At 42.5% G+C, this 121,896-nt stretch overlaps 1 protein-coding gene and 1 long non-coding RNA gene across 6 annotated transcripts; both read left to right on the top strand.

Moving 5' to 3' along the window:
- The first annotated feature begins 407 nt into the window (after positions 1-407).
- On the top strand, positions 408-66,527 carry olfml2a (olfactomedin-like 2A). Of its 5 annotated transcripts, none has more exons than XM_049764255.2 (8): positions 408-494; positions 31,316-31,579; positions 32,151-32,258; positions 32,362-32,538; positions 36,351-36,597; positions 40,972-41,277; positions 42,364-42,549; positions 63,726-66,527. In XM_049764255.2, exons 2-8 carry the CDS (start codon positions 31,343-31,345, stop codon positions 64,328-64,330), a joined length of 1,866 nt encoding a protein of 621 aa, XP_049620212.1. In that variant the 5' UTR covers positions 408-494; positions 31,316-31,342; the 3' UTR covers positions 64,331-66,527. The 5 variants fall into 5 exon arrangements, with proteins under 5 accessions (XP_049620212.1, XP_049620209.1, XP_068506186.1 ...); XM_049764252.2 differs by lacking the exon at positions 408-494 and adding an exon at positions 6,698-6,932 and having other exon boundaries at positions 32,362-32,532; XM_068650085.1 differs by lacking the exon at positions 408-494 and adding an exon at positions 6,698-6,932.
- Positions 66,528-66,644: 117 nt separating this feature from the next.
- Positions 66,645-108,259, top strand: LOC137840128 (uncharacterized). The gene is made up of 2 exons (XR_011086591.1): positions 66,645-67,007; positions 107,188-108,259. It is a non-coding gene; the product is annotated as an uncharacterized lncRNA (long non-coding RNA).
- Positions 108,260-121,896: the final 13,637 nt, after the last annotated feature.

Genomic DNA, 121,896 nt, shown 5'->3' with positions numbered 1-121,896 from the left:
TTCAAACCTGTATAACAAGAAATAAACGTCACTTTATTCTTGACCTCTGAGCTTTGCTTGGGGAGGGAGAAACCTAATTTTCTACACTTGCTAAAATTATCCTCGAGAAGACACTTTAAAAATCGGCCTAATGATTTATTGTTTGCTTCCACGTACTCCTTGCAATGTGCTCACATACTGGCCATTACCTTTTGGTGTAATTGGGGAGTTTTCCGAGTGATCATTAAACGCACCTCGAACAGAACGCGAGTGAGAATTTAAAAACAAAATAAAAGAAAAAGAAAATAGCTTCTAAATATAGATATTGGCAAATACAAAAGTGTGTTCTCCATATTTTTATTGAAAACAATCTGGTACTGTCTGACGCACGGTAACGGCTTCCATCTTTCACTCAATGCTTGCGCGCTCCTGCAGGGGATGTTCACGGGGTACCTACTTTTGGCTCAAAACACCTGCCGTACCCGTCGGGAGCTCGACGATATGATTTCGAGTTCGTAAGTAGTCATACCTCTACATACGAATTTAATTCATTTCGGGACCTACTTCATATGTTGAAATAGTCGTATGTTGGATCAAATATTTCCATACGAATACACTATATACATAATTCGTTTAATTCTTTCCACAGCCAAAAACCCAACGACAACTCTTTAATAAATACTGCAGATAATTACAAATAGCAATAAAACAAATGCATTACATCAGAGAGGTGTAAAAAGAAATAATTTATAACGAATCCAATAAAAAAGTTTTTTTTTTTTATTGTCACTGTACCTTTGAGGCACATACAGATTCCGTTCCGTAACTTACTGTAACTTACAGGATGTGAACTCCAAGCTAACTTCGCTTATTATTTTTTATATATTTTTTTTCGATTTTTCAATTATTTTATCCAACTTACACAACGTTAACTTAAAATTAACTTAGCTTATTTGTTTTTATATATATATATTTTTTTTACTTTTTTTCTTTATAACTTTCATCTTTACCCTCTTCACTTCCTGTCATGTGCAGGAATGGAGCAGGGTGACCAAATGCAGCTTGGACCAGGGTTTATTGTGGGGAAAGGGTGGTGGAGGAGAGGATGAGGGGACCAAACAGGCAGGAACAAACAGGAAACAGGGAGGCAAACTAATAGGACGGGCTAACAGAACAACAACGGGACTGACTGACCGACAAGGCTGGCTAACAGAAACAGAATTGACAGAGGCAGAGCAACAGGAGGAACCGACAAACTAACAGAACGATCCGACAGGGGAGTGACGTGCAGACCACACTTAAATACAAGGCAGGTAACGAGAGGCAGGTAATGAGAGGCAGTTAACGAGAGACAGGTAACGAGAGGCAGGTAACGAGAGGCAGGTGACGGCGATTACACTGATTACGGATAGACACAGGAGAAACGGGGCGGAAATCATGACAAAACTGACACACGAGGAAACGACAGGAGGCGTCTATCTATCTATCTATCTATCTATCTATCTATCTATCTATCTATCTATCTATCTATCTATCTATCTATCTATCTATCTATCTATCTATCTATCTATCTACTTACCTACCTACCTACCTACCTACCTACCTACCTACCTACCTACCTACCTACCTACCTACTTACCTAATTTCATTGCTGGAACTCGGCTACCCAACTGCGTTGTAACATATTCCAGATCAGAAATGTCCAAATCAGGGTTTTCAAATGTGTGTGTCTTTGTTTCTCTGTATGTTGTCACATTTCAACAAAACATTGACAATCAGAGGCATTATAATATATTCGCAAGTACCCGCAGATTTGTTTGCAGAGAACGTGCGTGGTGTTATTCTCTAAACGTCCAGCAGATGTCCATAGATGTACATACTACGATGCAGCCCACGAACAGTGGTGTTGTGGTGGGCCGTCAGAGCCTGCAAGGCCTTCTCTGCTGGCCTAAAAATATCTGAATCACAGACTGATGTTAATTATATTCCGTCCATAAATACGTATTAAGTAATTCCACATGGTCTGTCCGCGTCCTTTCATTGCTAGCCCCCTGGTTGTGCTGCTTCCAGACGTGTATTTTCATATTTAACCATTTAACCAATCACATTTCAGCCACTATTTGTTGCCAGGGTCAAAGAAGTCTGCCTGGAGGCCTTCACAATAGGTTCTGCGGGCCCTGTCACATAAAATAAATGTCGATCAAGACAAAAAATAAATACAAAATTAAAAAAAAGGTCTGACACGTTGTATCAGCTTTCTTTTTAAGAATCATGATAACAAAAAGACACAAAAAGAACACCAAACCTTCCAGAACGTGACAAAACTCAAAAAGCCCTTGAGATACTGGAGAAATGCATACTACTCGTCTCTTAAAGCAGATGAGGAAAGTACATGGTGATGTGTCAACACATTAAAGTGTGTTGTGTGAGTCTCTTGAGTTACACACAGTCTTTACACTGACATCTCTGTTTGCGCTCTCATTTAGTTATTTATTTAAGTTTTAATGGACCCCTTCATCCTGCATCTGTACCACTTACAAGACAGCAAGCCTTGACGGCCAGCATGGATGGGTCTAATCATAGTTTTAAATCCCGGTAATTGAGAGTTTTTGCTGGATAAATGCTAGTCTGTTTCCTGAACATGGATTAGGTGCCATTGAGCAAGGCAAATAGCATCCATCTTCAGACTCACTGCCTCAGTCTTTAATGTCTAGCTCCCTGATTTCCTTTATGTATGCGAGTTGTTTTTTGTAATTTCATGCATGTCGCAAACAATAGGCAGGTAAGTGGAAATTTAATTTCCCTCTGGAGACAACAATTCTTATTGTTTATTATACAAATTAAATTAAACTCATTGTAATATTGTTTTCCTTTTGAACAAGTCTCCCGAGTGCATGTTTGGTGAGAAATTGCACCTTTTTCAGGATGTAATATGTCTTGTAGTAAATTGAATATGATGGAGCTTTGGGTGGACAGCATGTGAATGTCTGCCTTATATCTCGAGTCTATGGCAAGCCATTTGAGCATTTATTCCATATCTTTGATATCAAACATTAGTGTTCTTCACTAGTTGGACATTAAGCCACACTAGTTGTACACGTTGTCATATAAGTTGCACAGAAACTCGAACCAGTCACTCGTTTTCAGCAACTAGTGCAACATGTGTCCAACTAGTGCTGACATAAGACTACCTAGTGACAGGTAGAAACACACTAGTAGTGCCAAAATCCTAGCTGGTCGGCTTTTTGATGCTCTTGTGACCCACTGAACCAAGCTATGATGTTTAAAGTCTTACAAGTAAACATGTAACATACAAAAGCTTTAACATGTTCACTTGTCGAATGTCGACTGTTGTCACATGTTAACTAGTGACCTGGGATTTCTTGCACTAGTCAACTAGTGAGAACTGTAATAGCCACTAGTGAACTTGTAAAGGATAAAACACTGACTAGTTAACAAGTGACAGCCCCTTGAAGCCTTGATATCACACTAGTGAGTCTAAACATTTTTACTTGTTTACTAGTCATGCCCCAAATATCCACTAGTGCACTAGTGCAGCATTTTGACTTAACTAGTTCAACTAGTGAGGTAAAGAATGTTCACTAGTAGAACTAGTGAATGCCAACATGCTCACTAGTAAAATAGTTAAAGGTGTCTTTTGATGCAACTAGTTAACAAGTGATACGCAAATGTTCACAAGTAGAAGTAGTGACTTCCAAATTTCTTACTAGTGACACAAGTTGCACTAAATGCTAATTAGGAGGCAGGAACTTACCATAAGCAAACACCTCCAATTGGCTCTCTGATAAGAGATACACTCATCAAAAATGTAACCCTGTAAAGCCTGATTACGAGCTTTCCATGATTTTTTTTACTGCTCTTTGCTTCGTATTACTGCAGAATCAAGCTATTTTCCCCCAGTTAATGGGTATTTACACAGAAATCATGGATCAAAACAGTATTGTCCACATTAGATGGAATAATAAATAAAAATAATGCTATATAATGCAACAATCATGCAATAAATACACCCTTCATGACAAGGATGTGAATTTTCAGTTGTCTATTGAGAAGAGAACGTCATTTGATTCATATGCTGCAATATGTAGAGAAAATGCATCACCACCTCGGCTCGTCTAAAAAAGATAGATGCCCATGAAAAGCAACTGAAAATAAAACAAATACACATCCATGCTCTCTTACTTTTTACTATAAAGTCAATTAATACGGATAATATGTTGTGATTTTTCTACAGTATTTGTTGAAGTTGTTTATTGGTTGATTTTTGACAGCAGTATGTGATTGAGTTGGTTAGGTTGGAGAAAAATATGTGATTTCATGAATTTATGTCAGACAATAAATACCTAGAAAATAGTTTGAAAAAATGATTGTAAAAAAAATTCATGCACAAAAACCACACTAAGAATAAAACAAATTTCCCTAAAATAGAAGAAAAGTCTAAAAACAATATAACTGATAATAAACATGCTTCTATTTCTCCCGACGTTCTTTGATGGAGCTGATCACAAACAAGCGTACATTAACAGCGTCATGCTGCTGGAGTTGTGCTGTCAAAAAGTACAGGATGGAACTGCTCATGTGCTGTAAATAGAATCTCGATCTTGACAGGTATGACCTACAGGACTGTCTCAGAAAATTAGAATATTGTGATAAAGTTCTTTATTTTCTGTAATGCAATTAAAAAAAACAAAAATCTCATACATTCTGGATTCATTACAAATCAACTGAAATATTGCAAGCCTTTTATTATTTTAATATTGCTGATTATGGCATACAGCTTAAGATAACTCAAATATCCTATCTCAAAATATTAGAATATTTCCTCAGACCAAGTAAAAAAAAAAGATTTCTAATAGCAAAACAAAATCAAACATTTGAAAATGTCCATTAATGCACTCAGTACTTAGTTGGGAATCTTTTTGCACGGATTACTGCATCAGTGCGGCGTGGCATGGAGGCAATCGGCCTGTGGCATTGCTGAGGTGTCATGGATGCCCAGGATGCTTCAATAGCGGCCTTTAGCTCATTTGCATTGTGGGTCTGGTGTCTTTCAGCTTCTTCTTCACAATACCCCACAAATGGGGTTCAGGTCAGGGGAATTGGCAGGCCTATCGAGGACAGTAATGCCATGGTCAGGACACCATTTACTGGTGGTTTTGGCACTGTGGGCAGGTGCCAGATCATGCTGGAAAATGAAATCATCATCTCCATAGAGCTTTTCAGCAGACGGAAGCATGTAGTGCTCTAAAATCTGCAATTACTCTGGACTTCATGAAACACAGTGTGCCAACACCAGCAGCTGACATGGCTCCCCAAACCATCGCTGACTGTGGGAACTTCACGCTGGATTTCAAGCAACTTGGATTTTGCTCCTCCCCAGCCTTTCTCCAGACTCTGGCGCTTTGACTTCCAAATGAAATACAAAACTTGCTTTCATCTGAAAAGAGGACTTTGGACCACTCCAGTGCTTCTTTTCCATAGCCCAAGTCAGACGCTTCAGAAGTGGCTTGACCATGCGAATACGGCTATTGTAGGCCATTTCTCGGACACGTCTGTGAACAGTGGTTTTTGATACCTGGACTCCAGCTTCAGTCCACTGTCTTTGAAGCTCCCCGAAATTCTGGAAGCGACTCTTCTTCACAATGCTGTTAAGGCTGCGGTCATCTCTCTTGGTTGTGCAGTGTTTCCTGCCACATATCCCCCTTCCAACAGACTTTTTGTGGATGTGCTTTGAAACTGCACTCTGTGAACAGCTTGCTCTTTGAGAAATTTCTTTATGTGTCTTGCACTCCTGATGGGGAGGGTGTCGATGATGGTCCTCTGGACAGCAGTCAGATCACCAGTCTTCCCCATGCTTGTGAACCAAGCTGAGTGTTTTTCAAGGCTCAGGAAACCCCTGCAAGTGTTTCGAGTTAATTAGACGATTCAAGTGATTAGTTGAATACCCTACTAGTATACTTTTTCATGATATTCTAATATTTTGAGACAGGATATTTGAGTTTTCTTAAGCTGTATGCCATAATCAGCAATATTAAAATAATAAAGGGCTTGTAATATTTCAGTTGATTTGTAATAAATCCAGAATGTACGACATTTTTGTTTTTTTAATTGCATTATAGAAAATAAAGAACTTTATCACAATATTCTAATTTTCTGAGACAGTCCTGTATACACAAAGGGTTTCTGTGCAACTTGTATGACAACGTGTATAACTCGTGTGGCTCAATGTCCAACTAGTGCTGACAAAGACCGTACTAGTGAAGAACACTAATATCCGATATCAAGGATGTAGAATAAATACTCAAATGGCTTGCCATACGAGTCTGCCCTTTGATACGGATTCGGAGTTGCAAAGTAACAAGATACCACGAGATGGCACTAGTGTCATATACTATTAAAATTATCCTTTCACATTTCTATTTTACGTAAATGACGTGACACATTAATGCTCTTTTTCACGCATGAAGTTCAGTAACTGTAGTACGGGCAACCGAGAATTATATGATTTTCTAAATTGATGATGATGATGATGATGATGATGATGATGATGATGATGATGATGATTGTTATTTTTGTTGTCTATACTATTAACAGTAGTATCTACTCTATTATTAATAAGCTAGAGGGATATATCTTTGACTTTGTTCAGACTGCAGACACAAATTTAGTGTAAGCCCCTCCCAAGAGGAGGACAACGGATGCCAGCCTCTATCTATACACATGGTCACTCACTGTACTGTCCTGCTGAGTGAAATGGAGCTGAATTAGGGGCCCTTCACTTTATGGCCACTTAAAGGCTGAATAGAGTAACCAGCGGTTTGTATTGCTTATGAGCGTAAACGGCTTGACTCAAGGCAGAGATGATGTGGAGATACACTAACTTTTTTGCATGTTTGCTGATCCTATGTAAGGATGCGGCTTCACAAAGCAAGGTAAGTGGAGATAATATGCAAATCACTGACATGCAATTTCACACATCGCAGTGATCTGTTATTTATTTATCTAATATGCGCTAAGTCTCGTTTTGATTGATACGCGTTCTGTTTTGATTTTTTTTTTACCTGCGTCAAATTACATGTTTTATCACACCAGGGGTTGCGTCGAACATCCAGCGCGTTTCTGTAGACGTTTCACTGGTTAGTATTAGCATTTGAAGAAATTATCTGATAGAGATCTCGGAACATACTATCTATCGATAGGTCGAATCGTGGAGAACTGACGCCACTTTTATAAAGGCATCTGAAGCACGACACTTGCTGGGAAAGCAATAATATCTGGCTGACCAATTGTTTAGACAGCTGCTGAGCTCCAGTAACCATTTAATCTTCAGGTCCATCCAAACCCAGGTCACACAATGGGAGACTATACCCTTTGTAGATTAAGCCAATCGCGCATCTATAAATGTAATAGAATCGCTTTCCGAATCCCGCACACGTCCAATGTCTAATGTCTCACTGCATTTTGCGCAATCACCAATCTGTACTTCACAAACTGTACACTATTTGTACATGTGGTGTTTTTGTGATTACAAATTGAAGTAATGTTTAAAAAAAAAAAAAAAAAAAAAAAGATAAAACAAACAAAAATGCTACTGGTTGCAGATACCCTGGCAACTCCTGCATAGAAAGTAATATACATTCATGTTTGATTCATTCACTCCTAAAACACAAAAATAAACTACAACGTGACCGTTTATATAATGTGAAAACCCAATTTCAAACATGTCAGCATGAACACAGAATTTAAAGAGACTTTTGGTTTACATTTTCTTCTTTCCCTTTGCTAATGTTTGTCTAATGCTAGCATGTATTTTGTAATGGCGATTGCTCTACATTGTACAGTATTGCAGTATTTCAGGTCAAAACAAAAACGATCAAATGGTGTAAATCAGCAGTCAAAGTCAAAGTCAGCTTTATTGTCAATTTCTCCACATGCCAAAGACACACAAAGAAACCGAAATTTCGTTCCCCCCTATCCCACGGTGACAAGACATGGCTCACAACAGACAAACAAGTAAACAAGTACAACAGTGCACGTGCAGCTGCAGTATAGAACATATGGTTGCCAGTCTTGGACAGCTGACCCAAAGATGTTGCAGTAATACTAAATAATACAATGTACTGGACCACACATCTGACATGTAACTGTAGTTGTGCACGCTGTACTCCATACTATTAGAGAAGCAAGTTTACAAAATACAATGTACATAATAGAACAGAATCACTCAACTATGTCCACGTATGGTGCACGTCTGTCTAACAACTGTCTGCTCTGCATTAAATCAAAGGGGGATGGAATGGAGGTCATTTAAGAGTAAAGCTGCCATATAGCAAGTCATAGGTTGCAGCATGGGGAAGGATCAGTCCCAATTAGGGGAGTACTTTGAGTTACAATGGAAGCTGGATACAACTATAGTACCATAGCCATTCACTTCAGTGTGCTTGTTGGGCAGAATAACTTTCCCTCCCAGTTTTAATGGGACATTTTGAATCCAAAGCTTCAGCCAATGACATATATTTCAGATTTTCCCTATTTCAGCAACAATGTGGCCAAGTACAACCCTGATAAGGAACAATCCAGTGCAAAGACATTGAATTTTGCATTCGTGCTGGATTTTAACTACATCCCACACCTTTTGGAAACAAAAGAACTTACTGTAAAACAGAATATATCTCCTACCGACAGCCTGGACCTAAATATTACGCTTGTGAATGAATGGGAGACTCGGGCTCACACATCAAATGCAATGATGCTTGACAGCATGTTATGCCATTTAAATGGCAGGGCTGCGACTCCCCTTGAAAGACAAGCTGAATATCTTCCATTACCATGCTCAAACATCAAAGCCATCTTTCCCTGTTGGAATGAATGAAAATATAATCTGTTCCACCCTCCCCAAAATAAGACAGCAAATTCATCTGCGGTGCATTTCCAGAAGTTGAATGGCATTCCGGTGACTGCTTTTATTTTTAGTTCAGTGTGTTTTAACAAGAAAATTAGCACTCTGTATTGTACTTTTTAACAACATAATAAATAATTGAATAGAATGTGAAGAATTGAGCAGTTTGTGCATCCTAAATATTTCCTGGTAGCTGCTTCTGGTATACATAGCTTGGCTGAGTGTATTATACAATCATGTAGACAAAGAAGAGTTTTACTCAACTACTGTAGGGTGACTCAGTACTCAGCAGATAATTAGATTGTGTGTGTGTGTGTGTGTGTGTGTGTGTGTGTGTGTGTGTGTGTGTGTGTGTGTGTGTGGGCGTGTGTGTGTGCGTGCGTGCGCGTGTGTGTGTGCGTGTACGTGTGCGTGTACGTCTGTGTGTGTGTGTGTGTGTGTGTGTGTGTGTGTGTGCGTGTGTGCGCGTGTGTGTGTGTGTGTGTGTGTGTGTGTGTGTGTGTGTGTGTGTGTGTGTGTGTGTGTGTGTGTGTGTGTGTGTGTGTGTGTGCGCGTATGTGTGTATGTGTGACAACCGCCAAACTGAATTCAAGCCACAGTTGACAGAGAAGAGGGGTTCTGAAGCAAAACCAAGAAATGTGAATGAATTGTGGAATGATGTTAAAGAATATTGGAGTGGAATAGCTGAAAGGCACCACAAGTTGGTTAGCTTCATATCTCACAGATGTGAATAAGTCTTGAAAAACTGTGGTTATACAACTAAATACAGGGTTAATGAGTCACAGGATTGCTATAGAGAGGATTTTGAAGATAATACTTTTGAGCTTTTAGCGTCAACAGCAGCTACTACTATCACTGTGAGCACTCCCTTTTCTACTTTTTTATACTAATAGCCCAATTTCACAGCCTTGAGATTGTAGATGTTATCAATGCGTGTTGGATTGCGAGAATATACTTAATCTACTGGTACTTGGTTTCCCATGTAACAATAAAACAATAAACTCAAAACCTGGAATAATCGTTTTAGTCACATTGCACTACTATTATTCTGAATACTACTGTACAATGGACGAATGCGGAGTGCCAGTAGTTGTGTGTATATAGTGTAGGTTCAATAAGCAATAAAATGCATTACTATGACAGCACCTGTGTGTTCACTTCTGCTTCACTGTCAAGAGGGTCTGGTTTTATTGGGTCAGGCCGCCATATTCAGGTTCTCCCCATGCTTGTGTACGTTTTCTCCAGGTACTCCATCTTCTTCCCACAGTCCCAAAAATTAATCGTTAGGTTAAATGCATACACTAAATTATCTTGTGGTGTGAATGGTTATTTCGTCTATAATCTGTGATTCAGTGACAACTGGTCCAGGGTGTACTCAGCCTCCTATCCAAAGTCCTGTGAGTCCAGGTCACGTGAGTCCAAATGAGGACAAGTGTATAGAAAATTGATTTATGAAGGTATCCATATGTCAAGCAGTCGTAGTATAATTTACAAATGCTGTATTGCCTACAAAATGTGTGTCTCTAAAGAGTCAAATGTTTTGAAGCCAAAATTGGTGCCAGTGTTAAAAATAAAAAACAAAGTACTTTCAGAAGAAACTGGGGGCGTTGAGGGCACCATCAAGTGGCGTGGGAAACAGTGCGGGCACATGCTTCATGTTTTGGTCATAAACAAACCAAAAGACAATGAGTACAACGTCGGGGGTGAGTGGCAACAAAAAGGAGACGGTTGCTCAGTCTACTGTGGCCAATGCTTGGCACTGGGGCAGATACTTGGCGTCATTAAATGAAATGAAGGGTTTATTCTTTGTTGTTTTAGATCAGTGCCAACATTTCTATGAATGAGCATTTTGGCATGGTTTGACTGTAGATATTAAGGATTTGAGCAAGCAGTAAGCAATGTGAAGTGTTGCACAAAACGTCTGATAAACAATGTTTAATTTATCTTTTTGAAGGAGACAATGGCGGTGCTACATTCGCACGTCTTGGGCATAACAATACGATTTAGTCACCTGTTGCTTTTAGGCAGAACTAACAGAGGTGCAAATTTACACAGCAGTTGCAATTTGTCCCTAAACAGATACTTACATAAGTAGTGACATGAGTTTCAACCGTAAGGGGTCTGAGCAGTGACTCCCCGGTGTTCATATCAACATATCAGTCGCGGCTGGCAGTCTTTTGCCTCTGTTCTCCCTGTGATGCTATCTCAGAATCTGGCAAATTCTAGGTTCAATTTCAACTTGGTCTGGTTAGTTAGCCACCCATTGTCAGACAACCAGCGTAAAAGAGAAAAAAATAGTCTTGTGACATAGATTTCATTTTCCCCCATATAGTATGTTATGCTAAGCTTTCCTTCACTTGCATTAATTGATCGATTGGCATGAGTCTGCATCAAAACAAACAAACTAACTAACTAACTAACTAACTAACTAACTAACTAACTAACTAACTAACAGATAATTAATACTAAGTAGAAGTTTACTGACTACATCAATTACCGTAATTTCCGGACTATAAGCCGCACCAGACTATAAGCCGCACCAGCTAAAATTCAGGGATATTTTAGTTTTTTTCTTACATAAGCCGCACCGGACTATAAGCCGCACATGCACATGAGTTTTTTACAAAGAAAGACAGTACACAGAAAGCCGTAAAAATCCATAAATACGCCGCGCCGCCATTTAAGCCTCGGGGTTCAAAGTAACCTTCTGAATAAATAGCATTAAAAGTTCACATTCATTACAACTTGTTTTTGGTGAGCAAAATGTCAGAAGAATTGAATTTAAATGCTGATTGATTGGGTTTTAATACAATGCAGATGGTCCAAACAGCGCCACTGCTTTGCGTAAACTCTGAGTCACATGCTAGAGTAAGAGAAAGGGTTTAGAGCCCTTTGACGCAGGTCACCTAGCGTGCATTCCTACTAAAGCTCATAATAGTCACAAGCAACACAGCCAGAATAAGCAGGAGCCATAGTAGCGTTTCAAAATAGTATTTTTGTTGTTGTTTTTTACTTCAAGATTCAAGAGAAGAACAGTGGTTCGCAGCCTTTTTACGAGTGTATAGAAGTGATCAAGTCATCACAAAAATCACGAAAAAAAGCTTATATAAGCCGCACCTGACTATAAGCCGCAGGGTTCAAAATTTGGGAAAAAAGTCGCGGCTTATAGTCCGGAAATTACGGTACATGTTCCCACATGCATGCATTTACGTAAAAGGATGCTTGGCATTTCCAATGTTTGTATTATCTTGGGTTTACATAGTTTCTCCCTCTGCAAATGCATGCATCTTTGACAAAAAAAAAAAAAATAAATAAAAAATAGGGGTAAGCAAAACAAAACATTTCTTCTACAGCCAATGTAAAATCCCATGAAATGTCTTCCAGGCAACATCTCTGTGGATCTTGGAACAGAGCCACTTGGCTCAGCTTGCAAATGTAGATGAGTATGTGAATGGGAAACATCGGGTCAACATTAAACTAAATAGTTATGTGCTGACACTACTCATAGACCTGACCATCTTCTTGGGAAAGCCAACACAAGCATAACACGTATGAGATTAATACAATCAAGTAATCAAATTATCACATTGATTGTACTGCTGCATTACAGTTGACGTCAAATAGGTCAGGCATTATTTTTTCGCTCAACAGTGTTTAACAATGTTTTTGTGCCAATGTAAACAAGTGTTTATGCTTAAAATGTTATTATTTGATGAAGTATATCCTAATATTTTAAATTATGGATGAAAAAATAGAAAGTTGTTTTGTCACTTTTATTTTTGCAACTTTGCCAGATTTTTTTAATTTTTGTCGAGGTACTGTTTCAGTAACGGTTTTGAAGTCCTTTACGCAGGAATAGTATCAAACTGAAAAATTGGTATCATGACAACACTATTGCATGTTTCATCTTTGGAGCTAGTGTCAAGAGTGTTTGTGTTTGGCTCTGTTCATTATAACTCATTGAATTATTTTGCGATACCGATGCAAATCGTGTTATTACAAATATCAAACATTCAGCTAAAAGCCACACTCATTTTATAATTGGGACTTTAACAAAGAGACCATCGCTGTACTCCCTGTTCAACACGGCAGTAAAGGCTCTATGTACTGATATCTATGTTGACATCATTTTCTATTTGTAAGGATCTTTGGGCACTGTAGCGTTTTAAAATGTTTGGGCATCTTGGCAACTTGTTGTGTTGTTGGCATTGAAGTAACTGAAGGAAAAAAGGCCTAGGATCAACACGCGCATTTGTTCGTCTACATCAAATCACAGAAGAAGACTTGTATATACATATAACATAATATAACATTAAATTTGCTTGTAACCTTGTTTTTTCATTTTTTCCAAAAATATGAATTGAATGGTACGAGACATTATGGAAGTCAGAGTTCAACTGGGACTGGTCGCCAGTAAACCGTGTTTTTAGAATGTGGCAGGACGATAGCGGACCCGAGAAAACCAAGAAGACAGGAAGGCAATTCAAACTCAGAATGTCTTGAATGATGTCCTAACCACCAGTCAAACAAATTGTTGTCATTCATCTGTATACTTAGGTGCTGATATTCAGTTGTGATTAGCATTAACATCTCAATTCAACCATTTAAAAAGCATTTTTAAGTGCTACTCCTTTGAAATGTGTGTGTTGTTAAATTATTCTAGGAAATACATTAATAGCTGAGTTCATCTGATAATATAAAGAAAGTCATTTTAATGCCTTCAGTTGTGTCTGTATTGTTTGACATGACAATGTGAGTAAAGACTTCAGAGTATTTGGACACATAAAGAGACTCAGCAGGAATGTTGATATGTACTCTCAAAAGCAGTGAGGACTTGATATACTTTCTTCTTAGCTAATTAACATCCCAGTGCCGATGACTTGTTTTAGCTCCATGTTTTACGGTTAATCTAAGAACAAAGGTTTCACTCGTCATCTCTTATTAATTTTTTTTAGGGTCAATCTTCACAGCGACCCAATGAGCACCGTTAATTTGAAGTCAGAAACTATATTTGGGGTGAAATGTCTCTCTGGGAAGTTTTGAGTGGCCATCAAAGTGGGTTTAAATATTCTGTTCTTCAAAATTCACCTGATATGCAAAGCGCTGAGTAGAATTTTATTTTATGATGATCATAAAGCACTTCTTGGACAAACCTGCAACATACATTTGCGCATTTGAGGTTTGTCACAGGACAACGCCACTGCATACTCGCCTTTTAACATACAATTGTGCAGCCAATTACTTGCTGGCAAAGTACTAAAGACGGGACATGCTTGTTTATATGACCCTGGTTTTGCACACAATGAAGCACACAAGTGAAATTCTAAAGCCAGTGAAAGCTTTTAAATGCACCAGCTATTGTATAGCAATTCTGAATACAATTGGAGGTTCACTTCATGACTGTCAGAAATTGTTGGTCATAAATGAGCTAATAGAGCACTCTGTGTCTTACATACATTTTTTCCCCGGGTTTAGCCCTGTTCTTTTGGCCTTGTACTTGATCGCAAGAGAGGCCCATTTTAAAGACTCAAACCATGCAACATTCATTAATTGTCTCTTAATTGCCTTCTCAGAAATCATGCTGCTAGCATAGCTTGGCATTAGATGCTCAAAAGTAGGTAGGTTTACAACCGCACAATTCAGATAGATAGAAGTAGGGGCAGAGAATTCTGGCTCAAAATTCATCTGATTTTAATACTGAGATGAACATTTCTATGCTAGAAGATAGAAGTAGGGGCAGAGAATTCTGGCTCAGAATTCGTCTGATTTTAATACTGAGATGAAAATTTCTATGCTTTTGCTTTGGGCTCTGTGTGTTGAATGTTGAAGTACTGAAGATCCAAGATGGAATATTTCCAAACTGCAAGTTAACTCAGTGTTTTGGGGAAGTCCGTATCATTGTTCTGTTCTACCAAACATGTTTTTGGGATGTGGGAGGAAACCGGAGTTCCCGGAGGAAACCCATGCGGGAGAACATGCAAACTCCATACAGGGAGGGCCTGAGGTGGAATCAAACCCACACCCTCGCAACTGTGAGGCGGACGTGCTAACGGCTTGGTGGGACAGCCGCCCAGTAGCAATGATAAAATTAAAAATATTGGAATTAAGTACTCATGTTCAGTATCAAAGCCAAGTGAAGAGTCCCTCCAAATTTTCATGGGTAAACTATGGAATCAGGGATTTTTATTCAGAATAAAGTGCCTTGACTGAGAAATAAAAGATCATGGGGTGGGACAATGGAAGTTAAATTTCTTAAGGAGCCTTTGAGTTCATTCAAAAACGTTTAATCAGTATATGAGGGTAGAAATTATTGTATTCGTTTATAATGATAGAAAGATCACAGAACGTGAGAAGGCCTAAGATTTTGAAACCAGTTACCACTGGGTGGGAAATAAAGCTGGAAGTAGTCAAAAGAAGTTGAGAGTTGATTCAAGTTCCATGTCCACCCGTGAGGGGCACATTTTGTCTGCTGTGTTATTTATCCAATAGAAAGGGTTATGATCATTACAGGACAAATAATAGTCCAGGAAATCAGGTGAGGCTAAGCCACCAAGGGATTTGGGGAACTGCAATACTGCTCTTCTTCGCTAAAGACGTTTAATCTGCTAATCCACTTTGTTTTCATGTGGTTCTAGCATTTGTCAACCTGCTGTGTTTTCACTTGACATGGGTCAGGTTTGGTCTGGTTCTGCACACAGGAGGCCTGCTCTGCTTCAGACATACCCCTCCTCCTCAGTATTCATGCAGTAATGGATGGAAGGCAAGTCACCCCCGCGACACACCTTCCCCCAGCACTCAGCCTGCATTCCTTCACTAATGAGCCCCCTACCACAGCAATCACTGGCCCCCTCCATCGCTTTCTCCTCTAAGCCTGCCGTTCCATCGCAAATGCAGGGACGAAGGGTAAAACAAAAGCAGAAAAGGTTCCTTTACGACATTTTTATGTAGTGGTTGTATTCTATGCTTTAGAAACAAAAGAATTATTGGCTTCAACCCCTATTTTCTTATATTGATGTTGTGCATTCTCAAATTCACTTGAATTTGTCCATCCATCCATCCATCTTCTTCCGCTTATCCGGGGTCGGGTCGCGGGGGCAGCCACTTCATCCAGCTCATCCCGGGGGATCCCAAGGCGTTCCCAGGCCAGCTGAGAGACATAGTCTCTCCAGCGCGTCCTGGGTCGTCCCCGGGGTCTCCTACCGGTGGGACATGCCCGGAACACCTCCCCAGGGAGGCGTCCAGGAGGCATCCTGATAAGATGCCCGAGCCACCTCATCTGGCTCCTCTCAACGTGGAGGAGTAGCGACTCTACTCCGAGTCTCTCCCGGATGACCGAGCTTCTCACCCTATCTCTAAGGGAGAGCCCGGACATCCTGCGGAGAAAGCTCATTACGGCCGCTTGTATCCGGGATCTCGTTCTTTCGGTCACGACCCATAGCTCGTGACCATAGGTGAGGGTAGGAGCGTAAATCGACCGGTAAATTGAAAGCTTTGCCTTTTGGCTCAGCTTTCTCTTCACCACAACGGACCGGTACAGGGTCCGCATTACTGCCGACGCTGCACCGATCCGCCTGTCGATCTCGCGCTCCATCCTCCCCTCACTCGTGAACAAGACTCCAAGATACTTGAACTCCTCCACTTGGGGCAGGATCTCATCCCCGATCCGGAGAGGGCATTCCACCCTTTTCCGATCAAGGACCATGGACTCGGATTTGGAGGTGCTGACCCTCATCCCGGCCGCTTCACACTCGGCTGCGAACCGTTCCAGAGAGAGCTGGAGATCACGGCCTGAAGAAGCCAACAGCACCACGTCATCTGCAAAAAGCAGAGACACGATGCTGAGGTCACCAAACCGGACCCTCTCAACGCCCTGGCTGCGCCTAGAAATTCTGTCCATAAAAAATATGAACAGAATCGGTGACAAAGGGCAGCCTTGGCGGAGTCCAACCCTCACTGGGAACGAATCCGACTTACTGCCGGAAATGCGGACCAGACTCTGGCATCAGTGATACAGGGACCGAACCGCCCTCATCAGTTGGCTCGGCACCCCGTACTCCCGAAGCACCCTCCACAGAACCTCCTGAGGGACACGGTCGAACGCCTTCTCCAAATCCACAAAACACATGTGGACTGGTTGGGCGAACTCCCATGCACCCTCGAGGATCCTGCCGAGGGTTTAGAGCTGGTCCACTGTTCCACGGCCAGGACGAAAGCCACACTGCTCCTCCTGAATCCGAGGTTCGACCTCCCGACGGACCCTCCTCTCCAGCACCCCTGAATAGACCTTACCAGGGAGGCTGAGGAGTGTGATTCCCCTGTAATTGGAACACACCCTCCGGTCCCCCTTCTTAAAGAGGGGAACCACCACCCCAGTCTGCCAATCCAGAGGCACTGTCCCCGATGTCCACGCAACGTTGTAGAGGTGTGTCAGCCATGACAGCCCCACAACATCCAGAGCCTTTAAGAACTCGGGGCGGATCTCATCCACCCCCGGGGCCTTGCCACCGAGGAGTTTTTTAACTACCTCAGTGACTTCGACCCCAGAGATTGGAGAATCCGCCTCAGAGTCTCCAGGCCCTGCTTCCTCAATGGAAGGCGTGTAGGTGGAATTGAGGAGGTCTTCGAAGTATTCTCCCCACCGACTCACGACGTCCCGAGTCGAGGTCAGCAGCACGCCATCCCCACTGTAAACAGTGTTGACGTTGCACTGCTTCCCCCTCCTGAGACGCCGGATGGTGGACCAGAATTTCCTTGAAGCCGTCCGAAAGTCATTGTCCATGGCCTCACCGAACTCCTCCCACGCCCGGGTTTTTGCCTCAGCAACCGCCGAAGCCGCGTTCCGCTTGGCGATCCGGTACCTGTCAGCTGCCTCCAGAGTCCCGCAGGCCAAAACGGCCCGATAGGACTCCTTCTTCAGCTTGACGGCATCCCTTACCGCCGGTGTCCACCAGCGGGTTCGGGGATTGCCGCCACGACAGGCACCAACGACCTTACGGCCACAGCTCCGGTCGGCTGCCTCAACAATGGAGGCGCGGAACATGGTCCACTCAGACTCAATGTCCCCCGCCTCCCCCGGGACGTGGGAAAAGCTCTGCCGGAGGTGGGAGTTGAAGCTCTTCCTGACAGGAGATTCTGCCAGACGTTCCCAGCAGACCCTCACAGAGCGTTTGGGTCTGCCAGGTCGGACCGGCATCTTCCCCCACCATCGGAGCCAACCCACCCCCAGGTGGTGATCAGTTGACAGCTCCGCCCCTCTCTTCACCCGAGTGTCCAAAACATGCGGCCGCAAATCCGATGACACGACTACAAAGTCGATCATCGAACTGCGGCCTAGGGTGTCCTGGTGCCAAGTTAACACATGGACACCCTTATGTTTGAACATGGTGTTCATTATTGAAAATCCGTGTCGAGCACAGAAGTCCAACAATAGAACACCGCTCGGGTTCAGATCAGGGGGGCCGTTCCTCCCAATCACGCCCTTCCAGGTCTCACTGTCAATGCCCACGTGAGCATTGAAGTCACCCAGTAGAACGATGGAGTCCCCAGAAGGAGCGCTCTCCAGCACTTCCTCCAGGGACCCCAAGAAGGGTGGGTACTCTGAGCTGCCGTTTGGTGCATAGACACAAACAACAGTCAGGACCCGTCGGCCCACCGAAGGCGGAGGGAGGCTACCCTCTCGTTCACCGGGGTGAACCCCAATGTGCAGGCGCCCAGCCGGGGGGCAATAAGTATACCCACACCTGCTCGACGCCTCTCACCGTGGGCAACTCCAGAGTGGAAGAGAGTCCAGCCCCTCACGAGAGGGCTTGTACCGGAACCCAAACTGTGCGTGGAGGCTAGTCCAACTATATCTAGTCGGAATCTTTCTGCCTCGCACACTAGCTCGGGCTCCTTTCCAGCCAGAGAGGTGACATTCCATGTCCCAAGAGCCAGCTTCTGCAGCCGGGGATCAGACCGCCAAGGTCCCTGCCTTTGGCTGCCGCCCAGCTCACATTGCACCCGACCCCTTCGGCCCCCCCCCCCACAGGTGGTGAGCCCATGGGAAGGGGGACCCACGTTTCCATTTCGGGCTATGCCCGGCCGGGCCCCATGGGCGAAGGCCCGGCCACCAGACGCTCGCCTTCGAGCCCCGCCTCCAGGCCTGGCTCCAGAGGGAGGCCCCGGTGACCCGCGTCCGGGCGAGGGAAAACATGTTTATGTTTTTCATCATAAGGGGCTTGGGTGAACCGTGCTTTGTCTGACCCCTCACCTAGGACCCGTTTGCCATGGGTGACCCTACCAGGGGCATAAAGCCCCCGACAACATGGCTCCTAGGATCATAGGGGCACGCAAACCCCTCCACCACGATAAGGTGACGACTCGCGGAGGGGCACTTGAATTTGTCATTTAGTTAATACCAAAAGCCAGAACGTCAAACCCTTCAACACCAGATTTGATTCAATTCCAATCAATGTTGTTTTGGCGGCCTGTTATAGTTTCGTCTTTGTCACAGGCTTCACAAGCTGTCATTTTAGTTTCTATTAGTTTTAGTCATGATCATACTCTTTTTAGTCTAATCAAGTTTCAGTCAGTTAAACAAGCTCATTCACCTGCTGGTTGAGCAGAAGCACCTGTGACTAAAGCCAAACTGTGGCTGAGTTTTACTTTCTCAACCTGGATTTTCCAGCTCTGCATTTATTCTAGTCTTGTCTAGTTTTAGTCAATGAAAGCTATTTTAGTCTAGTTTTAGAAGAAAAAAATATTTTTTGACTCTTTTTAGATGGTGTCGCAGATGGTGTAGGGCAGGGGTGGGCAATTAATTTTTACAAGGGGCCACATGAAAAACCTGAGTTGTGTCAGAGGGCCACACCTACGATAACTTAAACCTGCTCAATTTTCTTCCATTGTAAAATGCACTAAATTATTTCTTTTAAATAGTTAGTACTGGTAATTAGAAGAATACAATTATTCCGTTTATATTTATATTAAGCTATGTGAAATCGTGGTGTATAGGTCAAATAAAAAACAATCATTAATCAGTACAATGTATTCTTAACTTCTTTAACCGCTCCATCTCTGGGTGTGAAGTTTGATAAAAAGTCCTTGTTGGGCTTGCAGTTTTGCTAGCAATGGATCAGCCTCTGATGCGCCCTGTTTATCAGACAGATGTATTTTTTCTCATGCTTGGTCGTGTAGTGGCAACTCAAATTATATTCTTTAAACACAGCGACCTGTGTACCACAAATCAGGCATACGGCTTTACCTTTCATTTCTGTAAAGAAATACTTGGCAGTCCATGTCTTGTTGAAAACACGGCGCTCCTTGTCAACTTTTCTTTTCTGAGGGTCAGCACACATTTTGAGGGCAGCATTACTTCGCACTGTTCACCTTCACGCACAGCTCACATACACGTACACTACACGAAAGTGCGACGCCTTTCAAAATAAAAGCAAAACTGTTGTATTGCATGCACGACACTGATTATTATTATTTTTTTTTTTACATTAAGTTGTAATCAATCATGCGGGCCGGACAGGGACGCACAAAGGGCCGGATGTGGCCCGCGGGCCGTAATTTGCCCAGGTCTGGTGTAGGGTTACACTCGCCTGACTTGTGTGCAGGCACCATGAGATAGATTCCCACTCAATGATGGTGTGTGTGTGTGTGTGCGTGCGTGCGTGCGTGCGTGCGTGCGTGTGCGTGCGCGCGCGCGTGCGTGTGTGACTGATTGTTCGTCTCTATATGTGCCCTGTAACTGGCTGGCGACCAGGTCAGGGTGTTGTTTGCCTTTCAGCAGATGTCGACCAAATCCAATTGGTACCTTATTTTGTTCGTACACCCATCTATTTAAATAAAATAGATGCCCCCCGCCATCCGCACGTGCCTACCCAAGAGTGTTTTCTTCTGATCCAAGTACTACCATGATCAGGATTGAGGAAAATCAAACGACGTTAAGAGTTTCTGCAACATTTCGTGAAACTTGTCATCTTATTTTGGTTAAAACAATTTTGCATAGTTTTTATTTTCTAAAGCACATGTAGTCTCATTTTTATTCATTAACAATTAAGTATCACAGATTTAGTTATCATTATCACCATGTGACTAAGTGACCATCTCACCATCACGCGATAAAGTCTTGCTGAGGAAGATATTTCGTCCTAATTTTCGTTGATAACAGAAATACTAATTCTGTACCAAATACTAATGAATAGATGTCAAATCTAAACTCCAAAGTAAAACTTTTAAACCCATCGAACATTTCTGCCACGCCTTTATTCACTCACTCCAAGAAGGATCACAAGAGGTATCCTGTACAGCTCTGTCGCCACTGCCGTCTTGAAGCCGTCCAAGTCTTTGTATAACGGGTCCTCTTGATGATTCCCTTGAGCTTGGGAAAAAAAAAAAATCACACGGAGCCCTGTGAAGTGAGTTGGGAGGTTGACCTCAGTGATGTTCATCTCGCCCTGGTGAGCATGCGCATTGTCAAAGTGAAGCTGCTAGGACTCTTGTGTCTTCAATGATTCAAAGGCCACAGAAACTATTTGTAGACAGGGTAGTCAATCGTATGGCTTACATAGAAGAGGAAAACTTGTAATTTGGGTTTGGATAAAATCCAAACTGAGAGCGCTGGCAGAAAATATTATATACTGTATTTTCCTCACGTTTATTTTTTTCAGTTTGGGTGGGGGGGGGCGACTTATACCGAGGAGCGACTTACGTATATGTGAATTTTTTCATAAATTTTACAAATTTAAAAAAAAAAAAAAAGTGAAACCACGATAAACGAACCGCGATGTAGCAAGGGATTACTGTAATTTGAATTTCAAGTGACGTCAGCAGCGCGGCGCAGCAGTTTACCGTAATTGCCGGACTATAAACCGCGAATTTTTTCAAAAATTTTGGACCCTGCGGCTTATATAAGATTTTTTCATGATTTTCATGATGACTCAGGTTACACTTGATCTGAGTGTGCTTATGTCGGTCGCTTGTGCGTGCACTTTTCAATTTAATGGAAGGGACTTTTTTTTCTTTGTGGCCAAAAGACAGGTTGAATTCCGTTGAATGCTAAGCTGCTAGCTAGCTCGCACCGCGCTCGTCAACACGGTCATTTTCAACTCTAAAGCGAAATACTATCAAACCACGCCAGATCCGCGGCCGCCAGATCCGCGGCCGCCACTGGAAATCCTCCCGGCGCAATTGGACTCGCGGTCACATTAGTGCCCCACTCCAACGTCGCCGGATTCGCTGCCGTTGCCGGACCTCGAGCCAACAACGCTGGACCCGCTGTCGGTGCTGCACTTCGTCCCAGCAACGCTGGACCTGTGACCGTCGGTGACTGCGTGCCAGTAACGCCGGACCTGCGGTTTACACCGGACCTCCAGGAGGCTAACACCATCAGCCCCAGGAGGAGAGCTACCATCTGGCCCAGTGTGCTAGCACAACCAGCCCCTGGAAGAGAGCTAACATCAGGCTCAGTAAGCTAGTACCACCAACCCCTAGAGGACAACCACCACCAGGCTCAGCAGACTACCATCACCAGGCTCAGGAGGATAGCCACCACTAGCTCCAGTGAGTTGGCACCACCAGCCGCCCTAGGAGGTCATCTGACACCAGGTTGTGTGGGATAGCATCTCCAGCCCCAGGAAGAAAGCTACCATCAGGTATAGGTTGATAGTCAGGATGGCCATGAAATTGCTCCAGAAGGACATGGAGGAACTGAAGCTATCAATGAAAGCGATGTTTTCAACTCTTGAAACCATAATGAAGCAACAGGCCATTATTACAGAGCTGATGGGAGAGGTGAAGCGGCTCAAACAATTAAATACTGAACAAAATAAGAAAATAGTCACCCTGGAAAATAGATTAGACAACTTGGAGCAGTATTCCAGAATGAGCGATGTCATCATCACAGGTTTAAAGATTAAACCACGAAGCTACCAGCAGGCTGTGAAAGGCCTTGCTTCAGAGGACTATCCTGAACATGAGGAGACAACCGAGGAGACATCATCATTGACACTATCAATATTGAGGCATGCCACACTCTGCCAACGAGGAGTCTAGATAGCAAGATACCACCTATAATTGTCCGTTTTACAAATAGGAAAAGTAAGATAAATCTACTCAAACAAGGTAGGAAATTAAAAGGCACGAACATATACATGAATGAACACCTCACCAAGAAAAATGGTGAAATAGCTAAAAAAGCAAGAGCTCTTAAGAAAAACGGTAAAATACAGTCCACTTGAACTGCAGGTTGTAAGGTATTCATCAAACCTGTTGGAGCAGCAGAGAGTTCTCATGGTTTCTGCATTAGTGCCATAGAGCAACTTAAGCGGTATGAAGGAGATCAGTAACCTGTACATCATTACTTAGAACCTCAAGTTGTGATACTTTTATATCATGGAAGGTAAAAACCTGGTGAACTTATCAACCTATCATGAACAGTACTGACAAATGCCTTTCCTTTCCAACTGGTCTGTTTAACAAACAAGCACTAATAGCTGAAAATGAAGAACTTGATTTGAAAACATTTGATTACACTGATCATAAGGGATTTGATATAGAGAACAATATTGATCCTGTGAATAACTTCTTTATCAACTACAATCAAACGAACTGTAAATATTATACTGTAGAGCAATTTAGCGAGAATGTAGCAACAAATAGGGCAATGTCAATTATACATTTTAATAGTAGGAGCTTGAAAGCAAACATCTCTAAGATCAAACAATGTTTAAAAGATATGAATAATCCGTTTACTGTTATTGCAATATCTGAAACCTGGTTAAAGGAAGATCAGGCTGAAAAGATTGACATAGAGGGGTATGAGAGTTATACATTAAATAGGATGGGAAAAAGATGCGGAGGGGTTGCTCTATTCATAGACAAAAACTGTAAGTGTAAGATAGTAAGAAATATGTCTCAAGCAATAGATAATCTCATGGAATGTATTACTGTTGAAATAGAAATGGAATCATCCAAAAACATTTTGGTAAGCTGTGTATACAGATGTCCAGGTTCAAGTATTGAGGCATTTAGTGAACTATTGTCAAGAATGTATGAAAGAAAAATCAATACGAAAATGGTCTATGTCTGTGGTGATTATAATATAGATCTACTGAACCCACTTCAGCTGACTCCAATAACAGAATTCATTAACTTAATGTACAGTATGAGTCTTTACCCTGCAATAACTCGTCCGACTAGAATCACATCTCACAGTGCCACTATAATTGATAATATATTTACAAATGTGATTGAAAATAAAGTAAAAACTGGACTGATAATAAATGATTCAAGTGACCATCTGCCAGTGTTTGCGGTGATCCAGAACTGTACAAGGGAAAAAAAGGATGCTATAGCTTTTAAAATGTGTAGAATGAACTCTGGTAATTCAATTAACTCATTCAAAAATGATCTTCTAAAACAAGACTGGAAAAAGGTATATGTGGGTGATGTAAATGAAGCCTACAACACATTCATGGCCATTATATCTGAACTTTATGATAAAAACTGTCCTCTTGTAAGGAAAGCGGTCAAACACAACTCAGTGGAAAAACCATGGCTGACAAAGGGAATCTTAAACGCCTGCAAGAAAAAAAACCTGTTATACAAAGATTTCCTAAAGATAAGAACAAAAGAAGCTGAATTGAAATATAAGACCTATAAAAACAAATTGATCAAAATAATGAGAAACAGTAAAAGGAACTACTATAGCAAGAAACTGGAGGAAAACAAGAGTAACACAATAACAACATGGAAAGTGTTAAATGAAATTATTAAAAACAGAACTGGAAAGCCAGGATATCCTTCTTACTTTGTAAACAGTAACAATATAACTATAAATGAACTTGCAATGATTGCAGAGGAGTTTAATGATTACTATGTTGGTATTGGGCCTACTTTGGCGGAAGAAGTACCAAAAAAAGGGAGTACAAGTGACCTAATTAAGGATGTACCCATAGCCAAAAGTATGGTTCTAAGGGGAACGGATGAGACGGAAATAATAGAAATCGTTAGAGGATTTAAAGGTAAAAAGTCAACTGATTGTAATGGAATAGATATGTCACTTGTTAAAAATATTATTGAAAGTGTGGTGAAACCCCTAACACATATTTGCAACCAATCACTGACAAATGGTGTTTTTCCGAGTGAAATGAAAACAGCTAAAATTATTCCGATATATAAAGCTGGGGACAAACACATATTCTCAAATTACAGGCCAATATCTTTACTCCCACAATTCTCCAAAATACTAGAAAAAAATATTTTATAAAAGGCTTGATGATTTCATCACAAAACAAAATATTCTGTGTGACCAACAGTATGGATTTCGGAAAAATAGAACCACCACAATGGCTTTGTTAGATTTCGTAGCTGAAATAACAACAGCTATTGAAAATAAACGATATGCTGTAGGTGTCTTCTTAGATCTTAAGAAAGCTTTTGATACTGTAAATCATAAAATACTGTTAACAAAACTTGAGAGATATGGCATACAAGGTATGCCACTCACTTGGTTAAACAGTTATTTATCAAACAGGAATCAATATGTGCAATTAATGGACATCAAATCAAAGTTAAAGCAGGTAAAGTGTGGGGTTCCTCAGGGCTCAATATTAGGCCCCTTGTTATTTATTTTGTATGTTAATGATATGTGCAAGGTCTCCAGATTACTCAAGGCCGTAGTTTTTGCAGATGACACGAATCTGCTCTGTAGTGGGGACGACCTGGACCAACTACTGGATATTGTGGGTATTGAAATGGAAAAATTACAGAGTTGGTTTGACACAAATAAACTCACAGTTAGGAGGGTGCGGGTTCGATTCCACCTCCGGCCCTCCCTGTGCGGAGTTTGCATGTTCTCCCCGGGCCCGCGTGGGTTTTCTCCGGGCACTCCGGTTTCCTCCCACATTCCAAAAACATGCTTGGTAGGCCGATTGAAGACTCCAAATTGTCCCTAGGCGTGAGTGTGAGTACGATTGATTGTCTGTCTCTGTGTGCCCTGCGATTGGCTGGCAACCAGTTCAGGGTGTCCCCCGCCTACTGCCCGATGACGGCTGGGATAGGCTCCAGCACGCCCGCGACCCCCGTGGGGACTAAGCGGTTCAGAAAATGGATGGATGGATGGATGAATTTAAGTAAAACAAGGTATATTATATTTGGAAACCGTCCGACAAACACAGACAAAATTCTTACAATAAATAATATAGAAATAGAAAGAGTGAATGAAGTAAAATTTCTTGGAGTGCTAATAGATAAAAAATTAAGTTGGAAACCACATATAACGTATATCAAATCAAAGATCTCAAAATCACTGGCAGTATTGTATAAAGTAAAAGATCTTATAAACCAAACATCATTATATTCCTTGTACTGCTCCTTCATACTCCCATACATTATGTACTGTGTGGAGGTGTGGGGCAACACATACAAAACAAACACAGATCCAATCTACATTCTACAAAAAAAAGCTATACGACTTGTAAATAATGTTGATTACAGAGAACCATCTAACCCTCTTTTTGTAAAACTGAATGCACTGAAATACAATGATCTAGTCGATTTTAAAACCATCCAACTCATGTACAAAATAAAAAATAATCAATTACCAAACAGTATCCAGAGGTTGTTTGAGTGGAGGGAAAGTACCTATGATTTAAGAGGAACACTTATGTTTAAAAGAGATTTGGTGAGAACAACTTTAAAGTTGCATTGTATAACAGTTAAAGGTGTGGAATTATGGAACGCCAGCAGTGACGAACTAAAGAATTGTAGTTCATTACCTCAGTTTAAAAAAATGTATAAAGGCAAAATACTGATGGGATACCGTAGCATGCTGTGAGGTGTTTAAACTGCTTTTGTATTTATTTAAAGGAGGTGTATGTATGTATAAGTGTGTGTATGTATAATATCTATATGTGTGTATGTATGTGTATATGTATATATATATATGTATATCTTTAACAAATCTGAAAATGGACAAATCTTGACGGAATCAAGCAAACGTGGTTATAAGGGGTAGAGCTAGATAAGCCTAGGCTTCCTTCTACTCCCTTTTGAACAAATAAGATTTTTTATGATAAAGTGAAAATTTATAACGCAATGTTTTTTTTTTTCTTTTCTTTCTTCTCTATTGTACTGTGGAGTTATTATTTTCAGTATTGTTACTTTCTTTCTTGTATTTCTTTAAATGTTCGAAATAAATAAACAAAACAAACAAACAAACAAAACTTGATCACTTTTACTCTTAACACTATTATATACAGTAAAAGCTACAAAACAAATCAGACGAGTAAAAACTGGTCAAATATTTTTTAAAAAAGCTATTATTAAAAGTGAAGACAATTTGCAATTCTAGTAATGACACACGAATTTGATGCACAATTTGTCTTCGCGGGCCACATAGAATGATGTGGTGGGCCGTATCTGGCCCCCGGGCCTTGAGTTTGACACCTGTGCTCTAAACCCTTTCTCTTACTCTGCCATATCACTCAGAGATTACACAAAGCAGTGGCGCTGTTTGGACAATCTGCATTGTAATTGTACTAAGTTCATCTTGTTTTTCCTTTTTTTTAATCACTTCACTGGTTTCTTTTAAATCAAACAAGTTTTTGACAACAACTTGTTTGATATAAAAGAAACCAGTGAAGTAATCTGCATAGTATTAAAACCCAATAAATCAGCATTTAAATTCAATTATTCTGACATTTTGCTCACCAAAAACAGGCTGTAATGAATGTGAACTTTTAATGCATTTTATTCAGAAGGTTACTTTGAACTTTAAACGGCGGCGCGGCGTACTTATTGATTTTTACGGCCTCCGGCCTCAAGGAGGCGCTCTAGCAAGAAGCAAGAGCGAGACGGGCGAAGAAGAGACAATGCGCCGAAGAAGACGTGCTAGTTTTTGGTTACATTTCGCGCATCACACGATCAAGACGGACATTACAGAAAGGAAGCCTTTATACACAAACCGTCATCATGGGGGACAAAAGAAATGCATATGATGCCGCTTTTAAGCCAAAGGCAGTCGATGTTGGTGACATTATCTTGTGTCTACTCTGGAGCGTACTTATGGATTTTTACGGCCTCCGGTCTCCAGGGGGCGCTCTAGCCGGAAGCAAGAGCGAGACAGGCGAAGAAGAGATAATGCGCCGAAGAAGACGTGATCGTCTCGCGCAGCACGCACACACCCACATTCACACAAAGACAGGAAGCTTTTATACACAAACCGTCATTATGGGGGATAAAATAAATGAATATGATGCCGCTTTTAAGCTATACGTGTCGCTCGCTAGTTTAATATAATAAGCGCTTCGTGCATGAATAAGATTAACATGAACAGAACCTCTTCACACTCGAAGAAATGCATAAAACCGTCGACGAAAGAGAGACTGAGAAAGTGTGAGGTGAAGGATATCTAACGCTATTCCAACCGGACACTAAGGAGGAAGACTTGGTTTCAGTGCACAGGAGGAAGATGAAGACGGCTCTTTTTGTACTTTTACTGGTATGTTTTTTTAACCAGCCCTGTTCGTGCTGTGCTACCGTATTGCTGCTGTGTAACCGCCGCCATTACCGCCGCGTCTCAGTGACTTTGCTGTGTTAATTCCGTGTTGTTGTGGTATTACTGCCGCGTCACAGGCAGTGTTTGGAAAGAAATGTTAAGGTATGTTATTAAAGCTTTAAAAAAAAAACTTTCTGTGTCCAGTCTTTCTTTGCTAATAACTCGCGTGCACACTTCCGCGTTGCTGCGGTACTACTGCTGCGTCACAGGCAATGTTTAGAAAGACATGTTCAAGTATGTTATTAAAACGTTAAAAAGGCTTTCTATGTGCTGTCTTTCTTTGTAAAAAACTCGTGTGCAAGTGCGGCTTATAGTCCGGTGCGGCTTATTTAAGAAAAAAACTGAAACATCCCTGAATTTTAGCTGGTGCGGTTTATAATCCGGTGTGGTTTATAGTCCGGCAATTACGGTACATAAAAGACAAAGATTCGATCACGGGATGACGAAGATGACGAAGGCCCCCACATACTACTGGCATCATTAGCGGCTTTGTTTGTAAGTGACATGGAGGACGAAGAGTTTGAAGGATTTAAGGATTTGGAGTGACACAGAAGGTTTGAAAAACTATTATGGCTTTTACGCACGCCCGGTCCTACTCTACGGAGCTCTCTTTCACCTCCGTGGATGGAAGTCGGGGGCCGCTGCTTGGCCGAGTGGCTGTCCGGGGGACAGTGGATGGGGCTCGGACATGGCTTTTACGCACGCCCGGTCCTATTCTATGGAGCTCTCTTCCACCTCCATGGCTGGAAGTGCCACCAGGGGGATGGAAGTCCACGCCGCCACACGCCTGGAAGTCCACGCCGGTGCTTGGGTCCTTGTACTTTGTTAACGCGACAATATAGTTATATACTAGGTCTGTGGAATAACGACGAGGCTTACGTCAGGGCACACGCGCGTCGTTGTTGACAAAGGACGAAGAATTTGATCGATGGATTTAATGATTTAGAGCAGTGGTCCCCAATCTTTTTTTGCGCCAAGGACCAGTTTACGTGTCAGAAATACTTTCGCGGAACGGCCTTTATATAAATAAATAATACATTTATAAAAATAAATAATACATTTATTATAAATATATAAATACGATGAAATAAAATGATACGACTGGTATAATAGCAAGTATAAACGACATAAAAATAAAACTCACCATTACGTTGAATTAGTGGGAGCGCTGAGCTTGTTTCTCAGAAACGAGCCGGTCCCATCTAGGCGTAATCGGAGACAATGACACCCGAGGTGGTTAAGGTTTGTCTTTTAATACAGGATGCTTGGTCTCCATGTGCCGAAGCAGTTTTGAAGGCTTCATTGCCTCGTTAGCTAGCCTGTCGCCACATATTATGCAGAGTGGGCTTGGCGCGTCAGAGTGACCTGTGGCGACAAATCTATATTTTAAGTAGGACTACAGAAATGTTCTTTTAAATGCAGCTTTCCTTTTCTTAGAAGTCGTAGCCTCTTCTTCTTCCGTCTCCTCATTGGGCTTTTTTCCCTTTCCGAAGAAGCTTTCCAAACATCTCTGTTTCATATTTGCTTGCTTCGCGGGCTCGACTGAGGTGACATGTCCCGTGACCGAGACGAGTGTCTTGACCTGAACCGACGGATGTAATTGGGAGAGAATCGCCAATTTTTTTAATATAATTTTAAAACATTCTTACTCATTTTTGCTAGCTTTGCGGGCTCGGCTGAGGAAACATGTCACGTGACCAGGACGAGCGTCTTGACTTGAATTAATTGATCGTCGAGAATTTTTTTTTTTTTTTTTCCTGTGCGGCTTGGCGGCCCGGTACCAAATGACCCACGGACCGGTACCGGTCCGCAAACTAGAGGTTGGGGACCACTGATTTAGAGTGACACAGATGGTTTGATAACATTATTGCTTATATAATAGTTATTTGATATATAATTTATATATCGTTATGTGGGCCTGTGGAATATTTGAAGTGCAAGCGCCGTCAGCGGCGCGCACCCATTGTTGACATAAAGGACGATCGATGGATTTAATGAATTGGAGTGACACAGATGGTTTTATAAACGTGTTATTTATGTAATAGTTATGTGAATAACTCTGAATGTTGCGTCATGCCCGTTCTCAGCTCTTCGGTTGTGTTTATGTCACGTTAGTTTGTTTGTATGTTTAGCCTGATGTTGCTCGTTCATGTCTGTTCTTGGTGTTGGATTCTGTCGAATAAATGTCCCCCAAAACACGACTTATACTCCGGAGCGACTTATATATGTTTTTTTTTCACGTTATTGTGCATTTTATGGCTAATGCAACCTATATTCCGGAGCGACTTTTAGTCCGAAAAATACGGTATATGTAGTTCAGCTGGTACAATAGCTTAATGGGGTAACTCACTGCTCAGAGAGGGAATGATATTCTTTGGTATGCGTTATTTTGTTGCTTGATGCTTCACATGCCTGCGTCATCTGACGCTCAGCCACACCCCCAATCAAACCAATCATCTGCCACTGCTCGTTAGGTCAGCCCTACTTAAACCCCGTGAATCTAGCCAGTCACTGTCAGTTCGTCCTCTTACCCTGGCCGTGATGCCACCCCTGTGCTCACTGTGCTCTGTCTGAACGATTCCTGTTGCCGACATTGCCCGTGTACTGACCCAACTCGACTCGACTCGCCTTGCTCACTGCCCGTCCTGACCACTTACCCGTCCTTGTCAGAATAGAGGAAGAAATCATTTCATGAGGAAATAAGGCTTCTTATGTTTATAGGAAAGTCCATCCAAATTTATGTTTATCTCCAACACAAGTATTCACAATTTACCTCTCAATGTATTGACCTACCTACTGTCATTCAATTTCACCAATAAAGTATCACGGCATTACAGCTTCAGTAAATTGTTGATTATTTCCACTTTCAGATATTTGGAGAGACAGAGCCTGTTCGTATGGTATCGGAGGGCTCGGATTGCCGCTGTAAGTGCATCATGCGACCTCTGAGCAGGGATGCCTGCATGCGGCTGCGGAGTGGCAGTGTTCGCGTGGAGGATTTCTATACAGTGGAAACAGTCAGCTCCGGATCTGACTGTAAATGTTCCTGCACCGCACCACCATCCTCTCTCAACCCTTGTGAGAATGAGTGGAAGATGGAGAAGCTTAAGAAACAGGCCCCTGAGTTGTTAAAGGTGAGTCAATTAAGTTGAAGTTTCAGTTTTTAAAGTGACACAAGAATGCAGAGCTCAAAATACGTAATGAAAACTTTAAGTTGACAGAGTTCATATCACACAAACATTATGAAAATCCCAATGTACTTAAAGTTGTACTTGTTCAAGAGGTTTGCTAACAGTGGGGTGACAAGGGATTGCTTCCTTTTGCAAACATCTAGCAAGATCCCAATTTTAGACATAGATTCAAAGTATACACTGTGACAATCCAGTCAGTTGGTGCCAAGTGGTGCAAAATAGCAAAAGCTGGCTAGATGTTTAATTTCAGTATGAGTGCAGACCAAGAAAGCCGGGCCTCACAATTCCTCTGACCTAAACTAACTAAAGATCCTCTCGATAAAGCTAAATAGGCTCTGAAACAAACACCATCTTATTTAACTGCAAAGTCAATAGTTATCCAAACCAATGTCATGTCATGTATTTTAGTGCATTTAAACCAATGTATACTATGTCAAAATCAGATAAATAGATTACATGAAGATGTTAATAGAAAATGAATAACTGACACTGCTTTTGTGGGATTAACAACCAGCTCCAATCTATGGTGGACCTTCTTGAGGGAACCCTTTACAGCATGGATCTGATGAAAGTCCACTCATACATCAACAAAGTGGTGTCTCAGATGAACATCCTTGAAGAGGTAGACAATTTCTTTATATTGTGATTTTGAAGAGCTGGAACACTGAAGAGTTTTATATTCTAATTCATCACTGCTACTATAACGACGATGTCACCTTTTTCAGACCATCAAGACAAACCTAACACGAGAGAATGAATTTGTTCGTGACAGCATGACGAGCCTTACCAACCAGTTTAAGAGATATGAGAACTACTCCAACATAATGATGAGCATCAAGAAAGAGATTTCTGGTCTCAGTCTACAGCTGCTTCAGAAAGACTCTTCTGAGTCCAAGGTGCAGGTTAGAAAAAGACAAAAACTGGTCACACTTTAACTCTGAGGTCTACGTGAGATTACTCTCGTTTCACCATCATATCCAGGTATATTATAGGAGCAAATTCCAAAGTAATCCTGATGCTTTTATAATCAGTTTTGGGGGTAACGGTAAGTTAAAAAGTTACAAAAGTAATGTGTTACAGTAATATCGTATATTTAGACAGTAACAAATTAATATAACGAGTTACTCGTTAAATTTTGTTATATTATTACAGTTACTGACTCACTTAAGGCATTACAATTTCAGGACTATGATACAGATTCAATCGCACAATTTAGACAAGCATTTAATTATATCACTTACAAGACAAATGGTTTAATTAAAACGTTTAACGCATGATTAAGCATTCACACTTGTCTAAGGAAACCATGCTGGTAATTCTATTCTTCATTCAGTGCTGTATTTGTTTGAACACAACAATCACAAACAAGCATTTTACAAGCCTGAGAAGTCATTGTTTGCGAGACCTATCACTGTCATGGATTCATAAAATTAAATGCAAAACATAGTATATTTAAAACAGAAGCAGGAACATACTTCAGTAAAAAGCAGTGAATAAATTGTGAAGAAACAAGTATCACTGGCCCTCATTTACTAACGCACATACATACAAATTTGTGCAAAAACTGTGTGTACCCATGTAATGACTCAATGTCTTTAGAACATCCTAAGACCATGTGTATGCACAACTAACTAAGGACCAGCTGCTGATTAAACCAATTTTACCCCAGATGCATAACAAATTAAAATTATAGTCATTTAAACAACAATAATAATTTCAAAACCACTTACTACTACACTTACTAACCTTAGTCAAAAATTTACTGAGCTGACTAATGTCCTAATTGAACATGAAAAGGATACTTGTCACATTTAGCCTAGTTCCGTTCAAGTACTTCTATAGTGTAGGCCTATTTGAATGTAATAGCGTCGATCTAAGGCAGTTGAGCACCTTTAACGCAAGAGCAGAGAAGTACACTGGCCAGGAAACCAATCAAGCCACTCTCATTAATACAAACTTTTATAGAAAGACATTTGTTTAGGCAGCTAAAGCGTTCCTTTGTTGCATTAACTTGGGTCAGGCATGTTGTTGGGCAGCCGAAGGGGTCTTTTTTCCGTCCGACACCGTGAATGCTCCCCCTACATCGAAGTCTGTTGACATTTTATTAAAAGAGAAGCAATACGCAGAGGACAGTAAGTCCTGTTGATGTAAATTGGATGGAAGAGAGAATAAAGCAGCCACTTATTCAACTACTGTGTCTGTCTACGCTCTTTGACTTGTGAGTGACTGTGTGAATGAGGTGCTTCTGCAAACCTCCCCCTTTCCGAATCAAAATTAATCCTTACCTATCCCTAACAATGAAATAGTTAAAGATAAAGATCAAATAGTCCGTTAGACTGTTGGACAGAAAGTCACGTGGAATCTAATGGTGTAAAATTCTGTTCAGTTCGGTTCAGGTTTAACTAGTACTATGTAATATTTTTAAAATGTTGGAAATTACTTGCCCAACACTGTTCATACTATAACTGTTTATCCCATTTCATATTTTAAACTAGCTGTATATTTCTACTAGCAATTGCTAGAAGTGACCTGTTATTACCAAATCACTACTTGCCTTTGGGCCCCTCATTGACAATGTAGTTTGTCCAAGTGGTCATGTTGTACTACCTGGACCACAGCTACAGGTTGATGAATGACTTACAGTACACAGACAGTGTTCTGCCTCCTGAGGGTTAGGATTAGTTACTCAGTGTGGTGCTGCTATATGTACGCTTGTCAATGATTGTATGAACTGATACTAAAACGCTGGGTTATGTTCTTCTATCGAGAGCACACTCAAACAGGGCCACAACCCATGCATGTTTTCAAGCATTAGCAAGCATACCGTTTCCATTTCCGCCTCTTCCAACCGTGCTGTGAGCTAGGAAGTGTATCATGCTTGTACCTGTAGTTTGAGTACATCCATTGGGATGTGTTGACAGAGGAGCCCCTTTGAGTAAAGTGGGCCTGTTGTCATGTTGAAGTTCAGTTAAAGTTAAGTTAAAGTCCCAATGATCGTCACACACACATCTGGGTGTGGTGAAATTTGTCCACTGCATTTAACCCATCCCCGTGCGATTTTGAGCCATCCCCTGGGGGAGAGGGGAGCAGTGAGCAGCAGCGGTGCCGCGCTCGGGAATTATTTGGTGATCTGTAAAACTGAAGAACGTAGTTTTAAAATAAACTACGCCAGGATGTGCATGCCACAGCTGTTGTACTACGAATCTTTTGGCCATAATGTAAATACAGACCCACCCAAACTGGCATGATAAATCTGACAGATTTCAACAACAAATTACTTTCAGACTACGTATTTGAGTTTGACATATACATCATGGTGCTAAAGGTGGCCACCAGAGCAGGTTCAGACCTCCAGGGGGCCTGCACACAAAAATATGTCAAGCCCCCCCACCCCCTCATCAATTTATATCTATCTCAGTGGGCATCCATTTTGCCACTTTCTGTCACCTGTAAATGACGTTACAGTTACTCAGGTCTCCTCAGGTCACAACCAATCACGGCTCACCAGTTTTCTGATGTCGAGTCAGGATTGATTGTGATCTGAGCCCTGAGCAACTGTGATGTCATTGTCAGTCGACAGCAATTGGCAAAATGGCCGCCCTACTGAGATGGATAAAAACAGCTAGATTTTACTTGTTTAATTCATTTTCTACAAATGAAATATTAATCAGAGCACTGTGGTTTGACTAGTTGGGCTGCACACAACATATTATGGCAAAGAAAACGTTGGGGTTGACTTCCTCTTTAAAAAAATCTATTGTTCAGTTGGTATGCCAAAGTGACGCAAATAAGTATCCACATTAAACTACCCCACATAGCCGTAACCACTAATCTAAGGCAGGATTGAATTATGTTTTCAAGTTGTTTACAGCAATTTCTGACCCCAACAACCAAATGTTACTGGGAAAGTCCCAGTTCATCAGTCACACCAGACAAATGTTTTTCTCACCATCTTCTGTTCTCAAAGATTTTCCCCATAATAAACGGCCTCCCGCAGGTTTATTCTTTTTTATTTTCAATATATCATTGTATCTAAAGATCATAGCAAATATTCCATTTCTGAAATACGTACTTTTCAAAAGCACTCAAATGGGCCTTACATTAATGGGAAGTTGAGTGTAACTGATGACACGTTTATACAATGAATTGCATTAAAATGGGTTTCCTACACCTGTACCGTTTTCACATTATATATGATCTATTTGATATATGATATATTCATTTGATCGACCAAGACAAAATAATTTATATTATAATCGTAAAGTGAAACAGAAATGAAACATACGTTTTAAGATTTAAGGCAAATTATCTGAAAAAAAAATCTCAAGGGCAGCCAGATTGGATGGAGAGCATTTATGAACAGCAATTTTTAAGTCTTGCCACAGATGCTCAATTTAATTTAAGTTTGGACTTTGACTGGGCCATATGCCCAATTCTACTTGTGCAAAGTCAATGAAAATACCAAAAGAAAGAAAACTCCACTCACATGCAACGTTTCTAGATTTATACTGTTTTAACATTTTAGGTTTTTTTTCTACTCACTATCTTTCATGTGCTTTTGTTTATTTGTTTTGGTCTATCACAAAATGTCAGTGAAGTACAGTCAAATTTGATTGCAAGGGTAGAAACTGAAAAAGTTTAAGGACTGTGCATCTTTTTCAAGGCATCATAGCTGTTATTAAAACATGCTGATCACATAAATATTCATTTGCAGCATAATAACGATGACACCAAGACCAAGAGCATCATAAAGCCACCTGTCAAAAAGTCCCCAGCATCCAAGCCCCCTCCCAGACCCAAAGAAAAAGTCATCAAGCCCAAGAAGGAGGTCACTAAACCTGTGAAACCACTGAAGCCTGATCCTACAGCCAAAACCAAGGTGGTTGGCCACCAGCCAGGTGTGGTCAGAGGCATTACTTACTACAAGGCTGTCAAGACTGACGAGGATGAGGTCAGAGGAGGTGAGGGTTTTCATCTTGGAGGTTTCATTTTCTTTGTTTGCTTAGCATCGCGCATTTCATTGAAATCCAAATTCTTAGACCTAAAGAAAACATTGTGCTTGTGTTTTACTTTTCCCTTTTTCACCTACCCTTGTCATCTGTATGTGATCCACTGTGTGTGTTGAACATGATCTAAATTATTTTTTTCAGCAATTTCATTGTTGGATTAGGATCAAACAGCAGCTATGCAATTAAGATGTTTATTTGCGTAATTTGATGGTGTATCAGTCAGAGCACTCGCATAAACATTTTCTGTGAAGGCTGATGAGGTTGTAAACCCAACTGTAAACCCATCAAACTATCCATTTTTTGCACACATTTTTTTATTTCAACTCACAGGTCTAGATTGCAGGTTTGGCTTGCTATTGTGCATTTAGAGAGCAAGAAATCCAAATCTTTTATTGACAATATACATGGCGCAAATGGAATGCTGTGTCAATGGAGCACTGCCATGTCCATGACATGCCTCAGCTTTACTCTTCACAACAATGCATGCTGACCCTCAACATTGCAGAGAAAACATTTCATGGCTCCTTCCAATCCTCTTTTAAGTCTAGTTGAGTGAATAGGTATGCTGCATTTGAACAGGGCACACGCACATGATGCTGTCAGACCGGGTGTTCTGCTATGTATGTGCATCTCAAAGTGTTCAGCCATCCCTGTCATATCAGTGAAAACTTTGGATGCATATCCATAATCTCTAAAAAAAAAAAAAAATGAGCAGGGTACTCTTTAAAAAGAATACCTTTATCTATCTTTGGCTGGTAAAGAGCCTTAATGCCGCAGCGTCCATGTCAAGCACTTTTTCGCTGAGAACTGCCAAATGTTTCCTAAATTGTCTGTTGATGACCACAGCGCCGCCACAGCAGCTGGGCTTCAACATCTGCTCAGGGGCGTTGTTGAAGGAAGTTTTTATATCTTGTATAAGTCCATCCAACCATTCATTTTTTGAATCAGTTTTCCACACGAGGGTCGCGGGCGTGCTGGAGCCTATCCCAACTGACTTCGAGCAGTAGGCGGGAGACACCCTGAACTGGTTGCCAGCCAATCGCAGCCTGTATAAGTTATTATCATGGTAAAAATAACACTTCCATATATCAAAACTGAATGGAATGTCTAACCGAGAACTAAGTGCTTTTAACCTAAGTTACAATAAACCTAATGAAAATGAATAAAGAAGAAAACATTTGCATAATACATGGAATAAATCAGTATTATGCAACTTTATTATATACTACAACATTCCAGCAATAACTACACCCTTCATGTAGATCATAATGTTCTTTTCTATTGAATGGGTTTGAGAGAGGTGTTTATTTATCTTAGTGGCAATGGAGGCTGTAATTTGTGGTGCTATATATATATCAGAACCACAAATTATAGCCGCCCACGAATGGGATCAGCATCGGTCAAAATCCAGCTGGGGACAGCTATTCCAGTGCCTGTTCCCATTCGCTCCCGCCCTCTCTTGTGCTCTGTAAAGGAGATGAATGGGATAGAGTAACTTGAGTACTAGAGTACTTACTTACATACATACATACATACATACATACGTACATACATACATACATACATACATACATACATACGTACGTACGTACATACGTACATACGTACATACGTACATACATACATACATACATACATACATACATACATACATACATACATACATACATACATACGTACGTACGTACATACGTACATACGTATTTGATACACTGCTGATTTTTCAGGTTTTCACTTGCAAAGCATGTAGAAATCTGTAATTTCTATCATAGGTACTCTTCAACTGTGAGTGATGGAATCTAAAACAAAAATTCAGAAAATCCCATTGTATGATTTTTAAATAATTAATTTCCATTTTAGTGCAGGAAATACGTATTTGATACATCATAAAAACAGAACTTAATATTTGGTGCAGAAACCTTTGTTTGCAATTACAGAGATCAGACGTTTCCTGTAGTTCTTGACCAGGTTTGCACACACTACAGCAGGGATTTTGGCCCACTCCTCCATACAGATCTCCTCCAGAGCCTTCAGGTTTCGGGGCTGTCGCTGGGTCACACGGACTTTAAGCTCCCTCCAAAGATTCTCTATTGGATTCAGGTCTGGAGACTGGCTAGGCCACTCCAGGACCTTGAGATGTTTCCTACGGAGCCACTCCTTAGTTGGCCTGGCTGTGTGTTTTGGGTCATTGTCATGCTGGAATACTTGTTCTCCCCACTGTACATACATACATACATACATTGCTTCAGTAACGATGATGCAGTGAAGACAAATGGATGATTCTGTCCAAAAACCTGAAATCATGAGTTAACTACATGATGTAGAAATGTTGCAAAAACAAAATTAAACCACCTATACTCTATATCAAAATAGAGGACGCTATTCGATAGAGATTTGTAACACAAATCAAATGAGCCCTAATTTCTATTTTTTGTCGTGAATCAGCTCTAAATGACTTGTCCAGAAATCAATGTCAGAAAATGAGAAATGTATGTATCTTGCAACTGGCTGGCAACCAGTTCAGGGTGTAGTCTGCCTTTCGCCCAATGTCATCTGGGTTAGCCTCTAACACCCCTGCGACCCTGAATAGGGTAAGTGGTGTTAAAAATGGGTGGCTGGATGAATGAGAAATGTATAACAATCATAATAGTTGACAAACTATGGCTTCAATGGTTGCTATTTTATTTTAGTTATTTTCAACAATGAATGAGTATAAAAATGGTTAAAAATGTCAACTATGTAAAATGTTGTATAATGTTATTACTCATTCCAGTAAAAGTGGTGAAATTCTTTGTGTTAGATAAGAAATCTTTTAAGAATCTTACCTAATTCAAGATATGGAACGATTACTCAAATTCACACATTTTAGATGATACTAAACATGTAAAATGTTTTATAATGTTATTACTAATTCTAGCAAAAGTAATGGAATTCTTTGTGTTATATAATGAAAAATCTTTTAAGGACCTTACGTAGCTCAAGAAATAGAAAGATGTTTTCAAATTCACACTTTTTAGATGATGCTAAACCAGTGATTCTTAACCTTGTTGGAGGTACCAAACCCCACTAGTTTCATATGCGCATTCACCACACCCCCTATTAAGTGAAAAATACAATTATTTTTTTCAAATTCAAGAAATCAATGTTTTTTACTTGTGCACAAAATGAGTCGTGCATGAACATCACCTTGTTCAAAGAACAAAACCAACACAATGCATGAACTCACAACAAATTACACACCTGCAAATCAGTGTGACTTCTGCTGTTGCCTTTGCGAGACTAGTACACATATGCGTCAGATAAGCGTCATCACGAATTTACACGATAAATCAGGTGTGTTCGGACCTCCACAGTGGAGGCTCTGCCGAACCCCTGAGTCCGACTGACCGAACCCTTAGGGTTCGATCGAACCCAGATTAAGAACCACTGTACTAAACATTAACATTCAAAATTTGTGGTGGAAATATTAAGCTAACTTAAGATGTCAGACTTAAAACAGTGGGTTTGGGTGGGGGGGCTCTGACCATATCAAAGTCAAAGTCTCCTTTATTGTCAATTCCTCCGCATGTCAAGACACACAAAGAGATCGAAATTACGTTTCTCACTATCCCAGGGTGACAAGAAAGAGTTCACAACGCACATACAAGTACACAACACAGGAAAAATAAAACAAGAAGATGAACAATAAGAGTGATAGCACGCTAGCCGCTCCCGATGCACAGCAGAGTCCGGAAAGATGACAGTCAACTAGGCCACTGTGAACACGAGCACACAGCAGGCACGCACTGTCCGGTTCGTTGATCCTATCAGGCGAACGCAACCCATCTTGTCGTCCCGCGAACGAACGTACGCCAGGAGAATGGAAGGCACGGCTTGGCGAGCTGGGTTGGCCGCAAGCCTGGCCCGACGTCTCCGCGCTGGCCCCTCTTCCGCTGCCTCCGACGCAAAAAACTGCCGGACAAACACTCAGTAAACACTCACAAAACACCGAACGGGACAGAGAGTGGCCGCTGCGTGTGCACGCGCCGCCATCTTGAATATTTGCTCTGGGCCACCAAATGACTAGTTACCGCCCTGGACTGAGCCAGCCAAAGTGTGATCATTCGTGGCTCGTGCCCTGATAATGAAGGGCACCAGGAGCCACGAGAACTCATGTGATTTGCAGGACATGCGTTGTAAAACAATGTATTACAGTTTTAGAGAATGTAATCCTGAAACAACAAAATTCCAAAAGATTCCACTTCTGTTGTGTTGTCACTACAATTTGTAGTTCATATACAGTTATCTCACCAAGGCTGACAAACCACTGTTTTTGCTTCTTGTCAGATAATCTAGCAAAAACATACACACGCCATCATGTCACCGAAACCCAGTCTGAGGATGGCGGAGCTGAAATGGTTCTTGAAACCATTGATTCTACAGTTGCACAGGCTACAGCACCCACTGCATTTCCCACCGGTATCACGCCTACCACCACTAGGACTGCTGCCATCGCACCAACCGCTACCACTGCACCCACCACTATGATCGCCAGCAGCCAAAGCACAGCAGCAGTGGAGAGGCCTGCCCCCACTATTGTACTACTGCTGGACAACAGCAACAACAACAGTCGACCCATTCTCCACAGAGCAGGTTACATTTTGAATAAACTGCGTCTGACCATAATTAATTGACTTATAACATATAAACACTCTCAGTTAGCATAATAGTGCTATCAGAAACTTGTCTCATTTTTATACTGTGCTGTTTTAGAGCTACAAAGAAAAGAAAAGAAAAGAAAAGAAAAGAAAAAGCGGAAACGAGAATGATTCATCAGTTTTGTCTGACGTGCTTTTTCATAATTTTCTTTAAGTGTTAATGCGGAATGAAGTGAATTAAAGTTATGGTCACAATCAATTACTGCACATTATCTTCTCAATAATCATTGAAATCATTGGCAATTACTATCAGTAATAGTAGTAATTGTGGTTGTAGTAGTACTATTAAAAACAGATGTATCGATGGTATTTTTATCACTACATAAAAATAATTCAAATAAAACCAAATTCTTTTTTAAACAAAATATTTTTTTACGATCGAATTGGCATTTTATAAACTCTCTCACCGAGTTGTTAAAGATATACATATTTCGTATCAGACATGTAAATCTATGTTTCCACAAATATACATTTTATTGCTCCTATTTTTTTTTTAACGAGACATATTAGTAACTTAAACATGTGTAAAGTGATGCTCTCCATGACAAACTTCTATTCATGTTTTTAATGTTCCTTTCAGTCTATTTTGAGTGGTTGTTTGGCTAACTATTTTTACCATACATAAAAGAGAAAACATGTAACAGCCATGACATAGATTCCCTATAGGATCTTTAAATATCTTGCAGAAAATGTTGTGTAGGAGCACAAACACACCTCACAAAAACACAATTATTTTTGGGTGTGTTAATTGTTCACAGTGCAACAAACATTAGGGAGAGCTTATTTAGAAGCCCTGGTGACATGTTAGACGGCAAGACTTTTTCTGTAAACCTCTTATTGCCAAAATATTACTCAGAAAACACTTATCATATTTTTCAGCACAGTGGGGATGTTTTGCGGGGAAGAAAAGAGGAAGTTTTGATTGCTTGTCTGAATATGGAACAAAACAAAAATTACTAAATATGAGTTTAAACGTGGATCACAGTTACATATGCTGAACGTTTAATGTGTTCTTTTGCAGGGAAAATCCTTCACTGCGAAGGGACTCTTGCATCAATTGAGCAGCCAGAGAAGCAACATAGTTACGGCCGCAATGAAGGAGCCTGGATGAAGGATCCACTGGCTAAAGACTCAAAGATCTACGTCACCAACTATTACTATGGCAACAATTTGGTGGAGTTTCGTAACTTGGACAACTTCAAACAAGGTGTGCTTGTTTTGCAATTTTAACACAATGTTTATGCATAAAGGTGACTGAAACAAAAAATTATTATGGAAGAAGGAATATCCATTTATCAATTTCCTATATTGCTTGTCCTCATTAGGGTCACGGGTGAGCTGGTGTCCTTCCCCACTGAAATTAGGCAAGGTACACGCTGGACTGGTTGTCAGTCAATCGTATAGGGCGCTACCATTTGCTTTCCCATTCACACCTACAGTAAAGTTGGAAGCCTTAATTGAAGACTATGATTTACTGGTCACCAGTCCAGATTGTGCCAGCCCACTGGCATCTGGGAGTCGAATGAGGAGTAGCGGTTTAGAAAATGGATGGATGGATGGATGGATGGATGGATGGATGGATGGATGGATGGATGGATGGATGGATGGATGGATGGATGGATGGATGGATGGATGGATGGATGGATGGATGGATGGATGGATGGATGGATGGATGGATGGATGGATGGATGGATGGATGGATGGATGGATGGATGGATGGATGGATGGATGGATGGATGGACAGCTGAGTGGTTTGGTTGGGTGAATGGAGGGATGACTGCCTGCCAGCTCTGTCAGCAGCTCTGGACCCTATGAGAATAGATTCACTTAAACAGTAGCACCATTACAGCAGCAGAAATACATCTCCACATTTAGAACCAAAACAAGGACAATCTGTATAAACCTGATCTTCATGTTGCATCTTACCAAATGATACATGGAACTAGTAAGCAATGACTTATTTTCTCCTACCATCCAGTGTGGGAATTAAGTAGTATGCACAATCAAGGCAAACGACACAAGCCATGGAGATTGTTAAACCAATGCTCTGGGCGATTAAAGTACATGGGCGGTCACTTGGCTTCTGGGCCATGGTTATAGAACCCCTAACGAGAATCTTTAGAAACTCGAGACAGCTCTCATCCAAGCCACCGAGGAGTCCTCACAGACCTCAACCCCAGATACTGGAAACCTTCAAAGTCTCCAGAAACCTGCTTCCTTGTTGGAAGCATGGATGGATGGATGTCAGTGGAACTATTAGTATTGAATGCATTTCCCCCATGGATCCACAATGACGCAATTTGAGGTAAGCAGTGCCCCATCCCCACTACACACAATGTTGATGGTGCACCGCCTCTACAGAATTCCTCCTCCCACACCCAACTTTTTGCCTTAGCAACCACCAAAGTCATATTCCGCTTGACCTACCCTCTCTGTAAAGCTACTGAAATAGTCCCATAGACAAACAAGGCCTGGTAGGACTCCTCTTCCTCTTGACCACATTTCTCACCTCTTCTGTGTCCACCAAACGGTTCAGGGATTAATGGAATGACTGGTACCAACCACTTTGCAGCCATAGCTCCATTTGGCTGCCTCAACAATGGAGGTACAGACTAAACCACTTGTATTCAATGTCCCTTACCTCCTGTGAGCCAAGGTGAGATTTGAAAGGCCTACTGACTGGGGATCCTGCCAGGCATTCCAAGAGGACCCGCAAAATAGTTTACGGTACTCCAGAAAGATTGGTCAGCGCACATCACCATGGTAAAAGACTATGCGCCCTGTAAGGTTTTCAAGAAAGCTCTCAGTTTCTACATGTCTTCTTCCATCTGAACAAGGCTTCTCTCTTTCTCCTTAATTTGGTCAATACTGAAGTAACAGTGGTTCAGTATTGATTAGGCCTCTAATTAATTACATAGGTGAATTTAACTCGGCCATTCTGTTACTGTGACCTTTTCTCTTGGCTTAGCATCTTATCTATGACACCCTTGTCACACTTATTCGTTGATTTCAGTTAAGGCTGTAGTGAGTGTGTGGACAAGGGTATACGTACATATTTACAAATACTGTAGGAATCCTAGGAGATGAGGATTGAACCTTCTTCCACAATCTGGCAGAGAAGGCTCTATGGCTGTGTTTTGATTTTTCTGGCATCCATTAAATAGTTCAAGTGAGAATATGGAGTCTTCTGGGAGTTACTATTAGCATAGCAAACATGAAAAATAAAAGAACTGGAAAGGATTCCCCCAGAACCTAACAAGAGAGTGGTAGCATTCACATATTTTTGATGGAAAGGTATTGCAGTCTTTTTTTTTTTAACTGTCTCCAGCTCATATCATGCTCTGTGGCCATACATTGACTGGTGAAAAATATGTGCGTCACGCTTCACTTTTTTGAAAATGGGCATTTTCTGTACAACACTGACAATGTAGACCATGATAAAAAAATAAACAAAATAAACAACAAAATAAAAAGTTAACCTTCCTGTTAACTGTGGTTGTCCATGGGCATGAACCTGTAAGAAACATCAAAGCTACTCCAATAATTTCAGATGACTGATGGCTGTTATTTTATGTTATGATAAAATATAATATAAAATATGATGGATGCTGCTCAGAGTGGGATCAGTTTTATGTAGAGGAGGGTAAAGTACGGCCTGACAGTCACTCACGCCTCACTGTGGTGCTTAGTGCAATACCTGAGTGGAAGACAGTCCAAACCCTCTCAACAAGGGGACTGGCCCTGGACACCAAGTTGTGAGTTGAAGCGATTGCAACAATATCTAGTCGTACCCTCTCACCATAGTGCACCTGATCAAGCTACTTCCCAGACTGAGAGGTGAAATTCCAAGAACCTGTAGGTAAGGATAGTGCCCCACCATTGACTACCGCCCATCTCAAACTGCACGCAATCTCCACCCAACCCCACAGGTGGAGAGCCCATAGGAAGACAAATTAGTTCATTTAATATTAATATCAATTCATATATTCCTTCACGCTATGGAACTCCACACAAATCCCAATTTAAAATATTCACCTCCATGCAGTCCCCAAAACTTAGGTTAAAAGAAAAAATTGTAAGCAAACATTCAAATGAGCTAAAAAGGACTTTTTTTTAAATTGGTACAGGGCGCCACTGAAGGTTTACTTGCTTGTTACGTTGTTTTAGTTTTTTTAATAATTTGATCATAAGTCATAAGTTAAGTCAAATGCTAAAAAAAAAATGTACTGGAATTGCCACTTACAGTGACTGCAATAACCGAAACACTATTCTCCATATTACAAGAGAGTATAGTTGTTATGAAGTACAACAGGCACATTCGCTGCCCTGTTAAAACCATAACAATAGAGCTTGATTGGATGTGGGGTTAATGGTATTAAGCTCACTCTTTGGAAAACGCTCTGTGAAACCGCTTGGATCTGAAGAATTTAGGTCTTGGTTGTTTCATTCCTTTAGAGCAGTCCAAACTTTTTTTTAGTGAGGGCCAAATACAGAAAAATAAACAAAGGGCCGGGCCACAAACTAGAGGTGACATACTGACACATGAATACTGTGTATTGTGAAGAACATTGCACTCAGTGGGAGCAGTGATGCTGTCCTTTGGATTGAAGGATGGCTGACATGTCAGGAGAAAGTTTGGTGGTTGAGACACGAAGGACTTCACAGAGATGGCTATCAGTTATTCTGGTTCTCAGTCTGCTTTTGTTCTGATTGAACAGAGAAAATGTTTGTTCACATATGTATGTCGAGCCGAACAGGCTCATCATTCTTTTTGCGTGGCGTCTCATCAGAGGAAACTTGGCATTATCCAAACTCTGATAGAATTCGGGGAGGGGGAGAAGCTGATGCTGACTCTTCAGAGAATCATCACATTGAATTTCAATCAGCTCTAACTGCAGATTCTCTTCCACTTCTTCTGCATCCACCAGGAAGGGGGTCGAGAACAGCTTGATTTGTTTTTCAATGGCAGAAAAATCTTGGAAACGCTGGTTGAATTCCGTCATGAGAGAGGAAATCACAGACACATAGTATTTCTCCTTTTTAGCAGAAAGGTCGGTGTTTGGAAAAGCAGACTTGATTTCAGACAGCGCAGGGAAGTGTGCAGCATTAAAGCCTCGTAGTTGTGTCTCAAACAGGCGGAGCTTTACGCAGAAGGCTTTCATGTGCGCATGCAGGTGTGGCACCAGCTGTTCTTTGCCTTGTAGGTTCTTGTTCAGTGTATTCAGATGATGCGTAAGATCAACTAAAAATGCCAGGTCTGCCAGCCACAGAGGGTCACTTAACTCATGAAGAGGTCGGCTGTTGGAATAATTTTAAGTGAAGCTTTGGCCTGCCAGACCTGGAGGCCTCGCCTATACGAGTTTATCTTTCCTTTTATCTAGGGTCTTCCTTTTATGTGATAGGGATGTCTTTTGATCCCTGTCAGCCATTTGTATCCTTCCTGTCCTTATGTTGTCCGTGCGTTTTTGTTCCCGTAAGAGGCCTTCACTAACAATGAGCAGGGCTTATTTGCATAGGTGACATGTTCTTTGTTTGATTCACAGGAACTTCTTTCCTTTTCATTTAGCGGTAGGTTCGGTTCATAGATTGTAGTTTATCAGACCTGTTTTTCTTTGTTAAGGGTTACATACAGTTAGAAGTAGTTGCATAAAAGTTATCCCATATTTACTTGTTTAAGGAACTGCATACCAGTTACCTCACGTTTGCTTAATGTGTGTTGAAGTGTTTAGGACAAGTTACTTATTATTATTGTGTGTTAATTTACCAAGTAGATAAAGTTAGCAAAGGTCTAGTTGCATTTGTTCCACAGCAAAGCGGCAATCAACGTGCTTCAAGGTATTTGATCACAGTCGAGGACGAGTCAGCCAACTGTGAGGGAAGACGGCTGGGGACGGCCTCTGCGGGGGTCACGAGCCAACAACGAAGTGCTAATTCACACCACACTACATTCTTTTGCTAATCAGCGTTGCTACAGACACAATCCCCCCTCCCTTAGTGTAGCAACGCCTCTGTAACCAGGGCAACTGTTGGATTCTGTCCACAATTTAGGGAGCGCGTTATCTGCGCCTCACGGCAAAAGCCTTTGCCAATCACCTGTTATCCAATTTACTCACTGCGTGCTCGTTTGATTTCTTCAGATTTAGGAAAATGCAAAGACACTGAAGCAGAAATTAGACTTACACAGATTGGTTGAGTTCAATCACAATTCTTGTTCAAAAAGCTCTGTTTTCAGGAAAGTACAATACAGCGCTGGGCCCTTCAAGAGCGGAAAGTCTCCATTCAGAAAAGGCAAAGTCCAAGGTTGTTAGATCAGTTTTATATTCAGTAGCACATTGTGGGCCGAGATTGATGGGTGATGAGTCTTCGGGGTGGGGCAAGTTCGAAGGAGAGTCTGCTTCCATGGGAGTGGTGCTGGTTATTGGCGATTCGGTGTGTAGGTGGGGGGCTGTTGGTGTGTGTGTGTGTGTGGAGGGGGGCTGTTGTCTTCCATCCCGTCTTTCGGCCTTGGCGATCATCTTTGGCCGAGTTCTCGGGTGGGGGCTGTTGTCTTCCCTCCCTCCCGTCTTTCGGCCTTGGCGATCATCTTTGGCCGAGTCTTTGGGTGGCTCCTTCTGGCACCTGCTGGTTTTATCTTCACGTGACCTTCCTGTGAACATTCTTCTCCAATCTTGGACATACACTGTCTTACCTCATTCTTTTAATTTTGTCATTTTGTACGAAATTATGTTAGCTTTTGGCTGTGACATCATTAATCTATTGCTGTTCTTTTGATACATCATGTCTTTGCTTATTCTTAGTTTAATCATGCTTCCAACCGTATCTTTTCTTTGTTAGGCAAACTATTTCCCTCTGTGCAGAGCGTTCAGTAGTAATCAAAAACTGGCGTCTAGCATTAGTCAAAACATAAGATACAATCGAGTACTGAACGGTCAAGACGACTCTGGCCGTGTCCATGATTCAGAGAAAAAACATCAGGCATTCATTCCACAGTTCCTTAAGGGTCATTAAGCTATTTAGGCAATATATCAAAAGTCATTTGTTATTTCAAAGTCCTCAGAAATATATCAGATCATAATGTTATAAAAACCTTTCTCATCACCACTTATCAAAAATGTCTAGTTATGTCTTCTTTATTGATTTGGTGTGTAGGTATAATTATATGCTTAAAATGTTTCTTTTATTTATTTAATATGTGAATATACTTGTCTGCTTATGTACTTTATTCAATGAGGTTTGAGCATATCTGTTTTTGTAGCGAGGCAGGACTTTTTGTATTTCGACCTCATTCCTTCACTCCCTCTGTTGACCTCAGTTTAACTGAGGTCACCAAAATCGTTGATGCCACCAGGGTCCCTCTGTTGGCACACCACGTCCCTCTGTGGAGCCGCCAATGAGTGAGAAAAATAAATATAGATAAAATTCATGACCCCGGCAATTTGTAAAAGATGGAGAGTGGAAAGGCAATTGGCCTAGACGACATTCCAGTGACAGCATGGAACTATCAAGGAGAGATGGCAGGGGAAATTTTTAAAAAGCGAGAAGTTCCCCGGAAAGGTGTTGACTTCTATTCCTTATTTCAGACCACGGCGATGCGCAGAACTGTAGTAGCTACAGAGGTGTTGTTATGTTGATTAAGCAAAGCATGAAGTTATCGGAAAGAATGTTAGAAGCGAGGCTTGGAAATCTACTGGCCAAAATAATGGAGAGTGTGGCAGAGACGAAGATAGGACATGCAGATGGTTGGTGGTACAGAAAGATATGGAAACGATCGCTTTGCAGTCGCGGCCCCTAACAGGAGCAGCCGAAAGAAGTGGAAGATGAGAAAGAAAATGTGAAAGAGAAATACATAAACAAATAACGAAATACATACGTAAAACAAATACCGAAATACATACATACATATATAGTACATACATATAGACAGACAGACATTGAACGATTGCCCATTCGGTCACTCAGCCCTTCAGTCAGTCACTCAATGAATCACTCAATCAATCAATAAACCAACCAACCAATCAATCAATCAACCAATCAATCAATCAACCACTCAATGAATCAATCAATCAATCAATCACACAGGTGTTAACTAATTTGTAATTGTATTGTAAGCAATTTAAACTCTAATGGAATATGATGATGTCCATATCTGTTTTATCAAATTCTAATCCTACTTTACCTTTGTATAAGGCACAGGTGTCAAACTCAAGGCCTGGGGGCCAGATGCAGCCCGCCACATGATTTTATGCGGCCCGCGAAGACAAATTGTGCTTTTTATTCACGTGTCATTACTCGAATTGCAAATTGTCTTCACTTTTAATAATATTTGATTTTTAAATATTAGACCAGTTTTTATTTGTCTGATTTGAAAGCAAGTTACTTGCCAGTTTGTTTTGTAGCTTTTACTCTATATAATATGAGGTGCTCACACATTTATTTGGGTATGACAGTCATACCGGTCCTCCGAAAGAAGCTATGACTACACTGCGGCTCGTGAACAAATGAGTTTGACCCCCCTGGTACAAGGGATAGCCTTCTCATTGATCAATCACGTATCTTAAATCATGTTTTTCCTCCTTTGAAGCGACTATGTACTTCAAACCCAAACGGCACCATTTTATAGGGAAAAAACTTGTCGAATCTATTTGTTTCAGACATAATACTTCCGCAATCATCTTAAATTTGTTCAGTTTATCAATCCCTTCCATTGTTTATCCTGCAAATGAATCACGTGAATAATGTGTTATTCAAACTTTAACGTTCATAATCCACCTGTTCCCAATTTGTTTGGAGTCTGTATGTTATTGTTCTAATTTTTTACATTTAATACTCTCCCACCTATTTGATCCTATCTTGTGAAGGTCTACAGTTTATTATAAGCTATTTTGAAACTCTTCACACTTGTTACCAGGCTTTGGCTCCATCTCATGATGTTGTCTCCCATTCACTTAATTTCTGCCAAGCTGCTTCTTCTCCTCCGTCCAGCATGTTGAAGACTTAAAAACCATCAAATCTGAAAACACTTAAAATCTCACAATTCCCCCCTTTGTTTTTTTTGTTTTGTTTGTTTTTCTACCTCCCCCTTTTGGCACATTGTTAAAAAGTAAAAATAACAATGTCCATGGTGACATACCCATCGCCAGCTGGACTTCGGTGTACCTCCAGATGCCATCCTAGCCTGGAATCACCAATTCTCAGTCCCTGAAACTCGACTGGCAGCATCTCACATGGCTGTATGAACAAAAGCCACCACCCACCTGTAGCTGTGCATGCAGCTCTCCGTACAATAAACATCTATAATACCAAAAAATAAAATTCATAATGATAAAAATAATCCACACACGGGCGCATGTCAAACGCATGAAATAGAAAATTGGAGCCTGCCGACCGAGCCTGTCATGAAACCGATCACATTTACAAACTCATTATGAAAAGTAAGGGGTTAGTTGTTAATGCATGTTCACAGACATGACACAAAATTCTCCAAGACTGCAGTTGACAACCTGCAAAGTAAAGCAAGTTTAACAAATAAAGCACAATCTGCTCCCTGGGTTGCTGTTAGAGGCTGCAATACAATTAGGTAAAACATCAAAACAAAGCAAGTCATCACAAATTCCGTCACATACATTTCGTCACACTGTCAGGTAAATCAGAGTTGTTGTCATACATTGTTTTGGCTCAGAGTCTTGACTGTCAATGCTGGTATAGTCACGTCTGGTCACAATCTTGAAATGGGCCTTCTCCATTGAAGTCTTTTGTTGTCAATGGTGCCCCAGAGTAATCCTAAACCCATATTAGTCCAAAATGAGTCCTGATCACTCTTGCTTTTTCAAATCTGTAGTATCTCTATATTTTTCAGGTGAGAGGAATGTTATCCTCTGCTGTGATCACATCACCCCAACCTTGAATCATGTTAACCATTCACAATACACAAACACCACATCCCAAGTACAGACTTGACATTCATACAGCATTACAGACAAACTGCCATCCCACAACACACACATAAAACATAGAATATTGAATTGTAAAAGGAACCCTCCCTACGCAAAATGTTCTCCTCAATTAAAATTTCCCTTTTTTATTTTAAATCCAAAATTAATATCTAATTGTCTGGTCTCCTGTCCTCACATCGTTTGCCAATATGCATAATACTGGAACATGATTTAACTCCCCATTTAGTTTGCTCACATCTCACACTTAGACTATTTGACACTTTGTGTTGAGCTGTAACGTCAATATTTCCACCTTCCCATATTTCTTCCACTAAACGGTTCCATTTTGCTTTCAGTTTAAATTCATCCCTCCAAATAACTACGTCTGGCAAAAACCCAAAAATTTTTAGAGCACTCCCTTTTACTGTCACCTTGTTCCTTCATTCATCTCCTCACAAGCATTACTGACCCTCCTAAGAAATAATGATACTGAAAATAATGTTTAAAAAATATACACAGCTTCCTCCTGCCACTTACACTATAACCTTGGATTATCGTTCTCATTTTTGTTAATGCCAATTCTTAGAATTAAAAAGAAATACTTACTCTTGATAATTGAGTCACGCTATATCACAAATTTTGAAAATCTTCTTCCATGTTCCCCCTTTGTACCTATCAAAACCAATATTTTTGCTGTCATGATCATCATTGTGGCTCTCACACTTATTGTTCTTGTATTTTAAATTGGCAATTTTTGTACATTTGAAGCCCTTTGAGACTTGCTTGTGAGCTATATAAATTAATTTGAATTGCCTTGACTTTATTATTATTCAACTTCTTCTGCATTCTTCTTCCTTTTATTTTATTTTTATCTTAACTACTTCCACATAATTCATCTGATTTACTCCATTACACTTTTAACCTCCTAGATTCAAGTTCAAATTTCACATCCTCACTTCCAACATTGCGGTAAAATTTTGCAAAATTTCATTTTTTCCCTTCGAATTTCTTCTAGTTTTCCTTTTTTCTTTTTTTTTTTTTCCCACTGACTCAACCCATTTAAATTTTTTAACTGTTCATCTTATGCCTACCTATTCCAAAACTTCTCACTTGTGGAAAATTTCAAATTTTCAACTTTAAAATTCACGCCTAATTTTACAAAATTCTTTCTATATTTTTATCAATTTTCTAATCAATTCAACACGTTCCAAATTTAAACATAATCTTGTAGCTTTCCCCGAATTTTTATTCAGCCTCTTCGCTTTCACACGCAATTTCTACAGAAATGAATAATTCTAGTTATTATTGTTAATCATCTGTGGCCCTCGTAAGGACAAGCCGCACCAGTAATGGATAGATGGATGGATTGTTAATCCTAACCCCAAGTGCCTATCATAAATTGCCATTTAAATCAATTGTCGCAAGGGTCATGTCATTGTATTGGTTATTTAAAGCCCTACTGTATTACTATTTTGCTGACTATCCAGCATTCCAACTTTCTTATAGCCCCTCACCCCTTCAAGCTGAAATATGCATCCTATAAATCAGTCGCAGTTGATGTGTAATTAAATTATGTTGTTTTGATAAAGGTCAATTAAGTTTAGCAATTCAGCCTTCTGATGCCCGAATCCAAATTTTCACTGGTCCAATTATAAAATGTCATTATTTCAGTTAGATTAATTATGTCTTCGAAATGCTAATTTACATATAAAAATTTATGATTCAAATGATTTAATTTCTATTGATCAATGTCCACTTTACAAAGTTTCTGATCACGCTGTCGTATAATTTGTCAGAGCATCTTCACTGTCCATATCTATGTATTTTGTTTTTTATCCCCGTTTCAGTGTCAATAAGCAGCCTTATTATTCCCTCTTTTATCAAAACTCCTCAGTTATGTCTGCCCCAGCACCCAAACACACTTCCATCACTTTTGTCCCACACTCCACCAACTTTGTAATGCTTCAGCAGTCTTTAGCAATGTGTCCAGTTTGACTTCATGTGACTCGTGCAAGTCTTTAGCAGCCTCTCCTCTTAGATTCTCATGATGATGATTCAGGGCTGGACCGTCCGCCATTCTCAAATGCGTCCATCTTGTCTTTGTTCTTTCAGTCCATTTTCTTTTTGATCTGCCACTGTGTGTATTCCACCAACTGTATGGTTCTTGTCCTGTGAAGAGCCGTGCTTGCCCCCTTCAAGCATGAAAATAGTTCCTGTTGTTTTCCCAAAGGTCAAAGGTGTCTCATGACCAGGGACAGTCCTCTGTTGATTTTGAGGCAGCCAGTAGAGTACAAGTTCAGGACTTGTGCCATGCGCTAGGGCAGAACACACTGGGACACAAATTTCACAAAACTATCTTCGTGTTATCAGTCTTCCTGTGTAGTATTTGTTCCTTACACCCCAAATCTTCCCATTAACATATTGTATCCTATCCGCACACTCATCATCTTACTATCAAGCCGCCCTTATCAAATGTTTTTTTTTTTTGGGGAGTAATCCATCCACCCTACCCATTAACACGGCTAAAATCCTCGTTCCAGTGTTTATCATCAAATAAACTGTGATGTAATTTAACAATCTACCAACATGGTTGTATATGCGGTGAATGTTATTGTTCAATCTATAGGTCATACAGCGCCGGTGTTCCAAATATGACACTCGTCCTTGATTTAACTTAGACTTAGACTTAGACTTAGACTCAACTTTATTAATCCCTTGGGAGTACTCCTTCAGGGAAATTCAGGCCCCAGCAGTATCCATACCACAGAGCGGGTTTACAAAAGACACACAGATACATACAACGGCGCCACAAAGAAAGCCAGAAAGTGCGAAAGATAAAAGCCATCAAAGCAAAGCAAAGCAAAAAGACAAAAGAAAAAAGTAACAGTGCCCAACCAGCACCCCTCAATATCAGAAAACACCCCAAAACACACAAAATAGCCTCCACGGGGTCCACAGACAGGTGTAAAGGTAGTCCAGTTCAACGGCACCCAATGGACCGTGGTCGTGAATCGGTGAAAACATCACAAAGCAGGCAAACGTGTGAGCAGCGTCCTGGGCACCCAGTCGGGTCACGTGCAGATGGTCACCACGGGGCTAGCACGGCGAAGGTCGCTGGTTCTGACGAGCATGAGGGAGCACAGGGGTCGCGGCTGCAAGGCAAGGGACCCGGTCAGCGTCAGCCGGATAAGCAGGAAGCCATCGTAGAGGTACGCCGGTCTCGACCGATGTGCGCAGCCATCCCGGTCCCAGGGAAAAAAAAAAAAGAAAATCACATCCAAAGCGATACCGAGGTGCGGTAGAAGGCACCAGCATCGCCGAATGGACAAAAAGACAGAAAGAAAAAGGAGAAAAGAAGGAAATAAAGAGAAAAAGAGAGAACACTGCTGGGAGGCTGCCACTCACGTCGGCGCCATACCAAAATTCATCTCATAAGTTATTGTCAGCAGCGCTAAAGGATAGTGCTTGGAAGTGAATGTCTTATCGCCCAATTTAAAACACATGCCACATTTGAGCTAGTATTCATTCCTTTATTTATTTCCCATCCTCATGTTAGCTGGCATGTGTCAGACTCTTAAAAGTGGCACCCAAATGCCAGATTACAAATCAAACTTCCTCCTTCACTCTCACATTTTTGATAAAACAGTCTACTTATCTAGACACTGTCATCACATACGAAATAATGGCCTGCAAATTAAATATAATGTTGTTGCTGTGGTCCCTCAAAACATGTGACTAGGATTTGGACAATTATTAACCCCCATCAATTGATCAATTATCTCCTCACTTAATTCCTATCTGCATAAAGAAGACATTTACAATGCTGGGGATAAGAGGAACACCTTAACAATAAACAAAATAAACCCAAACCACAATCAAAACCAAATAAACTAGGCCAAATATTTCCCCATTAAAATTTAAGCCTTTTTGTGTAGAGCACCATTGATTTCTAATCATTAACCTAATTTTATCCTTAATTTAATCCCAATCACAAATGCCCCCTACTTAATACTTTACTTGGTGTTCTTTTAATAAAAAGTGCCCCCTTGCAATGTCGTTTTTATTAGTTGTTTATTAACTCTAAGTGATTCAAATCTTTAGTTACATGTAACCACCTTGTATAGTCTTATGTCATAACCAATCAATAATTCCTCCTAAATTTAAAATCTGCAATCATAATTTAATTTTCTCCAATTCTACAATGTATGTTCTCTCTTACTCTCACATTTTTATGAGGGCTGGGCACTCTCCTCGTTGGACGGGTTTCTGCCCACAACCCTCAGATTATTCTATAATTTCTAATTTTTACATTTAACAATGCAAATCTGATGAACCATTGTCTAGCACACCGTTTCCGTGCACCAATTTAACGCAATTCCATCCTTTATAACGAACTGATACACAAAGACAAACATACACATAAACAAACACACGGGCCCACAACATAGACATGACAATCTTCCCAGCTGATAACAAGGGGGGGGCAACTGAAGTGCGGAGAGCCTCGCCACCACCACGTCGCACAATGTAACCCCCCACCTCTGTCCAAAATATGCATTTGTGCCCACCTGACCGTTTGGCCCAAACTTTAGAGCAGCACCCTTTTGAAAATAAAAATGGTTACAGTTTAACCTCACCACACAATGGGATATAACTTTCATGCTAATTAAATATACATTCTTTATCAAATTCTTGTTAAGCCATTTTTCTGACTCCAACTTTCATGCAAAATCAAAATAAAATCAACAATTTTATACAAATCAACTTATTGTTCTTCATGAACCACAAATCATCACTTCCATCCCATGAACAGCACCACAACTAATCACTCACTTCTTCAGCTGCGCCGCTGTCCCATCTGACAGCCAAGCCTGCTTTCCACACAATATCATCATAGACACACTTCAACAATTATGTAGCGTTTTTTTTTTTTTCACGAGTCCCCGACTCGTATTGGTGGCCTGGCCGATCCAATCGACCCCGACCTTAGGCAACAGTATAAGTTCCTAAGTGTCTACTATTGAGGCCACTCAGGTGCCCATATGCTAGTCACTGGCATCCCACAAGTTCCAGCGGTGTGAGCGCCCTTTGCTGATCAGACAAAGTCCTCACCACCTTTCTCTTAATTCACCACGACTCGGACATCCCAGATGTCCCTCGCCTTAGACAGCCCTATAATGTTCTAAGGTCACACTATTGGAGTCGCTCGGCATCCGTCCTGCTATATCAGCGACGCCTTCACCTGTTTTTGTATTTTTAATTTTTTCCACAAATCACTTTTACCAAGTTCCACACAAACACACACTTCTATACAACCACCATTCCTGAACACAGAGCTGAAATTATTAATTTTTGTATTCCGCTTTCACTCCACAATATCCGTGAGTCGTCACCTTATCGTGGTGGAGGGGTTTGTGTGCCCCTATGATCCTAGGAGCCATGTTGTCGGGGGCTTCATGCCCCTGGTAGGGTCACCCATGGCAAACGGGTCTTAGGTGAGGGGCCAGACAAAGCACGGCTCACAGAAGCCCCTTATGATGAGTGATATAAATGGACTTAGTTTTCCCTCGCCCGGACGCGGGTCACCGGGTCCTTCCTCTGGAGCCAGGCCTGGAGGCGGGGCTCGAAGGCGAGCGTCCGGTAGCCGGGCCTTCGCCCATGGGGCCCGGCCGGCCATAGCCCGAAAAGGAAACGTGGGTCCCCCTTCCCATGGGCTCACCACCTGTGGGAGGGGCCAAAGGGGTCGGGTGCAATGTGAGCTGGGCGGCAGCCAAAGGCAGGGACCTTGGCGGTCTGATCCCCGGCTGCAGAAGCTGGCTCTTGGGACATGGAATGTCACCTCTCTGGCTGGAAAGGAGCCCGAGCTGGTGTGCGAGGCAGAAAAATTCCGACTAGATATAGTCGGACTAGCCTCCACGCACAGTTTGGGCTCCGGTACAAGCCCTCTCGAGAGGGGCTGGACTCTCTTCCACTCTGGAGTTGCCCCCGGCTGGGCACCTGCACATTGGGGTTCACCCCGGTGAACGAGAAGGTAGCCTCCCTCCGCCTTCGGGTGGGGGGACGGGTCCTGACTGTTGTTTGTGTCTATGCACCAAACGGCAGCTCAGAGTACCCACCCTTCTTGGGGTCCCTGGAGGAAGTGCTGGAGAGCGCTCCTTCTGGGGACTCCATCGTTCTACTGGGTGACTTCAATGCTCACGTGGGCAATGACAGTGAGACCTGAAAGGGCGTGATTGGGAGGAACGCCCCCCCGATCTGAACCCGAGCGGTGTTCTATTGTTGGACTTCTGTGCTCGACACGGATTTTCAATAATGAACACCATGTTCAAGCATAAGGGTGTCCATGTGTGCACTTGGCACCAGGACACCCTAGGCCGCAGTTCGATGATCGACTTTGTAGTAGTGTCATCGGATTTGCGGCCGCATGTTTTGGACACTCGGGTGAAGAGAGGGGCAGAGCTGTCAACTGATCACCACCTGGTGGTGGGTTGGCTCCGATGGTTGGGGAAGATGCCGGTCCGACCTGGCAGACCCAAACGCTCTGTGAGGGTCTGCTGGGAACGTCTGGCAGAATCTCCTGTCAGGAAGAGCTTCAACTCCCACCTCCGGCAGAGCTTTTCCCACGTCCCGGGGGAGGCGGCTGACATTGAGTCCGAGTGGACCATGTTCCGCGCCTCCATTGTTGAGGCGGCCGACCGGAGCTGTGGCCGTAAGGTCGTTGGTGCCTGTCGTGGCGGCAATCCCCGAACCCGCTGGTGGACACCGGCGGTAAGGGATGCCGTCAAGCTGAAGAAGGAGTCCTATCGGGCCGTTTTGGCCTGCGGGACTCTGGAGGCAGCTGACAGGTACCGGATCGCCAAGCGGAACGCGGCTTCGGCGGTTGCTGAGGCAAAACCCCGGCGTGGGAGGAGTTCGGTGAGGCCATGGACAATGACTTTCGGACGGCTTCAAGGAAATTCTGGTCCACCATCCGGCGTCTCAGGAGGGGGAAGCAGTGGGGATGGCGTGCTGCTGACCTCGACTCGGGACGTCGTGAGTCGGTGGGGAGAATACTTCGAAGACCTCCTCAATTCCACCTACACGCCTTCCATTGAGGAAGCAGGGCCTGGAGACTCTGAGGCGGATTCTCCAATCTCTGGGGTCGAAGTCACTGAGGTAGTTAAAAAACTCCTCGGTGGCAAGGCCCCGGGGGTGGATGAGATCCGCCCCGAGTTCTTAAAGGCTCTGGATGTTGTGGGGCTGTCATGGCTGACACACCTCTACAACGTTGCGTGGACATCGGGGACAGTGCCTCTGGATTGGCAGACTGGGGTGGTGGTTCCCCTCTTTAAGAAGGGGGACCGGAGGGTGTGTTCCAATTACAGGGGAATCACACTCCTCAGCCTCCCTGGTAAGGTCTATTCAGGGGTGCCGGAGAGGAGGGTCCGTCGGGAGGTCGAACCTCGGATTCAGGAGGAGCAGTGTGGCTTTCGTCCTGGCCGTGGAACAGTGGACCAGCTCTACACCCTCGGCAGGATCCTCGAGGGTGCATGGGAGTTCGCCCAACCAGTCCACATGTGTTTTGTGGATTTGGAGAAGGCGTTCGACCGTGTCCCTCAGGAGGTTCTGTGGAGGGTGCTTCGGGAGTACGGGGTGCCGAGCCAACTGATGAGGGCGGTTCGGTCCCTGTATCACTGATGCCAGAGTCTGGTCCGCATTTCCGGCAGTAAGTCGGATTCGTTCCCAGTGAGGGTTGGACTCCGCCAAGGCTGCCCTTTGTCACCGATTCTGTTCATATTTTTTATGGACAGAATTTCTAGGCGCAGCCAGGGCGTTGAGAGGGTCCGGTTTGGTGACCTCAGCATCGTGTCTCTGCTTTTTGCAGATGACGTGGTGCTGTTGGCTTCTTCAGGCCGTGATCTCCAGCTCTCTCTGGAACGGTTCGCAGCCGAGTGTGAAGCGGCCGGGATGAGGGTCAGCACCTCCAAATCCGAGTCCATGGTCCTTGATCGGAAAAGGGTGGAATGCCCTCTCCGGATCGGGGATGAGATCCTGCCCCAAGTGGAGGAGTTCAAGTATCTTGGAGTCTTGTTCACGAGTGAGGGGAGGATGGAGCGCGAGATCGACAGGCGGATCGGTGCAGCGTCGGCAGTAATGCGGACCCTGTACCGGTCCGTTGTGGTGAAGAGAAAGCTGAGCCAAAAGGCAAAGCTTTCAATTTACCGGTCGATTTACGCTCCTACCCTCACCTATGGTCACGAGCTATGGGTCGTGACCGAAAGAACGAGATCCCGGATACAAGCGGCCGTAATGAGCTTTCTCCGCAGGATGTCCGGGCTCTCCCTTAGAGATAGGGTGAGAAGCTCGGTCATCCGGGAGAGACTCGGAGTAGAGTCGCTACTCCTACACGTTGAGAGGCGCCAGATGAGGTGGCTCGGGCATCTTATCAGGATGCCTCCTGGACGCCTCCCTGGGGAGGTGTTCCGGGCATGTCCCACCGGTAGAAGACCCCGGGTACGACCCAGGATGCGCTGGAGAGACTATGTCTCTCAGCTGGCCTGGGAACGCCTTGGGATCCCCCGGGATGAGCTGGATGAAGTGGCTGGGGAGAGGGAAGTCTGGGAGTCCCTCCTAAAGCTGCTGCCCCCGCGACCCGACCCCGGATAAGCGGAAGAAGATGGATGGATGGATGGATGGATGGATGGATGGATGGATGGGGAGAAAGAAAAAAAAGTTTCCCCCTTACCTTGTGTGCCAATCGGACTGCAATACTGTTGAGCAAGAGCGGAGAAGGAAGAATCCTTTGTGGAGCACGCACTTTCCCTTCTGAAGAAATCACGTCGGATGGTCACCATTTGTTGGATTCTGTCCACAATTTAGGGAGCGCGTTATCTGCGCCTCGCGGCAAAAGCCTTTGCCAATCACCTGTTATCCAATTTACTCACTGCGTGCTCGTTTGATTTCTTCAGATTTAGAAAAATGCAAAGAGACTGAAGCAGAAATTAGACTTACACAGATTGGTTGAGTTCAATCACAATTCTTGTTCAAAAAGCTCTGTTTTCAGGAAAGTACAATACAGCGCTGGGCCCTTCAAGAGCAGAAAGTCTCCATTCAGAAAAGGCAAAGTCCAAGGTTGTTAGATCAGTTTTATATTCAGTAGGACATTGTGGGCCGAGATTGATGGGTGATGAGTCTTCGGGGCGGGGCAAGTTCGAAGGAGAGTCTGCTTCCATGAGAGTGGTGCTGGTTATGGGCGATTCGGTGTGTAGGTGGGGGGCTGTTGGTGTGTGTGTGTGTGTGTGGAGGGGAGCTGTTGTCTTCCATCCCGTCTTTCGGCCTTGGCGATCATCTTTGGCCGAGTTCTCGGGTGGGGGCTGTTGTCTTCCCTCCCTCCCGTCTTTCGGCCTTGGCGATCATCTTTGGCCGAGTCTTTGGGTGGCTCCTTCTGGCACCTGCTGATTTTATCTTCACGTGACCTTCCTGTGAACATTCTTCTCCAATCTTGGACATACACTGTCGTACCTCATTCCTTCACAACCATAACATTAAAAAGAGGGGCACGTGGAGTAAGGACTCAGAACTGATGGCGGTTGTAACTGAGATTGCTTTCTCTATCGTTCTCCTCGCGAGTAAACCTGTTCTGGTTGTCTTCTCCTCTTCATTCCAGCGAGAGATTTAATGTCTAATCGTATTTAGACCCAACATCGGCCCTTCTCTTTTAAAAACTGGTCGATTTCTGATCTCAGCGAAAAAATACGCTGCAGCACAGAGCCACGGCTGAGCCAGCGCACATCAGAGTGGTAGAGTACATCCCCGTATTCAGCATCCACATCAGATAGGAAAGCCTGAAATTCTCTGTGGTACAGTCCTCTCGCTCGAATTACGTTGACAGTTTTTACGACAGTGTTCATCACATCGCCCAGCTGGACAGTCTTGGCACACAGTGCTTCTTGGTGGATTAGACAGTGCATCCTCACCTCCGCTCTCTTTTACCTTGGCGCACACCAACGATGCCATTCCTTTGCGCTCGCCAGTCATGGCCGGAGCTCCGTCCGTTGTTACTCCACAGAGCTTGTCCCATTTAAGCCCCATCTTTTCAACTGCCTCTGACACAGCTTCAAAAATATATTTTCCTGTCGTTGTGCCTTTTAGGCTCATCATATCAAGCAGCTCCTCCGTACAGCAAAAATTATCATCTACTCCCCGCAAAAAAATTAACAGTTGCGGTGTCTGTGGCATCTGTGCTCTCATCACATGCTATTGAGTAAAAATCAAACGCACAAGCCTTGTCTCTCAGCTGGAGTTTCACGTTCGCTGACAAGTCCTCAATTCTCCGCACCACTGTGTTTCTGGATAAGCTCACATTGTTGAAATCCGGCACTTTTTCTGGGCACATTACTTCTGTGACTTTGATGAGGCACTGCTTTATGAAATCACCGTCTGAAAACGATTTGCCGTGCTGGGCAATAGGTTTAGCGACTTCATAACTTGCTCTTGTGGAGTTTTCCTGTGTTTTGTTGGCACGAAAAAAAACTGCTGTTGAGCTTGCAGGCTAGCTGCCATTTGCTTAACTTTCTGTGCTCATTCAGCACCGGTGTACGATGTTTAGCTCTGATGTTTGGTCTCATAGTGCCGACGGCACTCTTTCATCACAGCAACATCTTCATTACAAATCAAACAGACACACTTTTCGTTGATTTCTTTGAAGAAATACTCATTTTCCCACCGTGTTGGTGACTAGCGGTAAAAGTTTTTCTTCGCTTGATTTCGTTTGTTTGGCGGGTTCCATCTAGTGTTGAAACTGAGAAGTGCAACATAGTTGAGCTCAAGCTTCTTGTGCAGGCCATATTCAATTATGTTTTCAGAATAAAAACTGGACCGCGGGCCGCAGTTGGCCCGCGGGCCGTAGTTTGGACACGCCTGCTTTAGAGGGTGGGAAAATCAACTCCTACATGCACATCAACCGAGGAATTGGATTACACTCTTTTAAAAAGATGAGATCTGCCTTCATAGGATTTGGTTTGTTGATGTAGATCTGTTTAGACAATGGGCTTTCTAAACTCACTTGCATTTAAAGCGTCCTGCAGTGAGGTGAGCTCACTGATGTGTGCGGATGACTAGCTGTCTTGATGAGTGGCAGTGATGCCTGCTGTTCTCTGACATGTGCTCTGGCCTTTACTTTGAACAAGGCCCAGTAGGAAGGGATTAGCAATGAGGGTTGGCTCTGGTGATGTGGGTGGTTGGGGGGTTTAACAACACTGTTTTTGTCCTTGGGATTTTTATATTTTCAAATCTATATCAAACGTCCTGAGGTTGAAAGGTTAAGAGGACCAATAGGATGTGATTCAAAAATGACACCAGAGGTACACAATATGTTGGTTCAGTGGTGAATTACTAAACAAACGGTCGTGTCACATAATACCAGTTTCTACATACAGTCTGGTATTGTACAAACATTGTCAATGGCACCATGAAGATAACATCATCATACACACAACAATGGAACATATTAATTACTATAACACAGCAAAGGGTCCTGAACTTCCTGAGCAAGAGACTTTACATTGAGCTCTCAAAAAGCTATGCAATGTGAGCACAAGACATATGGAGTTCCCACAATTGCCTCAGTTTGTGTGCATGTCCTGAATGTGTCCAGAAAATTACATATCACATGCTCTGATATTTTGACTGATTAATTCCCAAGTTTTAACAGCCACAGAAATTGGATCTGGGCCTAATAAGGCCTGTTCAAAAGATTAGTCTTTATTACTGATGCCTGCTCCTAAGGGTGTTTTTACAGTAACAGTTAGTTTGAATCAAACCTGTAGTTAATTTTATCCTGCGACTTGTTTGATGTGATTTAAACACAATCATAATCAAATCTACTGTACAACAATTCCCAGAACAACAACCGTCTAAAGAACACATCAGGTGTTAGTCTCAGAGCTCTGTATTTGTAGACAGAGCAAGTACATTCAAGTGTAAAGACTGAGGCATCTTGGGGTTTTGTGCCGAGGGCCTTTTCTTTTACATGCCTCCAGCTCACATGAAAATTTGGTGGCTGAGAGGAGAGTGACATTTTATGCCTGCTGGAACTATGTCTACTATGTCCAATTGGTTCACGGAGTGTGACACAGTACCCGGAAAAAAAACATGTGGGCGCAGGGAGAACATGAAAACGCCACACAAGCAGGGCCGGAGGTGAAATCGAAACCTCAACCACTGAACTGTGAGGTGGACGTGCTAACCAGTGCGGTTTTGGCACATTTTGCTACATATGTTTTTTTTCATGAAAAGAAACCAGACCAAAATAAACCAAAAATAAAAGCTACACGTTGGTGGCACTTTGGTTGTTTTGATATACCAATAATTTACATCTTATTGTACGGTTGCATTTAATGTATAAAGTCCTGGTTTCCTAACAAAATAGAAGGTGTAATAAAAAACTAATTCAATGTTTTCCCTGCTGCAGGCCGCTGGAGCAACCTTTTCAAACTTCCTTACAATTGGATTGGCACAGGTCATGTGGTTTATAATGGAGCCTTCTACTACAATAGAGCCTTCACCAAGATCATCATCAAGTATGACCTGAAGATGCGATATGTGGCTGCCTGGACATTGTTGCATGATGTGGTTTATGAGGACACCACCCCATGGAAATGGAGAGGTCACTCCGATATTGACTTTGCAGTGGATGAAAGTGGACTGTGGGTGATCTATCCCTCAATAGATTATGACTACAACCAACAAGAAGTCATCATCATTAGTAAACTTGATCCCGGAGACCTATCCCTAAAAAAGGAAACAACCTGGAGGACAGGTCTCAAGAGGAACTCTTATGGCAATTGTTTCATCATCTGTGGTGTCTTGTATGCTGTCAATGTGTACAACCAGAAGGAAGGAGAGGTGCGCTATGCTTATGACACGCATACCAACACAGAGGCTACTCCACGTCTGGCCTTTACCAATGAGTATTCATACACCACACAAATCGATTATAACCCCAAGGAGAAGGTTTTGTATGCCTGGGACAATGGTAATCAGGTTACATATCGGTTACATTTTGTCGACCAGTGAGAGCTGCCACAAATACAGTAACCTCACAGCATGCCTGCTGTTATGGACTTGAAGTGCTCAGTAGTTTATATATTTTATTTGTCTTAAGAATGAGGACATACCATAACATACAGTATCAATGCATGTAATTCAAACAAATGGCCTTGCTGTTGAATGCGCGGAGACTTTTGACAATCTTACAAGTTGAGTTGATGTTCAACAAGCAGAGCTCATGTACGTATATTATGTTCATTCATGAAATGTCAGCAGGCTGGCTAACTATTTGAGAAGTGAAAAAACGAATAGACCTATTGGCAAATTTTTTTGAACCCTTCAGTGAAAGAAAGAAATACCTACAATGATTGATTCGCTGTACTCTGCACAGATACTACAAACACCCTGTGTTTGATGTTGCAGTTTAGGTGCACATTAGGTGAAAATGTAATGATTGTGCATGTAAAGCTAAAGTTAATATGACTTGCCAAAAAGCTCCAGTTTTGTTTCATCTTTACGAAGGACTTTCTCCTAGAAAGTTTGTGGCTTGTCTACATGCAGTTTAGCACGCTCGTGTCAGTTTCAGATTAATTCTGTGCATATTGAAAGTTTCTTTTTCTTTATCAGAAGGGTACCAACAAGTTGGCCAATGTGTCTATAGAATTTGTGACGATCCATTTAAAGAGAATTCTAGGCTTGCATTTCATAGCATGAATGCCATTTCACAGTTTCAGCTGCTTTATAACTTATACAGAGGAGGCTGGAGCTTAATTAATAACTTTAGCTTTACAAAACCACTCTGTTTCATATATATATTTACAGGACGCTTAGCATGCATTCTGATAAAAATATAAAAATAAAAAAAAAAACACCCTTTTTTTTTCTACATGAATTCTAACCAAATCCATCCATCCATTGTCAATATCTGTTATCCTGCTCAGAACGGAGTGGTGCTGGAGCCTATCCATGCTGACTTCAGGTGAAAAGCAGACAGTGACCTGGACTGGTCTCCAAGCTGTGGCAGGGCGCATGTAGAAACAAACAACCATTCGCACTCACTTTCACACCATCACTGTGTTGGAACTGAACCCATACTGCCTGCATCAAAGCCGCTAAACCATTAGTGACCTCCAGCCAAAGCAATTGTAAAATGTACAATGCAAGTACAGTGGAGCCTCGGTTTTCGAACGTCCCGATGTTCGAACAAATCGGTATTCGAACAAAAAATTCGAGATTTTTTCGGTTGTCGAACCTCGCGAGATGAGCCGAGAGGACCCGCATGCCAACTGACTCCGTTCGTTATTACATTCTCGTTACTCTGAGGTTTGCATCAACTCTAATCATGCTTCCAAAGGAAGCAAGTGGGAGCGGTAAAGCCATCCTAAAACACAAAGACGCTCCTAAAGCAATGCGACAGTTGCGCGTTCGGCGGTGTGCTGCAGTTGTGCGATCATACAAAATTAAGTTCCCTGCGCACTGAGGTCCACTTAAATTTTGGAAAGTACATCAGGTTTTAAAAATATTTTCTAAATTTCAGCGACGGCTCTGTCACAATAATACCGACCAGCGCGGTGCAGTTGCGTGGTCGGCGACGCGCTACGGTTGCGCGTTCGGCGGTGCGCTGCAGTTGCGCGATCGGACAAAAATGCGCAAATGAAAAAATGCTTTAAAAAGGCGTTTTTTTTTTGTTTTTTGTTTTTTTTGCTTGGAACGGATTAAAAAGTGGGGCGGCTCGGTGGCGCACTGGGTAGCACGTCCGCCTCACAGTTAGGAGGGTGCGGGTTCGATTCCACCTCCGGCCCTCCCTGTGCGGAGTTTGCATGTTCTCCCCGAGCCCGCGTGGGTTTTCTCCGGGCACTCCGGTTTCCTCCCACATCCCAAAAACATGCTTGGTAGGCTGATTGATCACTCCAAATTGTCCCTAGGTGTGAGTGCGAGTGCGAATGGTTGTTTGTCTCTGTGTGCCCTGCGATTGGCTGGTAACCGGTTCAGGGTGTCCCCCGCCTACTGCCCGATGACGGCTGGGATAGGCTCCCGCACGCCCGCGACCCCCGTGGGGACTAAGCGGTTCAGAAAATGGATGGATGGATGGATTAAAAAGTGTTCCATTATTTGTAATGAGAAAACATGATTCGCAATCCGAACGATTCACTTCTCGAACAGCCTTCTGGAACGGATTGTGGTCAAAAACCGAGGCTCCACTGTAATAAATGCAATGGTTGTTTTCAATTAAAATCATTTTCAAATAAAAATATGTTTTTAAACAAAATAAAAAACCAGGGATGAGAATTTTCCGCAGATTTCGGGGGGTTCCGTCGGAAATTTTTATATAGGGGGGGGGGGGGGCGGCTGGCAGCAGCATTGCGACAACATCCGCCTTATTTTCGGCAGGATTTTGCCGCTACTTTCGTCACATCGTTTGCCTACTCATTTGCCTAATCAGCAACAGTTTTCCCCAGCATGGCAAACGTTTTAGAGAAAAAAGACAAGGATCGTGCCAGAGAAATAGACAAGTCGAACGGGATCAAGAACTGCTTCAGATGGGCATGGCTCGACAGCAGCGTCATCTTACAACTCGGAACACAGTCCGTAAATTAGATGTCCCGGGGAAGGTTTTGTGCATTCTTTGTCAAGATGTGATAAGCTATGGAGGTTACAGCGCTAGGAACGTTAAGGAGCACATCGAAACAAAAAAAACACAAAGGTACGTTTTTACTTTTACAAGCATGTGGGTTTAGAAAGTAACAATGTTACATGTAAGCTAATGTTGGGCTATTGTCATGATATATATGGTGCCTTGCGAAAGTATTCGGCCCCCTTGAACCTTTCAACATTTCGCCACATTTCAGGCTTCAAACAAAGATATAAAATTTTAATTTTTTGTCAAGAATCAACAGCAAGTGGGACACAATCGTGAAGTGGAACGAAATTTATTGGATAATTTAAACTTTTTTAACAAATAAAAAACTGAAAAGTGGGGCGTGCAATATTATTCGGCCCCTTTACTTTCGGTGCAGCAAACTCACTCCAGAAGTTCAGTGAGGATCTTTGAATGATCCAATGTTGTCCTAAATGACTGATGATGATAAATAGAATGTACCTGCGTGTAATCAAGTCTCCGTATAAATCCACCTGCTCTTTGATAGTCTCAGGGTTCTGTTTAAAGCGCAGAGAGAACCATGAAGACACAGGAACACACTAGGCAGGTCCGAGATACCGTTGTGGAGAAGTTTAAAGCCGGATTTGGATACAAAAAGATTTCCCAAGCTTTAAACATCTCAAGGAGCACTGTGCAAGCAATTATATTGAAATGGAAGGAGTATCAGACCACTGCAAATCTACCAAGACCCGGCCGTCCCTCCAAACTTTCATCTCAAACAAGGAGAAGACTGATCAGAGATGCAGCCAAGAGGCCCATGATCACTCTGGATGAACTGTAGATAACTACAGCTGAGGTGGGAGAGTCTGTCCATAGGACAACAATCAGTCGTGCACTGCACAAATCTGGCCTTTATGGAAGAGTGGCAAGAAGAAAGCCATTTCTCAAAGATATCCATAAAAAGTCTCGTTTAAAGTTTGCCACAAGCCATCAAACGTGGAAGAAGGTGCTCTGGTCAGATGAATCCAAAATCGAACTTTTTGGCCACAATGCAAAACGATATGTTTGGCGTAAAAGCAACACAGCTCATCACCCTGAACACACCATCCCCACTGTCAAACATGGTGGTGGCAGCATCATGGTTTGGGCCTGCTTTTCTTCAGCAGGGACAGGGAAGATGGCTAAAATTGATGGGAAGATGGATGGAGCCAAATACAGGACCATTCTGGAAGAAAACCTGTTGGAGTCTGCAAAAGACCTGAGACTGGGACAGAGATTTTTCTTCCAACAGGACAATGATCCAAAACATGAAGCCAAATCTACAATGGAATGGTTCACAAATAGACCTATCCAGGTGTTAGAATGGCCAAGTCAAAGTCCAGACCTGAATCTGTGGAAAGAGCTGAAGACTGCTGTTCACAAACGCTCTCCATCCAACCTCACTGAGCTCGAGCTGTTTTGCAAGGAAGAATGGGCAAGAATTCCAGTCTCTCGATGTGCAAAACTGATAGAGACATACCCCAAGCGACTTGCAGCTGTAATTGCAGCAAAAGGTGGTGCTACAAAGTATTAGCGCAAGGGGACCGAATGATATTGCACGCCCCACTTTTCAGTTTTTTATTTGTTAAAAAAGTTTAAATTATCCAATAAATTTTGTTCCACTTCACGATTGTGTCCCACTTGTTGTTGATTCTTGACAAAAAATTAAACTTTTATATCTTTATGTTTGAAGCCTGAAATGTCGCGAAATGTTGAAAGGTTCAAGGGGGCCGAATACTTTCGCAAGGTATATATATATATATATATATATATATATATATATATATATATATATATATATATATATATATATATATATATATATATATATATATAAAATTAATGGTTTTGGGGTATATATATATAAAATTAATGGTTTTGGGGTTGCTATACTGCCAAAATCCAGGAGTTTCCAGGGGGCTTTGCCCCCTAAGCCCCCTCCGGGGCCTGTGGCCCCTGGCCCCCTATGGCCCCCAATGGGGGCATGCGGCTCCCAGACCTCGGCTACTTTTCAGTGGTTTTTCACATTTGCCGTTCTCATCCCTGAAAACATCTGCGATTGGCTGGTGACCCCCAGACTGCTGGGATAGGCTCCAGCACGCCCTCGTGAGGATGAAGCGGTTTAGAAAATGGATGGATGAAAATGTTAGTATTCAAAAAGTCAGGCCAACAGCTGGGTCAGCTCACTGTTGTACAGTCAATTCAAGTCAATTTTGGAATAAGTTGTAGCCAGAATTGATTTAGAGGAGCTGAATTTCTGTCTGATGATTGCTACTGGAGTGGCTCGTTGGCCAGGCAATGTTCTGAAATTGCAGTCACGTTTCTAAGCTTTCGTTGAATATATTTTGAATATTTCATACAGCTAAAGCAGCTTAATTCTCTCTCTGCCATTTAACTCAACCAATAAGATTATTTCTGCTCTCAGATTAGTTCTACAACAAAGAAATGTTTGCCTGACTTAACAAGTAACTTATCTTAAGTCCATCCGATCACCAAGCACTTTGTTCATAATTCTCTTGCATTCATTACAATTCCGCCCAACAAAGGTTTCTGTCTTTCAACAGTTGATACGCTTTGAAGCATGTGTTTTATTAACAAAAATGACCATTTTTGCAATTTTCTAAGATTAATAGACTTAGACTTAGATAATTTGTTATTGTGATTTTCTAGTACCTGAATTTGTTTGCTTACTACAATGAGCTCTGTTGATAGCATTATATTATATCACACAGACTGTCTTGGTAAATATTAAACACCATCAACCAGAAATGTTTCATTTTTGGCATTGTCAATCACCAATAAGCCTGAAGTGACCATTGTCCAGTTTTGACAGTATACTTGGTGCCCATCTATGTATTCTACCTTGAAAACAACGTACCATGACCTGCAGGATCAGGAAAAAAGAAGCTTTCAGTTTTTCACTGTCCTTTTTTGTCTTTATCTGCTGTATAGATTTAAATAGTAATTGAGCATTGAGCAGCTTTATTATACTTTGCCCCATTCCGTTTCAGCTGTTGTTCCTTCAGAGTTCAAAATATTTTTAGATTAAATATGAATGGCTATCAATGACGGGTTGTGCATATCAAACACATCATATTCCACAAGGAAACTTCCTGAACTCTACACATTGGACCTTTAAGGCGGTCAGGCTTCTTGTTTTCTTGATAATATTTCATCATCAGGAAACAGGTTTAATCATAACTAATAGCGATACAAGTATGTAATGTCTTTATTAATAAACATGTCATGAACCTGTTCTATGAATAAAAATCCTGTGACAAAAAATGTGTTGTGAATCTGACAAATCAATCTGTGATGAACCAATAAATGCCAATTGACAACCAGACGGCCTTGCCCACCTCCTATTGAGTAGATAATGACCTATGACTCAGATCTTCTGATTTCCAAATAACTAAGTGCAGATGAGCTGCATTTAGCTGTGTTGCAGACTTGCAGTCTCTGTGCTCAGTTTGATCTCCATTCCAAACTGCACTGCATGGAGCATTGCTGCATGATTTCGTGGCAGAAAATTTGAAAATCAGACTCCCTGGTAAGGTCTATTCAGGGGTGCTGGAGAGGAGGGTCCGTCGGGAGGTTGAACCTCGGATTCAGGAGGAGCAGTGTGGCTTTCGTCCTGGCCGTGGAACAGTGGACCAGCTCTACACCCTCGGCAGGGTCCTCGAGGGGGCATGGGAGTTCGCTAACCAGTCCACATGTGTTTTGTGGACTTGGAGAAGGCGTTCCACCGTGTCCCTCGGGAAGTTCTGTGGAGGGTGCTTCGGGAGTACAGGGTGCCGAGTCAACTGATAAGGGCGGTTCGGTCCCTGTATCACCGATGCCAGAGTTTGGTCCGCATTTCCGGCAGTAAGTCGGATTCGTTCCCAGTGAGGGTTGGACCCCGCCAAGGCTGCCCTTTGTCACCAATTCTGTTCATAATTTTTATGGACAGAATTTCTACGCGCAGCCGAGGCGTTGAGGGGGTCCGGTTTGGAGACCTCAGCATTGCGTCTCTGCTTTTTGCAGATGACGTGGTGCTGTTGGCTTCTTCAAGCCGTGATCTCTAGCTCTCACTGGAGCGGTTTGCAACCGAGTGTGAAGCGGTCGGGATGAGGGTCAGCACCTCCAAATCCGAGTCCATGGTCCTCGGTCAGAAAAGGGTGGAATGCCCTCTCCGGATCGGGGACGAGATCCTGCCCCAAGTGGAGGAGTTCAAGTATCTCGGCGTCTTGTTCACGAGTGTGGGCAGGATGGAGCGCGAGATCGACAGGCAGATCGGTGCAGTGTTGGCAGTAATGCGAACTCTGTACCAGTCCGTCGTGGTAAAGAGAGAGCTGAGCCAAAAGGCAAAGCTCTCAATTTTCCGGTCGATCTACGCTCCTACCCTCAACTATGGTCACGGGCTATGGGTCGTGACCGAAAGAACGAGATCCCGGATACAAGCGGCCGAAATGAGTTTCCTCCGCAGGGTGTCCGGGCTCTCCCTTAGAGATAGGGTGAGAAGCTCGGTCATCCGGGAGAGACTCAGAGTAGAGTCGCTGCTCTTCCATGTTGAGAGGAGCCAGATGAGGTGGCTCGGGCATCTCATCAGGATGCCTCCTGGACGTGTTCCGGGCATGTCCCACTTGGAGAAGACCCCGTGGACAACCCAGGACGCGCTGGAGAGACTCTCTCGGCTGGCCTGGGAATGCCTTGTGATCCCCGGGATGAGCTGGATGAAGTGGCTGGGGAGAGGGAAGTCTGGGAGTCCCTCCTAAAGCTGCTGCGTCCACGACCCGATCCTGGATAAGCGGAAGAAAATGGATGGATGGACGTCTACCTCTCTTTGTCAATATGACTTGGCTCACACTCAGTAACAATCTACGTTTTCAGAAAAAGAGGCTTTCCTGTGGTTTAGGCCAGTGGGCCAAGAGAACAGTAAGGGGAGTCTGTGTACACGTTAAAAATGGAAATCATTATACATAAGGAGTGGTACTATCTGGTCCTCACATGAACATTTTGCAATGATGGCTTAAAAGCATTGACAATAATTTGGGCATGTGAAAGTTGGACTAAAAGATTCTGCAAACAACGCATTCTGAACAGTTTTTACACTAAAAGCTTGCATACTATTAAGAACCAGAATAACTGGACATGCTGCAATGTTGTTTATCAAACCTGCAACAAATTGTGCTGACTGATTTTGCGTCTTCAAATGACACATCTTAAAGGCAGAAGCAAAGTGCACAGGTGTACCATCATAATACAGGTAAAATGAAAGGCAGTGGGGTGGCACTTGTATAAACAAAGTTATTGTAACATATTGACTATTCGTTAATGCAAATTTTGGCCCTTCTTAACGATCAAAAGAATAGATTGGCAGCTTATACGGTGGAAGGGGTCACATCTTTTAATCAGAGTAACTGGAGAGCCACATAGACCGTGTGCGCTTTCTAAATAGATGTGTGACAAAAAAAAAAAAAAAAAAATTCAGGAATTTCTTATGATTCAACATGACCACGTATAGTCAGCTTCCTATTTTAGTTCAAAGAAATAATTTTCTTGTTCTAATGAGGGACCAGTCGAGGAGCCAGCCCTTGGAGTTGGAGGCACTGGTTAACACTGGCTCATCAACTTTATTATTTACAAAAAATAAGTGAGAGGCAGGCGTTTAGGTGGCCATTAGCCCATATCTGATCCAAAGTAAGGACAAATTTTCAGGTTCATGGTATGTTTTGTTTTGTGTTTTGTTTTGTTTTGTTTTGTTTTGTTTTGTTTTGTGTTCTGTTCTGTTCTGTTTTGTATTTTTAGTTCCCTTCATTGACCCATTTCCCACGATAACCGTTTTGCTCTTTTCTGGAGTGTGACTTACTGGTTTAAATCCAGAAATATTTATTGGGAAATTTCATGACCTCATCTAGTGCTTCGCCATGAGCTTTCCAAAGAGAAACACCCCCGTAAAAATTCCAAATGAAGCCAGTGTGAGAACATCATGTTGGACACAAAACCTGATTTTAGATGTTGTATTAGGGCTTGGAAGGTGTCTTGGGCTATGGTTTTGGACCAACAACAATGTCTTGAAAGGCACACCACCCATTACTTGGCCCAGAGTAGCTGACAAAGAAATACAAGACAACAGCTGCAATTGGGGGACTTAAAGGCCCAGAGACACCGGTATATGTATAAATCGGTTTTAGTTAGCTTATGGGCTTATAAATATAAATTGACGATTGAAACAACGAAAAGGAAGCTGTTGCTCTGAAAAATATAATTTAAATTTGCCGCGCAGACGAGTTTGACTGCACCGAGCCGCCAGCCGGAAGTGACGTCTCATGACGTCTCAAGTTGTATGCGTTTAGCTTCAGTGAATGTAAACAAAAAGAGAAGAGGGGCCAGCGCGGAGACGTCGGGCCAGGCTTGCGGCCAACCCAGCTCGCCCAGCCGTGCCTTCCATTCTCCTGGCGTACGTTCGTTCGCGGGACGACAAGATGGGTTGCGTTCGCCTGATAGGATCCACGAACCGGACAGTGTGTGCCTGCTGTGTGCTCGTGTTCACAGTGGCCTGGTTGACTGTCACCTTTCCGGACTCTGCTGTGCATCGGGAGCGGCTAGCGTGCTATCACTCTTATTGTTCATCTTCTTGTTCTATTTTTCCTGTGTTGTTTACTTGTATGTGCGTTGTGAACTCTGTCTTGTCACCCTGGGATAATGAGAAACGTAATTTCGATCTCTTTGTGTGTCTTGACATGCGGAGGAATTGACAATAAAGGAGACTTTGAGACTTTGACTTTGAAAAGTATGTCAAAGCGTGACGGGAGGGGCACAATTCAGAAAACGTGCTCAGCTCGTCGAAAAAATGCGATTTAAGCAATAAAATTAAAAATGCGCCTAAAACCTAAACCAAACGCTGCAGGTGGTTATGTCTTCATGTGCCGAGATCAACTCGGCACTCTAAAGCCCCCAAGAGCACTTTTTACTATGCCAACCTAACCAGACTGACGGGAGTCAAGTCAAGTCAAGTCAAGTTTATTTGTATAGCCCTAAATCACAAACAGTCTCAAAGGGCTTCACATAGCCAAAATTGACAATTATTCTCAAAGCATCCCCTGATCATAAGCTCCCAAAAGGGCAAGGAAAAACTTAAAAAAACCCTGCCAGGGGAAAATGAGAAACCTTGAGAAGGGACCACAGATGAAAGGATCCCCCTTTCAGGATCACCAGGTTGTAATGGATGCAGAGAGTGCACAAGTAATACATAATATGAAAATCAATGAAAAAAAATGGATGTCGGAGGTGCCCTCGATAATATATATATATATATATATATATATATATATATATATATATATTACAACAGATATAATGTTAACAATCAAAATGAAAGTAAAAATAAGTCATAATACAATTTTAATATAACTGGTTAAATTTCTATCATCTACTACAAACAACATTAGAAGCAGCGAAACACAGGAATGTGATTTAGCTTTATATCTATCCAGCCACTTGTCCATCCATTTTGTATAAAGCAAAACCAAATTAGCTACTGATGGTGTTGGCCCTGTAGGCCCTCCCACTCGCCCGACTTGTATGCGGGCAGCGCGGGATCAATTCCCGCACAGTAGTTGTTCGTCTCCAATGTTGGGCAAATTACTTCCAAAATGTAATTAGTTACAGGTACTAGTTACCTGAAAAAGTAATTGAATTATTTCTTCATAAATGTAACCAGTTACATTTAAAAGTAATTACTGCTTTACCTTTTAAAAAACGTTCAATAATGTAAAATAATTCAGATTTTTGAGCTGGTGTCAATGCAGTTACATTGAGTAGGACAGCATAGGCCAGTACTCCATTTAAATGAATATTTACTGAACAACAATGTAAAATGAGCATAAAATAAATAAGAAATTGTCACAGTTATTTTATAGCAAAACCCCTCTGATGAAAGAAAAAAAGAAATTTCAGCACGGAGTGGCCGAAAATTTGGTATATAATAATGTCAACAATGTTGCATCTTCGTACAGTTCAACAGCTTAAAAACAAATGATACAAAAAGTAAAACCAACCATACCAGGTATGCCAAGTTCCTCACGCAGGTTCTCCAAGCATTCACCCATTTTGTTTTATTCCGGTATTAGTACAAAAAAGTATTGTACAGCTCGGGATGAGCATGGACGCGACAATGATCATTTTCACCATTTTATTCTATTTTCCCCAAACAAAAGGCTTGCCAATCCATTGCGCACAATGTCACAAAGCTGATCAGCTCACGCGAGGCGTAGCGAGTCAAAAGCTAGTTTGAGAAGAGGCGAAATGTTCGTTTTTGTGTTGCGCTGTCCCAAGCAGATTAAGTAACATACCACATTTCACTGTTAGTAACGGTATTATAACAATTAACATAGTGATTTAGTAGATCATTTGTTACTGGAAAACTATCACGACATTAGTAACGCCATTACTTCTAACGCCGATAGTCCCACTGTTCGCTATGCGACTCGGTTCACCAGAAGAGCTGAACAGTCAGACACCGTTTTGCCTGATTTACTGTATATGAATGCATGAAATGAATATTGAAATTAATATGAGTTAGGTTAGCATATTGGTGTAGCCCTTGACAACCATTCCAGTTTCTCATGTTTGTTCTAGTTTGATTGATATTTGGATCCCTCAAAAACTATATTCATATTGTACGTGGTATGTTCTTATGTAGTCCTTCTCCAAAGCCTTCATAACCAACTAAAAGAATTTGTATAAGAAATCTACAATTACTGTATAGCCCTAGTATCTAGTCCACCTTAATAGTACTACAGATACGACATGAAGTTACTGTGTGTGGAATTGTCACTGCGTTTTCAACTATAAAGCTCATTCGCATGCTCTACCGTTTGTACACTCCCTAAAAACTCCCTGAAGTTGCAATTGCTCATACGGTGTGATATTTTGTGACTATAGCTGCAGTTGTAGTAATAATGTATGATTTAAAGCAGCATCAGGAAGGAAGTTGCTCAATCAGTAGAATGTTCTTAGTGTCATTACACTACTCTGTTGTTGCTTTACAAAATATGTATTGCTGCAAATCATTTAAAATAATGCAATAAATATGATCATGCAACATTCTATGTAAGTTCATTACTCTCTAATGTCCTAAAGGAGAAATTATTGTGTCTTTTTGATGATTTCAAGCACGCACGGGGGTACTTGATGTTCAAAACAAAGCTGGTTTCTTGCTGAGCTGTGGGGAATGCTGGCTCGGTGACAGCAACTTGAATCTCAGCACATAAAGAATGTGGCTATTGTGGTGACGGTTAAATCTTCTCTTTCAGTCAAGCGCCAACGTGTCTTGTACCACAAACAGCTGTTGTCTGGAGGCTAACGGGTACGACACGATTCTACTGCAGTCATCACACAGGCCTTATTCATTCAAGAGCACCAGCAAAAAAATCTGCAAGTGATCGAGACTGTATTCAAATAGCTAATGGAAATGCCGACAGGTCAGAGAGAACAAAAAGTGCTTCCCTCAGTCAAATGAGTATTTCCACTCCACTTGTGGCGACAACACCGCCACATAATATCAACAAACACTTTGGCTAACACACTGCAACCGCCTGGTGGTCCATCACGGCATCATTTGACCTCACTAAGCTCTGTTAGCATCTAACGGCACAAGTAAGCCAAGTTCACATGTGCACTTAAGAGCAGCATAGTTATTATCGCCACAGTGATGGGAGTCATGTGTCTGCCTCTGCTCTGAGCAACAGCCAAGTAAAAGAAACTTAAAAAGGTCACTCAAAGCTTGGATCCCATTATCCAAGTCTGCTACTTTCCATATGTGAAAGATAAACTTTGATTTCTCCCTCCACCCTCCCAGGAATCTCAAAGCGCTGTCGCAGAGTGCAAATGACTACTTGAAAAAAAAAAAATCATTGATGACTTTAAGGCTGGCTAATACATAACATCATATCAGTGCATGTGTGCAACATACGTAGTGCTGCTTGAACTTGAAAGATACCATGCATGACCAATGATTGACTGTCTTGCAAGTTTGTCTGTCCACATTGCATAGACAGAACTCCAGGATTAATACAGATCTTCCAAATGTTTTTATGTAATGCCTGCAACCCTGATTGTTGGTCTCAGGTCAAATAATTTTAAGCTATATAAAGTCTGGTAGAGCTCTGAGCATTTTCAATGGATGTTAGTTAATACTTGTCTCTCAGCATTCACATAATGTGACACGGTAATGTGGCATATAATGAAGTTAGAAAATGCAAAAAGTCAAGTTATAGCCAAGAGTCAAAGAATTTCAAATCAGGATTACACATAGTATAAAAGTATATTTTAGAAGTCTACTCTGAAAGCCATTTCACTGTTGTTGTTTTTCCATGTGAGCAACATCTGCTGTAATTGCCCTGTCATATGGAAGGAGACCTTTCAGAAATCCCTCTGGTTAGTTCACACAAAGATCGAGCCAATGGTAAATGTTCTCTATGCACAATAATGCCTTCGATGTCTCCAAACATTCAACACCCTCTTTTGTTTCTCCCAGATGTTAAATGAACGTAACCCAAATAAAAGCACTCAAAGAACTGATGTCATGAAATATGAGGTGATGTGTGTTTTTCTGTGAGTGATTCTATGACTAATGCTTCTTCAATATATAATATGAGGGTGCATTATCACATAACCATCTTTCATGCTTCATTTTAAAATGTAAATTGCATTCAGTAGAGTCCAGGGACGTGCGGTCAGAGGAGGCAAGGGTGGCCGTGCCTCCCCTGCCATCATGAAAAGGGGAAAAAACAAATTCAATTGTTTTTATTATAAAGTCATTTTCGTTTTAATTTCAGTAGTTTTGTATCATTTTGAACCAAAATCGCTGAATTTTTATAGTTATGTTAAAACCGAAGACGAGTCACTCAGAGGAGGCAACTTCCTGCCTTGCGTCCTCTGAGGATTGCGTAATCACACGGCTGCCTATGCTGACAGGCTATGCAGTTAGACTGAGCTGCTGACTGTCTCTACGTCGCAGTTTAAGTGTTCAAACACTGTGCCTATATTAACTAATTTCCGTAGTTAAACTGATGTATATAATATCTAGTGTTTTTTGTCATCTGTCTGTAACGTCGTGTTTCTTTAGATCAGTGGTGTCAAACTCATTTTTTTCACGGGCCGTCATAGCTTCTTTCGGAGGGCCACTATGACTGTCAACCCAAATAAATGGATGAGCACCTCATACTATATACAGTAAAAGCTACAAAACAAATTGACGAATAACTCGTTTTCAAATCAGACGAGTAAAAACTGGTAAAATATTTTTAAAAAAAGATATTATTAAAAGTGAAGACAATTTGCAATTCCAATAATGACATGAATTTGATGCGCAATTTGTCTTCGCGGGCCACATAAAATGATGTGGCGGGCCGTATCTGGCCCCCGGGCCTTGAGTTTGACACATGTGCTTTAGATGAACAAAACGGCTTTGAAAAGAGACCCAACGGAGGCAATGAAAAAAAGTTCTCCGCGCTAGAATAAGTGATCTCCAGTTCAAATTTACAGTGAACAACTGAGGAGCAGTCATCCATTTATTTCATTTTACATTTGGGTTTTTTGTTTTTGTTTTTACATTTCGTTTTACAATGGAGGATTACATATGCAAACTCAAACGATTTTCAACTATGGATTTTCGGTCGAAGCAGGATGTCATCAGTAAAGGAAGACCAACTCCAGAGTTAAAAGGTTTGATTCGGACAACACGACTTTGGAGCATGTCTTTTGAAACGGAGTGGTTCGCACGATTGAAAACAAATGTTTGATTCTATGTGTATTGAGTTTTTTTATGTGTGCAGACTGCTGATATGGGATTTTAATTAAAATAGTTCAAATTAAATAATGAATAAGCTACTCAGCGTTCCCCAACCTTTTTTGTGACACCGCTAGGTGTCAGGCAAATTTTACCGGAGGGGTGACGTCAGTGCCTCCCCAGTCATGAACCTCACCGCACGTCACTGGCAGAGTCTGTCCTCAAGATGTAGTTAATCTGATTTGTGTGGTATGCAACAAGGAAACTATGATCATAAATGGTGGATTCTAATTCAATAAGTGTGCTCTGCTTTTTACATGACAAGAAAGATAGAAAGAAAGATCTTAGACAGAGTGATCTGTATTCTAGCAAATTATAGTCAATAAATGCATATAGGACCAATGATTACTTTTGTACTTTTGACTAGGAAGTAGTAGATGAAGTTATTGTGCGCTGTGTGATGGATAATATCTACATACTATAAATGGCATCAAATTTGACTAAAAAGTCTGATGTATCACTCCAAGTGTAAAAAGACACAAAGTTAGCTAAAAAGCATGAATTATTCGGGACAACTGGTTTGTAAAAACAGCATGTAAATTCTCTTGTTGTTTTCTTGTTTGAATTATAGTATTGTCTCATTTTATGTCTTGTTTTCCTATGATTCTTGTCGTATTTTGCTCCTCACCCCTGCCCCTTACGTCATCCATTCAGCTCCCTCAGCTTGTACTTGTCCAGAGTTGTACTTTAAGCAATCCAAAATCATGGCAAAGAGACTGACATTTGATTTGGATGGATTTGATGTCATAAGAAAGAATCCACCTCTTCTTTTCACAGACTCATCTCGCTGCAAGGAATAAAAATGCAAAACCCTTTGGCCACACCCATTACCTTGTTTGACAGTCCCACTACAAAGACTGTCATGTAATTGTTCCAAATATGTACCGTAATTTCCGGACTATAAGCCGCGACTTTTTTCCAAAATTTTGGACCCTGCGGCTTATAGTCAGGTGCGGCTTATATAAGATTTTTTTCGTGAGTTTTGTGATGACTTGATCACTTTTACTCTTAACACTATTATATACAGTAAAAGCTACAAAACAAACTGACAAATAACTCGTTTTCAAATCAGACGAGTAAAAACTGGTCAAGCCAAAACATTTACATTATATATTTACATATATAATTATACATATATATATTTTTATATATATATATATATATATATATATATATATATATACTAGTACTGCACTTTTCTGGACTGAGATGTCAGATGTTTTTCCTGGGATCTGTTTCAGCCACTCCTCCAGTTTGGGGGTTACTGCCCCTAGTGCTCCAATGACCACAGGTACCACTGAAGTCTTAACTCTCCAGGTCTTCTCCAGCTCTTCTCTGAGCCCTTGATATTTCTCAAGTTTCTCATGTTCCTTTTTCCTAATGTTACCATCATTTGGGATGGCTATGTCAACCACAACGGCTTTCCTCTGCTCTTTGTCCACCACCACAATGTCCGGTTGGTTCGCCATTACCATTCTGTCTGTCTGGATCTGGAAGTCCCAGAGGATCTTGGCTTGGTCATTCTCTACCACCTTTGGAGGTGTTTCCCACTTGGATCTTGGGACTTCCAGTCCATACTCTGCACAGATGTTCCTGTACACTATTCCAGCTACTTGGTTATGGCGCTCCATGTATGCTTTACCTGCCAGCATCTTACACCCTGCAGTTATGTGCTGGATTGTCTCAGGACCTTCTTTGCACAATCTACACCTGGGGTCTTGTCTGGTGTGGTAGATTTGGGCCTCTATTGCTCTGGTGCTCAAGGCCTGTTCTTGTGCAGCCAGGATCAGTGCCTTTGTGCTGTCCTTCAGACCAGCTCTTTCTAGCCATTGGTAGGATTTCTGGATATCAGCTACTTCAGCTATGTTTCGGTGGTACATCCCATGTAGGGGCTTGTCCTCCCATGATGGTCCCTCCAGCACCTCATCTTCCTTTGATGCCCATTGTCTGAGACATTCACTGAGCACGTCATCCGTTGGGGCCTTATCCCTGATGTATGTACTTATGGATCTTGGATGTTTCATCTTGGATCGTGGCTCTCACGCTCGCTAGTCCTCGGCCTCCTTCTTTACGGCTAGTGTACAGTCTCAGGGTGCTGGACTTGGGATGGAACCCTCCATGCATGGTTAGGAGCTTCCGTGTCTTGATATCTGTGGTCTGTATATCTTCCTTTGGCCACCGTATGATTCCTGCAGGGTACCTGATTACTGGTAGGGCGTAGCTGTTAATGGCTAGGGACTTGTTCTTGCCATTGAGCTGACTTCTTAGGACTTGCCTTACTCGATGGAGGTATTTGGCTGTGGCTGCTTTCCTTGTTTCCTCGTCAAGGTTGCCATTTGCCTGTGGAATTCCAAGGTATTTGTAGCTGTCCTCAATGTCTGCTATTGTTCCTTCTGGGAGTGAGACCCCCTCTGTGTGGATTACCTTTCCTCTTTTAGTCACCATGCGGCCACATTTCTCAAATCCGAATGACATTCCGATGTCAGAGCTGTAGATCCTGGTAGTGTGGATCAGGGAGTCAATGTCCCGCTCGTTCTTAGCGTACAGCTTTACGTCATCCATGTAGAGGAGGTGGCTGATGGTGGCCCCATTCCTGAGTTGGTATCCATAGCCCGTCTTGTTGATTATTTGGCTGAGGGGGTTCAGTCCTATACAGAACAGCATTGGGGACAGAGTGTCTCCTTGGTATATACCACATTTGATGGTCACGTGTGCAAGTGGCTTGCCATTGGCTTCAAGTGTGGTTTTCCACTGTTTCATCGAGTTGGCGATGAAGGTTCTCAGAGTCCCATTGATGTTGTACAGCCTCAAGCATTCAGTGATCCAAGTATGTGGCATTGAGTCATATGCTTTCTTGTAATCAATCCAGGCAGTGCTCAGGTTGGTACGTCTGGTTCTGCAGTCTTGGGTGACTGTTCTATCCACCAGGAGTTGATGTTTTGCTCCTCTGGTATTTTTACCAATCCCTTTCTGAGCAGTGCTCATGTATTGATCCATGTGCCTGCTGATCTTATCTGATATTATGCCCGACATCAGCTTCCATGTTGTGGAGAGGCAGGTGATTGGCCGGTAGTTGGATGGGACTGTACCCTTTGATGGATCCTTCTGGATCAGGATCGTACGCCCTTGGGTTAGCCATTCAGGGTGAGTCCCATCCCTTAGCAGCTGGTTCATTTGTGCTGCCAGGCGCTCATGGAGAGTTGTAAGTTTCTTGAGCCAGTAGCTGTGGATCATGTCAGGGCCTGGTGCTGTCCAGTTTTTCATTCCTGAGACTCTTCTCTGGATGTCTGCCACTGTGATGGTTACAGGGTTCTGTTCAGGGAGCTTGCTGTGGTCCTTTCTCAGAGCCACCAGCCACTGTGCATCCTTCTTATGTGATGCCTCCCGCTCCCATATATCCTTCCAGTACTGTTCAGTTTCCAGCCTTGGTGGGTCTGCTCTGCTATTATTCCCCTGCCACTGAGCGTACACTTTCGCTGGTTGTGTTGTGAACAACCTGTTTATTCGTCTGGCTTCATTCTCTCTTGTGTACCTCTTTAGGCGGCTGGCCAAGGCTTGGAGTCTTTGTTTGGCAGTTTCGAGTGCTTCAGGTATGGGCATATGGCTGTATTTCTTGGGAACTTGCTTTTTCATTGCACCTTTCTGGGCCTTTGTCATTTGGCTCACTTCTGTCCGTGCTATCTTGATTTTGGCCTCCAGCCTTCTCTTCCATGGTGGGCACTGTTGTGGTCGCATATGGTCATTCTTCTTGTAGCCAAGCATTTCTAGGATCACTGCTGCTGAGGTGTATATCAGCTCATTGGTTTCAGTGATGGTAGCCGTAGGAATTGTTGTCAATGCTGCATTCACATCTTCTAGGAGACTTTCTGAAGGTACTTCACTTAGCCTCTGCAGTGTGTATCTAGGTTCCCGAGCATTCATTCTCACCGTGATCTTGTTCTTCAGGTCAGTTGCTGCCTCGTTCAGCTTGATTGTGCTTATTGGGGTTTCGTACCCAACCTCTGGGCTTTTACATGGATTTAACTCGTCTCTGACCTGGTGCTCTGGTTGGCCTTCGCTATGGCATTTGTGTTGTATCTCATCAATCTCGAGGTGTGATAGCAGGTGCCGTTTATGGATATTGGAACATTGAGCTACTAGTTGCTTGGCCGATAGTGTTGACTGTGGGTATTGAAGTTGGCATTGTTCCCGCATTCTCCGCATGTAACCCCTCTCGCTCGGGTTGCTGGAGTAGTAGCATTCCAACAGATCCTTATTCTCGCATCTCGCCCATTTGTGTCTTGTTCCAGTAGCCCATTAAAAAACTAAATATATGTTATAATTATATATATATATATATATGTAATTATAATTATAACATATATATTTAGTTTTTTATTTTATATATTTACATTTTGAAGTTTTACTTCAATGCCTTTGAGTCAAAGGCATTGAAGTATTGTTGCAACTGAATGAGAAGAGCTAAATTGTGATTGCAACAAGAGACTATTACCGGAAGAGAGGCAGCTTTGGCCCTTGTTGCATCAAAAATAATTTTGTGTTCTTTCAGTCTTACACAGTCGTTTTACTATGCCAACCGTAAGCGGTTGTAACACTTTACCAACCGCTCTGTGCAAACTGCACACAGTATTTACGGGTGCCTGAGTAATTGAAACAGAGCAGCTCATTCAAAGCTGTGAAAGTGCTGACACAAAGTCCATTACAACTCCATTACGGAATGTCATACCACTGGCACAGCATTTTGCGAGCAATGATACATTCTGTGTGAACCAGCAAGGCAACAATATAATGGGTTTAATGTCACACAACCCCTGTGTTGAATCCTGACTCCTGAATTGCATTTAATGCAGTTGGAAGAGTGAGCCTGTCAGCATCTTGCATTGCATAAATGAGTGAATTGAAGTTCTATGTACTTCAACGTAAGATTGAACAGAAGGAAATTAGGTGCTGAATTGTTTAACAACGCTCCAAAAGAATCTCAATTGGCTATGGTGAGAAACAGAATCTCACAAATGTCACCTGTACAAACACCCATTTCCACTCACATGACTGTGAGTCACTGGCCAATTTAGTCTTCAATCAACCTAATGTGCATGTTTGTTTTGTAATGTTTGAGGACACTGAAGTAAAACTACACTGGGGCTCTAGAAAAAGATGTAAGTCTGTGTAAGTTAGAGTGAGCGAGTGTGTATGAGTAGAAACTAAGAATGCACAATGCCTTATCAAGAAGAAGACAAAATGCCTGAACAGGGACTTAAACCATGGATCCTCAAATGAAAACATTGACGCTCTACCCACTGAGCTATGCAGGTTGTAGTTGACAATGTGAATCAGTGTAAATGAGAGTGAGCGAGATAAGGTCATGGATTCGAGGCCCAGCGTGGGTTTTGACCTTAGGTTTTGATCTTCATAAAATTCCAGTTTGGAGTTTGCATATTGTCCACATGGGATCTTTATCTAGAACAATTAAAATTGCACTATGTCTGAAACCTTAAACCTTGGATCTTCAAAGTCTGATACTCTACCGATTGAGCTGTCCAGAGTCGAGAGGGCTGTGTGCCACAGTGTGAATGAGACTGAGTGAGTGTGAGGCAGAAACAACAACAATTAAAATTGTACGACACCTGAAAAGGGACTTGAAACCTGGACCCTCAGACTAAAAATGTGATGCTATACCAACTGAGCTATCCAGGTTCAAGAAGCCTAAGTGAGTCTGTGTAAGTGAATGTGTGTGTGAGGCAGAAGGATCTAGAACAGGGGTCTCAAGCTCCAGTCCTCGGGGGCCGCATTCCTACATGTTTTCCAAGTTTCCCTCGTTAAACACACCTGATTCAAATGATCAGTCCATCCTCACATTCTGCAGGAGCCTGATAATTGAATCAGGTGTGTTTAACGAGGGAAACTTGGAAAACATGTAGGAATGCGGCCCCCGAGGACTGGAGTTGAGACCCCTGATCTAGAATAATTACACTACAAATGAACAGGGACTGCAACCCTAGACTTTCAGATTAAAAGAGTCAGATGCTCTACCAACTGAGCCAGATAGGCTGTGTGAGTCAGAGTAAGCGAGAGTGGGTGAGTGTGTGTGGCAGCGGGCTCTTTAACTAGAACAATTAAAATTGCAATATGCCTGAACAGGGACTTAACCCTGGACCCTCAGATTCAAAGTCTGATGTAAGTGTTCTGCCCTCAGAATAGTTTTCATGATGTAAGAAATATTTTCTATGTAAAGAAGTATTCTGTCCTCACGCTGGCGTGACGTCTGCCAAGGCTAGACAGATAGCGAACAACTGAAGAAAAAGGACGCTGCGTCCGCGTAGTTTGTAGCTGCTTTACTTGGCACACAGGCAGTTATTTCTTGTACAGGTATTTGTAAAACTGTAATTCACACAACAACAACAGTGCATCAGTAGAATGTACATCAAATCACAGAAGATGTAGAAATGAAAACATATAAACTTAAATGGAGACGATTAGCCTACCTAACCGTCACATGCTTAAACCTAGCATAGCATTGTAGCCAAAAGTAGCGCTAAACAATCACATTTGCAATACTAGCGTAGCATTCACAGGCAAATGGAGCTTAGGATGTTAGCGTACATTTTATAAACACACATATACAGAAAGTCAACTAGAATGTATAACTTACAGACTAAGATACCCCAAGGCTGAGCCACGAACCCGCTGCGACGATGTGCACTGTCTGGTAGCTGCGTACGAACTGCGTAGTGGCTGAGTGGGGGTCGAGTAACCGGAAATGAATGAACGAATGAAACCTAACCTAAATTCGGTCACTAGGGGGCAGTCTTAGAGCATTTAACGAAAGAATGAACGGGATAACAGTACAAGAAGCATATACAATGGTTATTTGTCGTTCGGAAGCAAACCGAAAATGTATTTTGAAATGCACCGGAACCTGCGCATGTTTTTGTTGAAGCGACTTGACAACTGATGAGTTGAGAGACGTTGGCGTTACTCGCATCATCTAAGCGAATCTTTCTCCTCTCCTTATGTTCACAGAATCAACGGCTGTAAGTTATCATTGTTTTATTGGATAACTTTATTATTGTTAATAAGATAAGAAGAAAACTTAGGGTGTTTTCACACTTGGTCCCTTTCAGCAACGAACTCAGATCGATGACTCAGCATTTTTTGTGCATATGTGAACACGCCAACCGTACTCAGACCCCTTTAAAACGAACCGTACTGAGACCACCTCGTCTCAGTACGGTTCGCTAAAAAGTCAACGGTACGGTTCACCTAATCTGTGCATTGTGAACACAAAGTGCACTGGGTTCACTTCGCCTTTTTGCACTGTATTGTAACCTCCTTGGCTTGCCGTAGATTGGTCACGTGACTGCAGGCGCAAAAACAAAACTAGAGAACAGAGAATCCAAAGTATGGCAGCAGCAAGTCGTGGTCGTGACCGTGGTTCTAATAGTAAACGTAGAGAAGCATGTGTCGTTCAAAGTTCTGCCACGGCACCTGGACGCGGCATAGTTTGGGGAGAAGACGAAACGGAATGTCTTTTGGAAATTTGGAACGACGACAGCATTAAATCACAACTATCTACCACTCACTTTTTGTGTTCATATGTAACTATTTTCCCTTGTTTTGTGTGAAAACACCCTTAGTTTCTTCTATAAGGGTGTTTTCACACCTGGACCCTTTTAAAAGAACCAAAGTCAGGCCTCTTTTAAGTGGACCAAAAAGTGGACCAAGAGGAAACAAACTCAGTTCTTTTTGTGTTCACATTGTGAGTGTATTTCAAAGAGGACCGAGTTCTCTTTCTGGTTCAGTTGGCCTTGATGGGGCCTCAGTCCTCTTTCTGTTCACACTAGGTCCTCTAGAGCAGTGTTTCCCAACCAGTGTGCCGCGGCACACCGGTGTCACGTGAGAGATGTTCCGTGGGAAATTGTCCAACATTAAATACCGAGCGAATTGTAAACAGGATTACCAAACCACAGGTCAGTTTCCGCAAGGCTAATCGTGCATGCGTGGCAAATCGGAGAATTTTGAGATTTCATGTTGTGGCATCGGCACATACTCAATTTATGTGTGTGTTGCTGTTAGTGTTGGCTCGAGAGTGAACGATTCGTTCAAAAAAGGTTGGGAAACACTGCTCTAGAGCTCTCACACTCCCACTGCACTGCATTCTGGGTAGTTTTCAGTTGGAGCAAAATGTCTGCTGCTGTGCTTGCACTGGTGTGTTTTCTGGTGAAATTAACGCACGAAACAAGGGAAAATAGAGTTACATATGAACACAAAAAGTGGGTGGTAGATAGTTGTGATTTAATGCTGTCGCAAAAGGAAGCAATCCCTTGTCACCCCCCTGTTGGCAAACCTCTTGAACAAGTACAACTTTAAGTACATTGGGATTTTCATAATGTTTGTGTGATATGAACTCTGTCAACTTAAAGTTGTCATGAAGTATTTTGAGCTCTGCATTCTTGTGTCAATTTAAAAGCTGAAACTTCAACTTAATTAACTCACCTTTAACAACTCAGGGGCCTGTTTCTTAAGCTTCTCCATCTTCCATTCATTCTCACAAGGGTTGAGAGAGGATGGTGGTGCGGTGCAGGAACATTTGCAGTCAGATCCGGAGCTGACTGTTTCCACTGTATAGAAATCCTCCACGCGAACACTGCCACTCCGCAGCCGCATGCAGGCATCCCTGCTCAGAGGTCGCATGATGCACTTACAGCGGCAATCCGAGGCCTCCGATACCATACGAACAGGCTCTGTCTCTCCAAATATCCATCCATCCATCCATTTTCTGAACCGCTTAGTCCCCACGGGGGTCGCGGGCGTGCTGGAGCCTCTCCCAGCCGTCATCGGGCAGTAGGCGGGGGACACCCTGAACCGGTTGCCAGCCAATCGCAGGGCACACAGAGACAGACAACCATTCGCACTCACACTCACACCGAGGGACAATTTGGAGTCTTCAATCGGCCTACCAAGCCTGTTTTTGGAATGTGGGAGGAAACCGGAGCGCCCGGAGAAAACCCACGCGGGCCCGGGGAGAACATGCAAACTCCACACAGGGAGGGCCGGAGGTGGAATCGAACCCGCACCCTCCTAACTGTGAGGCGGACGTGCTACCCAGTGCGCCACCGAGCCGCCTTCCAAATATCTGAAAGTGGAAATAATCAGCAATTTACTGAAGCTGTAATGCCGTGATACTTTATTGGTGAAAATGAATGACAGTAGTTAGGTCGATACATTGAGAGGTAAATTGTGAATACTTGTGTTTGAGATAAACATAAATTTGGATGGACTTTCCTATAAACATAAGAAGCCTTATTTCCTCACGAAATGATTTCTTCCTGTATTCTGACAAGGACGGGTAAGTGGTCAGGACGGGCAGTGAGCAAGGCGAGTCGAGTCGAGTTGGGTCAGTACACGGGCAATGTCGGCAACAGGAATCGTTCAGACAGAGCACAGTGAGCACAGGGGTGGCATCACGGCCAGGGTAAGAGGACGAACTGACAGTGACTAGCTAGATTCACGGGGTTTAAGTAGGGCTGACCTAACGAGCAGTGGCAGATGATTGGTTTGATTGAGGGTGTGGCTGAGCGGCAGATGACACAGGCATGTGACAGACACAATTATTTTGAAGCATCAAGCAACAAAATAACGCATACCAAAGAATATCATTACCTCTCTGAGCAGTGAGTTATCCCATTAAGCTATTGTACCAGCTGAACTACATATACCGTATTTTTCGGACTAAAAGTCGCTCCGGAATATAGGTTGCATTAGCCATAAAATGCACAATAACGTGAAAAAAAAAAACATATATAAGTCGCTCCGGAGTATAAGTCGCATTTTGGGGGACATTTATTCGACAAAATCCAACACCAAGAACAGACATGAACGAGCAACATCAGGCTAAACATACAAACAAACTAACGTGACATAAACACAAGCGAAGAGCTGAGAATGGGCCTGACGCAACATTCAGAGTTATTCACATAACTATTACATAAATAACACATTTATAAAACCATCTGTGTCACTCCAATTCATTAAATCCATCGATCGTCCTTCATGTCAACAATGGGTGCGCGCCGCTGACGGCGCTTGCACTTCAAATATTCCACAGGCCCACATAACTATTGAATGCTGTTGTCGTTAACAAATTTCCAAAAGACATTCCGTTTCGTCTTCTCCCCAACCTATGCCGCGTCCAGGTGCCGTGGCAGAACTTTGAACGACACATGCTTCTCTACGTTTACTATTAGAACCACGGTCACGATCACGACTTGCTGCTGCCATACTTTGGATTCTCTGTTCTCTAGTTTTGTTTTTGCGCCTGCAGTCACGTGACCAATCTACGGCAAGCCAAGGAGGTTACAATACAGTGCAAAAAGGCGAAGTGAACCCAGTGCGCTTTGTGTTCACAATGCACAGATTAGGTGAACCGTACCGTTGACTTTTTAGCGAACCGTACTGAGACCACCTCCGGAGGTGGTCTCAGTACGGTTCGTTTTAAAGGGGTCTGAGTACGGTTGGCGTGTTCACATATGCACAAAAAATGCTGAGTCATCGATCTGAGTTCGTTTAGAGGGCTGAAAGGGACCAAGTGTGAAAACACCCTAAGTGTGTTTGTTGTTTCACTTGCAGTTCCACTCGTTGTGTTTAACACTGAATAGAAATAAAGGGAGCAAGACGCTCTGAATCCTGGCTCAAGTGTTCTATACATGAGTTTGGCCTGCTGATGAACTTTGACAACGTACATGAAGTACATAACGCACAAGGAGATCAGTACACTCTAGCGAAAGCTCTAAGTCGTTGTGAGACTGAGTGGGGGGGGGGGTGCCTTATCAAAGCGAATATACAGCTACATACGTATCCAGGAAGGAGAACATAAAGCTATGCAGGCTGTAGGGAACTGTGTAATTGTGTGTGCGTACATATGTTGTATATAGAGTAATCTCTCGCTATATCGCGGTTCATTTATTGCGGCTTCAGTACATCGCGGATTCCCCCCCCCCCAAAAAAAAAAGTTGCCCGCACGCCAGCAGAAGGCAGGGGGCAGGGAGTGCCCACACAATTGCAGTATGTAGACTTATACCTTGTTATAAAACAGTTGATATAATGAGTTCTAAAAACATATTTACAGTCTGTTTACTTTAGCTACATCTACATGTTACACACACACGCATCATATTTATATTCAGGGATGAGAATTTTCCGCGGATCTCCGTGTTTTTTTCCGTTGAAAGTATTTTCGTGAATCGTGTTAATCCGTTGAGCAATTTTTTTATTTATATATGGGGGCAGCCGCCGGCCCTAACCCAGGCAACGTTAGCCTCGGCGACTCGCGAGCATTCCCCGCCGCGACAGCACATATATATATATATATATATATATATATATATATATATATATATATATATATATATATATATATATATATTATATACATGTATAATACACGTGTATATATATATATATAAACACGCGCACACGCACGCGCACACATATATAGGTGGCTGTGGCTCAGTCTGTAAAGCAGGTTGTTAAATTTCACACTGAATTACGATGTCCATTTATTGCCATCTGAACTCAAGGGGACATTGTTTATTTTGGATACCAAAGTTAAACACCAACATTCCTTCCTGTGTGCAATCACCACCTCTAACTTGACTCTTCAGTAGAAATCATGACCCCAACACTCCCTGCAGAACTGACCTCAGGGTGAGAACTAAATCAAGCTGATGAAACTGGATTTGGAATGTGAACTGTACCATGCAAAAGGTTAAGTTCCCAGAGCATTCAATGCACTAAGGAGGTATTCCGTTTTCAAAGTTTCATATGATGGAAATGAAGTTCTTAAATGAATGTGTGCTTTATCTACTCAACTCAATCACGCTGCAGAATTCCTGTTTTTACAGTAGCAAAGCATTAAATGGTTACAACTCTTTCATGATAGTAAGAAGGCTCGGGCTTCAGATTCCTGGTGTTTTTGTATGAAATGGGTTCTCTCCATGTCAGTGCGTTATGTATAAAAGACACACCCTCTCTATACCAAAACAGTCAAACACACAGCAAACCTTGTGATGGCATAAAAATCCAGCATGTACCATCTATGAAACTTGAGCCCCCTGCTTTCCAGATACAGTGCAGTGGGTGTTGTCCTGTGGACCTAAATGGTGGAGCAGAGTCCTTAGCCCAAGTGAAGGGATCCAAACACCACTTGGGAGAAAAATCCTTGCCACTCGTGTGTCGGCTGTAATTCGTATCTTCCGCTATTATATTGCAGATAGTTGATGCCACTATTGACCAGACAATGGCTCATAGGTCTTGGCAATGTGAGTGGCTTGTGTTCAACAAAGTCCTCCAAGATCGCAAGTATCAACTGGCAAGGCTTCTATGACAAGGAAGCCAGATTGGCTACCGAGTATTGTTGACCCTCTGTTCACAAACCATTGCGTAGTTGGAGTCGTATACTGTCAGGGCAACACGGGTGATTTGAGATGGGTGTGCCAGCAGAGTACATTAGCCTGAGCATTTTTAGCAGTATCACATGCCTCTTTCATCAGGGGACCAGTCTACCTCCTCTTCAGGTCTCGTGCCATATAAGGCCTTGTTCTGAGCAAGTTTGGCCATTGGTGGTATTTTTTAATCTGTGTGTACACATGAATCCAAGCGCACTGCTTTCAAACTTTTCAATCCATGTGCATGTAATGTACTAGACTCCTACCTCTCAAATAAGTATCAACAGGGTCTGTCATCACATCTGTCATCACATTGAACCAATGAAATAATCTCAATCCATGTTAATAATGAATATTCATTCATCATTTGTGTAATGACTGTGGGAGCTTTGTTGACAAAATATTTTATTGAAACTGACCACATGCAAAGAGTGAAGCATTCAGTAAATGTCCACACAGTGATGAAGAACGGGGTCATGCCAGTGGTTACAAGCAAGAATTGTGTTTTTGTCCCTCAAAGAGTATTTATTAACCTTCCGCATGGAACAGGCTACCTGGCAGCAGTGGGATTTGTGCTCTAGCATTTGTACCATTTTTTCTTAGGACAAAAACACTTCTTGTTACTTACTCTTGAGCAAACCTTGCTAGGCCCATTTTTTTTTACACAACTCTCTATGTTCACCATTGTTTTGGGGTTTAAAAAAATTGTTTACTTGTGTTTAAGACAATTAGAAGTTGTTTTTTTTAATCCATCTGTTATATCTTCTCTTGGAAATAGTACACACTGCACATGTATTATGGTGTGGAGGCTCCCAGACCCCGGCTAGTTTTCAGTGGTTTTTCACATTTGCCATTTTCATCCCTGTAATAAAGCAAAACAGCCAATGTATGTACAATTTGATTTAAATTTAAGCACTACGGCTTTTAGTCAGGTGTGCTTTGTGGTCCGGAAATTACGGTATATAATCTATGTAAATATAAATATCATTTCATAGTGCCCATCCCACCCTGTAAAAACCACCAGCCGCCCCTACCGGCATCACCTCTACGACTCACCAACGGGTCTCAAGTAATAAAAATGCACGGCAGCCATGTAGGCGGCGTAGAGCAGGGGTCCCCAACCACCGGTCCGCGGACCGGGCCGCCAAGCCGCACAGAAAAAAAACAGATTTTTTTTTTTATCGACGATCAATTAATTCAGGTCAAGAGGCTCGACCCGGTCACGTGACATGTTTCCCCAGTCGAGCCCGCAAAACTAGCAAAAATGAGTAAGAATTTATTTTGAAAAATATTGAAAAAATTGTCGATTCTCTCCCAATTACACCCACCGGTTCAGGTCAAGACGCTTGTCTCGGTCATGTGACATGTCACTTCAGTCAAGCCCGCGAAGCAAGCAAATATGTATGAGCAAGAAACAGAGATGTTCGGAAAGCTTCTTCGGAAACTGAAAAAAAGCCCACTGAGGAGACGGAAGAAGAAGAGGCTACAACTTCTAAGAAAAGGAAAGCTGCATTTAAAAGAAAATTTTTGGAGTCCTACTTAAAATACGGATTTATCGCCACAGGTGACTCTGACGCGCCAAGCCCACTCGACAGGCTAGCGAACGAGGCAATGAAGCCTTCAAAACTGCTTCGGCACATGGAGACCAATTAAAAGACTATTAAAAGACAAACCTTAACCGCTTCGGGTGTCATTGTCTCCAGTTACGCCTAGATGGGACCAGCTCGTTTCTGAGGAATTGTGAGGCCCGGCTTTCTTGGTCTGCACTCATACTGAAATTAAACATCTAGCCAGCTTTTGCCATTTTGCACCACTTGGCACCAACTGACTGGATTGTCACAGTGTATACTTTGAATCTATGTCTAAAATTGGGATCTTGCTAGATGTTTGCAAAAGGAAGCAATCCCTTGTCACCCCACTGTTGGCAAACCTCTTGAACAAGTACAACTTTAAGTACATTGGGATTTTCATAATGTTTGTGTGATATGAACTCTGTCAACTTAAAGTTTTCATTAAGTATTTTGAGCTCTGTATTCTTGTGTCACTTTAAAAACTGAAACTTCAACTTAATTGACTCACCTTTAACAACACAGGGGCCTGTTTCTTAAGCTTCTCCATCTTCCACTCATTCTCACAAGGGTTGAGAGAGGATGGTGGTGCGGTGCAGGAACATTTGCAGTCAGATCCGGAGCTGACTGTTTCCACTGTATAGAAATCCTCCACGCGAACACTGCCACTCCGCAGCCGCATGCAGGCATCCCTGCTCAGAGGTCGCATGATGCACTTACAGCGGCAATCCGAGCCCTCCGATACCATACGAACAGGCTCTGTCTCTCCAAATATCTGAAAGTGGAAATAATCAGCAATTTACTGAAGCTGTAATGCCGTGATACTTTATTGGTGAAAATGAATGACAGTAGGTAGGTCAATACATTGAGAGGTAAATTGTGAATACTTCTGTTTGAGATAACCATAAATTTGGATGGACTTTCCTATAAACATAAGAAGCCTTATTTCCTCACGAAATGATTTCTTCCTCTATTCTGACAAGGACGGGTAAGTGGTCAGGACGGGCAGTGAGCAAGGCGAGTCGAGTCGAGTTGGGTCAGTACACGGGCAATGTCGGCAACAGGAATCGTTCAGACAGAGCACAGTGAGCACAGGGGTGGCATCACGGCCAGGGTTAGAGGACGAACTGACAGTGACTGGCTAGATTCACGGGGTTTAAGTAGGGCTGACTTAACGAGCAGTGGCAGATGATTGGTTTGATTGGGGGTGTGGCTGAGCGGCAGATGACGCAGGCATGTGACAGACACAATTATTTTGAAGCATCAAGCAACAAAATAACGCATACCAAAGAATATCATTCCCTCTCTGAGCAGTGAGTTATCCCATTAAGCTATTGTACCAGCTGAACTACATATACCGTATTTTTCGGACTAAAAGTCGCTCCGGAATATAGGTTGCATTAGCCATAAAATGCACAATAACGTGAAAAAAAACATATATAAGTCGCTCCGGAGTATAACTCGCATTTTGGGGGACATTTATTCGACAAAATCCAACACCAAGAACAGACATGAACGAGCAACATCAGGCTAAACATACAAACAAACTAACGTGACATAAACACAAGCGAAGAGCTGAGAACGGGCCTGACGCAACATTCAGAGTTATTCACATAACTATTACATAAATAACACGTTTATAAAACCATCTGTGTCACTCCAATTCATTAAATCCATCGATCGTCCTTTATGTCAACAATGGGTGCACAGCGCTTGCACTTCAAATATTCCACAGGCCCACATAACGATATATACATTATATATCAAATAACTATTATATAGGCGGCTCGGTGGCGCACTGGGTAGCACGTCCGCCTCACAGTTAGGAGGGTGCGGGTTCGATTCCACCTCCAGCCCTCCCTGTGTGGAGTTTGCATGTTCTCCCCGAGCCCGCGTGGGTTTTCTCCGGGCACTCCGGTTTCCTCCCATATCCCAAAAACATGCTTGGTAGGCCAATTGATCACTCCAAATTGTCCCTAGGTGTGAGTGCGAGTGCGAATGGTTGTTTGTCTCTGTGTGCCCTGCGATTGGCTGGCAACCGGTTCAGGGTGTCCCCCGCCTACTGCCCGATGACGGCTGGGATAGGCTCCAGCACGCCCGCGACCCCCGTGGGGACTAAGCGGTTCAGAAAATGGATGGATGGATAACTATTATATAAGCAATAATGTCAGCAAACCATCTGTGTCACTCTAACTCAGTGGTCCCCAACCTCTAGTTTGCGGACCGGTACCGGTCCGTGGGTCATTTGGTACCGGGCCGCCAAGCCGCACAGGAAAAAAAAACATTTTTTTAGTGACGATCAATTAATTCAAGTCAAGACGCTCGTCCTGGTCACGTGACATGTTTCCCCAGCCGAGCCCGCAAAGCTAGCAAAAATGAGTAAGAATTTATTTAGAATTATATAAAAAAAATTGGCGATTCTCTCCCAATTACATCCGTCGGTTCAGGTCAAGACACTCGTCTCGGTCACGTGACATGTCACCTCAGTCGAGCCCGCGAAGCAAGCAAATATGAGCAAGAAACAGAGATGTTTGGAAAGCTTCTTCAGAAAGGGAAAAAAGCCCAATGAGGAGACGGAAAAAGAAGAGGCTACGACTTCTAAGAAAAGGAAAGCTGCATTTAAAAGAACATTTCTGTAGTCCTACTTAAAATATGGATTTGTCGCCACAGGTGACTCTGACGCGCCAAGACCACTCTGCATAATATGTGGCGACAGGCTAGCTAACAAGGCAATGAAGCCTTCAAAACTGCTTCGGCACACGGAGACCAAGCATCCTGTATTAAAAGACAAACCTTAACCACCTCGGGTGTCATTGTCTCCGATTACGCCTAGATGGGACCGGCTCATTTCTGAGAAACAAGCTCGGTGCTCCCACTAATTCAACGTAATGGTGAGTTTTATTTTTATGTGGTTTATACTTGTTTTTATGCCAGTCGTATCATTTTATTTCATCGTATTTATATATTTATTATAAATGTATTATTTATTCATGGAAATGTATTATTTATTTACATAAAGGCCGGTCCGCGAAAATATTTCTGACACGTAACCGGCCGCGGTGCAAAAAAGGTTGGAGACCACTGGCGTAGAGCACCGCACATTCCCAAACTCGTTTCACTCTTGATAAATATGAACATAAGGAACGTGTGGAATGGTACACCACGCTTTTGTGCGTGCACAACTTTTGTATATGAGGCCCCAGGTGTTGTAACAGGTCTGCACCATGCTTTCTTTAAAACACAAAGGATTAAGGATTTATAGTACGGTATACTTTTCATAAGATTTTTTTAAGGCTCTCAAAAAACAAGGGGATTAAGTCCAGTTAAGGGGATCTTCTATGAAAAACGAGACACCACTCTGCTCATGCTTTCCCCTTGTACTCTACTGCTATTATGTTACCATTGCAAATGGGGCGGCATTGTGGTAGACTAGCATGTTTACAATGTTCTATGAAAAAATCTGAACTGGTTTCTTAATTGGGTTTATTACATGCTTTGAGTTTTGGAAATGTTGAAGTATTTTAAAATGTTCTGGCAATAACATAAGGAATAATGTGTTGGGTGCTGTAAACATGTTTCTCTTTTCCCCTTTTAATTGGAGGCCACATTTCCTGTTCCTGTTTATAGTTCAGTGTGCATCATATTCAACGTGACAAAATCTACTCCTGACATAAGATTCCAGTGTTGCATACTACTTCTTTATAAATGGAACATAGAACAGTTATGAGTGGGACGTACAGTATTTCATAACAAAATAATATCTCTCCATGTTAAAGTTGCATAAGCTTACTTGAGTTGAAATGTAAAAAATTAAGCATAAACGCAAAAGAAAAGGGCAGGTGTCTTGCTGCCTCCCACCCACAGAGGGCAATTTGGACACCCACAGTTTAGTCTTGATGATGTCATCTAACCAGGAAAACCCCCAAAATGACTTGACAAGATAATTTCCACAAGAGCAGCAGCATAGTGTAATAGCTCCACGATCACTTGGGGTTCTTTAAGTACAATACTTTCCCAAAGAGCCTGCATTCTGCTTGGCTCCCTATGGCCCTCTGTGCTTTCATTTTATATTAGCCACCTAACAGCTGATCGAAGAGGGTTCTCTTAAATGACAAACTGTTCAACATTGGGCATCACAAGGCAGACACAAGAAAACAAATGTGCAATCGTTTCTAATTCACTTAAAAAAACACAGGTACTTGTTTCAATACTAAATCATTGGCAATCCATAGAGTTTTTGGTTATATACAATTAAAAAACAAATGTGCAGCCGTTTCTAATTCACTACAAAAAAAAAAAACCAGCTACTTGTATCAATACTAAATCGTTGTTTTAAAAAGTCAGCGTGCCCCCGATTTGTCCGGCAACGACACACCACTCGTGTTTGGAAATTCTAAGCACATCACTCCAGCGGAAACACTGAACACATACGTGCAAGATCTTTTCCAATTTCGTCTCCAACAGCTTGGGTGAGTGGGCGTGTCAAGCAGTGTCAAATGCATTGCAGAGTGGAGTAATGTGGGCGTCACAAAAGTCTCCCACGAAGCCGCTGTCACAAATGTCTGGAAACAAAGGTCAGTTTCAAGGTTGCATACGTGTGTATGAGATGTGCTGTCAAATCGCACCGAAAGTGAAGTCATGTAAACCAGCCAAAACCAATTTGGACAATTTGTGTGATCGCTCCCTCAAGTGACTCCCACCAAGACATGGAGGGACTGCAGGGGCGTGTCTATATTCCTCATCAAAAGTCGGAGTTTCTGATGGCATTAATTATTTCATTATTTCTCCAAAATGAATGGATGAAACAGAAAATAACAATTATTTAAATTTTTCATATGAGAAAATACATAAACTGAGCTTGTTAGTGTAAATTGGACCATCATAGCTTTTGTGTCCCTTTAACCCCTCAATAAAATCAGCAATTGTTCAGAGGTGTGAGAGTTATCGCCTACATTTAAATGACAAAGTAAAAAAGTTTTCAACCCTTGTCGACCACAGTTTTCAAATCCAGTTTAAAACCAAACCAGTACCAAACAGCTCCAGTGAGCAGCTGGTCATCATGTCTGGCTCTCTATTGTTTCTGTCTGTTTTTTTTATTTTGAGTACAATGCATTTGTCTGACCACAAAACTGGATATTTCATGTGTTTGTGGAAGCTTGAAAAAATGGATGCAATGAATAATTTGGATTGTTTATTTTTGAAAAAAATATCCCCACAGAGATTTCAAAGGGTCACTCTCACAATATGTATTATAGAAATTAGGTCAGATCCCAGCCTTACACTGTAAATCTTTGTAGCAGCTGTCTCTTCGTAAGCATGTTCTTCATTGCCTGACGTTGCTAACAGCAGGTAAGAAACATTGTAGAGTCGTCTGAGTTTGGCAGCAGCAGCTAAAGGTCATGTGAAACATTGTCCCCAGTGACCTAAGGAAAAAAAGCATAAGCATATGCTTCCTATTACAAGCATGCAGATGAGCTATGATTCGCTAAAGTGCTAAGTCAAAACATCGTTTTACAGCCAGTTCTAAAAGGTGTCTGCCCAAGAAACAAGGCATGTAAAATTAATTATATTTCATGACACAATGTTGGACAGATGGTGTATTTTTTCTTACCATGCATGCAGCTGCAAACTTTTTTTTTAACTCTTCAGTCATAGTCATGCAGTATGAGGGTATGAGAGACCTGCCTGAGCACAATTGCAGTGCAACGAAAGAGTTTTTTATACTCTCCTAAGGTTACACTGAAAGCCAAGCCCACCCGGCTGCGGGATCCCAGTGGCAAAGAGACCACAACCTCAGAGCATCCCCAGCCGGTCAGCTGAAAGCTGACGATCTAGCATACCACACCCTGGAAAAGGGAAACGTAGGAGGCCACAATGGGCTCCACTCAGTTAGGGAGGACCCCAGAGGGAAGTGCAAATAGCAGGCCCACAGATCAATCCGAGCTCAAACCCTTAAAGGGCTAGAGACATCCCTTTTTTTTTTCCAATTAGAACAGAATTAACAGTATAAAGTGAACACATTCGCCGCATTGGAAATTAAAAATGGACACCGATTACTAAGAATAAAGCTGAAATGAAATGCCAGTTTATCGATCGGATCCCGCACGAAGCCAAACTGGCGGCGCCATTACTGTGGCGTCACAAGTTGTTGGCAGATGATAGCAACAGCTCCGTTTCTAGCGGCAATATTAGCATCATTTTATCCGATTCAGAAACCTCTTTTGACGCGGAATATGATGAATCTAGCAGTTCACTTGGGCTGAGCTGAGCACATTTTCTGAATTGTGCCCCTCCCGTCACTCTGGTTAGGTTGGCATAGTAAAAGGTGCTCTTGGGGGCTTTAGAGTGCCGAGTTGATCTCGGGACATGAAGACATGACCACCTGCAACGTTTGGTTTAGGTTTTATAAGCATTTTTAATTTTATTGCTTAAATCGCATTTTCTCGACGAGCTGAGCACGTTTTCTGAATTGTGCCTCTCCCGTCACTGTGGTTAGGTTGGCATAGTAAAAAGAATAGAGTGCCGAGTTGACCACTGCAAATGAAGAAAAGAACATCTGCAGCGTTTGGTTTAGGTTTTAGGCGCATTTTTAATTTTATTTCTTAAATCGCATTTTTTCGACGAGCTGAGCACGTTTTCTGAATTGTGCCCCTCCCGTCACGCTTCGACATACTTTTCAAAGTCTCAAAGTCTCCTTTATTGTCAATTCCTCCGCATGTCAAGACACACAAAGAGATCGAAATTACGTTTCTAACTATCCCAGGGTGACAAGACAGCGTTCACAACGCACATACAAGCAAACAACACAGGAAAAATAAAACAAGAAGATGAACAATAAGAGTGATAGCACGCTAGCCGCTCCCGATGCACAGCAGAGTCCGGAAAGATAAGACAGAGTTCACAACGCACATACAAGTAAACAACACAGGAAAAATAAAACAAGAAGATGAACAATAAGAGTGATAGCACGCTAGCCGCTCCCGATGCACAGCAGGGTCCGGAAAGATGACAGTCAACCAGGCCACTGTGAACACGAGCACACAGCAGGCACGCACTGTCCGGTTCGTGGATCCTATCAGGCGAACTCAACCCATCTTGTCGTCCCGCGAACGAATGTACGCCAGGATAATGGAAGGCACGGCTAGGCGAGCTGGGTTGGCCGCAAACCTGGCCCGACGTCTCCGCACTGGCCCCTCTTCTCTTTTTGTTTACATTCACTGAAGCTAAACGCGTACAACTTGAGACGTCATGAGACGTCACTTCCGGCTGGCGGCTCGGTGCAGTCAAACTCGTCTGTGCGGCAAATTTAAATGATATTTTTCAGAGCAACAGCTTCCTTTTCGTTGTTTCGAGCGTCAATTTATATTTATAAGCCCATAAGCTAACTAAAACCGATTTATACATATACCGGTGTCTCTAGCCCTTTAACAGGTGCAGCCTGAGACTAAAGCAAGACCAAAATTTCGCAACATGGCTCAACTTGAAAAGTCAAGCCACTGCACAAGAGACACTTGAGACACTCGCCACCAAGGCCAGACAAACGAAATAAATTGTTATATATAAAAAATGTTGCGTTATATTTTACATTATGAAATGTTTTTCTTGTAGTGAGTGGTTCATTGCCTTTAATGCCTATTACATCCCTGGAAGAGAGTCTAAAAGAAAGTATAGTTCAGTTGTGTTTGCAAACTGGATCAATAACTCAAACTGTAAAGTTTGTATTGTGGCAGAAGTAAGAAGCACATTCTTAACAAGTGAATAAAGACAATTTTGAGCAACAAAAAAGATACCTAAAAACACATCTCAGACTGCATGCCTGCTGGGTGGGAGGCATGGGCCAAACCAATGGTCCTAAAACTGAGCCCTGGGGGACGCCACACACAAACTCCAAAAACTTTGATTGAAACTCACCAAACTTCACAGTTGCCCTTCTTTTAAGTTTTTTTTTTTTTTGCCATTTAAGGGCCACAATGTTGTAGTTTATTGATTAAGATATCATGATTTATGGTGTCCAATGCTTTCTGTCGATTGACAAACAATCCAACTGTGAGTTTCTTCTGGTCTATTGTTTATTTTGCCAATGAATTATGCTAAAGCTAATGAAGTTGATCGATTTGCTTTAAATCCGTACTGACTGTCAGAGACTAGTTTGTGGTTTTCTATGAATTTATCTAGTCTATTATTGAAAGGTTTTTCAAGAATTTCTGAAAATTGTGGGAGAAGGGAAATGGAAATGTCAGGATCGGATGGAAATGGAGCAGGACGACCAAGTGCAGCTTGGACCAGGATTTATTGGTGAACTCAAAAAGGCAAACTAACAGACTCGGCAACTGACATGACCTAACAAAACCTAACAACAAGACTGACCGAAAAAGACGTGAAACAAAATGACAGGGTGACATTACCAATGACAGCAACTGGAACCAAAAAGACATCATGACGTTAACACATAACAATGATCCGACTGGGAGTGAGGGGCAGACAGGACTTTTATACACGACAGGTAACGAGAGGCAGGTGGGAACAATCACACTGATCATGGGCACACAGGAGGGGAGGGGCGAGCACACAGACAGAAACCAAGACAACAGACACATAGTGGAGCAGTTGGGGACGAGACGTGACAGAACCCCCCCCCCCCCCCCACAAGGGACGGCTCCCGACGTCCCAAAAAAAAAAACTAGGGGAACCGAACCGCACTCGGGCGGCGACTTGGGGAACCGAACCGCACACGGGCGGCAACTTGGGGAACCGAACGGCACCGCACTCAGGCGGCGACTTGGGGAACCGAACCGCACCGCACTCGGGCGGCGACTTGGGGAACCGAACCGCACTCGGGCGGCGACTTGGGGAACCGAACCGCACTCGGGCGGCGACTTGGGGAACAGAACCGAACTCTGGCGGCGACTTGGGGGACAGAACCGCACTCTGGCGGCGACTTGGGGGACAGAACCGCGCTCGGGCGGCGACTTGGGGAACAGAACCGCACTCGGGCGGCGACTTGGGGAACAGAACCGCGCTCGGGCGGCGACTTGGGGGACAGAACCGCACTCGGGCGGAGACTTGGGGAACCGAACCGCACTCGGGCGGCGACTTGGGGAACCGAACCACACTCGGGCGGCGACTTGGGGAACCGAACCGCACTCGGGCAGCGACTTGGGGAACAGAACCACACTCGGGCGGCGACTTGGGGAACAGAACCGCACTCGGGCGGCGACTCGGGGGACAGAACCGCACTCGGGCGGCGACCCTAACCTGAACCGCACTCGGGCGGCAACCCTAACATGAACCGCAATCTGCGGCAACACAAACATAAAATGCACTCGGATGGCGCCTCTGGAAGTCCGTACAGCAATTGGCGGCGACTCTGGAAGTCTGTGCTGCGATCGGCGGCAACTCTGGAAGTCCGTACCGCGATCGGCGGCATTTCAGAAGGCGTGGCTGTGCGTAGCGGCAGGAGCCATCACGCGCCGCAGCAGTGGGCGTGGAGCCAGGTGCAGCTGGCTCAAAGTCTGGCGACGACCGCGGGTCCGGCGTTGCTGCCAAGAAGTCCGACGACGGCCGTGGGTCCAGTGACGCCGGGGTGAGGCCCGATGGTGGCCGCGACTCTGATGGCGGCCGCGGGTCCGGAGTCGCTGGAGCGAAGTCTGGTGGCGGCCGCGGGTCCGCTGTCGCGGGAGCAAGTTAGACGGCAGCTGTGGAGCCCATGGCGCTGGAACCTGCTCAGACGTGGGTCTTGCGTCGCAGCAGGAGCTGGTGGTGGAGGGGGGTCCAAGCGCTGGTCGTTTTGGTGGTCGGATCATTCTGTCACGGTCGGGTGGAGCATGGAGCAGGACGACCAAGTGCAGCTTGGACCAGGGTTTATTGGTGAACTCAAAAAGGCAAACTAACAGACTCGGCAACTGACATGACCTAACAAAACCTAACAACAAGACTGACCGAAAAAGACGTGAAACAAAATGACAGGGTGACATTACCAATGACAGCAACTGGAACCAAAACGACATCATGACGTTAACACATAACAATGATCCGACCGGGAGTGAGGGGCAGACAGGACTTTTATACACGACAGGTAACGAGAGGCAGGTGGGAACAATCACACTGATCATGGGCACACAGGAGGGGAGGGGCGAGCACACAGACAGAAACGAAGACAACAGACACAGTGGAGCAGTTGGGGACGAGACGTGACAGGAAATTGAGAATGGAAAACTGTGGGAGAAGGAAATGGGCCAAGAATTTGAAAACCTGTGTTTGTCACTAGTTTTGTAGATGTGAATCAGTTTCGCAGTTTTCATTTTATTCAGAAATTGCCCACTTTGGAATGATAAATTAGCAATGTAAGTAAGTAGTTTGGAGATTCCCACGATGCCCTTTTTCACTGTCCTCATATCAATTTGATCACAGTCGGTAGATGCTTTTTCTTTACAACGATTAACAATATCAATAACTTTTATTCTTCTCCTTTCTTCATTGAACACTCTTTCAATTATGTTTTTATTTTATTTTATATTTTCCAAGTTTGGTCCAAAGTTAGCAAAAACTCTTGCATTTATCCACGTCATCCATAATATTTATGTTACGTAATTTTGTCTATAAAATATGGTGGATAGTTGTCCTTTCTATGACCATTTTAAATGACATTGTTTAATATATTCCAGATTCTTTTTATGTTCATTATTTTTCAATTTTGTAATAGTTTGCTGTAATATTTTTTGAGATCTTAGTTTATCTTTTTTGTATTTTTGTATGTTTTTCCTGATTCTTTAGTTTTGAATTTCAGAAATTCACTATATAGTGTTTTTCTTTTTGGAAGCACTTTACTGGATACTTTATAATGGATACATTGATTATCATTATACTTTGGTTGTATTTTGTATTGTTAGATTGAGCAGTTGGTATCATCCATCCATCCATCCATCCATCCATCCATCCATCCATCCATCCATCCATCCATCCATCCATCCATCCATCTATCTATCTATCCATCCATCCATTTTCTAAACCGCTACTCCTCATTCGGCTCCCAGATGCCAGTGGACTGGCACAATCTGGACTGGTGACCAGTAAATCATAGTCTTCAATTAAGGCTTCCAACTTTACTGTAGGTGTGAACGGGAAAGCAAATGGTAGCGCCCTATACGATTGACTGACAACCAGTCCAGGGTGTACCTTGCCTAATTTCAGTGGGGAAGGACACCAGCCGTCCAGCTGTCTGTCCAGCCGTCCGTCCATCCGCCCGCCCATCCATCCATCCATCCATCCATCCATCCAACTTCTTCCGCTTATCCGGGGACGGGTCGCGGGGGCAGCAGCTTTAGGAGGGACTCCCAGACTTCTCTCTCCCCAGCCGCTTCATCCAGCTCATCCCGGGGATCCCAAGGCATTCCCAGGCCAGCTGAGAGACATACTCTCTCCAGCGCGTCCTGGGTCATCCACGGGGTCTCCTACTGGTGGGACATGCCCGGAACACCTCCCCAGGGAGGCGTCCAGGAGGCATCCTGATGAGATGCCCGAGCCACCTCATCTGGCTCCTCTCAACGTGCAGCAGCTCTACTCCGAGTCTCTTCTGGATGACCGAGCTTCTCACCCTATCTCTAAGGAAGAGCCCGTACACCCTGCGGAGGAAACTCATTTCGGCCGCTTGTATCCGGGATCTTGTTTTTTCGGTCACAATCCATAGCTTGTGACCATAGGTGAGGAAATGAGCGTTGATCGACCGGTAAATTGAGAGCTTTGCCTTTTGGCTCAGCTCTCTCTCCTCACCACGACGGACCGGTACAAAGTCTGCATTACTGCCGACGCTGCACCGATCTGCCTGTCGATCTCACGCTCCATCCTGCCCTCACTCGTGAACAACACCCCAAGATACTTGAACTACTCCACTTGGGGCAGGATCTCATCCCCGATCCGGAGAGGGCATTCCACCCATTTCCAACTGAGGACCATGGAATCGGATTTGGAGGTGCTGACCCTCATCCCAACCGCCTCACACTCGGCTGCGAACCACTCCAGTGAGAGCTGGAGATCACGGCTTGAAGAAGCCAAGAGCACCAAAAAGCAGAGACGCAATGCTGAGGTCCCCAAACCAGACCCCCTCAACGCCTCTGCTGCGCCTGGAAATTCTGTCGTCACTAGGAACGAATCCGACTTACTGCCGGAAATGCGGACCAAACTCTCGATGATACAGGGACCGAACCGCCCTTATCAGTTGGCTCGGCACCCCGTACTCCCGAAGCACCCTCCACTGAACTTCCCGAGGGAAACGGTCGAACGCCTTCTCCAACTCCACAAAACACATGTGGACTGGTTGAGCGAACTCCCATGGCCCCTCGAGGATCCTGCCAAAGGTATAGAGCTGGTCCACTGTTCCACGGCCAGGACGAAAACTACTCTGCTCCTCCTGAATCTGAGGTTCGACCTCTCGATGGACCCTCCTCTCCAGCACCGCTGAATAAACCTTACCAGGGAGGCTGAGGAGTGTGGTTCCTCTGTAGTTGGAACACACCCTACGGTCCCCCTTCTTAAAGAGGGGAACCACCACCCAAGTCTGCCAATCCAGAGGCACCGTCCCCGATGCCCACGCAATGTTGCAGAGACGTGTCAGCCAGGACAGCCACACAACATCCAGAGCCTTTAAGAACTCTGGTCGGATCTCTTCCACCCCCGGGGCCTTGCCCCCGAGGAGTTCCTCGAAGCCGTCCGGAAGTCATTCTCCATGGCCTCACCAAACTCCTCCCACCCCCAGGTTTTTACCTCGGTAACCGCCGAAGCCGCGTTCCGCTTGGCCATCTGGTACCTGTCGGCTGCCTCCGGAGTCCCACAGGCCAAAATGGCCCAATAAGACTCCTTCTTCAGGTTGACGGCATCCCTTACCGCCGGTGTCCACCGGCGGGTTTGGGGATTGCCGCCACGACAGGCACCGACCACCTTACGGCTATAGCTTCAGTCGGCTGCCTCAACAATAGAGGCACGGAACATGCTCAACTCCGACTCAATGTCCCCCGCCTCCTCCGGGACATGGGAAAAGCTCTGCCGGAGGTGGGAGTTGAAGCTCTTCCTAATAGGGGATTCTAGCAGACGTTCCCAGCAGACCCTCGCAGTGCATTTGGCCAGGTCGGACCGGTATATTCCCCCACCATTAGAGCCAACCCACCACCAGGTGGTGATCAGTTGACAGCTCCGCCCCTCTCTTCACCCGAGTGTCCAAAACATGCGGCCGATGACATGCCTACATGACTACAAAGTCGATCATCGAACTGCGGTCTAGGGTATACTGATGCCAAGTGCACACATGGATACCCTTATGTTTGAACATGGTGTTCATTATTGACAATCTGTGTCGAGCACAGAAGTCCAACAATAGAACACCACTCGGGTTCAGATCGGGGGGGGGGGCGTTCCTCCCAATCACGCCCTTCCAGGTCTCACTGTCATTGCCCACGTGAGCATTGAAGTCACCCAGTAGAACGATAGAGTCCCTAGAAGGAGCACTCTCCAGCACTTCTTCTAAGGACCCCAAAAAGGGTGGGTACTCTGAGCTGCTGTTCGGTGCATCGGCACAAACAACAGTCAGGACCCGTCCCCCCCCATTTTTACATTTTTACAGTAGAACTAGTAGAATGGCAATGGGTGAATGAAAGCTAATTGAAGACCATCATTTATATACAAGGCAAAGTGGACATGAATAAGGCAAGCGTCAAAGCTGACGTGAATGAAGTACCAGCGATTGAACCTTTTGGCCTTTGTGTACCACCCAAAACGAATGTCACAACAAAAAAAAAAAGAATTTGATTGCACGACTCATTCTGAACCAGGCCAAGCCACAGTGATAGGGTTTGTGGGGAAAAGGACCCAAATGCAGGGAAAACGGGTTCACTCAAAAACAAGAATCCGTTTGAATGAAACAAAAATGCAAACAAGGCACTAAAGGATACGGAAAACTATATAAACAATAATTCAAAACAACAGGGAACAAAGTATCAAAATAAACACTAGAAAAAGGACTTGAACTTGACATGGCACAGAGCACAACAAATAGCACAATGACCCATGAAAAACTGATCAGAAAGCGGGAACTCAAACTGTAAAACTGAATTGCAGTTTACATTACACAGTAGTTCATGACTTTTCGATTTGAATGAATGATCGTAGAATGCAAAATGGCGTCAGCCGTCGGTGACATCATCATTGATCAGTCTAAATGGCTATTCGCAATTGAATCAGTGCATGAGACAGAGGAAAGAGTGTGATCTTACTCAAAAAACTAACCCTGACTGAGGATGGTATGATCACTAGTGGCTATGTTTACATGGACAAAATTTCTTCAATCCAGACCAAAATTATTATTGGATACACTGTTTTCATGGACACTAAAAATTCTTTCTTCACCCTTTCAGGTGGAACAAATCATTCTAACATGCGCAGATTGACGACATATTGTAGAAGAAGCCGAAACAACAGCAACTTCTGTGTCAACAAAACATGGCTCTGTCCATTTCTATTTTTAACATTAGCGTTATTTTGCATATTTTTCCCGTTTGAGCTGTTACATCGAGTTAACACTTCTTTGTAGAGCTGCAATGTAACCTCCAGAAGAGCAGCTCCTGCATCCACCATGTCTTTTGCTGCTTCTACTAGCTTCCAAGAATAACAGAAACATGTATACTGTATACAGTAAAGACAGTTTATTCCGACATTTTGGGATGTGTTTTCATACATGCTGATTCCATTACCAATGAACATAAACTACCCCTCTTATTTGGGATAAAATCTTGATCGGAATGAGCTTGACCCGATCCGAATATTCCGAATGGGATGTGTACCTTAAGGATTTTGATTCCCATCAGGCTTTTAATCCAAATTAATGCATCCATGTAAATGTAGCCAATGACTTCTCAGTTTCAGAGGGTGTAACAAGAATGCAAATGATGCGCTGCAGTGAGGTATCATGTCAACCTGGCTGTAGCAATGCTTTTATATTTTGGTTCCTACGGAGACAGATTTAGAAGATGCAAAGGAAAACTGCTTGCCGTGTCTTAAGGAAAATGTCCACCCAGTGTAAAATCTCTGGCTTTTGCCCAAATGTCTGGTGTGGTGATGAATACATTGATTCCTTTCTGCACCTGTCATCCTTTCAACTTTAAACCTCACGATGATATATCATTGAGGAAGTCTAAATCCACTAAGGATTACTGTAAATTGAAGTAATCGCTCTTGCCGCAGTTGTTCAACTTGTGAATTATTACACAACACAGACGGAATGTGGGTTCATGATCCAGACATAACCTGTCCTCTGTCAGCGCAATGTAGAACACATGGAAAAGAGAATAAACACAATACAGTGATCCTTCATTTAGTACGGGAGATGCGTTTCAGAACCACCCGCAAAAAAGCGAAGATCCGCAAAGTAGAAATGTTATGTGCATTAATTGGGAATTTAAACACCTTTGTATTAAAATTTCCAACTCATACTGTTTCTTGTTGGCTGCTTGAGGGCATGGGTGTATTGTAAGTCAACAGAAGAGTGGTTTTCTTTGCCAAGCAATGCAATGTGTTCAGAATTACTAACTCAGGTGACATCATGCATAGTGAAACCAAAGTGAGTCACAGTTGCGCATGAATCTCCTGTTGCATTGTGGTCCAGTACACAATATTAAAGTTTTTTTAAACCCTCCCCAATACGTTTACGTGACATAAACCTTTCCCATTCCCTTAATAACCATTCCCATACTGTTCTGTGCATGTATTGTACCTTTACAGTAAATAAAAGACCAAACGCGTTATATTGTCACATGTCCCGACTCCTTCTGCACCAGTTAATGCTTCTTCTGGTGCGCATTACCCGCTGCCGCCTCCTGCGCTTGAACTCAGTCACAGTGGCGCACATTGCTCAGAGGCACGTCCCGCACTATCAGCGTGTATTTAAACGCCATTCTCCCGTTACTTATAAACTCGCGAAATAGCGAATCCGCAATAGATAAAGCAAGAGGCGAGGGATCACTGTACTCCTCATAAGCAGTCACTGTGAGGTTGATGACTGATTGATTACACTTGTCAACAAATTTTTAGTACATTTTGCCCGCCTTTCGTCCTCTAGTGCTTAAGGTTTTCATGATAATCATCATCATTATAATGATAATAATAATAATAATCGTTATAATCCATTTTGAAAAAAAATAATGCATGTCAAAATTACAGGTTTTTATAAGTCAAACTTAAAAACAAAAGATAAAAATAAATTAAAAAAAAATCTGAAATGCTAGTAAAAAAGGAAAACAAGTTTAAATATATCAAAAATACATCAAGCGACACATAAAATAATTTATGATTAAAATTTGTTGTTGACCAGTGTTATATGTTATTACCTGGTTAGAACCAGGGCTGTGGACTCGGTCGGGTTTTTGCACCGAGTCCGAGTCCGGCCTCTTGACCACCGAGTCCGAGTCCGACTGTCCATTTTTTCTGTTAATTCATGTGACTGCTTAGTCTTTATTCAAGGCTAATTTAGATCAAACTCTACCAGAACGAACGCAACTGCTTTCACACTGGCTGGTTCGGCTTATATAGGATCCCTTGCTGAGAGCGCGGACGTAAAAGTGAGGCGACGTTCCAATCGGACGTCGGATCGATAACATTTTCCCTGCCCTACCGGAGTTGTGCTAGTTCATAACGTAGATCACTCATGGCGTAGTCATAAATGTACGGTTGACAATTTAACCGATAGAAGTGGATACATTGGAACATAACCTACACTCTAATATGGTATTAAATGCGTGGCTTCACAAAAATAGTCATTGAAGCCCACCCTTAGCCCTGAGTGCCATTGGCATGAGGCAAAACGCTTGAAAACACACACTCTCGTCCAATTAAATACTGTAATTTCCGGACTATAAGTTGCGACTTTTTTCCAAAATTTTGGACCCTGCGGCTTATAGTCAGGTGCGGCTTATATGAGATTTTTTTCGTGATTTTTGTGATGACTTGATCACTTTTACTCTTAACACTATTATATACAGTAAAAGCTACAAAACAAACTGACAAATAACTCGTTTTCAAATCAGACGAGTAAAAACTGGTCAAATATTTAAAAAAAAGATATTATTAAAAGTGAAGACAATTTGCAATTCTAGTAATGACACACGAATTTGATGCACAATTTGTCTTCGCAGGCCACAAAGAAGGATGTGGCGGGCCGTATCTGGCCCCCAGGCCTTGAGTTTGACACCTGTGCTCTAAACCCTTTCTCTTACTCTGCCATGTCACTCAGAGATTACACAGAGCAGTGGCGCTGTTTGGACCATCTGCATTGTATTAAAACTCAATCAATCAGCATTTAAATTCAATTCTTCTGACATTCTGCTCACCAAAAACAAGTTGTAATGAATGTGAACTTTTAATGCATTTTATTCAGAAGGTTACTTTGAACCTTAAACGGCGGCGCGGCGTACTTATGGATTTTTACGGCCTCCGGCATCCAGGGGGCGCTCTAGCAGGAAGCAAGAGCGAGACAGGCGAAGAAGAAATAATGCGCCGAAGAAGACGCGTTAGTTTGTGTTTACATTTCGCGCATCACGCAGAGCGCGATCAAGACGGACATTACTAAAAGGAAGCCTTTATACACAAACCGTCATCATGGGGGACAAAAGAAATGCATATGATGCCGCTTTTAAGCCAAAGGCAGTCGATGTTGATGACATTATCTTGTGTCTACTCTGGAGCGTAATTATGGATTTATACGGCCTCCAGTCTCCAGGGGACGCTCTAGCAGGAAGCAAGAGCGAGACAGATGAAGAAGAGATAATGCGCCGAAGAAGACGTGCTAGTTTGTGTTTACATTTCGCGCATCACGCACACACCCGCATTCACACAAAAACAGGAAGCTTTTATACACAAACCGTCATTATGGGGGACAAAAGAAATGCATATGATGCCGCTTTTAAGCTATACGTGTCGCTCGCTAGTTTAATGTAATTTAGCGCTTCGTGCATGAATAAGATTAGCATGAACAGACCCTCTTCACACTCGAAGAAATGCATTAAACCGACAACGAAAGAGAGACTGAGAAAGTGTGAGGCGAAGGATATCTAACGCTATTCCAATCGGACACTAAGGAGGAAGACTTCGATGGTTTCAGTGCACAGGAGGCAGATGAAGACGGCTCTTTTTTTACTTTTACTGGTGTGTGTTTTTTAACCAGCCCTGTTAGTGCTGTGCTACCGTGTTGCTGCTGTGTTACCGCCGTGTCTCAGTGACTTTGCTGTGTTACTTCCGTGTTGCTACGGTATTACTGCCACCTCACAGGCAGTGTTTGGAAAGAAATGTTAAGGTATGTTATTAAGGCTTTAAAAAAAACTTTGTGTCCAGTCTTTCTTTGCTAATAACTCGCGTGCACACTTCCGCGTTGCTGCGGTACTACTGCTGCGTCACAGGCAATGTTTAGAAAGACATGTTCAAGTATGTTATTAAAACGTTAAAAAGGCTTTCTATGTACTGTATTTCTTTGTAAAAAAAAACTCGTGTCCACGTGCGGCTTATAGTCCGGTGCGTTTTATGTAAGAAAAAAACTGAAACATCCCTGAATTTTAGCTGGTGCGGTTTATAATCCGGTGTGGCTTATAGTCCGGCAATTACGGTAACCATTCTGAAACACAGGACATGTAAGATAATATTTTTTAATCATTAATTACACCATTATAGCTCAGACATTTATCTAAACACAAATACTTAGTGACGACCCCACAACTATCGAAACACATCAATGATATAAGCTGGGTGACATAATCGTCCTTGACATTGGTACATAATGTAAACATTAGCCTAAGTGCAACTCAACGTGGCCGCATTGATTGTAAGCAGGTCTGTGGACAGTATTCCTACGCGCATTCTCAGCAGCATGATGAAAATAAAATTGAACGTCTTTTTTTTATTGTCGGACTCGGTGGACTTGGTCAAAATCAGCACCGAGTCCGGCAAAAATGAGTCCCCGAGTCCACAGCCCTGGTTAGAACATTTGCCTCACAGCTCTGAGCTTGTGGGTTCAAAACTGGGCTCACATGTGGATGGGTCCATGGTCAGAAGAACATCACATAAAAGAATGTGATCGAACGTCCTTTCCCATGAGTCCACTGAGAGCGATGATCAGGCTAAACTAATTAAGAGCAGCTAAATTCAGTCATAGAACCTGTTTTCCCCATTACAAACATCTGAAGAGCATCTTGATGAGGTGTGAACCCGATCACATTCACATGCTTTGTGACCATGCCTCAATTGCTTCTTGAGGCTTGTACCTGGTCTCCTTGTGTTTTCATTTAAAAGGGTGTAAAAGTCAGGATGTTGGGATTAAGACACTTTTGGGGTGTCTGAAATTTTTGGCAGCATTGTCCACTCACATATCAGTCAAACCAGAAATCGGCAAATCTCCTTTTAAATCCTCTATCAGTTGCAGCTAATCATATCCTAATGTTCTGAAGGGATTTGACTTTTGATGGTTGGGGTAGATTAGGTTAAGGGTGATCTCACATGAGTCATCTGAACCGTGCCAGAAGTGAGAGCCATTCCCCGCCTTCTTCTGTCCCCTCATACTTAAGCAAGATGTCATTATGGAACGCTGTGTTATGGCAACCTTTCTATTTCACTTCTACAACATGGCAGTTGAAACAGACGTGAGGAGTGACAGAATTAATTATTCGGTACATACCTGTATGTTGTTTGTGAATAATGGCTGACATTGTTTTATAATCCATGGTCATGGAATCTCGCAGCTGCGGAGTTTCCATGGGTTGCGAGTCAGTTTTGCCTTTATTCACAGGACAGTACGAGAAAAAATATTGACAGGACCAATGGGGAGCGGGATTATCCAGTAAAATAGGTAGACTCCATGAGGAGAAAGAAGGTAACAAACGGTGTGACTTTTTTAAATGTATCTGGTAGAATTGGAAGTCATTCTGAATAGGAACATTTTCACCGGGATGGGACAGGACAAGATTTTTATTTTTACTGTGTAACAGGGCAGGGTTTTTTCTCTGGGAGTGAGATGGGACGAGAGTAAAAATCTACTACTGTGTCACACTGTACCCACTTACCTTCCCTTTTCTAATTATTTTCATATATAGAAAATGGATAGATCCTTTTTTTTGTTATCTAGTGCTGCATCCTCTGGTGTCCCCCAGTGTGCCGCAGACTTTGGATACCATTTTAGTACCGTAATTTTCGGACTATAAGTCGCTCCGGAGTATAAATCGCACCAGCCATAAAATGCCCCAAAAAGTGAAAAAAAACATATATAAGTCGCTCCGGAGTATAAGTCGCATTTTGGGGGGGCAATTTATTCGACAAAATCCCACACCAAGAACAGTCATGAACGAGCAACAACAGGCTAAACGATAGCAACAACAGGCTAAACGATAGGTATGCTAAAGTGACAAACACAAACAAAGAGCTGAGAACGGGCCTGACGTAACATATAAAGTTATCAAAGACAACTATTACATAAATAACATGTTTATAAAACCATCTGTGTCACTCCAATTCATTAAATCCATCAATCGTTCGATACGATAGCAACAACAGGCTAAACGATAGGTATGCTAAGTGACAAACACAAACGAAGAGCTGAGAATGGGCCTGACGTAACATATAGAGTTATTAAAGAGAACTATTACATAAATAACACGTTTATAAAACCATCGGTGTCACTCCAATTCATTAAATCCATCGATCGTTCTTTGTCAACAATGGGTGCGCGCGGCTGACGGCGCTTGCAATTCAAAATATTCCACAGGCCCTTATAACGATATATAAATTATATTTCCAATAACTATTATATAAGCAATATTATCAAACCATCTGTGCACTTTAAATCATTAAATCCATCGATCAAATTCCTCGTCCTTTGTCAACAACGCCGCGCGTGCGTCCTGACGTCAGCCTCGTCGTTATTCCACAGATCCACTATATATTGTAGCGTTAACAAAGTACAAGGAAAGACGTGGGTTTGGTAAACGGCTCTTTATTCAACAAAACAAACTTCCAAGCGTGTGGCGGCGTGGACTTCCAGCCACCGATGTGGAAGAGAGCTCCATACAATAGGACCGGGCGTGCGTAAAAGCCATGTCCGAGCCCCATGCGGACAGCTACCCGGCCGAGCGCCGGCCCCCGACTTCGATCCACGGAGATGAACGAGAGGTCAGTAGAGTAGGACCGGGCATCCGTGAAAGCCATAATAGTTTTTCAAACCTTCTATGTCACTCCAAATCTCTAATTCCTTCAATCTCTGCGTCCTCCGTGTCACTTAGAAACAAAGCCGCTAATGATGCCGGCCGGTAGTACGTACGTGGGTACATTTGTCCTTTATATAAACAACCGCCGCGCTGTGCCACTGACGTCACTTGAAATTCAAATTACAGTGATGCTTTGGTACATAACGGTTCTCCAAACTTTCTTTCTGCTGCTCGATTACTGTTTTCGGCTGCATATTTTACAACTTGAAGTTTGTTACCTGCAAAATATGAGTTTCTTTTTGGTGCCATTTTTCTTAAGCCCTTCCCATTTAGAGTGCCCTCATCCAGTTTCGTCTGAAAATATATATTTTTTCAGATGTAGTTTTTTTGTTTTGTTTCTGAATTGTGCCCCTCCCGTCACGCTTCGACATACTTTTCAAAGTCAAAGTCTCAAAGTCTGCTTTATTGTCGATTTCTTCATATGCCAAGACACACAAAGAGATCAAAATTACGTTTCCACTATCCCATGGTGACAAGACATAGTACACAATATGCATACAAGTAAACAACACAAAAAAAACAAGAAGGCATAAACAATGAATAAATAAGAGTGATGAATAAATAATAAATAAACAAATAACATAATAAATATAAGAGGAGCAAAAATGGAGCAAGTGTGCATACAGCAGACAGTGGACTTGGATATGGCGATATCAACACATTCTAGAGCAAGTGTTGGCGTTGGATCAGCTGTACTGGTGACCGACTTTTTGAATTTGCTCATAGACGCTCCTAAGTCCCACATTACGGTGTAGGCTCATCACAAACAACCGGTAAGTGTAGGGGTTCACCCACAAATGGCTCCAGCCTTCTGTGTGAAAAGCAGTTCAGAAAATGAATGGAGTTGGATTGAGTTTGGAGAATGTACTGTATTGTCTTAGTAGAGGCATTATCATGTATTGTGGAACCAAATGTGAACATGTGAACATTTTTGCTTTGTGATCTCCAGACATTAGACACATGAGCAGTATAGTACTATGTTTCGTGAAAGTAAACAAACAAGCATTAAATATACGCATCAACACTATGAGTTCACACCAAACATTAAAGTTACTTCACTCATGTGAAGACACCATCTGGTCTTTCAGCAATGATTCAGAATATATCATGTCTGTATATTGTCTTCTTGCTGGCCTTTTTTCAGTGAAGAGGTAGCAGATCATACACCACACACTGTGTTCTGGAGCAATTTGAACGCCACTGCTGCTTCGAAAAGGTCTCAGTGCACAGGAGCCTGTCAACAGAATACAGTATAGTACAGAAAGTGACATTCTATTGACAATGCAGCAGTTAATCTAAGGTAAAAAACAGTAACTACTGTCTTTGACCAGATACAATCATAGTGTGAGGGAGTGTATGGAGTTGTGTGTCCATTGATCAAACATAGTTGGCAAACTCCTATGATGACTGAAAACGGGGTTCATCTGGTCCCCTCCTGGGGTCTGGCATGAAATTGGCAAGCGCCTGGTCGTCAGGCTTGCACCATGTGGGGCACAAAGGCAAAGTGCACTGTTGGTGACACCAGCAAGACCAGCGATGGCATGGGTAAGTTGCACATCTGTGAAGGGGCCATTAGTGCTTTGGAGCAACATGTGTTGCCATTCAGTCAACATTTTTTCCCGCTCATTCCAGCAACCCAACTCCAAACCACATTCTGCATGTGTTAAAACAGCATAGCATTGGAGTAAAAGAATGGTAGTACTAGACTGGCTAACAGTCCAGACCTGTCCCCCATTCAAAATGTGTGGAACATTATGATGAAAAATAAAATAACAGACACTCAGGACTGTTGAGCAAATGAAGCTGTACATCAAGTAAGAATGGGAACAAATTGGACCTACATTCCCTCAACAATTAGCGCCCTATTTTGGTAGGCAGACGCCTGCGCATGCTGCGTAAAAGGTAGCAGGCGCATCTTTATTTTGTCTCGGTGCAAATCTTATCGCGTGTTTCGGACCATGATGCACCTCACTAAGCAATCCAAAGCACGGACCTGCCGCGCCTCAGACGCATCTGATAATTTGGTCACAGAAAGTTGACTGTACTTGGCGTAGATTTGGGCACATCTTCATTTTTATGCCCTAACCCCTAACCTAGCCATGGGCAAACTATGTCCCGCGGGCCACATCCGGCCCATGGGGCCATTTATTCCGGCCCTCCAAACCTGAATAAATTGTATTACTACGCATTTTTTTGGGTAATTTTCCTTGCAATTACTATGTTTCCCCAATAGATGGGGAAGCGCTCACCCGCGCATTTACTCCCGGAAACCGTGTCAGAAAGCTCGGTGCGCACTCACAAGTGCGTATACGTACTAAGTAGTATAGACCCAGCGCACTCCGCGCTCTATTTACATCGTGCCGAATTTCGAGTGTGGGCTGTGACGTCAGCATTCTCGTAATTCGCGCGCTGAGCTTTCAGATACAGTTTTACGCTAATGCCACCCACAAACCTTCCCCTGGAATCCTTCCATTAAAATGAGTGGCCCGAGGAAAAGAAAGGTGGACACTGAGTGCCAAGTGTTTAAAAAAACACAGTGGACAATTTGGCTCGACCTACATGTGTGAGCAGACGTTCAGTCACATGAACGTCAACAAAGCCCGTCACAGATTTAGGTTAACGGGCCGACACCTTGGCTCTATCGTAAGAATTACCACAACAATTTTTTCTCCAGACCATGATGCACTAGCAAAATAGAGAAACCAACAATATTATTGATTTCTTTACTTTATTTAGATGTATTCTTTCACTGATTCTTCAAGATGATGTATTTGGTCAGAATGTTTGCCGTTTGATGTGATTTCGCCTCATTAGATAAACATATTTCATAAATCTGACCTGCAGACGCTGAAGTGATGGAAACTATTATTCATAATAACAGTGTCGTATTTAAGGAGAATCACTGATAATAGTTTGTAGGTGAAATATTTTTTAATGCTGTTAATAAATGCATTTGTTTTCAAAAAGCTTTTTTTTATATATCTATGCTTACTACCTACTAAAAGTAAAAACCTTTTATGCAATGACCTTTACATTACATCATTTCTATTACTTCACACAAACACTACATCCATCTGTTCCTGGTTCATCTTATCATTCTAGTGTAGTCAATTGAATATAAGATGAAAAGTATTTGAAAATCATTTTATTCTGCTTTTATTTACATTTGAGACAATAAAACTTCATTTGAATTGGAGTTTGCTGTCTTAATTATAACCATAGCAAAAAAGGTTTATTATATCAAATTCAGAATAATGAAATACATATTCTATCATTTATATTTATTTTATGTATAATTATTTCAGATGCGGTTCATTCATACACATATAAAGACATATCACTTTCTAAAGATAAAATTATTGAACAACTAATTACAGCATTCCTCAACTTGTACTCTGTTGGTCAGAGAGAAGCTCCCCTTTGAATTTCTCATACATATAATAAATGTCATAATTGACAAATGAGCTTCTTCATTTCAAAATCTTGTCAAATTAATTTTGAAATAAAATACTAGCTCACAATCCAACCACCTGGGATTAATAACCAATGAGATATAGATCATTTCAATAGGCATACAAATGAAAACAATACACCAAAACACTGCTCTCTGACATCCTGAAAAATAGCCATTTTTCCCAATGAGTAAATATTGCAACCATCTTAAACAAATTGAGGATTAAAGCCCACTATGGCCTCAAATCACGCTCAGTGGATTAGTTCAACAGCAAAGATATTGATAAAATACCTTCATTCAGACATCTTGGAGAACCTACCTAACCTAGAATATTACGCCGTAAATTTTTAGTCATATTTTTACAACTCACTCATGAATAACAATTTACGTGGCTGTGTGAATTAAATCTTAAACCAAGACTATTTAGCAAAAATCAGAAATGTTTTGAAATTGACTGATCCTTTCACAAGCACCGTCGGGTACTTGTCACAAATTAATCCCCTTTACTTTGACACTTTTTCATCCTTGTTATATAGAAAACATAATTACCAAGTAGGAGGTAAGCAGCAGCGCTGAGTGACAGGATGATAAGGAAGATCGAACCTAGACCCAGATCTCCTATGGCACAGGCATTTGGACAAGCACAGGGACTCTCCACCCAGATTTGAAGGGGCTCCTCTGCTTTCAGCCTCTCGTCCAGAATAAAGGATGAAGACTCATTTGGATTACAGTGATAATGTACAATTGTCAATGGAAGTTCATCGGGCCCTGGGACAAGAGAACAAGAGTGGGTAGAGGCTGTCAAAGGAGTGGCTCAAGACTTAAAAAAACTAAACCCCAAAATTAGTCTGAAGCTCACCAAAGTAGAAGACGGAAAGTGTCCTCAGGGTGTCGTTGTAATGGAATTCGTTGCCGTTATGTCCACCAAAGCTGATATAGCGGTGAATGTATCTGTTGAACCTTTGATACCTGTTCTCACAGATAAAATACTAACACAGTGGCCTCGGTTTTCGAACGTCCCGGTTCTCGAAAAAATCGATATTCGAACAAAAAATTCGAGATTGTTTTGCTTCAAATGTCGTACTAAATTCGGTTGTCGAACCTCGCGAGATGAGCCGAGAGGACCCGCAAGCCAATTGACTCCGTTCGTTATTACGTTCTCGTTACTCTGAGGATTGCATCAACTCTAATCATGCCTCCAAAGAAAGCAAGTGGGAGCAGTAAAGCCATCCTAAAACACAAAGACGCTCCTAAAGCAATGCGACACTGAGCGCCAGGCCGGCGCGCTGCGGTTGCGCGATCGGACCAAATTAAGCTCCCTGCGCACTGAGGTCCACTTAAATTTTTTAAAGTACATTAGGACTTTAAAAATGCTTTCTAAATTTTAGCGACCGCTCTGTCACAGTAATGCGACCAGTGCGGTGCAGTTGCGCGGTCGGCGGCGCGCTACTATTGCGCATTCGGCAGTGTGTTGCAGTTGCGCGATTGGACAAAATTAAGCTCCCTGCGCACTGAGGTCCACTTAAATTTTGGAAAGTACATCAGGACTTTAAAAATATTTCCTAAATTTCAGCGACGACTCTGACACAATAATGCGACACGCTATGGTTGCGCGTTCGGTGGTGCGCTGCAGTTGCGCGATCGGACAAAAATGCGCAAACGAAAAAAATGCTTTAAAAAGACGTGTATTTGCTTGGAACGGATTACATTTTTTCCATTATTTGTAATGGTAAAACATGATTCGGAATTCGAACGATTCACTTCTCGAACAGCCTTCTTGAACGGATTGTGGTCGAAAACTGAGGCTCCACTGTATTTTATATTTTGAAGCATGTGTAACATTTTGCAGTTAAACCTTGTTTACAATATTCTATCTCCCAAAATGTGCCCTGCGATTGGCTGGCAACCAGTTCAGGGTGTCCCCCTCCTACTGCCCGATGACGGCTGGGATAGGCTCCAGCACGCCCGCGACCCCCGTGGGGACAGAGCGGTACAGAAAATGGATAGATGGATATCTCCCAAAATGTGTGTAGGGGATATTAGAAAAACTGTCATTTTTTAACATTGTTTTGAACATACATTATGAGAGGCGTGTACATTCAATGCAGTGTTTACACCCAACAGCACAATTTAATGAGATGAAAAACACGTTTACTTGTATTTTAGAGTAATGAAGAACTGTACTGACACGTGCTTGTAGTGCAGGGGTGTCAAAACTACTAAGACACACCATTTATAAATCAAATAGTTACAATACCCTGTGACCAATACTTTGACCCTAACATCTTTCCATTCAAGTAAGATTGGTTTCTTCCACTTCCACTCTGTGCCATCTGGCCATGTGCCAGCCCTGCTACACTTTGGTTCTTCAAATGGTGTCGCTAACATCTGGAGCTCTATCGTGTTTTGTACGTTTTTGTATTACATTTTAAAAAACATTTTGACCTGAGCAAGGATTGTAGGTACAATAGCGCACAATGTGTTTTAATTTGGTTAAGAGATGTTGTCTGGTGATAGTGCAATTCTATTAAAATATATGTTTTATTTTCAGAAGTGATCGAAAAATGTGCGTGCACGCGTACTTGCGAGTGTGGGTACGTCCGTGCGTGCGTGTGTGCGCGTGAGACCAAAAAAAAAAAGATGTGAAGCGCTATGAGGGCTTTAACAGGTGGAAGAAAACAGTATACACGTAGAAGACTATTTATGGATCTTAGTGCCTTAAAGAGTGAAAGTTTACCCCGGATTGCTCTTGTTTTGATTATGAATACTCTTGTTTTGATTATGAATGTGCTATGAATGGGCGGAGTCTCCATTGCCACAGTAACGTCATAGACGGAGCTAATACATGTGTATAGGGCGGCCCCTGATGGGCATCTGCGATTTAACAGCTGCATAGTCTCAAGGACAGATTAAATAAAACATTACCGAGGCGCTTGAAAACGGAAAAGATAATAGGCAGCATAAAAAATATACCAAAAGAATATTTTCTTTGTACATTTTGACACTGGCTACACTGATCAACCTTTTTTTTTTAAATCAGAGATTGCTGAATTGAATCTGCTCAGTACATAAGATTTTCTTCATCATCATTTACATCATCTAACAATAATATAGTTGGTTATCAATTATGATATGTATTAATATTTATGAATTAAGGGTTGGTTAATCACCATTAGTTATTATTTACAACGCATGATAAGATCTTTATTGCGCAAGCTTTTATAGGTCAAATTTAACACACAAAAAAGGAATCAAAAACACGATTGATCGATGAACATGTTCAGTCCACGTGTGGATTTATTTGATGACCAAAAAACATGGTTTGCAATGATTCATTGGATAGAATAAACATCCTCAAGTCCTACCAACCAAGAGTGACAAAAATAACATCAAAATCTCATTGCATGCATTGTATGCAGCAAAGAGCACTGGGGGTCAGCAGTTTTCTTGATGGATTTAGCAATTTTCTGAATATTCTAGCAACATTTGCCTCAAAACGTTTCATAATTTTTTAGGAGTCTCAAACGATTAAACACTTTTTCCCTCTGAATCAGTGATTCTCAATTGGTTGGGCGAGACCCAAATTTGGGTTGTAAAAGATTGGGAATTTTTTTGTTCATCTGTGTATCACCCCAGGGGTTTGTTTTGTCTTAACAGGTTTCCAAGAGTTTTTTTGCCTTATTTACTTATTTTCTGAAGAAAAGTTATATGTGATATTCAATAAAGTGCTTCATCATATCTTAACAAATACAGTAGAACTCAGCTTTTGGCTAGTGGATGTCATAGCTAGCAATATGATTTTAAAACTACATTTACAAAGGCAACACACTATAAATGTTTTTTCAGAGATTATTTTTTAAAGAAAACTAGACAAAAAGGCTTTGCTGTCCCTAACTTTTATGAAATGGCTTGCAACTTTGCAAGAATGGGAAGATGTAATTCGTTCCCACCCCTCTCTTCACCCGAGTGTCCAAGACATGCAGCCGCAAATCCAATGACACGACTATGAATTCGATTATCGAACTGTGGCCTAGGGTTTCCTAATGCCAAGTGCACATATGGACAACCTTATGGTTGAATATGGTGTTCGTAATGGACAAACCATGTCGAGCATAGAAGCCCAGTAACAGAACACCACTTCGGAGCCGTTCCTCCCAATCACGCCCCTCGAGATCTCACTGTTATTGCCTACGCGAGCATTGAAGTCACTCAGCAGAATGATAGAGCCTCAAAATCGAACACTGCAATACTTCTAAGGACTTCTCGTCCACCAGGGTGAACCCCAATGTACAGACACCGGGGGCAATAAGTATGCCCACACCTGCTCTGCATCTTTCACCGTGGGCAACTCCAGAGTGGAAAAGAGTCCAACC

The sequence above is a fragment of the Syngnathus scovelli genome, chromosome 3, assembly GCF_024217435.2.
Source record: "Syngnathus scovelli strain Florida chromosome 3, RoL_Ssco_1.2, whole genome shotgun sequence".
Classification (NCBI taxonomy): Eukaryota; Metazoa; Chordata; class Actinopteri; order Syngnathiformes; family Syngnathidae; genus Syngnathus; species Syngnathus scovelli.
This window is presented reverse-complemented; position numbering and strand designations above follow the sequence as displayed.

What these genes read in the sequence shown, in the direction of transcription:
- olfml2a (XM_068650085.1), top strand. Translation starts at nt 6,861, where the DNA reads ATGATGTGGAGATACACTAACTTTTTTGCATGTTTGCTGATCCTATGT. An exon ending in AGGCCCCTGAGTTGTTAAAG is followed by an intron (nt 31,580 to 32,150) that starts GTGAGTCAATTA and finishes ATTAACAACCAG; the next exon opens with CTCCAATCTATGGTGGACCT. An exon ending in ACCCATTCTCCACAGAGCAG is followed by an intron (nt 41,278 to 42,363) that starts GTTACATTTTGA and finishes GTTCTTTTGCAG; the next exon opens with GGAAAATCCTTCACTGCGAA.